We start from the raw sequence: 141351 nt of genomic DNA on the forward strand, positions 1-141351 counted from the left end.
ATTAACCCCGGTTGGGCTTCCGGTACTGCGCTGTGCCGCCCACGCGCTCTGCCTCACGGCACGGGGGGGCCGCGCGGCACGAGCCATGAAGAAAAAACAAAAACATAAAAAAATCCTAGAAAAGAAGAGAAGGGGGGGGTGGGGTTACGTTAAACAAAGCATAAAAAAATCCCCCAAAAAACGAAATGATGAACGGAACCAAGTTGCCGAATCCAGCGAGCATCTTGTTTCTTCTGATCGTTAAAAAAACGAGAGAAGGACAGTGACAGAGGCAGGCAGGGAGAGAGGCATGGCACAGGGAGAGAGAGAGAGGGGCAGTGAAAGCAGCAGCAGCAGCAGAGGGAGGAAGAAGCTCGTCATTGAAGAGGAGTGAGGAGGCGAAAAAAAAGAGATGGAGAGAGGCGAGGGGGGAGGAAGAGGAACGGAACGAGAGGCATGGAGGGGAGGAAGGGGAGAGGGACCAGAGAATCCTCCTCCCACACGATATTTTATTACGTGGCGGGCCATCGCCAGGTCAGGTGAGAGAGTTGATGGTGGTGGTGATGATGGTGATGGTTGTGATGGTTATGATGGTGATGATGGTAGTGGTGGTGGTAATGGTGGTGCTGGTGACGGTTGTGATGGTGGTGATGCTGGTACGTTGACGACAATAACGGTAAATCGTCCTCTGCAGACTGAGGGCTTCCAAGCTGCAGATCGTGGGGATGAAAGGGCTTGGAGCTGAGGTTGTGAAGAACCTCATTCTGGCTGGAGTGAAGTCCGTGACGTTTCTAGATAACAAGGTATGGTACTATAATAAAGCTTGATTCCAAGCACTACTTACAAATATTTTTCATTATAACTGCTATTTGTGCACACACTCAGTTCTCAGTGGTCTGGATACGGCCTCAGAGCTTTTGCACAAATACATTCACACGTTTACGTGTTAAATGTTATGTTGTGGAGTTGTGGTGCCGCCGCAGCGGAGCCGCGCCCACCACCGTGATGCCGTCACCGATGCCTCGGATTTCCTGCCACTCTCCCGGAGCCGGTGCCTTCTCAGACGTCCGCGTTTTGGCCCCTGCACAGTCGTGAGGCCGCTGCAGCAGGGCCGCTCTGCCGAGGTCGTGCCCACCGCCGCAAAGCCGCCACCGGGGGATGTCGACGCCGACGCTGCGCACCCTCACCACCCCCCCTTCCCCCCCACACGAACGTACACACGCCCCACGTAGAGCCAGAAGGGGAGGTCACCCGGCTGATTGGTTTTTGTCCAGAAGTCCCTAATGGGATCAAACTTCATGGTTTCCTGCGGCCGGGAAATTGGGCGATCTTCCCCCTGTAGCTGACATGCACTGCGGCGCCGCGACCTGATATTAAAGTTGCATGGTCACGGCAAGGGCCATCGAACCACCGCGAGTGGAGCCACGCATGCACAAGCGCGGGTCAGTGGACTGGTAGCGGGAGAACAGAGAGCGGACGTCGGTGAGATCACTGCGGCGACGTCACCCGAGCTGGGATCTGGGCATCGATAGGGCGGGAGAATCCGAGCCCCTGATTGGACGGGAGGCCAAGGGTCTGAAAGAGCAAAAATGCCTTTGTTGTAGGTAGGATAAAAGGAGGGGGATTGAGGTAGCAGGGGGGTTCTTCTTGTTCAAGATCATTGCGGTCCCGGGAGCAGGGGAGTCAGCCATCCGAGACGTCCGTGAGACGTACTCCAGCATCGGCAGGCTCGCCGCCTCATTCCCTTACAGCGGTCAGTACATCGGGGAGAAGTAAGTACGAGTGAGAGAGGCGTAAGTTCAGCCGTTTTAAATCCAGGATAGAGAGCGGGGCGAGCGGTAGGGGAAATCGACTCGAAGACCTCCGAGGGAAAGATTAGCTTCCACTGACCATACCATCACAGGTAAATAAAATTCGCTAGTGGGGGAATAAAACTGTGTTGCGTGGTCTTTTGGGAGTGTGAAGTGGAGGGCAGTGTGCGCTGGGTGTCTACATGTATGCGCGGCTGTGCACCTCGAGACGAAGCGTGGGGTGTTTACGTGCCCGCACGATTGCCCACCATAGTGCTTAGCGATCGCGTACCTGGGTGGCGGTGCCGCGGTCACGCACCCGCACACGGGTCTGGTCGCGAGATAACGAGTTAGAGCGCCGAGCGCGCGCGTATTCGCGCGACTGTTTGAGCGGGATCTTTAACTCAGAGCCAAGCGAGCGTCCCCAATCAGCGGTGCGCGCACGGCAGAAACCCCGCCCGCCCGCCCCCCGGCTCCAACCCCCTCGCGTGCGATTGGTCTGTTTACGGGCAGAGGGAAGGGACGTGTTTGTTATTGTCGGCACACGTGGAGCGCGGGTGGGAGGGAAACACGCGCCGCGCCTGTTTGTTTACGGGCGGTACGGAGATTTACTGGTGAGCGCGCTTACAGCCCCACCCCGCCGTTGCACAGTGTAGTGCATCGCAAGCGCGAAGCGTACGAGCCGCTAATTAAACTATGCAAACGCGGTCGACATCCCAGGCAGAGGTACAGGGGGGCGAGACGTTAGGGGTCGTTAGTCTGGACCTGACAGAGCAGCCGGGGGGTAGCGGTGTGAGTGGAATGGGGGAGTCGGTGGGCAGCGGCCCCGACAATTCAGTGATGGCGGGGGACGGTAGCCCCCACAGTTTGGCGTCAGAAGCGGTACGAACCCCCGCATTACCCCACGCGAAAATAAGGCATATATTCACCGGCCGGGGTACACCTTCGTGGAAAGCATTTGCCCGCAACGTCCTAGGGGCTAAGGAAATTAATTGGTGGACGGACGCGCAGGCGTTACGTCAACTTAATATGAATCTGGATGGGCGGGCAGCCGATTTTGTGGAAGCCCTACCCGCAAGCGCGCAGACACAGCTAGAGGAGCTGATGCGCCGACTTGATCTGCGTTTCGGTACGCGCGATGAGGAGGCAAAAGCGGCCTTAGAGGCTCGCCGTCGCCAACCCGGCGAGGACCTGCGCGATTATGCCGAGGATGTGCGCGAGCTAACAAAGATCGCACGCCCGGGGTACACAACGGAAGTGATTGAGGAGCTGGCCGCAGAGAAAATCCAGCGATACTTAACGCGCACGGCGTGGTGGCAGCCAGACATGAACTGTACGCGCCTCCCCTTTAACGCCCTTGTCGAGCGCGCGCGCAAATGTGAAAGAATTTCTAGCGAACGCGCACAGCTCCGAGGACTGGGACGGGAGCGCACCATCGCAAGTCTGTCCACCGAGGAGGAAGAGGAGGAACAGGGGCTCGCCAGGACGGTAAGGGGTCGGGAAAGGGAGCCTCCGGCATCCCGCGAGACAACCCCGGGATGGGTAGCAGGGATACAGACGGGCATTGGGGGGATCGACAACAAGGTAACCCAAATGGACACAAGGTAACCCAAGTGGGTGAGAGAGCAACCCAAGTGGACAACAAGGTAACCCAAGTACGGGCACATATGACTGCGCTGCAGACTACGGTAGAAACGGTTCAGACCGAGTTGGGAGGGCTGGCCGAGAGGGTAGCCTGACTAGAGGCGGAGTCTGGGCAGCGGCGTACGGGAGGGGAAAGAGGGAGCGGGCGGGGAGGCTCCTACGGGGCCGCCGCCCTTCCCCGAGCATGCTACCTGTGCGACCAGCGAGGGCATCTGGTGAGGGACTGTCCCCAGATCGCCCGCGCTAGAAAGGCGCCAGGGTTAAACGCCAACGCCCCCTAGAGAGTGGACCACCTAGGGTTGCAATCAACGAGGTCCCGAAACAAAACGGCGATAATAATAATGGTGAGCAAGTGACACCCACACAGGTCCCGGCCACAACACCCAAGGACGCGGTGAGGACGGGCAACTGGCTACGGGAGCTGGTGGCAGGAATCACGGGGGCCACGTCGCTGGTGGAAGGACAGGTGAACGGGCAGCGCACCCGGATCCTACTGGACACGGGGGCCGTAGCCTCACTCGTGAGCGCCACGCACTGCAGCGTGCTCGGGGTTGACGTGAGCCGCCTGCAGGCCCCGGATTGCGCGCTGCACACAGCGAGCGGAGCCGGGATGGGGTTGCTGGGAAGGATCTCCCTCGAGGTCCGTCTCGGAAACCAGTTGTGCAACCAGGAATTCTACGTCTCGAGTGTGTTGTGCCATGAGTGTATTGCAGGTACGGACCTCCTGGAAAAGCTGGGGCTCAACGTGCAGCCCCGCCAGCGATGCGCCACCGTGGAGGGCAGCGGGGAGCGGATTCCGTTCCTGGGACCCGAGCCGAATCGCCCTCGCTTCACACCCGTGGCCGCTACGCTGGTGTCAGCCCTCACCATCGGGCCACTCGCCGAGATGCTGGTGCCAGTGGCAACCCCCTCCGCCGACCCCACACACCGACCATCGGGTGAGGTAATGCTAACTCCTCACCCGGAGTTGGCAGCGCGGTACGGAGTCGTAGGATCAGCCACGCTGGTAAACGCAGATGGGGGCTGACTGTTCATGCCGGTGTTTAACCCACACAGTACCCCGGCGATGCTACGACGACGCACCACAGTAGCCACCATACACCCCCTGCACGCGCACCACTCTAACGACTCGGTGTTTGCACTCTGGGCGGAAGACCCTGGCCACTCTGAGGACAACCAGGATCTGGCCTGGCGGGTCGGCCCAACCCCCCGGGCCGAGATCGCTCCCCTACATGATGCGTTACATGTGCCTTGGGCAGATTTACCTAGGGGGGAGGCCGATCAGCTGCGCGGGTTGTTACGGGAGTACGCCGACGTGTTCAGCGAGCACGATTCAGATGTAGGCCGAACAGACCTTGTTAAGCACCAAATTGACACAGGTGCAGCCCGACCGATCAAACTCCCCGCATACCGGGTGGGCGCGCCTGAACGGACCCAGATCAAGGAGGCAGTCGCGGACATGCTACGTGATAACATAATTCAGCCCTCGACGAGCCCCTGGTCTGCCCCCGTGGTGCTAGTGACGAAAAAAGACGGGTCGACCCGATTCTGCGTTGATTACCGAAAATTTAACGCAGTCACCCTCGGCGACGCCTTCCCCATACCGCGCATCGACGGCACCTTTGACAGCCTCGCAGGGGCACGGTATTTTTCCACCCTCGATCTGGCGTCCGGGTACTGGCAGGTGGAGATGGCGGAGGAGGATCGGCTGAAAACCGCGTTCACCACCCCGATGGGGCTGTTCGAGTTTCGAGTGCTTCCGTTCGGACTCACTAACGCACCCGCGACATTCCAGCGGTTGATGGAGTTGGTAATGCGGGGCTTACAGTGGGAACAGTGCCTGATTTACCTGAATGACGTGATAGTGTTCAGCAGATCTCTGTCCGAGCACTGGTCAAGGTTGCGAGAGGTGTTCCAGCGACTACGAGCAGCCCATCTCAAGCTCAAGCCGCGGAAGTGCTACATTGCGCAGCGCGAGGTAGGGTACCTCGGACACCGAGTCAGCGAGGCAGGGGTGTGCACCGATCCGGAAAAGGTGCGCGCCGTAGTGGAATGGCCACGGCCCAGGAATCTGACGGAGATCAGGTCATTCTTAGGACTCGCCACCTATTATCGTCGATTTGTAAAGGGATTCAGCGAGATTGCATGCCCCCTCACCCAACTCACCTCCCCTAAGAACCCCTATCGATGGACGGAGGCCTGCGAAACGGCCTTCACCGCCCTCAAAGACCACCTCACCCACACCCCCACCCTAGCTTTCCCAGATTTCACCACGGATTTTATCTTGGACACCGACGCCTGCAGCAGTGGGCTGGGCGCGGTGCTGTCACAGGTGCAGGGTGGGACAGAGCGGGTCATCGCATACGCCAGTCGGACCCTGAGTGGGGCCGAGCTGAATTATTGCGTGACCCGTCAAGAACTGTATGCCGTGATCTTCGCGTGTAAACAGTTCTGACCATATTTGTACGGCAGGAAATGTCGGGTGCGCACTGACCATTATGCCCTGCAGTTTCTCCTTACATTCAAGGAACTGCGGGGGCAGATGGCCCGATGGCTGGCGCAGTTGCAGGAGTACAACCTGCAAATAGAGTACCGAGCTGGGCGTACGCACGCAAACGCGGACGCCTTGTCGAGGCAGCCCGCGGTGTGTGCCGAGACAAGGTTGGAGGAAGTCTGCCCGTGCTTCACGGGGGGCCGTTGCTGGCAGGTGGCAGGCCCCCAGGAGCGCACCGAGACTAACCCTCCCCCGGTGAGAGGCAGTGCAGTATGTGCCACAGAGACCCCGGTAGGAGGAACCAGGGACCCGGGGGACCACTCGACAGGCACGGGGCCCACACCCTGGGGCCCAACGGGTCGCGCAACCCCATCCGATCGGATCCAGGAGGACGTCGGCTGCGCCTTTCCGGGCCTGGACCACGCGCAGCTGATACGGACCCAGCTGCGGGATCCGGATCTGGCGGCGGTGGAAGCGGCTCTACGGGAGAAGAAGGACGCCCTACCAGGACCCTGGAGTGGTTTGTACGCCCGGTTGTGCGTGCAGAACGGGGTAGTACGAGAGCTGACAGAAGCCGGCCAGCCTGGGTGCATCTGTATTTCCGCCCAGGTGCGACCCCAGCTGCTAAGACTGGTGCACCACCACCCGCTCGGGGACCATGACGGGGAAACGGCGCACTCGGGAAACCCTGCATCGCCAGTATCTCTGGCCCAAGTTAGCACAAGACGTGGCCGCCTGGGTACAGGGCTGTCGCGCGTGCCAGCAATGTGGGCCGAAACCGGCACGATACCAGGTACCAATGAGACTGTTCCGCGTCAGTCGAACGAATCAGCTGGTTGGGATCGACCTGCAAGGGCCATTCCCGCGATCCCACCGGGGCAACCGATATATTCTCGTAGCGGTGGAGTACTTCACACGCTATCCCGTAGCGGTGGCCATCCCCGATAAGACAGCCCTCGTAGTAGCCCGAGTGTTCTTGGAACACTGTGTACTTAAGCACGGGATCCCTCACAGAGTCATTACTGACCAGGGTAGTGAGTTCGAGGCAGAGCTATTCCAGGCGCTGTGCCGGGAGTTCGGGATCCAGAAGGACCGAACTACGGCGTATCATCCCCAGGCAAATGGGATGGTAGAGAGAATGAACCAGACCCTAGCCGGGAAGCTTAAACGCATGGCGGCCGCGAATCAACGGGACTGGGACGAACACCTCCCCTATGCTCTGTTCGCCTACGCCACCACAGTACACACCTCCACGGGACAGACCCCGCTCCTAATGATGTTTGGTCGTGAGTCTCGCCTGCCTACAGATCTGCTGTTCGGTGTCCCTCCACCACAATGGGAGGAAGGGAGCCGCCCCGTGGAGGACTTGATGGGGACCCTGCGAGAAGCTAGGGTCCGGGCCTACCCGCAAGGCGAGACCGCGCACCAGTGGCAGGAGCGGGGCACCCGACCCCGAATGGAGCCCCCCTTCTACTCGGCGGGCTCTCAGATGTGGCTGCACACCCCTCGCGTCGGGGCCAGGCAGGTGGGGAAGTAAACCACCTACTGGCGGGGGCCCTGGACGGTGGGGCGACAGATCTCCCCTTGGATGGTACTGATTCAAGGGGGAGAGGGGGGCTGGGAGATGGTAGTCAGTGTCCGGCGACTGAAACCATGGAGGGCGGCCCCAGCAAGGGAGAACCCCGCCGCTCGAGGACGCCGGAACCTCCCCCCCCCACACTCCCCATACCCGGGGGCCTCGTGCCGTATATGGGCCCCACGGGGCCCTGGGCCCCAGGGGGTACCGACCCAAGCCAAGGGAGACGAGGACGACGGCCCCTGAACCCTACCGCCCCCGAGTTTGTCTCCCAGCCCGCAGGTACCCAGGACCGGAAAGAACCCCTGGAGTGGAGGAGGAGACCGCCGCCAGAACCCCGAGAGACGGACCCGCCACCGCCGAGACCAGCCACAAGAGCCGGACGAGTCCCGCAGACCCCGCGGCGCTACCTCGTAGGGGCAACCCAGGCGAGGTGCTCCAGTCAACCCGGAACGGGGACTGGCACCTCGGGGGGCTGTGTGGTGCCGCCGCAGCGGAGCCGCTCCAGCGGAGCCGTACCCATCGCCGCGACGCCATCACCGATGCCTCGGATTTCCCGCCACTCTCCCGGGCCGGTGCCTTCTCAGACGTCCGCGTTTTGCCCACTGCACAGTCGTGAGGCCGCCGCAGCAGGGCCGCTCTGCCGAGGCCGTGCCCACCGCCGCTCTGCCGCCACCGGGGGATGCCGACGCGGTGCACCCTCACCACCCCCCCCCCCCGCACGAACGCACACACGCCCAACGTAGAGCCGGGAGGGGAGGTCACCCGGCCGATAGATTTTTTTCCAGAAGTCCCTAATGGGATCGAACTTCATGGTTTCCTGCGGCCGGGAAATTGGGCGATCTTCCCCCTGTAGCTGACATGCACTGCGGCGCCGTGACCTAATAGTAAAAGTTGCATGGTCACGGAAAGGGCCATCGAGCCACCGCGAGTGGAACCACACACACACAAGCACGGGTCAGTGGACTGGTAGCGGGAGAACAAAGAGCGTATGTCGGAGAGATCATTGCGGCGACGTCACCTGAGCTGGGATCCGGGTATCGAAAGGGCGGGAAAATCCGAGCCCCTGATTGGACGGGAGGTCAAGGAAGCGAAACGCCGAAATTCCTTTGTTGTAGGTGGGATAAAGGGAGGGGGATTCAGGTAGCAAGGCAGTTCTTCTTCAAGATCATCGCGGTCCACGCAGGAGGGGAGTCAGCCGTTCGAGACGTCCGCGTGACGAACTTCAGCGCAGCCAGGCTCAACCCTCTACTGATCGCTTTTCTACAGCTTCCAGTGCAGCAGAGTGGAAGTACGCATGAGTAAGAGAGAGGTAAGTTTGGGCTATTTGATTGAGGGTAGAAAGCAGAGCGATAGGCAGGGGAAATACAGTCTAGGATCCCAAGGGGAATAGGCTGACATCCACTTACCCACAGAATTACGCGTAGCTTAACGGGTTGCTCGCGGTAAATAAAATAACTGGTAGGGGAATAAACTGTTTCGTGTGGTCCTTTGGAGGGTGAAGAGGAGGGTGGAGAGTGTTTTGTGTTCGCGCGCACACGCGGCTGTTTGCGGCGAATAAGGGAGTAGAGCGTGCTTGGTGTCCGTACCTGTACGATCGTTTCCAGTATTGTTCAGCGCATACCTACACGACTATTTTCGGTGGTGCCCAGCGCTCGCGTACCTGCGCAATCACCTACAGTAGCGCTTTGCGCTCGCGTGCGTGCGCGGTTGTTTTCCACGAAGCGGAGTGTTCAGTGTACGCGTGCCTACGCGTTTGGTTTCGGTGGCGTTTAGCGCTCGCATACCTGTACGATTGTTTACAGTAGGGCTTAACGCTCGCGCATCTGTGTGACGGGGTGGCGGTCGCGCACCCGCGCGATTGTCTAATAGCGAGGGAGCGAATTAAGCGCCTAGCGTGCACGAAAACGCAGCTGTGTAAACAGCCCGTTAAATCGGAGCAAAGTAATCGCGGCGTGTTTGTTTTTGCTCAAGCGGGTGGAGCGTGGGTGGGAGGGAATCCCACGGCGGCGCGCCGCACCTGTTTATTCCCGTGCAGGACGGGGTTTTACTTTGTGAGCGCGCTCACTGTGGCACGCCGCCGTTGAACAGGGTAGCGCATCGCAAGCGCAAAGCGTACGAGCCGCTAATTAAGCTACGCAAACACGGTCGACATCCCAGGCAGAGGTACAGGGGTGCGAGACATTAGGGGTCGGCAGTCTGGACCTGACAGAGCAGCCGGGGGGTAGCGGTATGAGTGGAACGGGGGAGTCGGTGGGCAACGGCCCTGACAATTCAGTGATGGCGGGGGACGGTAGCCCCCACAGTTTGGCGTCAGAAGCGGTACGAACCCCCGCGTTACCCCACGCAAAAATAAGGCATATATTCACCGGCCGGGGTACCCCTTCGTGGAAAGCGTTTGCCCGCAATGTCCTAGGGGCTAAGGAAATTAGTGGGTGGACGGACGCGCAGGCGTTACGTCAACTTAATATGAATCTGGATGGGCGGGCAGCCGATTTTGTGGAAGCCCTACCCGCAAGCGCGCAGACACAGCTAGAGGAGCTGATGCGCCGACTTGATCTGCGTTTCGGTACGCGCGATGAGGAGGAGGCAAAAGCAGCCTTAGAGGCACGCCGTCGCCAACCCGGTGAGGACCTGCCTGATTATGCCGAGGATGTGCGCGAGCTAACAAAGATCTTACACCCGGGGTACACAACAGAGGTTTTTTATTGGTTAGATGGCGTAGATATATGAATGTCTTCAAACCCGCCACCACCCGACAGCCCATTTAGTCAGGTTCGTCACGTAAACAGAATGTGCCAATTCGTTACCTGCACGGCACACCAGTTGTGTGTTGGAGAGCTAAAGCCACGACATTGATGATCTATGTTCGTGTTTGAGTACAGATGAAGCTGTCACGTTTTTAATTCATTAATGTTTTATCGTTGAAGCGATTTGTGGATCGAGTACGCCAGCCCCACATTTAGGTCGCCCCTTGACGCTGGTTGGCTTGCCACTTCATCAACGCACATTTATCGTAAATTCTGTCGCGTTTTTGATCCACAAATCGTCGCATTGAACGCGGCAGTCGCGTGACAGGAAATTACTTGGACAATTTAAGAAAAAAATTGCTCACAAATGCACTTCACCTACCTCTCATCTCACTCCACTCTCCTCTCATCTCACTCCCCTCCACTCACTCTCCTGCCTCTCCCTCTCAATCCACTCCCCTCCACGCACTCTCCTGCCTCTCCCTCTCATCCCACTCCACTCCACTCACTCTCCTGCCTCTCCCTCTCATCTCACTCCACTCACTCTCCTGCCTCTCCCTCTCATCTCACTCCACTCCACTCACTCTCCTGACCCTCCCCTCTCATCTCACTCCATTCCCCTCACTCTCCTGCCTCTCCCTCTCATCTCACTCCCCTCCACTCACTCTCCTGTCTCTCACTCCCCTCCACTCACTCTCCTGCCTCTCCCTCTCATCTCACTCCACTCACTCTCCTGCCTCTCCCTCTCACTCCACTCCACTCACTCGCCTACCTCTCCCCTCTCATCTCACTCCACTCCACTCCCCCCACTCTCAGACCCCTTCCCCTCTCGTCTCTCCGTGGCCGCGTGTATTTTCACTCGCGACACATTATTAACATTCACGTCTTCAGCTCCCAGTCCCCCGAGCTTGGAGAACTTCGCTCCCCATTCCGGCGTCAGTGGGAGCCGTCGCTCTCCCAGCTTTGGCATCTCCCGTGCCTCCAGGCGCACCTCGTCGGGGCCTTTGGGAGGAAGTTTGGGGGAGCGACCGCCCTCCGTGTTACCGCCACCACCGCCGCCATCGCCGCCGCCGCCCAAGTCGTTAGCTATCCAGGAAACTTCCCTGGGCCGTCGCCTGAGACACCGCGGCCGGCAGCGGCGGCCTACGGCCAGGCCGCTCAGCAGGCAGACGGCCAGCGACAGGGGGAGCAGCACAGGCAGCAGGGAGCCTGGGGGAGGGGAGGGGGAGGGAGGGGGATGGAGGGAGGGGGGGGAGGAAGGGGATTGAGACCACAAACTCCAAATACTCCCCTACTTAGGTACCATGCAATTGCAGGCGGACAACTCTACTAACGAACAAGTAACGTTCCAGAGCTCCGTGTGTTCCTAAGTCTCAACGTCACCACCATCACGGTCAACTACTCAGTCCCCTATCACCCCCCCCCCCCACTCACCATCCACGCCGGCGGAAGCCGGGGGGACGAATCTGCCACCGTCGATGGTCGTGACGCCCTCGCTGGACTCACACGAGGAGCCAACACCGTCAACGCTGCTGCACTCCTCCACCTCCTCCACCTCCTCCTCCTCGTTGTCGTCGTTGTCATCGTCCACCTTCTCTCCTGATGGCGCACAAAAAACACAGGAAGGCCGTAGGTACGTCTATGGGTCTCTGTGTGGTGAGTCTATGGGTCTCTGTGTGATGAGTCTATGGGTCTCTGTGTGATGAGTCTATGAGTCTCTGTGTGGTGAGTCTATGGGTCTCTGTGTGGTGAGTCTATGGGTCACTGTGTGATGAGTCTATGGGTCTCTGTGTGGTGAGTCTATGGGTCTCTGTGTGATGAGTCTATGGGTCTCTGTGTGATGAGTCTATGGGTCTCTGTATGGTGAGTCTATGGGTCTCTGTGTGATGAGTCTATGGGTCTCTGTGTGGTGAGTCTATGGGTCTCTGTGTGATGAGTCTATGGGTCTCTGTAAGGTGAGTCTATGGGTCTCTGCGTGGTGAGTCTATGGGTCTCTGTGTGGTGAGTCTATGGGTCTCTGTGTGGTCAGTCTATGGGTCTCTGTGTGGTCAGTCTATGGGTATCTGTGTGATTAGACTCTGGGTCTCTGTGTGATGAGTCTATGGGTCTCTGCGTGGTGAGTCTATGGGTCTCTGTGTGATGAGTCTATGGGTCTCTGCGTGGTGAGTCTATGGGTCTCTGTGTGTGATGAGTCTATGGGTCTCTGTGTGGTGAGTCTATGGGTCTCCATGTGATGAGTCTATGGGGGGGATCGGCAACAACACACCACACACTCACCACACTCACCACACTCACCACACACACTCACTACACTCACTACACTCACCACACTCAACATACACACACCACACTCACCACACACTCACCACACACTCACGACACACACACACACTCACCACACTCACCACACTCAACACACACTCACCACACTCACCACACACTCACCACACACTCACGACACACTCACCACACTCACCACACACACACCACACACACACACCACACACTCACCACACACTCACCTATCTCGCAGCTCATGCCGGAATACCCTTGGGGGCAGTTGCAGGTGAACTCATCCGGCTTGGCGTTGATGCAGCTGCCTCCATTCAAGCACGGCTGGTGGCTGGCGCAGTAATTCAGATCTAGCGAGAAGCGAGGGAGGGGAACGGCAACAACAACATCCACCACCGTGTGACAATTGGGTTTCCCCCTTTTATCTGGCAGCAAAACAGCGACGTTAAGATGTTAAAACACCAAATTGTGAAACCCTTTTACAAGGAATCACGTCACTGCATTAACCAAAATGCTTGTGGTCAGAATGCAAACAAAACACATCATCTGATAGTAGATGATGATGATGCGCTGTCCTTGAAGCTGATTGGTCCACACCAGAGACGGCTTTCTTTAGAGCCTCGTCTCAAACGGTGTGAGACCAGAGGTGACCTCTAGACCAGAGGTGACCTCTAGACCAGATGTGACCTCTAGACCAGAGGTGACCTCTAGACCAGAGGTGACCTCTAGACCAGAGGTGACCTCAAGACCAGAGGTCACCTTAGACCAGAGGTGACCTCTAGACCTGAGGTGACCTCGAGACCTGAGGTGACCTCGAGACCAGAGGTGACCTTTAGACCAGAGGTGGCCTCTAGACCAGAGGTGACCTCCAGACCAGAGGTGACCTCTAGACCAGAGGTTCATTCTGAACCGCAAGGCATTGTGGTTTGTGCAGTGACGTCATGCCTTGTAAAAGGTTTCACAGTTTGGTGTTTTAACATCTTAACGCCGCTGTTTTGTTGCCAGAAAAAAAGGGGAAAAACTTATTGTCATATTTTGGTACTGGCAGAGGAGGTCCCATGATGTAACATCCACAACCACCACAACCACAACAACCACCACCACATCCACCAACACCACCACCACAATCACCACCACCACAACCACAACCACCAACACCACCAGCACCACCACCACCACCAACACCACCACCAACACCATCACGACTATCACCATCACCACCACAACCACCACAACCACCACAACCACCATCACCACCACTATCACCACCACTATCACCACCACCACTATCACCACCACCATCACCACCACCATCACCATCACCACCACCACCACCAGAACCACCATCACCACCACCATCACCACCACTATCACCATCACCACCACTATCACCACCACCATCACCACCACCACCATCACCACCACCACTATCACCACCACCACCATCACCACCACCATCACTACCACTATCACCACCACTATCACCACCATCACCACCACCAACACCACCACCACTATCACCACCACTATCACCACCCCCACCACCACCGCCACCACCACCACCGCCACCACCACCACACACTCACCACACTCACCACACACACCACACACACCACACACCACACACTCACCACACTCACACCACACACCACACACTCACCACACTCACCACACACACACCACACTCACACCACACACACCACACACTCACCACACACACCACACACTCACGACACTCCCCACACACACACCACATACTCACCACACTCACCACACACTCACCACACTCACACCACACACTCACCACACTCAACACACACACAACACTCACCACACTCACCACACACTCACTACACTCAACACACTCACCACACACACACCACACTCACCACACTCACTACACTCACCACACTCACCACACACACACCACACACTCACCACACACTCACCACACACTCACTACACTCAACACACACACACACCACACTCACCACACTCACCACACACTCACCACACTCACCACACTCACCACACACACACCACACTCACCACACACTCACTACACTCACCACACTCACCACACACACTCACCACACACTCACTACACTCAACGCACACTCACCACACTCACCACACTCACACTACACTCACCACATTCACACACACACACACCACACACTCACCACATACTCACCACACTCAAAACACACACACCACACTCACCACACACTCACCACACACTCACAACACTCACCACACTCACCACACATACTCACCACACACTCACTACACTCAACACACACACACCACACTCACCACACTCACCACACTCACACTACACTCACAACACACACACACCACACTCACCACACACTCACGACACACTCACCACACTCACCACACTCACCACACTCACCACACACACAACACACACTCACCACACACACCACACACACTACACTCACCACATACACTCACTACACTCACCACACTCACCACACACTCACCACACGCTCAACACACACTCACCACACACTCACCACACTCACCACATTCACCACACACTCACAACACACACTACACTCACTACACACTCACCACACACTCACCACACTCACCACACTCACCACACACACACCACACTCACCACACACTCACTACACTCACCACACTCACCACACACACTCACCACACACTCACAACACTAACCACACTCACCACATACACACCACACTCACCACATACTCACTACACTCCCCACACTCACCACACACACTCACCACACACTCACTACACTCAACACACACACACACCACACTCACCACACTCACCAGACTCACACTACACTCACCACACTCACACACACACCACACTCACCACACACTCACCACACACTCACGACACACTCACCACACTCACCACACTCACCACACACACCACACACACTACACTCACCACACACTCACCACACACTCACCACACACTCACCACACACTCACCACACTCTCACCACACACTCACCTATCTCGCAGCTCGTGCCGGAATACCCTTGGGGGCAGTTGCAGGTGAACTCATCCGGCTTGGCGTTGATGCAGCTGCCTCCATTCAAGCACGGCTGGTGGCTGGCGCAGTAATTCAGATCTAGCGAGAAGCGAGGGAGGGGAACGGCAACAACAACATCCACCACCGTGTGACAATTGGGTTTCCCCCTTTTATCTGGCAGCAAAACAGCGACGTTAAGATGTTAAAACACCAAATTGTGAAACCCTTTTACAAGGAATCACGTCACTGCATTAACCAAAATGCTTGTGGTCAGAATGCAAACAAAACACATCATCTGATAGTAGATGATGATGATGCGCTGTCCTTTAAGCTGATTGGTCCACACCAGAGACGGCTTTCTTTAGAGCCTCGTCTCAAACGGTGTGAGACCAGAGGTGACCTCTAGACCAGAGGTGACCTCTAGACCAGATGTGACCTCTAGACCAGAGGTGACCTCTAGACCAGAGGTGACCTCCAGACCAGAGGTGACCTCAAGACCAGAGGTCACCTTAGACCAGAGGTGACCTCTAGACCTGAGGTGACCTCGAGACCTGAGGTGACCTCGAGACCAGAGGTGACCTCTAGACCAGAGGTGACCTCTAGACCAGAGGTGACCTCCAGACCAGAGGTGACCTCTAGACCAGAGGTTCATTCTGAACCGCAAGGCATTGTGGTTTGTGCAGTGACGTCATGCCTTGTAAAAGGTTTCACAGTTTGGTGTTTTAACATCTTAACGCCGCTGTTTTGTTGCCAGAAAAAAAGGGGAAAAACTTATTGTCATATTTTGGTACTGGCAGAGGAGGTCCCATGATGTAACATCCACAACCACCACAACCACAACAACCACCACCACATCCACCAACACCACCACAATCACCACCACCACAACCACAACCACCAACACCACCACCACCAGCACCACCACCACCACCAACACCACCACCACCACCAACACCATCACGACTATCACCATCACCACCACAACCACCACAACCACCACAACCACCATCACCACCACTATCACCACCACTATCACCACCACCACTATCACCACCACCATCACCACCACCATCACCACCACCACCAGCACCACCATCACCACCACCACCACTATCACCATCACCACCACTATCACCACCACCACCATCACCACCACCACCATCACCACCACCACTATCACCACCACCACCAGCACCACCATCACCACCACCACCACTATCACCATCACCACCACTATCACCACCACCACCATCACCACCACCACCACCACCACTATCACCACCACCACCACCATCACCACCACCATCACTACCACTATCACCACCACTATCACTACCATCACCACCACCAACACCACCACCACTATCACCACCACTATCACCACCCCCACCGCCACCGCCACCACCACCACCGCCACCACCACCACACACTCACCACACTCACCACACACACCACACACACCACACACCACACACTCACCATACTCACACCACACACCACACACTCACCACACTCACCACACACACACCACACTCACACCACACACACCACACACTCACCACACACACCACACACTCACCACACTCACCACACACACACCACATACTCACCACACTCACCACACACTCACCACACTCACACCACACACTCACCACACTCAACACACACACAACACTCACCACACTCACCACACACTCACTACACTCAACACACTCACCACACACACACCACACTCACCACACTCACTACACTCACCACACTCACCACACACACACCACACACTCACCACACACTCCCCACACACTCATTACACTCAACACACACACACACCACACTCACCACACTCACACTACACTCACCACACTCAACACACACACACCACACACTCACCACACTCACACCACACACTCACCACACTCAACACACACACAACACTCACCACACTCACCACACACTCACTACACTCACCACACTCACCACACACACACCACACTCACCACACAATCACTACACGCACCACACTCACCACACACACTCACCACACACTCACCACACTCACCACACACACACCACACTCACCACACACTCACTACACTCACCACACTCACCACACACACTCACCACACACTCACTACACTCAACACACACTCACCACACTCACCACACTCACACTACACTCACCACATTCACACACACACACCACACACTCACCACATACTCACCACACTCAAAACACACACACCACACTCACCACACACTCACCACACACTCACAACACTCACCACACTCACCACACATACTCACCACACACTCACTACACTCAACACACACACACTCCCCACACTCACCACACTCACACTACACTCACCACACACACACCACACTCACCACACACTCACCACACACTCACGACACACTCACCACACTCACCACACTCACCACACACACAACACACACTCACCACACACACCACACACACTACACTCACTACACTCACCACACTCACCACACACTCACCACACGCTCAACACACACTCACCACACACTCACCACACTCACCACATTCACCACACACTCACAACACACACTACACTCACTACACACTCACCACACACTCACCAGACTCACCACACACACACCACACTCACCACACACTCACTACACTCACCACACTCACCACACACACTCACCACACACTCACAACACTCACCACACTCACCACATACACACCACACTCACCACATACTCACTACACTCACCACACTCATCACACACACTCACCACACACTCACTACACTCAACACACACACACACCACACTCACCACACTCACCAGACTCACACTACACTCACCACACTCACACACACACCACACTCACCACACACTCACCACACACTCACCACACACTCACCAAACTCACCACACTCACCACACACACCACACACACTACACTCACCACACACACTCACTACACTCACCACACTCACCACACACTCACCACACGCTCAACACACACTCACCACACACACACCACACACACCACACTCACCACACTCACACTACACTCACCACACACACACCACACTCACCACACACTCACCACACACTCACGACACACTCACCACACTCACCACACTCACCACACACACAACACACACTCACCACACACACCACACACACTACACTCACCACACTCACCACACACACTCACCACACACTCACAACACTCACCACACTCACCACATACACACCACACTCACCACATACTCACAACACTCACCACACTCACCACACACACTCACCACACACTCACTACACTCAACACACACACACACCACACTCACCACACTCACCAGACTCACACTACACTCACCACACTCACACACACACCACACTCACCACACACTCACCACACACTCACGACACACTCACCACACTCACCACACTCACCACACACACCACACACACTACACTCACCACACTCACCACACACTCACCACACGCTCAACACACACTCACCACACACACACCACACTCACCACACTCTCACCACACACTCACCTATCTCGCAGCTCGTGCCGGAATACCCTTGGGGGCAGTTGCAGGTGAACTCATCCGGCTTGGCGTTGATGCAGCTGCCTCCATTCAAGCACGGCTGGTGGCTGGCGCAGTAATTCAGATCTAGCGAGAAGCGAGGGAGGGGAACGGCAACAACAACATCCACCACCGTGTGACAATTGGGTTTCCCCCTTTTATCTGGCAGCAAAACAGCGACGTTAAGATGTTAAAACACCAAATTGTGAAACCCTTTTACAAGGAATCACGTCACTGCATTAACCAACATGCTTGTGGTCAGAATGCAAACAAAACACATCATCTGATAGTAGATGATGATGATGCGCTGTCCTTGAAGCTGATTGGTCCACATCAGAGACGGCTTTCTTTAGAGCCTCGTCTCAAACGGTGTGAGACCAGAGGTGACCTCTAGACCAGAGGTGACCTCTAGACCAGATGTGACCTCTAGACCAGAGGTGACCTCTAGACCAGAGGTGACCTCCAGACCAGAGGTGACCTCCAGACCAGAGGTGACCTCCAGACCAGAGGTGACCTCTAGACCAGAGGTGACCTCCAGACCAGAGGTGACCTCCAGACCAGAGGTGACCTCTAGACCAGAGGTGACCTCTAGACCAGAGGTTCATTCTGAACCGCAAGGCATTGTGGTTCGTGCAGTGACGTCATGCCTTGTAAAAGGTTTCACAGTGTGGTGTTTTAACATCTTAACGCCGCTGTTTTGTTGCCAGAAAAAAAGGGGGAAAGTTATTATCATATTTTGGTACTGGCAGAGGAGGTCCCATGATGTAACATCCACAACCACCACAACCACCACAACAACCACCACCACATCCACCAACACCACCACCACAACCACCATAACCACCACCAACACCACCACCAGCAGCACCACCATCACCACCACCAACACCACCACCAACACCATCACAACTATCACCATCACCACCACCACAACCACCACAACCACCACAACCACAACCACCATCACCACCATCACCACCACCAACATCACCACCACCCCCACCATCACCACCACCACCATCACCACCACCCCCACCACCACCACCATCACCACCACCACCACCATTACCACCACCACCATCACCACCATCACCACCACCACCACCACCATCACCACCACCACCACCACCATTACCACCATCACCATCACCACCACCCCCACCATCACCACCACCACCATCACCACCACCACCATCACCACCACCACCACCACCATCACCACCACCACCATTACCACCATCACCACCACCACCAACACCACCACCATCACCACCACCCCCACCATCACCACCACCACCATCACCACCACCACCATCACCACCACCACCATTACCACCATCACCATCACCACCACCACCACCGCCAACACCACCACCATCACCACCACCCCCACCATCACCACCACCACCACCACCACTATCACCACCACCACCATCACCACCACCACCCCACCACCCCCACCATCACCACCACGGATGATGGTGATGATGATGATAGGTAAATATTGATGGACACATCCGAGCGTTGGATGGGGAGCGAGTGGAGGGAAATTCACCGGGTGACTTGGGGGGTGGAGGGGGGAGGAGGGGGGGGGAGGAGGGGAGGTAGGTGGAGGAGGTGGGGAGAGGGGGTAGGTGGAGGAGGGGGGGTAGGTGGAGGAGGGGGGGGGAGGAGGGGGGGGGAGTAGGAGGAGGGGGGTGCGGTAGTGGCACCTTTGTCACAGAGGAGGCCTCCCCAGCCACTGTCACAGCTGCAGCGCCAGGGCTGCTGTCTGCAGCTGCCGTGGCCACAGCCTGGGTAGGGGACGCAGCGCTGGCACAGCTCGCCCTGCCACCCAGAGCGGCACCTGCGGACACGCGGGCAGTGCTGAGTCTATGGTGCAGTGTTGAGTCTATGGGCAGTGTTGAGTCTATGGGCAGTGTTGAGTCTATGGTGCAGTGTTGAGTCTATGGGCAGTGTTGAGTCTATGGTGCAGTGTTGAGTCTATGGTGCAGTGTTGAGTCTATGGTGCAGTGTTGAGTCTATGGTGCAGTGTTGAGTCTATGGTGCAGTGTTGAGTCTATGGTGCAGTGTTGAGTCTATGGTGCAATGTTGAGTCTATGGGCAGTGTTGAGTCTATGGGCAGTGCTATGGTACAGTGTAGAGTCTATGGGTAGTGTTGAGTCTATGGTACAGTGTTGAGTCTATGGTGCAGTGTTGAGTCTATGGTGCAGTGTTGAGTCTATGGTGCAGTGTTGAGTCTATGGGTAGTGTTGAGTCTATGGTGCAGTGCTGAGTCTTTGGTGCAGTGTTGAGTCTATGGGTAGTGCTGAGTCTATGGTTCAGTGTTGAGTCTATGGTGCAGTGTTGAGTCTATGGGGAGTGCTGAGTCTATGGTGCAGTGTTGAGTCTATGGGCAGTGTTGAGTCTATGGTGCGGTGTTGAGTCTATGGGCAGTGTTGAGTCTATGGTGCAGTGTTGAGTCTATGGGCAGTGCTGAGTCTATGGTGCAGTGTTGAGACTATGGTGCAGTGTTGAGTCTATGGTGCAGTGTTGAGTCTATGGTGCAGTGTTGAGTCTAGGGTTCAGTGCTGAGTCTATGGTGCAGTGCTGAGTCTATGGTGCAGTGTTGAGTCTATGGTGCAGTGTTGAATCTATGGCTAGTGTTGAGTCTATGGTGCAGTGCTGAGTCTATGGTGCAGTGTTGAGTCTATGGTGCAGTGTTGAGTCTATGGTGCAGTGTTGAGTCTATGGACAGTGTTGAGTCTATGGTGCAGTGTTGAGTCTATGGGCAGTGTTGAGTCTATGGTGCAGTGTTGAGTCTATGGGCAGTGCTGAGTCTATGGTGCAGTGTTGAGTCTATGGTGCAGTGTTGAGTCTATGGTGCAGTGCTGAGTCTATGGGCAGTGTTGAGTCTATGGGCAATGTTGAGTCTATGGTGCAGTGCTGAGTCTATGGGCAGTGTTGAGTCTATGGGTCGTGTTGAGTCTATGGTGCAGTGTTGAGTCTATGGGCAGTGTTGAGTCTATGGTGCAGTGTTGAGTCTATGGGCAGTGCTAAGTCTATGGTGCAGTGTTGAGTCTATGGTGCAGTGTTGAGTCTATGGGCAGTGCTCAGTCTATGGTGCAGTGTTGAGTCTATGGTGCGGTGTTGAGTCTATGGTGCAGTGTTGAGTCTATGGTGCGGTGTTGAGTCAATGGTGCAGTGTTGAGTCTATGGGCAGTGTTGAGTCTATGGGCAGTGTTGAGTCTATGGGCAGTGTTGAGTCTATGGGCAATGTTGAGTCTATGGTGCAGTGCTGAGTCTATGGTGCAGTGCTGAGTCTATGGTGCAGTGCTGAGTCTATGGGCAGTGTTGAGTCTATGGTGCAGTGTTGAGTCTATGGTGCAGTGTTGAGTCTATGGTGCAGTGTTGAGTCTATGGGCAGTGTTGAGTCTATGGTGCAATGTTGAGTCTATGGGCAGTGCTGAGTCTATGGTTGAGTCTATGGTGCAGTGTTGAGTCTATGGGCAATGCTGAGTCTATGGTGCAGTGTTGAGTCTATGGTGCAGTGTTGAGTCTATGGTGCAATGTTGAGTCTATGGTGCAGTGTTGAGTCTATGGGCAGTGTTGAGTCTATGGTGCAGTGTTGAGTTTATGGTGCAGTGTTGAGTCTATGGGCAGTGTTGAGTCTTTGGGGCAGTTTTGAGTCTTTGGTGCAGTGTTGAGTCTATGGTCCAGTGTTGAGTCTATGGTGCAGTGTTGAGTCTATGGTGCAGTGTTGAGTCTATGGGGAGTGCTGAGTCTATGGTGCAGTGTTGAGTCTATGGGCAGTGTTGAGTCTATGGTGCAGTGTTGAGTCTATGGGCAGTGTTGAGTCTATGGTGCAGTGTTGAGTCTATGGGCAGTGCTGAGTCTATGGTGCAGTGTTGAGACTATGGTGCAGTGTTGAGTCTATGGTGCAGTGTTGAGTCTATGGTGCAGTGTTGAGTCTAGGGTTCAGTGCTGAGTCTATGGTGCAGTGCTGAGTCTATGGTGCAGTGTTGAGTCTATGGTGCAGTGTTGAATCTATGGCTAGTGTTGAGTCTATGGTGCAGTGCTGAGTCTATGGTGCAGTGTTGAGTCTATGGTGCAGTGTTGAGTCTATGGTGCAGTGTTGAGTCTATGGGCAGTGTTGAGTCTATGGTGCAGTGTTGAGTCTATGGGCAGTGTTGAGTCTATGGTGCAGTGTTGAGTCTATGGGCAGTGCTGAGTCTATGGTGCAGTGTTGAGTCTATGGTGCAGTGTTGAGTCTATGGTGCAGTGCTGAGTCTATGGGCAGTGTTGAGTCTATGGGCAATGTTGAGTCTATGGTGCAGTGTTGAGTCTATGGGTAGTGTTGAGTCTATGGTGCAGTGTTGAGTCTATGGGCAGTGTTGAGTCTATGGTGCAGTGTTGAGTCTATGGGCAGTGCTAAGTCTATGGTGCAGTGTTGAGTCTATGGTGCAGTGTTGAGTCTATGGGCAGTGCTCAGTCTATGGTGCAGTGTTGAGTCTATGGTGCGGTGTTGAGTCTATGGTGCAGTGTTGAGTCTATGGTGCGGTGTTGAGTCAATGGTGCAGTGTTGAGTCTATGGGCAGTGTTGAGTCTATGGGCAGTGTTGAGTCTATGGGCAGTGTTGAGTCTATGGGCAATGTTGAGTCTATGGTGCAGTGCTGAGTCTATGGTGCAGTGCTGAGTCTATGGTGCAGTGCTGAGTCTATGGACAGTGTTGAGTCTATGGTGCAGTGTTGAGTCTATGGTGCAGTGTTGAGTCTATGGTGCAGTGTTGAGTCTATGGGCAGTGTTGAGTCTATGGTGCAATGTTGAGTCTATGGGCAGTGCTGAGTCTATGGTTGAGTCTATGGTGCAGTGTTGAGTCTATGGGCAATGCTGAGTCTATGGTGCAGTGTTGAGTCTATGGTGCAGTGTTGAGTCTATGGTGCAATGTTGAGTCTATGGTGCAGTGTTGAGTCTATGGGCAGTGTTGAGTCTATGGTGCAGTGTTGAGTTTATAGTGCAGTGTTGAGTCTATGGGCAGTGTTGAGTCTTTGGGGCAGTTTTGAGTCTATGGTGCAGTGTTGAGTCTATGGTCCAGTGTTGAGTCTATGGTGCAGTGTTGAGTCTATGGTGCAGTGTTGAGTCTATGGTGCAGTGTTGAGTCTATGGTGCAGTGTTGAGTCTATTGTGCAGTGTTGAGTCTATGGTGCAGTGCTGAGTCTATGGTGCAGTGTTGAGTCTATGGTGCAGTGCTGAGTCTATGGTGCAGTGCTGAGTCTATAGGTAGTGTTGAGTCTATGGTGCAGTGCTGAGTCTATGGTGCAATGTTGAGTCTATGGTGCAGTGCTGACTCTATGGGTAGTGTTGAGTCTATGGTGCAGTGTTGAGTCTATGGTGCAGTGTTGAGTCTATGGGTAGTGTTGAGTCTATGGGCAGTCTTGAGTCTATGGGCAGTGTTGAGCCTATGGTGCAGTGTTGAGTCTATGGGTAGTGTTGAGTCTATGGGGAAGTGCTGAGTCTATGGTTAGTGTTGAGTCTATGGTGCAGAGTTGAGTCTATGGGCAGTGTTTAGTCTATGGTGCAGTGTTGAGTCTATGGTGCAGTGCTGAGTCTATGGTGCAGTGCTGAGTCTATGGTGCAGTGCTGAGTCTATGGGCAGTGTTGAGTCTATGGTGCAGTGTTGAGTCTATGGTGCAGTGTTGAGTCTATGGTGCAGTGTTGAGTCTATGGGCAGTGTTGAGTCTATGGTGCAATGTTGAGTCTATGGGCAGTGCTGAGTCTATGGTTGAGTCTATGGTGCAGTGTTGAGTCTATGGGCAATGCTGAGTCTATGGTGCAGTGTTGAGTCTATGGTGCAGTGTTGAGTCTATGGGCAGTGTTGAGTCTATGGTGCAGTGTTGAGTCTATGGGCAGTGCTGAGTCTATGGTGCATTGTTGAGACTATGGTGCAGTGTTGAGTCTATGGTGCAGTGTTGAGTCTATGGTGCAGTGTTGAGTCTAGGGTTCAGTGCTGAGTCTATGGTGCAGTGTTGAGTCTATGGTGCAGTGTTGAGTCTATGGGTAGTGTTGAGTCTATGGGCAGTCTTGAGTCTATGGGCAGTGTTGAGCCTATGGTGCAGTGTTGAGTCTATGGGTAGTGTTGAGTCTATGGGGAAGTGCTGAGTCTATGGTTAGTGTTGAGTCTATGGTGCAGTGTTGAGTCTATGGGCAGTGTTGAGTCTATGGTGCAGTGTTGAGTCTATGGTGCAGTGTTGAGTCTATGGTGCAGTGCTGAGTCTATGGTGCAGTGCTGAGTCTATGGTGCAGTGCTGAGTCTATGGGCAGTGTTGAGTCTATGGTGCAGTGTTGAATCTATGGTGCAGTGCTGAGTCTATAGGTAGTGTTGAGTCTATGGTGCAGTGCTGAGTCTATGGTGCAATGTTGAGTCTATGGTGCAGTGCTGAGTTTATGGTGCAGTGCTGAGTCTATAGGTAGTGTTGAGTCTATGGTGCAGTGCTGAGTCTATGGTGCAATGTTGAGTCTATGGTGCAGTGCTGACTCTATGGGTAGTGTTGAGTCTATGGTGCAGTGTTGAGTCTATGGTGCAGTGTTGAGTCTATGGGTAGTGTTGAGTCTATGGGCAGTCTTGAGTCTATGGGCAGTGTTGAGCCTATGGTGCAGTGTTGAGTCTATGGGTAGTGTTGAGTCTATGGGCAGTCTTGAGTCTATGGGCAGTGTTGAGCCTATGGTGCAGTGTTGAGTCTATGGGCAGTGTTGAGTCTATGGTGCAGTGTTGAGTCTATGGTGCAGTGTTGAGTCTATGGGCAGTGTTGAGTCTATGGTGCAATGTTGAGTCTATGGGCAGTGCTGAGTCTATGGTTGAGTCTATGGTGCAGTGTTGAGTCTATGGGCAATGCTGAGTCTATGGTGCAGTGTTGAGTCTATGGTGCAGTGTTGAGTCTATGGGCAGTGTTGAGTCTATGGTGCAGTGTTGAGTCTATGGGCAGTGCTGAGTCTATCGTGCATTGTTGAGACTATGGTGCAGTGTTGAGTCTATGGTGCAGTGTTGAGTCTATAGTGCAGTGTTGAGTCTAGGGTTCAGTGCTGAGTCTATGGTGCAGTGCTGAGTCTATGGTGCAGTGTTGAGTCTATGGTGCAGTGTTGAATCTATGGCTAGTGTTGAGTCTATGGTGCAGTGCTGAGTCTATGGTGCAGTGTTGAGTCTATGGTGCAGTGTTGAGTCTATGGTGCAGTGTTGAGTCTATGGGCAGTGTTGAGTCTATGGTGCAGTGTTGAGTCTATGGGCAGTGTTGAGTCTATGGTGCAGTGTTGAGTCTATGGGCAGTGCTGAGTCTATGGTGCAGTGTTGAGTCTATGGTGCAGTGTTGAGTCTATGGTGCAGTGCTGAGTCTATGGGCAGTGTTGAGTCTATGGGCAATGTTGAGTCTATGGTGCAGTGCTGAGTCTATGGGCAGTGTTGAGTCTATGGGCAGTGTTGAGTCTATGGTGCAGTGTTGAGTCTATGGGCAGTGCTAAGTCTATGGTGCAGTGTTGAGTCTATGGTGCAGTGTTGAGTCTATGGGCAGTGCTCAGTCTATGGTGCAGTGTTGAGTCTATGGTGCAGTGTTGAGTCTATGGTGCGGTGTTGAGTCAATGGTGCAGTGTTGAGTCTATGGTGCAGTGTTGAGTCTATGGGCAATGTTGAGTCTATGGTGCAGTGCTGAGTCTATGGGCAGTGTTGAGTCTATGGGTAGTGTTGAGTCTATGGTGCAGTGTTGAGTCTATGGGCAGTGTTGAGTCTATGGTGCAGTGTTGAGTCTATGGTGCAGTGTTGAGTCTATGGGCAGTGCTCAGTCTATGGTGCAGTGTTGAGTCTATGGTGCGGTGTTGAGTCTATGGTGCAGTGTTGAGTCTATGGTGCGGTGTTGAGTCAATGGTGCAGTGTTGAGTCTATGGGCAGTGTTGAGTCTATGGGCAGTGTTGAGTCTATGGGCAGTGTTGAGTCTATGGGCAATGTTGAGTCTATGGTGCAGTGCTGAGTCTATGGTGCAGTGCTGAGTCTATGGTGCAGTGTTGAGTCTATGGGCAGTGCTGAGTCTATGGTGCAGTGTTGAGTCTATGGTGCAGTGTTGAGTCTATGGTGCAGTGCTGAGTCTATGGGCAGTGTTGAGTCTATGGGCAATGTTGAGTCTATGGTGCAGTGCTGAGTCTATGGGCAGTGTTGAGTCTATGGGCAGTGTTGAGTCTATGGTGCAGTGTTGAGTCTATGGGCAGTGCTAAGTCTATGGTGCAGTGTTGAGTCTATGGTGCAGTGTTGAGTCTATGGGCAGTGCTCAGTCTATGGTGCAGTGTTGAGTCTATGGTGCAGTGTTGAGTCTATGGTGCGGTGTTGAGTCAATGGTGCAGTGTTGAGTCTATGGTGCAGTGTTGAGTCTATGGGCAATGTTGAGTCTATGGTGCAGTGCTGAGTCTATGGGCAGTGTTGAGTCTATGGGTAGTGTTGAGTCTATGGTGCAGTGTTGAGTCTATGGGCAGTGTTGAGTCTATGGTGCAGTGTTGAGTCTATGGTGCAGTGTTGAGTCTATGGGCAGTGCTCAGTCTATGGTGCAGTGTTGAGTCTATGGTGCGGTGTTGAGTCTATGGTGCAGTGTTGAGTCTATGGTGCGGTGTTGAGTCAATGGTGCAGTGTTGAGTCTATGGGCAGTGTTGAGTCTATGGGCAGTGTTGAGTCTATGGGCAGTGTTGAGTCTATGGGCAATGTTGAGTCTATGGTGCAGTGCTGAGTCTATGGTGCAGTGCTGAGTCTATGGTGCAGTGCTGAGTCTATGGGCAGTGTTGAGTCTATGGTGCAGTGTTGAGTCTATGGTGCAGTGTTGAGTCTATGGTGCAGTGTTGAGTCTATGGGCAGTGTTGAGTCTATGGTGCAATGTTGAGTCTATGGGCAGTGCTGAGTCTATGGTTGAGTCTATGGTGCAGTGTTGAGTCTATGGGCAATGCTGAGTCTATGGTGCAGTGTTGAGTCTATGGTGCAGTGTTGAGTCTATGGTGCAATGTTGAGTCTATGGTGCAGTGTTGAGTCTATGGGCAGTGTTGAGTCTATGGTGCAGTGTTGAGTCTATGGTGCAGTGTTGAGTCTATGGTGCAGTGTTGAGTCTATGGCGCAGTGTTGAGTCTATGGGCAGTGTTGAGTCTATGGGTAGTGTTGAGTCTGTGGGCAGTGTTAGTACCTCCATCATCCCCAACTCCCTCCCTCCCCCCATCCACGGTGCCTATTGTGGCCTGTTGGACACCACGGCCCTGACGAGACCCCACGTGGACATCGCCAGGTATGGCTGCGAGACGATGCAGCGCTGACGTCGTCAGGGAACGGTTGCAAATGGTTTAAAAATGCAAATCCTGTTCATTCCTTCACTATACACTACGCTATACACTATACTATACACTACACTATACACTACACTATACACTACACTACACTATACACTACACTACACACTACACTATACACTACACTACTATACACTACACTATACACTACACTACTATACACTACACACTACACTACTATACACTACACTACTATACACTACACTACTATACACTACTATACACTATACTAAACACTACACTACTATCCACTACACTACACTATACACTACACACTACACTACACTACACACTACACTATACACTACACACTACACTATACACTACACTATACACTACTATACACTACACTATACACTAGTATACACTACACTATACACTACACTATACACTACTATACATTACACTATACACTACACTATACACTACACACTACACTCTACACTACACTATACACTACACTATACACTACACTATACACTACACTACTATACACTACACTATACATTACACTACACTATACACTACACACTACACTACACTATACACTACACTACATTATACACTACACTATATATTACACTTTACACTACACTATACACTACACTACTATACACTACACTATACATTACACTACACTAAACACTACACACTACACTATACACTACACTACACACTACACTACACTATACACTACACTATACACTACACTACTATACACTACACTATACACTACACTATACACTACACTACACTATACACTACACTATACACTACACTATACTTTACACTACACACTCCACTACTTGACACACGACGTCGGTACGCTCAGCGGCAGGTCGTCCAACGCCTCGCTGGGAGTGCATTGCGGCGTTGTTGGCGTCAAAGTTTCGCTCACCGGCATTGTCCGGGGACGTCGCAGCCTCCACGCAGCGAATCGCAGCCCGGCCTGCAAATTGCTGAGGCAGGAAGCCGAAGAGAAAATTCGTCGCCATTCTGGCAAATCGCCCGACCACGGCGACGATTCCACTGGTTGATGTAACGGCGAAACGTCACGGTGCTCACACACATTGTCAATGTCGTGGATTTACTCTGCAAACACACCGGTGGGCTCATGTCGTATACTACACTATACACTACACTACTATACACTACAATATAAACTACACTACAATATACTACACTACTATACACTACACTACAATATACTACACTACTATACACTACACTACTATACACTACACTATACACTACACTACAATATACTACACTACTATACACTACATTATACACTTCACTACAATATACTACACTACTATACACTGCACTATACACTGCACTATACACTACACTTTACACTACACTATAATATACTACACTACAATACACTACTATACACTACACTATACACTACACTATAATATACACTACTATACACTACACTATACACTACACTATACACTACACTACTATATACTACTATATACTATACGACATTACTATACACTACACTATACACTACACTACTATACACTACACTACTATACACTACACTATACACTACACTACTATACACTACACTACTATACACAACACTATAATATACTACACTACTATACACTATACTATACACTACACTACTATACACTATACTATACACTACACTACTATACACTACACTACTATACACTACACTATACACTATACTATACACTACACACTACACTATACACTACACTACTATACACTACACTACTATACACTACACTACTATACACTACACTATACACTACACTACTGTACACTATACACCACACTACTATACACTGCACTATACTTTACACTACAATATACTACACTACTATACACTACTGTACACTTCACTATACTATACACTACTGTACACCACACTACTATACACTATAAACTACACTATACTTTACACAATACTTTACACGATACACTACACTAATATACACTACACGACTATACACTACTATACATTACACTATATACTGCACTATATATTACATTAAACACGACTATACACACACTATGCACCGCTAGACACTGCACTACTATACACTATACTGTACACTACACTACTATACTATGCACAACTATACACTACACCATACACTACTATACACTACACTATACAGTACACTTTACACTACACTATACACTACACTATACACTACACTATACTATGCACTACACTATACACTACTATACACTACACTATACACTACACTATACACTATACTATACACCACACACTACTATACACTACTATACACCACTATACACCACACTATACACTACACTATACACTACACTATACAATACACAACTATACACTACACTATACACTACTATACACTACACTATACACTACACGATACACTACACTACTATACACTACTATACACTACACTATACACTACACTATACACTACACTATACACTACACTAAACACTACTATACACTACACTACTACACTATACACTACTATACCCTATACTACTATACACTATACTGTACACTATACACGACACTATACACTACACTATACATTACTTTAAATTATAATAGTAACAAATTGGCATTTTGTTGACGTTACAAATCCCTTACTGATTGGTTGTGTCGGGTGGTGGAGGGTTACGACACAACATCGATACTTATGCAATCTGATACCAACAAACCTTTGTTACGACAAATATCGGTCGTGAAAGGCTCCCTACGCGTCAAGCTTGAGAAATAATTCACTTCTAAAGCAACGAGGTCGTCAATTCGGGGCGGCGGTTTCAGAGTGCACGGCCTCCCAGCGGCTCCCCAAGATATCGGCAGGAAAGAACACTCCAGAAGGCCGCTGCTGCTGCGAGAATGAGCGGAGTTGGCGTGGTGGTGGTGGTGGTGGTTCATGCTCCTTGACGAGCTCAGCAGCAGCGAGGGAGGTGTCGGGGGTTTATTTGTGTCAAGGATTGTGTTGTGTGTGTGTGCTTCATCAGGGCCTCACGTCACCACCGCTACCACCACCGCTACCACCACCGCTACCACCACCGCTACCACCACCAAAACTACCACCACCGCCACCACCACCACCACCGCCACCACCACCGCCACCACCACCACCACCACCGCCACCACCACCACCACCACCGCCACCACCACCGCCACCACCACCGCTACCACCGCTACCACCACCGCTACCACCGCTACCACCACTGCTACCACCATCACCACCGCTTCCACCACCACCACCGCCACCACCGCCACCACCACCACTACCACCAACACCACCACCACCGCCACCATCGCACCTCTGTCACAATATTCCCCCGCCCAGCCCGGCATGCACTCCTTGCGTCCGTGGGCGTCGCACTCGCTGTGGCCGAAGTGGTCGTCACGGCGACGGCACCACCGCTTGCAGTCGGCGCCGTAGTAGTCGGCGTGGCAACGCACGCGGACGCGGTACTCCAGGGCGGTGGCGTTGGCGGCGGCCGCGTGGTGCAGCGTCCGCCACGGCTCGCCGGGGCGGTCGCCGATGACGTGGACGGCTCGCGTCACCTGCCGGAGATCTCCTCCTGTGGGGGGGGGGGGGGGGGGTGGAGGAAGAGGAGGAGGAGGATGTCGCGTGACGATTCAAATAAATAGCGAAATAAAAATGTGCAAAATAAAAGCATGCGAATATTCATTGAAATATTTACATGAATATTTTTTGTTTTTTTTTACGTGACTTTACCAAAAAGAACCAAAGAGTATAGAAATATTACATGAATATTTATAGAAATATTTACATGAATATTTACGTAACATTTTTTTGCTGTATTATGTAACTATGTAAATACATATCTAGATAAATATATGAACAATAAATACGTGTTATATGAAGATTTAAATAAATATGGTCGTAAATATTTAAACTATATTCATTAAAAAAAATTCAATATTGGCTGCGAATTTTAATAGCGCGGTGAGCTAACCACTGCACCACCGCTCATCATACGTGAGCAATATGCACGTACACACACGCGTACACACACAAAGACAAAGATCCCCCATATAGCCTTAACAGACTGTAGGGGCAAGTGCTGTTAGCGAGCACCTATGAAGGCCGGAACGGTACACGAGGGGGTGGGTGGCCAGCACCACGCCCGACCGCCTTTGTCTCCCTAGTGGCAATGTTTACACACCGCACCAGGTACTCATTTGAGGCTGAGTCGACCTAGGGGAGGCCCGGGACCGGTTCAGATAATCGTCACTGGTGTTGGCCGTGAGCGGGAATCGAACCCGGGTCGCCAGGTTCATAGCGCAGCGCGCTAATCGCTACACTATCGCTCCCCACACACACACGTACACACACACGCGTACACGCACACACGTACACACACACGTACACACGCACACACGTACACACGTACACACACATGTACACACGCACACGTACACACGCACATGTACACACGCACACGTACACACACACAAGTACACACACACACACGTACACACACGCACGTACCTGGCGCGGTGCCGTTGTGCTGTTCCCACACATCCACAGCCAGCGAGCACCACAGCTGCAAAGTTCAAGCTCACCGTCAATGAGTCACTCATTGATGGCGAGGTCACGGCGAGGTCACGGCACTCCCTCCCCTCTCTCACTTCCCTTCTTCCCTGCCTCCCTCCCCTCCCTCCCTCCCTGCCTCCCTCCCCTCCCCTCTTACTTGGAGAAAGCTGTGAATTGTTATACAAAGGAGGTTACCCTTCACCCGTGATAGCTCAAAAGCGCAAATGGCAACCACAAGCCCCACCACCACCACCACCACCGCCACAACCCCCACAACCCCCACCACCTCAACCACCACCACAACTCCCATCCCCACCACTGCCACAACCACCACCACCACAACCCCCACCACCACAACCGCCACCACAACCACCACCACAATTCCCACTACCACAACCCCCGCCAGGTGAGCGTCTCACCCTCACCAGGTGAGTGTCTCACCCCCACCAGGTGAGCTTCTCACCGTCTCCAGGTGAGCGTCTCACCCCCACCAGGTGAGCGTCTCACCCCGACCGGGTGAGCGTCTCACCCTCACCAGGTGAGCGTCTCACCCTCACCAGGTGAGCATCTCACCCTCACCAGGTGAGCGTCTCACCCCCACCAGGTGAGCGTCTCACCCTCACCAGGTGAGCGTCTCACCCCCACCAGGTGAGCATCTCACCAGGTGAGCGTCTCACCAGGTGAGCGTCTCACCCTCACCAGGCGAGCGTCTCACCCTCACCAGGTGAGCGTCTCACCAGGTGAGCGTCTCACCCTCACCAGGTGAGCGTCTCACCAGGTGAGCGTCTCACCCTCACCAGGTGAGCGTCTCACCAGGTGAGCGTCTCACCCTCACCAGGTGAGCGTCTCACCCTCACCGGCCACGCGAAGTCGAAGGCCACTGACAGGAGGAGCCCCGCACCGCCTTCGCCGCGAGCGGTGGCCGAGCCCAAGGGGCACGGGCGGAGGCCCGTCGAGGGCCTCAGCCCGTGGGACGCCTCCCCGAGGCAGACGCGGACCACGAAGGAGGAGGGGAAGGAGCCACGCAGAGCGTCGCCCCTGCTGGGCAGGGCCTGGAGAGAAGTCACCTGCAGGGAGAAGTCGCCAGAGGCGTCGCACTGCTGGGGGGGAGGGGGGAGGGAGAGGAGAGGAGGAGGTGAGGGGGGAGGTGAGGGAGGTGAGGGGGGGACATTGTAAGGAGCAACAGCAGGGGCAGAAGCAGCAGCAGGGGCAGCAGCGGCAGCAGGGGCAGGGGCAGCAGCAGGAGCAACAGCAGAAGCAGCAGCAGGGGCAGCAGCAGCAGGGGCAGCAGAAGCAGCAGCAGGGGCAGCAGCAGCAGGGGCAGCAGCAGCAGGGGCAGCAGCAGCAGGGGCAGCAGCAGCAGGGGCAGCAGGAGGCCGGTGCAGTACGAACCCCGCACAGCGGCAGCAGCAGCAGGGGCAGGAGGAGGTAGCGGACAAAGTTCCCTGCTGCGTGGGGCCGCTGCAGATGCAGTTCACCCATCCTCCTCCTCTCCCTCATCCTCTTCCTCCTCTTCCTCCTCCTCTCCCTCCTCCTCTTCCTGCTCTTCTTCCTCTCTCCTCTTCCTCTTCCTGCTCCTCTCCCTCCTCCTCTCCCTCCTCTTCCTTCTCTTCCTCTTCCTCCTTCTCACCTTTCTCCTCCTCACTTCACCTTCCTCCACACCTCCTCCGTCTTTCGAGTAAGCTCCTCTCTGCACCACCGCCACCGCCTCCCCTCTTCTGCCTCTCCACACGTGATGATGGTGGTGGTGATGGTGGTGATGGTGATGGCGGTGGTGGTGATGGTGGTGCAGGGATATGACATCAGCATTGGACGCGAGATGATTGTGGTGGTGGTGGTGGTGTTAATTTGCATTATCCCAGCCACGCGTTGTGCTACAGGTGCCCAACCCCCCAACCCATCACCTTAATTCACTGAGTGGTTAATTGCTTCGGCCAGGTGCGGCCGTCAAACCGCGTGCCGCTTCAACAGCTGCGAACCAGGTGGGGGGAGGGGGGGTGGGGGGAGGGGGGCGGCGTTGTTGTCGACTCATTGTTTGAGATTCTGTGGCAACGCATTGACCGCTTGGATTGGTGCAAAGTGTCTGTCTCTCTCTCATCATCACCATCATCATCACTACGGTGGCTAGGAGGTTAACTCTCTCGCCTGGTACACGGGGGGTTGTGGGTTCAATACAGACCATGAGGATGTCTGCTGCTGTACATTTGGAGTTATTTCTCTCTCTCTCATCACTCATCATCACTACGGTGGCTAGGAGATTAACTCTGTCGCTTGGTATATGGAGGTCGTGGGTCAATACAGACCCTGAGGATGTCTGCTGCTGTACATTTGGAGTTATTTCTCTCTCTCTCTCATCACTCATCATCACTACGGTGGCTAGGAGGTTAACTCTCTCGCCTGGTACACGGGGGGTCGTGGGTCAATACAGACCATGAGGATGTCTGCTCCTGTACATTTGGAGTTATTTCTCTCTCTCTCATCATCATCATCACCACTACAGTGGCTAGGAGGTTAACTCTCTCGCCTGGTATAGGGGAGGTCGTGGGTCAATACAGACCCTGAGGATGTCTGCTGATGTACATTTGGAGTTATTTCTCTCTCTCATCATCATCATCACCACTACGGTGGCTAGGAGGTTAACTCTCTCGCCTGGTATACGGGAGGTCGTGGGTCAATACAGACCATGAGGATGTTTGCTGCTGTACGTTTGGAGTTATTTCTCTCTCTCTCTCTCATCACTCATCACCACCACCACGGTGGCTAGGAGATTAACTCTCTCGCTTGGTATACGGGAGGTCGTGGGTCAATACAGACCCTGAGGATGTCTGCTGCTGTACATTTTGAGTTATTTCTCTCTCTCATCATCATCATCACCACTACGGTGGCTAGGAGATTACCTCTCTCGCCTGGTACACGGGGGGTCGTGGGTTCAATACAGACCCTGAGGATGTCTGCTGCTGTACATTTGGAGTTATTTCTCTCTCATCACCATCATCACCACCACCACGGTGGCTAGGAGATTATCTCTCTCGCCTGGTATACGGGAGGTCGTGGGTCAATACAGACCATGAGAATGTCTGCTGCTGTACATTTGGAGTTATTTCTCTCTCTCATCATCATCATCACCACGGTGACTTGGAGATTAACTATCTTGTCTGGTATTACAGGAGGTCGTGGGTTCCATCTCGACCTTGACGATATCTGCTGCTGTACATATGGAGTTTTCGTGGTAGTGTATAGTGTATTTTTACGCGTGCATGCTGTGGTGTACACATAAAACAGCGTATCGTGTAGTGTATAGTGTACACTACGCGATACACTACACCAGTGGCGTCGCTAGGATTGGTGTCACCCAGTGCGGTGACCCATGTTGTCACCCCTCATGGACCTCTGCCCGCACCAGACCATACAGACTCCTGAGATTTTTGTACCGTTACTCGTACATCGTAATTCCCATATATCACTGAATGCAATGGCAATATTAGTGACGTAAACAACGAGCAACATTAAAATTACACCTTTAAATGACAATATCGCTTTTAATTACTACTTCATTCTCAAAAACGTTATCGATATAGGTTCACAAAAACTAAATGGCGCAATATTGTAGCTAAAACACCAGAAAATCTGACAAAATTCAGCGACTATAGAAACACCAGCAGTGACCGAAACCGGCAGCGCGTGCAGACGAAACCACGTGACTTCGAAGCGTCACTGTGATTGGGTAGTAACGACAGCTCTGACCGGGGCGCATTAGGTTAAAAAGTAAATTAGCATAGAGTTTTAGCCTTTGTAGGTGTATTGTACACGTGTAGAGGTGCTAACTACTCACTGTTCGGTAACCTGCATGGCCACTAGGTATCAAAGGGGCAGTGCAGCGTTACCTCGGTGTAGATAACGGTTAGGGTCAGACGAGGTGAAGTGGGTCGTAGCCACGGTTTGGTAAGAACCAATCAGACAGTTCCACGTGTGAATGTGGGATTGGTTACACCTGGCCACAAACGGGTATAAGGGTGAGTTCTCTCCCTACACGAAGACCGAAGCCCGGGCTGAAGATAGCCAGGACCCTGGACCCGGCTTCCCGGCCCTTCTGAGGGCTAAGGCTCGGCGTATCCAGTGGTCAAGACCCGCCAGGCCAGCGGTGGGTCAGATAGCCTCCCTAGGTCCAAGCCGGAGGACTGTAGGATAGCGGTAGACGTGTAAGTCCCGCCAAGACAGGATGCTGTACCTCCTTAGGTTAGCAAGAGACTTGTGTGTAGGTCCCGCTAAGTCCGGACGCTGTACCTTCTTAGGGTATCGGTTGAGGGGACCGTATACCCCTCTGTGTGTGTTAAGGACTGTGTAAGAGAAGACAATAAACAGAGTGTGCCTCGTAAGAAGTTTACTCGTCATTATACAACACAACACACGTGTGGCGATGTCAATGGGCTGTGTACACTTACCTGCAGGGGCAGGCAGGGTCCAGCAGGGGCAGTCGCTATATCCCCAGCCCCAAAGCAGGAGGGGGCTATGGGGTGTCCTGGGATCCCCCAGAGCCCCCTCTGGAACTCTCTGGAAGGTGGGCGGAGTCAGGGGCTGACGCACCGGTGCTGGGTATAAAAGCCGGACCACGGGAAGGGTCCGGGGCCAGTCCAAGACAGAAGCCAGAAGACCGGCTGGCTAGTGCCCTGGGACCCCCTAGCCCCGCTGCCCTTGTAAGGACCGGGACTCTGTGTGGCTCAGTTGTGAGACCCTGGGATACCCCCGGCCCGATGTCTTTGTGAGGGCCGGGTCCGAGTGGGCCAGTGGTCGGAACCCGCACCTTGGCTGGGTCGGGTCGGTGCAGCCTCCTCTAGGGCACCCGTAGCCGGAGGACCCAGAGTTGTAGCCCCGTGACAGGGCAACGCTTGCCCGGAGGCAGTAACTCCCCAGGCAGTGGTTGGAAGGGCCCATCGCCCTGTGTGAGACTGGGACTGTACTGCCGGGTGTTTATGTTGCATAAAAGTGTCGCCTCCAAGATTTGTCTCTGACTTCCATAAAACCCGCTGCGCGTGTAAGCTGGACTTAGCTATAGAACTGCAGGAATATATTTATTTATTAAAATAATACATTTATACTGAAACATTGAACAGAAATTGTACAGTCATTTTGGTGTCACCTCCTCTGATGGTGTCACCCTGTGCGGTCCGCACCCCCCGCACCCCCCTAGTGACGCCACTGCACTACACTCCTATGCACTACCCTATACACTAACCCATACACAACCCCTGTTGTGGGTGTGTGATCTTGCTGATCCTAAACGGGCTACGATTTGCTAATGCGTCATAGTCATTGGGAGCGTAATGGGGCGGAAGCTTTACAAACGACAAACATTTGAGAGTGATGCCAGTCTTTATTAACACCGGAGGAATCTGAAGAGCTGTAAAGCTCTTGGTGTGTCACAGATGTCCAGTAGGGGGCACGGTGTCAGAACGTTACAACAAAAACAACACAAGACACAAACACGATAGGACTTTAACAGTATAGGAAAGGTTGATGGTCACTCATCCAGCTGTGGATTGACCAGTGAGGCCTAGTGGAGTCTGTTCAGTCAGGCCTAGTAAAGACCCAAACACCTCTATTATGGCTAGTAAAGCCTGTTTAGTAAGGCCTAGTGAAGCCTGTCCAGTCAGGCGTAGTAAAGCCTGTCCAGTCAGGCCTAGTGAAGCCTGTCCAGTCAGGCCAAGTGAAGCCTGTCCAGTCAGGCCTAGTGAAAAAGCCTGTCCAGTCAGGCCAAGTGAAGCCTGTCCAGTCAGACCTAGTGAAAAAGCCTGTCCAGTCAGGCCTAGTGAAGCCTGTCCAGTCAGGCCTAGTATAAAAGCCTGCCCAGTCAGGCCTAGTGAAGCCTGTCCAGTCAGGCCTAGTGAAAAGCCTGTCCAGTCAGGCCTAGTGAAGCCTGTCCAGTCAGGCCTAGTGAAAAGCCTGTCCAGTCAGGCCTAGTGAAGCCTGTCCAACCAGGCCTAGCAAAGCCTGTCCAGTCAGGCCTAGTGAAGCCTGTCCAGTCAGGCCTAGTGAAGCCTGTCCAGTCAGGCCAAGTGAAGCCTGTCCAGTCAGGCCTAGTGAAAAAGCCTGTCCAGTCAGGCCTAGTGAAGTCTGTCCAGTCAGGCCTAGTGAAGCCTGTCCAGTCAGGCCTAGTGAAAAGCCTGTCCAGTCAGGCCTAGCAAAGCCTGTCCAGTCAGGCCTAGTGAAAACAGCCTGTCCAGTCAGGCGTAGTAAAGCCTGTCCAGTCAGGCCTAGTGAAGCCTGTCCAGTCAGGCCTAGTGAAAAGCCTGTCCAGTCAGGCCTAGTGAAGCCTGTCCAGCCAGGCCTAGCAAAGCTGATGGTCATTCGTCCAACTCATGGGGTACCCCCCCCACCCCTACCCACCGCGCCCGCCCCGGCCTAGAGGCTCGACTCCTCGATGGGGGCGACAAGGAGGAGGAGTGAAGGGGGTGTCGGGGTGGAGAGACGGACAACGACGCCGGGGTCGGAGCAGAAGGGCCTGGCGGTGCCGGTGGTGGGTGGAGGGGCGGTGACGGTGGCGGTGGTGGTGGTGGGTGGAGGGGCGGTGACGGTGGCGGTGGTGGTGGGTGGAGGGGTGGTGACGATAGTGGTGGTGGTGGCGGTGGGTGGAGGGGCGGTGACGGTGGCGGTGGTGGGTGGAGGGGCAGTGGTGGTGGTGGTGGGTGGAGGGGCGGTGACAATAGTGGTGGTGGTGGCGGTGGGTGGAGGGGCGGTGACGGTGGTGACGGTGGCGGTGGGTGGAGGGGCAGTGACGATAGTGGTGGTGGGTGGAGGGGCGGTGACGGTGGTGGTGGTGGTGGTGGGTGGAGGGGCAGTGACGATAGTGGTGGTGGTGGTGGGTGGAGGGGCGGTGATGATAGTGGTGGTGGTGGTGGGTGGAGCGGCGGCTGTGGTGCCACCGCTGCCACCAGGCAGCCCCGGGTCAGTCCGCAGCTGCGCCAGACGCTCCTCCACGCAGTGCGCCGAGAGGCGAGCCTCCGCGTCCTTGTCCCAGCACTCCTCCATGGTGACACACAGCTGGGACAGTCCCTGGGAGTCACGCACCAACATCGTCACCACCACCGCTACCACCACCACCACCAAGCCACCACCACCACCAAGCCACCACCACCACCAAGCCACCACCACCACCAAGCCACCACCACCAAGCCACCACCACTGCCACCACCACCACCACTGCCACCACCACCACCAAGCCACCACCACCAAGCCACCACCACTGCCACCACCACCGCTACCACCACCACGCCACCACCGCCGATAGCGAAAGATCAAAATCAATCACCGATTGACAGACCGGGAGAGACGATGGTAAATGTGACATCAGTCGTGGTCAATCCACTGCTGGATGAGTGACCATCATCAGAGGTTAAAACGCAACTCCAAATACAGCAGCAGACATCGTCAGGGTCTGGATCGAACCCACGGCCTCCTGTAGACCAGGTGAGGTAGTCAACATCTCATAGCCACCGCTGCACCCTAGGAACATTGACCAGGAGGTGCGACAGAGGAGGCTAAGAGAGAAGGGAGACGACATAGAGGGAGGAAGGAGGGGAGGGAAAGAGTGAGTGAGCGAGTGACTCAGTGAGTGAGTGGGTGAGCGAGCGAGTGACTGAGTGAGTGAGGAAGTGAGTGAGCGAGTGAGTGACTGAGTGACTGAGTGAGTGAGCGAGTGAGTAAGCAAGTGAGTGACTGAGTGAGCGAGTGAGTGACTAGTGAGTGAGTGACTGAGTGAGTGAACGAGTGAGTAGGAGGGTGAGTGAGTGAGTGAGTGACTGAGTGAGTGAGTGGGTGAGTGAGTGACTGAGTGAGTGAGTGAGTAAGCAAGTGAGTGACTCAGTGAGTGAGTGGGTGAGCGAGCGAGTGACTGAGTGAGTGAGGAAGTGAGTGAGCGAGTGAGTGACTGAGTGACTGAGTGAGTGAGCGAGTGAGTAAGCAAGTGAGTGACTGAGTGAGCGAGTGAGTGACTAGTGAGTGAGTGACTGAGTGAGTGAACGAGTGAGTAGGAGGGTGAGTGAGTGAGTGACTGAGTGAGTGAGTGGGTGAGTGAGTGACTGAGTGAGTGAGTAAGCAAGTGAGTGACTGAGTGAGTGAGTGGGTGAGTGAGGGAGTGAGTGGGTGAGGGAATGAATGAGTGAGCCAGTCAGTGAGTGAGTGACTGAGTAAGAGAGTGAGTGAGGGAGTGAATGACAGAGTAAGTGAGTATTGTGAGCGAGTTAGTGAGCGATTTAGTGAGTGAGTGAGTGAGCGAGTTAGTGAGTGAGTGAGCGAGTTAGTGAGTGAGTGAGCCAGTCAGTGAATGAGTGAGTGAGGGAGTGTGTGAGTGAGCCAGTGAGTGAGTAGGAGAGAGAGTGAGGGAGTGAATGAGAGAGTGAGTGAGTGACTGAGTGAGTGGGTGAGTGAGTGACTGAGTGAGCGAGTCAGTGAGTGAGTGAGGGAGTGTGTGAGTGAGCCAGTGAGTGAGTGACTGAGTGAGTGGGTGAGTGAGTGAGTGAGTGACTGAGTGAGTGAGCGAGTGAGTGAGCGAGTGAGTGAATGACTGAGTGGGTGAGTGAGTGAGGGAGTGACTGAGTAACTGAGTGAGTGAGTGAGCGAGTAGGTGAGTAAGCAGGTGAGTGAGTGAGCTAGTGAGTGAGTGAGAGACTGAGTGAGTGAGAGAGTGACTGAGTGAGTGACTGAGTGAGTGAGCTAGTGAGTGAGTGAGTGACTGAGTGATTGAGTGACTGAGTGACTGAGTGAGTGACTGACTGAGTGACTGAGTGAGTGACTGAGTGATTGAGTGACTGAGTGACTGAGTGAGTGAGTGACTGAGTGACTGAGTGAGTGACTGAGTGAGTGAGCTAGTGAGTGAGTGAGTGAGAGACTGAGTGAGTGACTGAGTGAGATGTCGACCGGGTGCTTGAGCCAGGGCTCCTGGATCGCTGGGCGGCCATTGCCGTGCACCACGATGTGCTGGAGCTCATCCAGCGTGGGGCACTCACCCACCTCGTCCTCAAAGGGAGCGCGGTGCTCACCCAGCACGCCTGGCACAACACACACAGACACACACACAGACACACACACAAACACAACACACACAGACACACAACACAGACACAACACACAGACACACACACACAGACACACACACACACAGACACACACAGACACACCACCTGTGCCCCCTACTGTGCCAACCTGCTGTGCTTTAGCCACCCGGCGCTCCGCTCGTTGTTGTGAGCGTCGCTCCTCCGCCCTCCGTTGTTGTTGGAGGGCGACTGCCTCCAACTGCCCAGTAGCGTCCTTCACGAGCCTCCTCCACAGAGGCCGATCTTGACACCGCTGGTACCAGTCATCGGCAAGTCCACTCAGCTCCACGTACTCCTGTACCACATCACTCCATCTCTTCTGTAGCCCATGCCGCGCCCGTTTAGCCCCCTTGATCCGGCCGAACAAAAACTGTTTCGGCATGTGGTGGCTGGGCATGCGGGCTACATGGCCCAGCCAACGCAGCCTTGCCTGCCGTAGGAGCTCACCGATGGGACTTTGTCCAGATCTTTCGAGGATTTGTGAGCTCCTCACACAATCCAGCCTGGTTAAACCCAGGATGGATCGTAGGCAGGCCACCCTAAAAGTTTACAACCGGGGGGTCCACGTTTCGCAAGCGTAGAGAAGGGAGGGAATGACCGTGGCCGAGAAGACCTGGAGATGCGGAGTGAGAGACCAGGTAGCTCCATACAGCGTTACGCAACCGATGAAAAGATATTGCCGCTCGACTGATTCGGAGTGAGACCTCTGCTGTTAAACCGGAGCCGGTCATGAGCACACTGCCCAGGTTTGAGAAACTCTCCACTCTCTCCACAACTGCCCCGTCACCAATTGGGAGTTGTGGGGGTGGATTGACCGATGGTACAAAATACCCAGGCAGGTGCTTAGTTTTGGTGGGGCTGATGGTAAGGTCCTACCTCTTAGTGGCAAGCTCCAGGTTCAGCAGCAGCGCCTCCAACTCCTCCTCTGAGTGAGCAACTATCACCAGATCGTCGGCATACGTAACATTGTTGAGCAATAGGGAGCCATCCCTTGACCGCACCCGGGCATCGATCAGCCTCCCATTATATCTGTACCCGATGGAAATTCCACCGGTACAGCTATTGAAGGGCTCATGAACTACGTGGTCAAAATAGATGTTAAATTATGTGGGAGCCAGAGGACATCCCTGTCGCACCCCAAGGTGTACAGCGAATGGCTCCGACTCCCAGCCACGTAGTTTTACCCGGGCCCGCTCATCATCATGAAGGTCCTTAATGATTGTGAGCAGAGGGTCAGGTACTCCAAAAGCACGAAGAACAACCCAGAGCCCAGGCCTACTGATGGTATCATAGGCCTTGACCAGGTCAATAAAGCAGAGATGTAGGTCTTGTTGGAATTCCCTACACCTCTGCTGTAGCAGACAGACGTAAAATATGGCATCAGTGCAGGACCGCCCTTTCCTGAAACCGCATTGGGGCTCCGCAAGCCTCTCCTCAGCGTGCCTGGCAAGGCGATGTCGAATAATCCTTGCCAGGACCTTTCCCGGCACACTGAGGAGTGAGATGCCCCTGTAGTTGTTCCAGTCTGTGTGGTCCGCCTTCTTAAAGAGGGGGACCACCAGAGCATCCTTCCAATCCTGCGGAACCCATCCAGTGGTCCAGACTGTTGTTATGTCATGTAGGGCAGTTTGTGCACAAACGCCACCCTCCCTCAGCATTTCGCTTGGGAGATCATCTCTGCCCGGTTCCTTTCCTGGTCTCAGACTCTGGATCGCCTTCAGTACTTCCGCAACAGATGGCACCTCAGCCAGCCACTCACAGGGGGTGACTTCTTCCTCCAATATTTGAGGCACCGCAGCCTCGCCAGGGTCATCCCCACTTTGTCCCATGTTCTTTTCCTGGGTGAGGGATTTCCCCTCCCCTAGGACCTCACAGAAATGCTCAACAAATCTGCAAACCTGTTCCTGGGGGTCAGAGATTGGATCACCGTTCTTTCCCTTAATGATGGTATTACACACACACACAGACACACAGAAACACACACACACAAAGACACACGCACAGACACACGCACAGACACACACACAGACACACGCACACACCACACACACACAGACACACGCACACACCACACACACACAGACACACGCACAGACACACACACACAGACACACACAGAAACACACACACACAGACCCACACACAGACACACGCACAGACACACGCACAGACACATACACACACAGACACAGAAAAAGATACACACACACACCACACACACAGACACACGCACAGACCCACACACAGACACACGCACAGACACACGCACAGACACACGCACAGACACACGCACAGACCGACACACAGACACACGCACAGACCCACACACAGACACACGCACAGACACACCCACACATAGATCCCCCCCACACACATCACGTGGTGTCGGCACCGTGGTATCGGGGTGGGCGGGGTCGGCCAGCACCACGCCCCGGCGGCCTTTGTCTCCCCCGGGGCCACGCTGCCTCCGCCACCGCCACTCACCGCCACCGGCCGTGCAGCGTGTGGCGATCTCCCACAGAACCAGCCCCAGGGCGTAGACGTCGATGCGAAGGAAGGCGTCGCGCCGCAAGCAGACGGCGCCCTCCAGCAGCTCGGGGGCCATGTAGCAGAGAGTGCCGACCTGCAGGGCGCGACGCTCGGGTTTCACGTTCGGCGCGACGCTCTCCGGTCTCTTGGCGGGTAACGAACGGCGGCGGCGTCCGACGCTCGGCGTCTCCGACGAGCAAGCGGCGACGGCGTTTACCCGCGGGATGTCGCCGAGCGGGCGGCCCGGCTGGAGTTTGAGCGCCAGGCCGAAGTCGGCGATGACGGCCGACAGATCGCTCCTCAGCAGCACGTTGTTGCTCTTCAAGTCGCTGTGGGTAGAGATGGACGGGGGGGGGGGGGTGGGGGTATTGGGGTGATATAATAACAAAAAGAGTTTCAAGATTAGATTAGTTTTTAGTTTTCTCTCATCGCGTTCGAGCGGTCGAAGGGTCAGAGAGAGCAGCGTGAGCAGCAAGCGGAGTCTGAACCCAAGGTTGGCAGGGGCCCCCCCCCCACCCACTCCGCCACCCACGGTGATCTGTGGGCGGCCTGCTACTGACATACCGATGGGCGATGGCTGGCTTGCCTCCATGAACGTGGTGGTGCAGATGGGCGAGGCCGCATGCCAACGTCTCGCCAATGTGGCACAGCTCGGCCCACGACAACATGGAGCACTTGAGGTGATCGGACAGGGAGCCCTGGGGTGATGAGAGGGGAGCAGCAGCAGTGGTGGTGGTAGTGGTGGTGATAGTAGTGGTAATGGTGGTGGCAGTGGTGGTAGTGGTGATGGCAGTGGTAGTGGTGGTGGCAGTGGTGGTAGTGGTGATGGTGGTGATGGTGGTGATAGTGGTGGTGGTGGTGGTGATAGTAGTGGTAGTGGTGATAGTAGTGGTAGTGGTGGCGGCAGTAGTGGTAGTGGTGATAGTGGTGATGGCGGTGATAGTGGTGGTGGTGGTAGTGGTGGTGGTAGTAGTGGTGGTGGTGGTGGTAGTGGTGGTGATAGTAGTGGTTGTAGTGGTGATAGTAGTGGTAATGGTGGTAGTGGTGATGGTGGTGGTAGTAGTGGTAGTAGTGGTGGTGATGGTGGTGGTAGTGGTAGTGGTGGTGGTAGTAGTAGTAGTGGTTATAGTAGTGGTGGTAGTAGTGGTAGTGGTTATAGTAGTGGTGGTTGCAGTGGTAGTAGTAGTGTAAGTGTTTGGATGAGTAGTCTATGGGTCTCTATGTGAGTAGTCTATGAGTCTCTGTGTGTTGCTCTTTTCCTCGCACTTTCTGTTTATAGGTGGCGTTGTATCGTCACTTTTGAAGGGTCTAGCCAGAGATCAATCGATCTAATTTTTGGTCCGCGTTTTGGGCAACTGAGAAAATGGGAGATGTCTTCTGGCGTTGCTTGGCACAAAGGGCAGCAGCAGTTTGGGACGTTTGGGTCGATTCGATGTTGGTATTCGGCTAGCACGGAGCAGCAGTCACCTGAACGGAGTCGAGCCGGTCTTGTGCGAGTTGCCCGGGTCTGGGGATTTTTCATCGTCTGCTATGGGTGGGGGCCAACCCCCTAGCATGACATTGGGGGCTTGTAGGCGTTCAGGCGGTGCACGGTGGCGGCGGTGCGCAAGTGGTTCTACATTGATTTGGTGGTGCTATTTGGTGGAAGAGCGTTTAAAGTTTATTGCACGTTGGTGGAGCTGAAGTAAAGGAAGGTGGATTTCATTTCCCTAGCAGGTGCAGGGGGGGGCTCTGAGTAGCTTTGTGCAAGGATGCGTTGTCGAGTGGCATGATGCCGGATATTGATCGGTGAGAAGCTTGCAGTGTTCTTGAATCGGAAGAACTTTGGTTTCTTGGTGGAGATGGTCAATGGGCGCCACGAGGTGGCATCCTGTAGCTAGGCGAAGTGCCTGGTTTTTTGAGGTTTGGAGCTTTTGGTAACCTGTAGAGGAGTGGTTTGGGCACCAAATGGGACTGGCGTAATTGATGATGGGACGTCCAATGGCTTTGTGGGTTAGGAGTAAAGTCTCCTTTTGTTGACCCCAAGATGTGCCGGCTAAAGCTCGTAAGATGTTATTTCGGTTAACCTTTGCATGGACGTTTCTGCCGTGTTGAGCGAAGCTAAACATGGTGTCAAAGGTTACATCTAGAATTTTGGGGGTTTTTGCTAGTGGGAGGCGTTGGTTGTAGCAACCCGCCGGGGTGGTGTGCTTGGTGGTGGTTGCGATGATGCTTATGAAAATATTTTCAGAGTTATGTGCGGATGTGTGGATATGGTTGATGTTGTCGGCGAATAATGCTTCTGATTCTGAAGTAAAAAGTGGCCAGTTGGTTTTTTTTTTAAGTTGTAATACAAGCGATGTTCAGGAGTTTGTAAAGGCTTGGCGGCATTGAGGGTCAACACAATTGGTAGGTGGAAGGATCCAAGGGCCCTAAAGACTTGCCAGCCGATTGACGACAGGAGGTTTCCTGATGCTATTGAGATATCTGGTGAGGATGAAGGGCCAGATAATGGAACTCTGGTTTGATTTTCACCGAGTACCCCATAGGGGGAGCCGTTCAAGATATTTTACCCTTTTATCTGGCAACAAACCTGACACATTTTTGACAAGGAGTCACGTTTGCTTTGACCACAATACCTGCGGTCGGAATGCAAACAAAAAACACACAACTCTGATAATGTATTGGCACTGTACTTGAAATTGATTGGTCCACACCCGAGACAGCTTTCCTTAGAGCCCTCGTCTAACATGGGTGTTGGACCGCAGGTATTGTGGTCAATGCAAACATGACTCCTTGTAAAAAAAAGGTGTCAGTTTGTTGCCAGATATAAGGGTAAAAACCAATTATCATATTTTGCTACTGGCAAAGGAGGTTCCAATGGTGTAAATTGAGTCGTTGTTTGGTAAAAGTCGATTTATCTTGAACTGATAGTTACGAGGGCAAGAACTGGTCGGTTGGGGTGTAGACGTTGATCACAGTGAGTGGGCCGAGATGGGATTTGATACGGACGCTTAAGACTTCTGTGGTGATATCGGAAGGAGGCATTGGGATTTTAATTTCTTCAAATTGAATGCTGTTATGGTCGGTCTCGACGGAGGAAAGTGAAATTTTGAAATTTGGGCGGTCTCTGGGAATCAATCCGCCATCTTCAAGCCTGGGTCCTCGGTCTCCGGTCTTCGCGCGCGTGGACCAGGCAGCGTGTTCGCTGTCCTGGTCCGACTTAGTAATTATCCCGTCCAGCGTGTAGATAGTCAGCCGTGGTGGTCACCACCCTAAGTATATATTCAGCCATGGTGGTCACCACCCTAAGTATATAGTCATCTGTGGTGATCACCATCCTAAGTATATAGTCAGCTGTGGTGGTCACCATCCTAAGTATATAGTCAGCTGTGGTGGTCACCATCCTAAGTATATAGTCATCTGTGGTGATCACCATCCTAAGTATATAGTCATCTGTGGTGATCACCATCCTAAGTATATAGTCATCTGTGGTGGTCACCATCCTAAGTATATAGTCATCTGTGGTGGTCACCATCCTAAGTATATAGTCATCTGTGGTGATCACCACCCTAAGTATATAGTCATCTGTGGTGGTCACCATCCTAAGTATATAGTCATCCGTGGTGGTCACCACCCTAAGTATATAGTCATATGTGGTGGTCACCATCCTAAGTATATAGTCAGCTGTGGTGGTCACCATCCTAAGTATATAGTCAGCTGTGGTGGTCACCATCCTAAATATATAGTCAGCCATGGTTGTCACCATCCTAAGTATATAGTCAGCTGTGGTGGTCACCATCCTAAGTATATAGTCAGCTGTGGTGGTCACCATCCTAAGTATATAGTCAGCTGTGGTGGTCACCACCCTAAGTATATAGTCAGCTGTGGTGGTCACCATCCTAAGTATATAGTCAGCTGTGGTGGTCACCACCCTAAGTATATAGTCAGCTGTGGTGGTCACCATCCTAAGTATATAGTCATCTGTGGTGGTCACCATCCTAAGTATATAGTCATCTGTGGTGGTCACCATCCTAAGTCATTATCCTGTGAATGTTAACCTGTGGTAATAAACATGTTGCCTCCAAGATCAAGTGTGCACCTCGGTTAAACGCACTACATGTGTGTCTTTGTGCGTGTGTGTTTGTGTGAGTAGTCTATGAGTCTCTACGTGAGTAGTCTATGAGTCTCTGCATGGTGAGTGAGTCTATGAACCCGCTCGTGGAAGGCGGTGATGATCCACAGCTCGGCTTCGGCGTTCCCTTCCCGCCTCTCCGCGCCGATGAACTCCAGCAGGTTGCGGTGACTCAGGCCGGGCGTGCCGAAAATATCCACCTCGTTCTGCCACAGCCGTTGGTTCTGCTGAGCGTCTCGGACGAAGACAATGCCGATGACGACGGCGGGGAGAAGAGGAGGAGGGAGCAAACGCGTGAAGTTACCCAGTCCGAGGTCACGTCCAGAGGCGCAGAAGTCTCGCGGGGGGAAGCAGAAATGCACGCGGAGACGTGGGGTGACACACGTGGCGAGATCCGCAGACACACGCAGACACACGAGAGACACGCGGAGAAATGGAGACATATGGAGACGCATGGAAACACACGCAGACACACGCAGTGCGTTTCTGTGGGTCTCTGGGTTTCTGTGAATCTCTGAGTATGGGTCTCTGTGGGTCTCTATGGGTCACTGTGGGTCTCTAAGGGTCGTCTCTGTGGGTTGCTGTGAGTCTCTATGGGTCTCTATGGGTCACTGTGGGTTTCTGTGGGTTGCTGTGGGTCTCTGTGGGTTGCTGTGGGTCTCTATGGGTCTCGATGGGTCTCTGTTGGTTGCTGTTAAGTCTCTATGAGTATGGGTCTCTGTGGGTGTTTATGGGTCTCTCTGAGTATGGGTCTCTATGGGTCCACTGTGGGTCTCTGTGGGTCTCTGTGGGTTGCTGTGAGTCTCTATGGGTCTCTATGGGTCACTGTGGGTCTCTGTGGGTTGCTGTGGGTCTCTGTGGGTCGCTGTGGGTCTCTCTGAGTATGGGTCTCTTTGGGTCTCTATGGGTCACTGTAGGTCTCTGTGGGTTGCTGTGGGTCTCTGTGGGTTGCTGTGGGTCGCTGTGGGTCTCTCTGAGTATGGGTCTCTATGGGTCTCTATGGGTCATTGTAGGTCTCTATGGGTCACTGTGGGTCTCTGTGGGTTGCTGTGGGTCTCTGTGGGTCCCTGTGGGTCTCTCTGAGTATGGGTCTCTTTGGGTCTCTATGGGTCACTGTAGGTCTCTGTGGGCCTCCGCCAGTCTGTAGAAACACGTGTCGTGTAGGGTCTGTGTGTGTGTGTGTGGGGTCTCACCACGGGCTGGACAATCTTCACCGCGACGATTTCAGACAGGAGCTGAGCGCGCCAGACGCAGCCGAAGCGACCGCCGCCCCTAAACTCCAGCAGGCGCACCGGCCGCAGCAGCAGCAGCGCCGTCAGGCTCACCGCCTCCTGTTGGCGAAGTGGACCGTCAGCCACCCTTGCTGCCGTTAACGGCAGAGACCCCCCGTCGCGTAGCCTCGACAGACCGGCAGGGCAAGTGACTACACTATACACTACTATACACTACACTTTACACTACATTATACACTACACTATACACTACACTATACACTACACCATTCACTACACTACTATACACTACACTACTATACACTACACCATACACTACTATACACTACACTATGCACTACACTATACACTACACCATACACTACACCATACACTACACTATACACAAGATATACAACACTATACACTACCATACTATACACTGCACTATACACTCAAGTTTACACGATACACTGCACTATATTACACACTACACTATACACTACACTATCCACCACTTCACTATACACCACTACACTATACACTACTATGCACTACACTGTCCACTACACAACTATACACTACACTATACACTATTATACACTACACTATTATACACTACACTATACACTACTATACATGACACTCTGCACTACACTATATACTAGTAATGAATTGGCCACGTCTTGTTTACGTGACACTAACCTTACTGATTGGCCGTGTCGGGTGGCGGTTGTTTTAACGAAACAACGTTTTTATTTGACTCAAAACAATTCTCTTTTCTGGAGGGGGAGTTGCCCAGCACCATGCCCGGCCGCCGTTGTCGCCCCGATGGCAATGCTCACACATCGCACTGGGTACTCATTTCAGGCTTAGTCGATCTAGGGGAGGCCCAGGACCGGTTCAGATAATCCACGCGGTGTTGGCCGTGAGCGGGAATCGAACTCGGGTCGCCAGGTTCATAGCGCAGCGCGCTAACCACTACACTGCCGCTCCCCACAGACACACACACACACAGACACAACAACAACCGCCATTCGCCACTAAGTGGCGGTGACATCACCACGATGCTTGTGCCAGGTTATGTGCACCTTGAGGCCACTAGAAGTGTCGAACGCCCGCTGGCAGGAGGTCATGGGGCAGACCCAGCAGGTGCCACGGGTCGACTGACTGAGATGACTGAGATGACTGGCTGATGCACCACCTGTGCCCCTTACTGTGCCAACCTGCTGTGCCTTAGCCACACAGCGCTCCGCTCATTGTTGTGAGCGTCACTCCTCCGCCCTCCGTTGTTGTTGGAGGGCGACTGCCTCCAACTGCCCAGCAGCGTCCTTCACGAGCCTCCTCCACAGAGGCCGATCTTGACACCGCTGGTACCAGTCATCGGCAAATCCACTCAGCTCCACATCCTCTTGTACCACATCACTCCATCTCTTCTCTAGCCCGTGCCGCGCCCATTTAGCCCTCTCGATCCGGCTGAACAAAAGCTGTTTAGGCATGCAGTGGCTGGGCATTCGGGCTACATGGCACAGCCAACGCAGCCTTGCCTGCCGTAGGAGCTCACCGATGGGACTTTGTCCAAATCTTTCAAGGATTTGTGAGCTCCTCACACAATCGAGCCTGGTTAAACCCAGGATGGATCGTAGGAAGGCCAGCCAAAATGTTTCTAACTGGCGAAGATGTTCCATTTGGGGGGGTCACGTTTCTAAAGCGTAGAGAAGGGAGGGAATGACTGTGGATTGGGAGATCATCTCTGCCCGGTGCCTTTCCTGGTCTCAGACTCTGGATCACTTTTAGTACTTCCTCAACAGATGGCACCTCAGCCAACCACTCACAAGGGGTGACTTCTTAAAATATTTGGGGCACCGCAGCCTCTGCAGGCTCATCCCCATGTCGAGGGATTTCCCTTCCCCCAGGACTTCACAGAAATGCTCAGCAAATCTGCAAACCTGTTCGTGGGGGTCGGAGATTGGATCCCCGTTTTTCCCCCTAATGATGGTAATAGGTATGGCGCTGCAGGTTACTTTTTTGATGGAGTTAAATAGGGATTTGTGATCGCGGGCCATTGAGGCAGACTCCATCTCCACAGCAACCCGCGACCACCACCCATCCTTTTAGCGCCTCACGGCTCTCCGAACCTCTGAGCGAAGGCTACGGTAAGCCTCCTCATTCTCTGACGTGGGATGCTGTAGACAATTCGAGTGGGCCTGTCGCTTTATCTCAACTATCCTGAACACCTCCTCTGTCAGCCAGGGTTTCTGGGAGGTCTGGACCGCAGTCACAGTCCTAAACCTCACCCATGTACCCTAGACATCTGGAGGAGTGGGGGACGATGCTAACCCCAGCCGCAAGCGATGATTAAATTCTTGCTTGCAACTTTCATCAGCTAGCTGAGACCAGGCCACCTTAGGTTGGAATGGGGTCCTGGGTGTATACCCACCACCCGAGTGGAAGAATGGCAGGCGCATCTTACAGATGACAAGTCGATGGTCAGAGGGCAGATCAGCTCCACGGTAGGTCCTGGTGTCAAGGACATGGACCCACATCCGCTGATCCGTCACTATGTAGTCCAGCAGATGTTCTTGCTTGGACCCGGCATGCGTCCATGATGTTGTGTGGATGCGCCGATGCCTGAACAGCGTGTTGGTAATTTAAAGCCCATGGGCTGCACAAAAATCTAGCAGCCTCCTACCGTTGTTATTGAGCTGATCTGGCCCATGCTTTCCAATCACTCCAGACCAAGTGCCAGCATCATGACCAACTCGGGCATTAAAGTGACCCAACAAGATGACTCTATCCCGAGGGGCCACTTTAGCCAGCACCTATGACAGGAGGTCATAGAAGGCATCTGACTCATCGACCTTGCCAGCATCCCTCCACGGATGTTCGTCTTCGGTGGGAGCATAAGTAACCCTGACCACCACTCCTCGCCTCCGGTTGATGGGAAGGCGAGCCCAAAGTAGCCTGGGGCTTACAGCTTCCCACAAATCACCGCCACGCTCCCACGCCCCCTTCATTCTTTTGTCCAGAAGAAGAGCCACTCCCTGTTGTTTAGTAGTCTCCTCCCCGAGTAGAGGACTGTCCACTCCTCATAGTGGCAGGAGCCATAGCTGGTCCACCGGACCTCCTGATTGCCACAGAGATCCAGACGGTACCGGCCCAGCTCCCGACAGAGGAGTGGCAGCCTCTCCTCCGCAGTGAGCGTTCGAACATTCCACGTGGCCATCCGTAGTGGCTTTTTGTTGTTTATGGAGGAGCCCCGAGGGTAAAGAATCAATCTCCTGGCTCCGCCAAATGGGGTTTGGCCAGGAGACGTCAAAGACGCCTGTCCCCCCGGGGCCTCCGGCACAAGCTTATTCATTAGATATTTTAGACATGGTTTAGTGGTAATTTATTGAAGGTGGAGGGGTTACCAGCCCCTCGCACCCGTCCAGAGCCCCCATTTAGCTGCTGTGGTGGCCACAGACGCAATGAGGGGAAAGGCCAATCGGAATTGGCCCTCCCCCCACGGCACTGCCCATGACGTTGCCCGTCCGGCACCACGAGGAGGGAGGGGGTTGTTCTGCCAGACACAGACACACACACACAGACACACACACAGACACACAGACGCACACATAGTACCACCACCACCTGCGGAGGCGTTGTGGCGTGCGTCAGCTTGCGGCATCGCCGGTACATCCACACGGAGAGCAGCAGCAGCAGCAGGAGCAGCAGCAGCGTCGTGACGGCCAGCAGGGCCACCGGCGTGGGCACCGGCCTGGCCACCGGCGTAGGCTGCTGAGTGCCCTCTGCAACAGGAGGCTCAGCTGTGAAGCCACTCACAGGGGCTGCTCCCATAGACTGCAATGTTAAAGGCTGCCATAGACTTCAATGTTAAATCCTCCCATATACTTAAATGTTAAAGGCTGCCATAGACTTCAATGTTAAAGTCTCCCATAGACTTCAATGTTAAAGTTTCCCATTAACTTCAATGTTAAAGGCTCCCATAGACTTCAATGTTAAAGGCTCCCATAGACTTCAATGTTAAAGGCTCCCATAGACTTCAATGTTAAAGGCTCCAATAGACTCCATTGTTAAAGGCTCCCATCGAATTTGAAGCTTTCGTGACTGCAGGAATCCATACTCTTTGGTTCTTTCGGCAAAGTCACGTAGGTATAAAATAAAATAAATCACGACGTCATCAGCTACCATTCCTGGATGTTTTGATCGAGAAGAGACCTGATGGCTTGTTGGGACATTCGGTCTACAGGAAAGCCACCCACACGGATGCCTATCTAAAGCCTGACTCCCACCACCATCCAGCCCAGAAGAATTCCCTCGTCAAAACACTACACCATAGGGTCCGTTGCATCTCCGACCAGCACCACCTAGCCAGTGAGTTGGAGCACGTACACCAAGCCCTCAGGATGAACGGATACTCGGACCGTACATCTGCAAAGCTGTCTCCCCAGCCATGCGGAGACAACCTTCTGAGGATCCAACCAAGACCATCACTTTACTGTACATAGCAGGGGTTACCAAATAGATTTCCAAAATCTTAAACAAGCACAAGATCCAGGTTCGTTTCAACACAGTACACAAAATCAGTGATTTAATCCCATCTGAAAGGGATGTGATTCCTGACATGCAATACCCTGGTGTCTACAAACTGAGTTATGGTTGAGGCAACAGTGACATTGGGGAAACGAAACGACATGTCTCGGACTGTGTTCGTGAACACAAGGTAGATCTGAAACACGGTAGGACTAATACCTCTGCCGTTGCCGATCATTGTTTTAACGCTGTGGGTTCACACGAAATTGATTTTTCCAAGACGGAGGTACTCTGCAAACCTACCGGCTACCTTCAGAGATTTGTTCATGAAGCCATCCAGATACATAAACACAGACACAACTCCAACCAAGAAGATGGGTACAAACTGAGCAATCATTGGAAGGACGTTATTAACCAGGTACAGTCTTAACTGACTGTGATGTTTCCATCCTACCTGCCTATGTCAGCTGTTATTTCCGACTCTCTGTGTGTATCTCTCTATGCATCTCTCTTAGATATCTCATGCTCACATGTCCTTTTGATTGCACTCTCATGCTCACATGTCCTTTAGATTGCACTCTCATGCTCACGTGTCCTTTGCATTGCACTATCATGCCTTTGGATTGCACTAACATACTCACATGCCCTTTGGATTGCACCCGTTGGGTTTGCACGCATGCCTTTGGATTGCACCACTCTTCAATTTTACAATAACATCACGCTAATCTCTCACATTAACATCGCCACTTCCATGCCCTCGTCGAGGAGGCCACTCTCCTATCTTAAATTTCGATTTAAAGCTTTTGTGACTGCAAGGATTCATCTTCTTTGGTTCTTTCGGTAAAGTCACGTAGAATGAGAATAAAATAATAAATTAATAAAATAACACAATAAAATTCTCACGACGTTTCGGCCACAACACAAGTGGCCTTCTTCAGGTGAAAGGAACAGACCTGTCGGGACGACAGAGCTTCAATGAACGTTGTTAAGATTCGTAGCGTCTTTTAAGCTGGTTTACAGAAGTGAGGCACCTTGACCCTTTCAAACCTTGACAAAGGTGCCTCACAATTTAAGGCCACACAAGCAATTGTTTACTTTGAGGCTAAAGCAACCTATTAGTTAATGATTCCTTAACACTGCGTTTTTTGTTTGCCTCCACGAGTGTGCAAGGACTCTAAGTTATATTGATTTAACGATGAGTGAATGTATTTAATAAACACATTTTTCTAAAAAGTAGATTTGTTTGCAAAATACATTAATTTATTTAACACGCAAATTTATAATTAGATATCACTATCAAATTATTTTTTCATTTACTGCTTCATAATTTATTCAATAAAAATAGTTTATTGAATAAATATATCTCTTTCCTTTCTTTTTTCCTTTCATTATTTTCTTAAACGAGGATTCTTTATTCATCCTCAGTTTACATTCTCTCAAGGGGAGCTCTGTACAGAAGCGCAGCACCACAGTCAGGTAGAAATTGAAGGCAGCAGGAATAAAATGGCCACCTACGCAAAGGTCGCAGCTGCCAATCTGCCTGGAGTCACGAGGCCCCCCACTAGGGCCTCTCCTCCAAAGCCAACCCCCCCAAGCGCGCAGCGACCACTGCCGCTGCGCGAGAACGGCATCCGCTGCTACACCTCGAGCTCCGTCACGATCGAGGCGTACGTCGAGGCCCTGGCCGCCATCGTCCCGCCAGCCACCATCACCCACGCCTCGAAGGTCAGCGGGAAAGCCGTCTTCTTCCTGACGACGAAAAAGGTGGCAGATGCGGCCGTCGAAAAGGGGATGACCGTGGGGGGACTCCACGTCCAGCTGGAACCCATCGCTTCGGTGGCGGCGCGAATAGTCGTTTGGAACGTGCCGCCCTACATCCCCGACAAGGCCGTGTTGGAACACGTGTCCAAGCTGGGCACCATCGTGGTGCCAGTACGTGCCTTGGCACTGGGGTGCAGAAATCCTGCTCTCAATCACATTTTATCTTTCAAGAGGCAGGTGCACGTCCTGCTGACTACCGGACAGCAGGAAGAGGGCTCGTTTGTCATTGTCAATGCAGGCATTGCCCATAGACTGTTTTATGCCAAAGATTGCATCAGATGCAATCTTTGCAAAGAAGAGGGGCACTTACGAAGGGATTGCCCTAAACCAACGACGGCGAGGGTCGGAGAAAAGAGCGGGGAGGAGGGAGGCAGAGCAAGGGGGGCAAAGCAGCAAGAGCCCCTATTACAACAAGCCCCCCAACAGCCCACACCGGGCCCGCGAGCCACGAATCCTCCTACACCTGAAGTTGTGGCCCCAACTTCGCCGCCTCAAGGAACAAATCGCAAGAGGAAGAATACAGAAGGACCCGGATCTCAAGGGTCAAATTCAGAGGAGGAACCCCTCCCAGACCTCGAACAGGAAGAAGCGGTGAAACCCCCCACACCAGGGGAGGAAGCAGAACAGCTGCCAGACGCCGAAGACGCGGTTTTTGCCTTCCCGGATGCCACGCCGAGTGACGCGTGGGCGGCGAGGAAGAAACCCGCCAAGAGGAAGAAGCAGCGTGCGTCTGGGGAAGGGTTTCTACAGCAGGAGACCGTCGACGATGAAGGCGACATCACCACGGAAATCGACCCGCCTACTGTTGTCATAGAGACTCACTCCCCACCAGCTATACAGGAAGCCCTTGACCAAGAGGTAGAAGTTGGCAGAGAGACACTCACCAAGGGCAAGGACGAAATGGATGGGAATGAGGAGGAAGGTCCCCGTCCCACTGCTGATCCAAAACCAGCGGAAGAGACACCGGGCCATCCACCCGAAGAGCCTGAGCAGGAGCCATCCCAGGCCATCCCTGACACTGGGGGAGAGGACGCTGCTGGGCCATGCGCCAGCTCAGCCGCTGCAGCCCTTCTAGCGGAGCCGGACGCCGAGGAAATCGATTCAGATCGGGACGACTGCTTCAGCATGGGGAGCGAGAGCAGCCAGGGGTCTACACTCCTTGACCCTCAGACTCCCCTGATCTCCTCGGAAGATCTCTGGAAATTCCTCGACGAGACCAACATGAGGAAAGACAGAGCAGACATTGCCTTGGCTCGATGGAAGGACAGCAAGGCAATAAAGGCCTCTGTGACTCAAGCAGAGAGACTCCTTGCCAAGCAGAGACTCGAGTCCCGGGGCAAGGAGAGGGCAAAGCTGACATTTTTCCGCAAACAAATTATAAGGTGGGAGGCCACGGGGGAAAGGAATAAGCAATGCCTATGTACATCGGCTCCCTGAACGTGAACGGGTGCAGGGAGGCAGTGCGGAGGTTTTCCGCAATGTCTCTTGCGAGGAAACAGGCTGCCTCTGTCTTCTTCATTCAGGAGACGCATCTCACGGTCGAGGACGAGGATGACTGGAGGAAGGAGTGGGGAGGGGACTCCTTCTACAGCCACCTTGACAACACCTCCTGTGGAGTCGCGACCCTGTTCGCTAAAGGGTTTCATCCCGAGCTCATCATCCACACCCAAGTGGTGAAGGGAAGGCTGCTCGCGGTAACGGTCAGGGTGGGCGATGTCACCACCCACCTACTGAACATGTACGCGCCTGTGACCAACAAGGAGAAGATCCCGTTTCTGCACCTCCTGAGGAGGCACCTGGCCGGGATTCCGGACGACGAGTGCGTGATTGTGGGTGGCGACCACAACTGCACACTTGGCGCCCTGGATCATTCGGGGGGGGCAGCCGGGGGGAGTAGGGCCTAAGAGGGAAATGCAGGGACTCCTGGAGGACGCCGCCTTGGTGGATGTGTGGCGCATACATCACCCGGGCCAACGCCAGTTCACGTACACGAGGACGAGGCGCGATGGCTCGGTGACGCAGTCCAGGCTCGACAGATTTTACATCTCTAAGAGCTTTGTGATGTGCGCCATAACGACTGGCATCAGGGCGGCACCCTTCACGGACCACAACCTCATCGTGCTCCGTGTCAGGCTGGAGAGGGCCCGTGAGGGCGCATCCCACTGGCATTTTAACAACTCACTGCTGGAGGATGGCACCTTCTTAGAAATGTTCGAGGACTTCTGGGAAGAGTGGCGAAAAAGCAAAACGCAGTCCGACTCTCTGGCCCAGTGGTGAGATATGGGCAAAGTGCACACCAGGCTGTTGTGCCAACAATACACCTGGGGGAGCACCAGACTGAAGAACGTGGACATCACCGACATGGAAGCCCGAGTCCTCAATTTGGAGGGTCGCCTCGCCGAAGACAGCGACCCTGCTCTTCTCCAAGAATACGAGGAGAATAGGGAGCGTCTCAAAGGGCTACATAAGGAGCAGACGAGGGGAGCGTTTGTGCGATCCCGGGTGAAGCTCATCACGGACCTCGACACAGGATCCCCGCTTTTCTACTCCCTCGGGAGGCAGAATGGGAGACACAAATCCATGGAGTGCCTCTTTGATGGTGATGGTGTCCTGGTGCACGAACTCCAGCAGAAGTCGACCATCATCAGAGACTTCTACGGCAACCTGTTCTCCCCTGAAGAAACATCGGAACCGGCCCAGGCGGAGGCATGGAGTGGTCTACCCACCCTGGGGGAAGACGGGAAAGAGCTGCTAGAGCAAAAGCTCACCAGGACTGACCTTGACGCAGCTGTAAGAGGACTGGCCCCGAATAAATCCCCAGGGTTAGACAGGCTAACAGGGGAGTTTTACGCCGCTTTTTGGCCATACCTGCAGGAGGACTACAGAGAGGTGCTGGAGGAAGCCTCAGTCGCCGGGGTGATGCCTCAGTCTTGGAGGAGGGCGGTGCTCACTCTGCTTCCCAAGAACGGAGACCTGAGGCACCTACAAAACTGGCGTCCGGTGTCCCTCCTGAACACAGACTACAAAATATTGACGAAGGCTCTCTCCCTGCGACTGAAAGGGGTGATTGCACAAGTCGTAAACGGGGACCAGTCCTACACCATCCCCGGACGAACCATCCACGACGGCATCTTCCTGGTCAGGGACCTCATCGCGGTGTCCCAGAGGTTGGGCATCCCAGTCGCGTTTCTGGCTCTTGACCAGGAAAAGGCTTTTGACAGAGTGGACCACAAGTACCTGCTGGGAACCCTCAAGACCTTGGGTTTTGGGGATGCCTTTGTCCGAACGATCTGCCTACTCTACATCAAGGCGGAGTGCATGATCAAGATCAACGGTGCCCTCACTGCCCCGGTCAAATTCGAGCGAGGAGTGAGACAGGGATGCCCATTGTCGGGCCAACTTTATGCCCTGGCATTAGAGCCTTTCCTGAGTCTCATAAGGCGGAGACTCAGCGGCCTGGTGCTGAGGGAACCAAGCGTCAAGTTGGTCCTGACGGCATACGCCGACGACGTCCTCCTCATCCTGCGCTCCCTGGCTGATGTCGCCCTGCTGCATGAGTGCCAGGAGGTCTTTTCGAAGGCCTCCTCATCAAAAATGAACTGGCAAAAGTGCAGCGGCCTGCTGGTTGGAGCGTGGGACATGACCGAGTGTCCCGAGAAGGCAAAAGCCATCAATTGGAGCACAACATCGCTGCACCACCTGGGAGTGTTCCTCGGACCAGAGGAGGAACCACCGCAGAGGAACTGGGTCGAGCTGGAGGAGAAGGTGAAGGAGCGGCTGGGCACCTGGGGTCGCCTGTGCAAGTTCCTCACCTTCAGGACAAAGACGTTGGTGGTGATCCAGCTGGTGACGTCCATGCTGTGGTACCGACTCTTCTCCCTGCACCCCCCCATGAGCCTCGTTAACGCACTTCAGAAGCGAGTCCTCGACTTCTTCTGGTCGGGTGGAGGACACCGGGTCGCGGCTGGGGTCCTGGCCCTGACACTGGACGAGGGCGGTCACGGGCTGGTGTGCGTGCGGAGTCAGCTGGCCACCTTCCGACTGCAGGCGGCGCAAAAGTTCCTGCACGCCGCCCCTGCACCGGCCTGGAGCGTCACGGCCTCCTTCCTCCTGAAACAACTGGGGGGTCTGCAGTGCTCAAAACAACTATTCTACATGGACCTGCAGGGCCTCCCACTGGGACAGCTGCCACCCTTCTACAGAAGCGTCCTGCAGACATGGAGCTCCCTTGCCGTCAGGAGGCTGAACCAACCGCGATCCGCCGTGGATTTGGTCTTCGAACCGATCCTCAGGAACCCACAGACAAAGCTGCCATCCACCACCACCACCCCTGGCATGGAGAGGCACCTCGCCAACGCACGGCTCACCAGGATGGGGGATCTGGTGGAGCCTGAAACACGGGGCCGGTGGCTCGGACCAGCAGACATGGCCGCAAAGACAGGGCTGCAGCCGCTCTGGGTGGCTGCCCGGATCCTGGCCGAAGCCAAGGGGGCCTTCTCAGCGGCAGCGGGGAGAACGCCCCCCATCGGCGTTGGGGATGACGAGGCCCCTCTCGATCCCCCTCCACCGGAGCTCTCAGTCGTGCCACTGCATCGTCAATGCCGACAAACGAAGGCGGATCACAACCTGTGCCAGCTAGAAGACCTACCGGAGGTGGCCTTCGCAAATGTAAAGAGGAAGGTGCTCTACTCCTACATGGTCCGGTTCCACCAACAGGACACCCTGAGGAGCCACAAGGACCATGCCTGGAGGAAAGCCCTGCCCTGCGTCTCTCCGGAGAGGCCTCGCTAGAGGCAACTCTACTCCAGCCCGACGTACAACCGCATCGGCGACCTCAGCTGGAGCATCGCCCATGGCACCGTCACCACCAACGTCTCCCTGGCGCGCTTCACCGACACGTCCCCGGAGTGCCGGTTCTGCGGTAAAGTGGAGACGGTGGTGCACCAATACATGGAGTGCAAGAGCCTGGACTCGCTGTTCAAGGTCCTGAGAAACATCCTCCTAAGGTTCAGCCTCCACTTCTCCCCGACGGTCCTCATCTTTGGATACCCGAAGGGCGACGGACCCCAACATCTTCAGGGGCTGGTCAACGTGCTCTTCGGCTACGCCAAGCTCGCCATATACAGGGCGAGGAAGGTGGCCCTGGAGGGGCAACGTCCAGCCAGCAGCCTGGGAATCTTCCGCACTCTGGTCGGAGCCAGGGTGTGGCTGGAGTTCCGCCACGCGCGGCTGACCCACGCCGCGCCGGCCTTCAAGGAGCAGTGGGCGCTGGAGGAGGCCGTGTGCTCGGTGGCAGATGACGGAGAGCTCTGCATGCAGATCTAAGCTACCCGTCGGAGGCCATTTGACTGTGGGAAGGGCTGCGTGCAGATGCAGCACTTGTCATAGTTATAAAGAAAAGAGAGAGAGCGCGAGAGAAAGCCAAATGGAGTAGGACGAGAGAGGGCAGAGAGAGAGGGGGGGGCAGAGAGGGGGGTAGAGAGAGAGGGGGGCAGAGAGGGGGGTAGAGAGAGAGGGGGGGCAGAGAGGGGGGTAGAGAGAGAGGGAAGGGGAAAGGAGGGAAGAAAAAAATATATATTGTTGGGTCTTTCATTTAAAAGGGGGGGGGGGGGGGTTTACATAAAGCAAAGCATTAAAACAAAACAAAAAAAAACGAAATGATGAACGGAGCAAAGTGCCGACTACACCGAGCATCTTCTTGTTTCCTCTAATCGTAAAAAAAGAGAGAGAGAGCGAGAGAGAGCGAGAGAGAGAGAGCGAGAGAGAGAGCGAGAGAGAGAGCGAGAGAGAGAGAGCGAGAGAGAGAGAGAGAGAGCTTGAATGGCATCAACTCTCCCGGCCTCACGAACCATCTCCAGCGTCTCTCCCGGCTCGAAACTGACCGTGGGCCCTGGGCCGTAGGGCGAAGTCGATGTTACAGAGGTCCCTGTCACAGCAGCAGAAGTAGACGAACGGGTTGCTACTGGACTCCACGCACTTGCTCCTGGTCACAGTGGGAAACCGTGAGGGGGACGAGGGAGCAGGAGGTGGGGGGGGAGGAGGAGGTGGTGGGTGGGAGGAGGAGATGAAGGTGAGGAGATGGTGGGGAGGAGGAGAAGGGGAGATGGTGGGGAGGAGGTGGGGGGGAGGAGATGGTGGGGAGGAGGAGGAGGGGGCTGCTGTGTGCTGGTCTGACCGGTCTGCCTCCTCACCTTCCACGGCAGTCGTGGACCCAGCAGCCCTGACGCTCCAGCAGGATGTCGCCTGACACGTTGCGCCACGCCGCGTAGCAGAACCCGCGACGACTCTCCCCCTCCTCCTCCCCCTCCTCCCCCTCCTCGCCGCCACCGCTGCCGACACCATCACAAACCACGGTGCCTCCGGCCGCCGACCGCCCCCCCACCGCCTCCTCCTCCTCCTCCGCGTCGCCGTAGCGGCTGAAGGAGAAGCAGCGACGGTGGCGGCGCTGCTGCTGCTGCGTCTCCACGGCCGCGGGCGGCCAGGCGAGCGCCAGCGACGAGGGCGCGCCTAGAAGGGGTCGTCCAGACGGGGGTCGAGCCGTGATCCGTCAACCCCGCGGGTGTTGCCTTGTTCCACCACCACCACTCCCCACACTACTACACACAGTGACCTAACCACTGCACCACCACTCCCACACTACTACACACAGTGACCTAACCACTGCACCACCACTTCCCACACTACTACACAGTGACCTAACCACTGCACCACCACTCCCCACACAATGACCTAACCACTGCACCACCACTCCCCACACTACTACACACAGTGACCTAACCACTGCACCACCACTCCCCACACTACTACACACAGTGACCTAACCACTGCACCACCACTCCCCACACTACTACACACAGTGACCTAACCACTGCACCACCACTCCCCACACTACTACACACAGTGACCTAACCACTGCACCACCACTCCCCACACCACTACACACAGTGACCTAACCACTGCACCACCACTCCCCACACTACTACACACAGTGACCTAACCACTGCACCACCACTCCCCACACCACTACACACAGTGACCTAACCACTGCACCACCACTCCCCACACTACTACACACAGTGACCTAACCACTGCACCACCACTCCCCACACTACTACACACAGTGACCTAACCACTGCACCACCACTCCCCACACTAACCACTGCACCACAACTCCTCACAGTGACCTAACCACTGCACCACCACTCCCCACACTAACCACTGCACCACCACTCCCCACACTAACCACTGCACCACCACTCCCCACACAGTGACCTAACCACTGCACTACCACTCCCCACACTACTACACACAGTGACCTAACCACTGCACCACCACTCCCCACACTACTACACAGTGACCTAACCACTGCACCACCACTCCCCACACAGTGACCTTACCACTGCACCACCACTCCCCACACTACTACACAGTGACTTAACCAATGCAACACCACTCCCCACACCACTACACACAGTGACCTAACCACTGCACCACCACTCCCCACACTACTACACACAGTGACCTAACCACTGCACCACCACTCCCCACACTACTACACAGTGACCTAACCACTGCACCACCACTTCCCACACTACTACACAGTGACCTAACCACTGCACCACCACTCCCCACACAGTGACCTAACCACTGCACCACCACTCCCCACACTACTACACACAGTGACCTAACCACTGCACCACCACTCCCCACACTACTACACACAGTGACCTAACCAATGCACCACCACTCCCCACACTACTACACACAGTGACCTAACCACTGCACCACCACTCCCCACACCACTACACACAGTGACCTAACCACTGCACCACCACTCCCCACACTACTACACACAGTGACCTAACCACTGCACCACCACTCCCCACACCACTACACACAGTGACCTAACCACTGCACCACCACTCCCCACACTACTACACACAGTGACCTAACCACTGCACCACCACTCCTCACACCACTACACACAGTGACCTAACCACTGCACCACCACTCCCCACACTACTACACACAGTGACCTAACCACTGCACCACCACTCCCCACACTAACCACTGCACCACAACTCCTCACAGTGACCTAACCACTGCACCACCACTCCCCACACTAACCACTGCACCACCACTCCCCACACTAACCACTGCACCACCACTCCCCACACAGTGACCTAACCACTGCACCACCACTCCCCACACTACTACACACAGTGACCTAACCACTGCACCACCACTCCCCACACTACTACACAGTGACCTAACCACTGCACCACCACTCCCCACACTACTACACACAGTGACCTAACCACTGCACCACCACTCCCCACACTAACCACTGCACCACCACTCCCCACACTACTACACACAGTGACCTAACCACTGCACCACCACTCCCCACACAGTGACCTAACCACTGCACCACCACTCCCCACACTAACCACTGCACCACCACTCCCCACACTACAACACACAGTGACCTAACCACTGCACCACCACTCACAACGTCCACCGCAACTTGGTACCCGATTTATCGACCAACTCGGCTCACCGTAGTTACATGTGACGAGGTGGAGGTGGTGGTGGAGGAGGAGAGGCAGGATCAAGTGGAAGAGTAGGCCAAATGTGCAGAGTTTGCGCATCGCCATGAACCCCACACGGAGAGAAAATCGATTGGGACGTTGGAGGGGAAGGGGGGCGGGGAGAAGAGAGGCGGGGGGAAGGGGGGCGGGGGGAAGGGGGGCGGGGGCGAGGGGGCGGGGCGAAGGGGGGCCGGGGGAAAGGGGGCGGGGCGAAGGGGGGCGGGGGGAAAGGGGGCGGGGGGGAAGGGGCGGGGCGAAGGGGCGGGGCGAAGGGGTCATCGCCTTCACCTGCGCCCCGCGTGTATCCCTCCGCGCAGTGCAGCGCCCCCCACCCCCCCTGCGGGAGAGGTGAAGCGGCTCTCGTCCCCCCCCCCCACGTGACCTCCGCGCGCGCGTGCGCAGCCAGAAAAAGTAGAAATCAGCATCTAGGAGGAGACGAAGACGAAGTAATGAAAGAAGAAGAAGAAGAGAGATAAACAGACGGACAACAACAGCAGCAGCAACAAGGCGCAGTTCGGTGCAAGAGGAAGCTCGCGGATTTCCCTCCCTGGTGAAGAAAGGCGGCGAGGAGGATGGTGATGTGGGAGGATGGTGATGGGGGAGGGTGGTGATGGGGGAGGTGGTGATGGGGGATGTGGTGATGGGGGAGGATGGTGATGGGGGAGGTGGTGATGGGGGAGGATGGTGATGGGGGAGGGTGGTGATGGGGGAGGTGGTGGTGGGGGAGGTGGTGGTGGGGGAGGATGGTGATGGGGGAGGTGGTGATGGGGGATGTGGTGACGGCGAGGATGGGGAAGGTGAGGGCCGTGATGGTGATGGGGGAGGTGATGGTGGTGAAGGGAGTTGCTGATGGGGTGTGATGTAGTTGTGATGGGGAGGTGTTGTTGGGGTGATGGTGATTATGGAAGTTGTAATGTTAGTGGCTTCGGGAGTGCACCTAGCCTGGCACAAGCGCCACTTAGTGGCGAATGGCGGCTGCTGTTGGTGATGGTGATTCAGGTTGGGTGGTGATGGTGATTCAGGTTGGGTGGTGATGGTGATTCAGGTTGGGTGGTGATGGTGATTCAGGTTGGGTGGTGATGGTGATTCAGGTTGGGTGGTGATGGTGATTCAGGTTGGGTGGTGATGGTGATTCAGGTTGGGTGGTGATGGTGATTCAGGTTGGGTGGTGATGGTGAATCAGGTTGGGTGGTGATGGTGATTCAGGTTGGGTGGTGATGGTGATTCAGGTTGGGTGGTGATGGTGATTCAGGTTGGGTGGTGATGGTGATTCAGGTTGGGTGGTGATGGTGATTCAGGTTGGGTGGTGATGGTGAATCAGGTTGGGTGGTTATGGTGATTCAGGTTGAGTGGTGATGGTGATTCAGGTTGGGTGGTGATGGTGATTCAGGTTGAGTGGTGATGGTGATTCACGTTGGGTGGTGATGGTGATTCAGGTTGGGTGGTGATGGTGATTCAGGTTGAGTGGTGATGGTGATTCAGATTGGGTGGTGATGGTGATTCAGGTTGGGTGGTGATGGTGTTTCAGGTTGGGTGGTGATGGTGATTCGGGTTGGGTGGTGATGGTTATTCAGGTTGGGTGGTGATGGTTATTCAGGTTGGGTGGTGATGGTTATTCAGGTTGGGTGGTGATGGTTATTCAGGTTGGGTGGTGATGGTGAATCAGGTTGAGTGGTGATGGTGATTCAGGTTGGGTGGTGATGGTGATTCAGGTTGAGTGGTGATGGTGATTCAGGTTGGATGGTGATGGTGATTCAGGTTGAGTGGTGATGGTGATTCAGGTTGGGTGGTGATGGTGACTGTGGTAGAGTTGGCGGGAAGTGACGCGTGTTGTGATGGGAGCGGTGATGGAGGTGTCAATGGAAGTGATGTTTGGGGGGGGGGGCTGATGGGGGAGGATGGTGATGGGGGAGGTGGTGATGGGGGAAGTGGCGTGATGGGGGAGGTGGTGATGGGGGAGGTGGTGATGGTGGGAGTGGTGATGCTGTGGGTAGTGTGATGATGATGATGGGGGTAGTAACAATATTTGGTTCTCTGGAGTCTTGAGAGTTGATGCATGGAGTGAAGTTACCTACGGAGTTACTTTTGAGTGAAGTTACTATAGACAGTGTTGCTGTGAGTGAAGTTACTACAGTCAGTGTTGCTATGAGTCAAGTTACTACAGTCAGTGTGGCTATGAGTGAAGTTACTACAGTCAGTGTTGCTATGAGTGAAGTTACTACACTCAGTGTTGCTATGAGTGAAGTTACTAGAGTCAGTGTTGCTATGAGTGAAGTTACTACACTCAGCGTGGCTATGAGTGAAGTTACTACAGTCAGTGTTGCTATGAGTGAAGTTACTACAGTCAGTGTTGCTATGAGTGAAGTTACTACAGTCAGTGTTGGTATGAGTGAAGTTACTACAGTCAGTGTTGCTATGAGTGAAGTTACTACAGTCAGTGTTGCTATGAGTCAAGTTACTACACTCAGTGTGGCTATGAGTGAAGTTACTACAGTCAGTGTTGCTATGAGTGAAGTTACTACAATCAGTGTTGCTATGAGTGAAGTTACTACAGTCAGTGTTGCTATGAGTGAAGTTACTACAGTCAGTGTTGCTATGAGTGAAGTTACTACAGTCAGTATTGCTATGAGTGAAGTTACTACAGTCAGTGTTGCTATGAGTGAAGTTACTACAGTCAGTGTGGCTATGAGTGAAGTTACTACAGTCAATGTTGCTATGAGTGAAGTTACTACAGTCAGTGTTGCTATGAGTGAAGTTACTACAGTCAGTGTGGCTATGAGTGAAGTTACTGCAGTCAGTGTTGCTATGAGTGAAGTTACTACAGTCAGTGTTGCTATGAGTGAAGTTACGACAGTCAGTGTGGCTATGAGTGAAGTTACTACAGTCAGTGTGGCTATAAGTGAAGTTACTACAGTCAGTGTGGCTATGAGTGAAGTTACTACACTCAGTGTTGGTATGAGTGAAGTTACTACACTCAGTGTTGGTATGAGTGAAGTTACTACAGTCAGTGTGGCTATGAGTGAAGTTACTACAGTCAGTGTTGCTATGAGTGAAGTTACTACAGTCAGTGTTGCTATGAGTGAAGTTACTACAGTCAGTGTTGCTATGAGTGAAGTTACTACACTCAGTGTTGCTATGAGTGAAGTTACTACAGTCAGTGTTGCTATGAGTGAAGTTACTACAGTCAGTGTGGCTATGAGTGAAGTTACTACACTCAGTGTTGCTATGAGTGAAGTTACTACAGTCAGTGTGGCTATGAGTGAAGTTACTACAGTCAGTGTTGCTATGAGTGAAGTTACTACAGTCAGTGTTGCTATGAGTGAAGTTACTACAGTCAGTGTTGCTATGAGTGAAGTTACGACAGTCAGTGTGGCTATGAGTGAAGTTACTACAGTCAGTGTGGCTATGAGTGAAGTTACTACAGTCAGTGTTGCTATGAGTCAAGTTACTACAGACAGTGTTGCTATGAGTGAAGTTACTACAGTCAGTGTTGCTATGAGTGAAGTTACTACAGTCAGTGTTGCTATGAGTGAAGTTACTACAGTCAGTGTTGCTATGAGTGAAGTTACTACAGTCAGTGTTGCTATGAGTGAAGTTACTACAGTCAGTGTTGCTATGAGTGAAGTTACTACAGTCAGTGTTGCTATGAGTGAAGTTACTACAGTCAGTGTTGCTATGAGTGAAGTTACTACAGTCAGTGTTGCTATGAGTGAAGTTACTACAGTCAGTGTGGCTATGAGTGAAGTTACTACAGTCAGTGTTGCTATGAGTGAAGTTACTACAGTCAGTGTTGCTATGAGTGAAGTTACTACAGTCAGTGTTGCTATGAGTGAAGTTACTACAGTCAGTGTTGCTATGAGTGAAGTTACTACACTCAGTGTTGCTATGAGTGAAGTTACTACAGTCAGTGTGGCTATGAGTGAAGTTACTACAGTCAGTGTTGCTATGAGCGAAGTTACTACAGTCAGTGTGGCTATGAGTGAAGTTACTACAGTCAGTGTTGCTATGAGTGAAGTTACTATAGTCAGTGTTGCTATGATTGAAGTTACTACACTCAGTGTTGCTATGAGTGAAGTTACTACAGTCAGTGTTGCTATGAGTGAAGTTACTACAGTCAGTGTTGCTATGAGTGAAGTTACTACAGTCAGTGTTGCTATGAGTGAAGTTACTACACTCAGTGTTGCTATGAGTGAAGTTACTACAGTCAGTGTTGCTATGAGTGAAGTTACTACAGTCAGTGTGGCTATGAGTGAAGTTACTACACTCAGTGTTGCTATGAGTGAAGTTACTACAGTCAGTGTGGCTATGAGTGAAGTTACTACAGTCAGTGTTGCTATGAGTGAAGTTACTACAGTCAGTGTTGCTATGAGTGAAGTTACTACAGTCAGTGTTGCTATGAGTGAAGTTACGACAGTCAGTGTGGCTATGAGTGAAGTTACTACAGTCAGTGTGGCTATGAGTGAAGTTACTACAGTCAGTGTTGCTATGAGTCAAGTTACTACAGACAGTGTTGCTATGAGTGAAGTTACTACAGTCAGTGTTGCTATGAGTGAAGTTACTACAGTCAGTGTTGCTATGAGTGAAGTTACTACAGTCAGTGTTGCTATGAGTGAAGTTACTACAGTCAGTGTTGCTATGAGTGAAGTTACTACAGTCAGTGTTGCTATGAGTGAAGTTACTACAGTCAGTGTTGCTATGAGTGAAGTTACTACAGTCAGTGTTGCTATGAGTGAAGTTACTACAGTCAGTGTTGCTATGAGTGAAGTTACTACAGTCAGTGTGGCTATGAGTGAAGTTACTACAGTCAGTGTTGCTATGAGTGAAGTTACTACAGTCAGTGTTGCTATGAGTGAAGTTACTACAGTCAGTGTTGCTATGAGTGAAGTTACTACAGTCAGTGTTGCTATGAGTGAAGTTACTACACTCAGTGTTGCTATGAGTGAAGTTACTACAGTCAGTGTGGCTATGAGTGAAGTTACTACAGTCAGTGTTGCTATGAGCGAAGTTACTACAGTCAGTGTGGCTATGAGTGAAGTTACTACAGTCAGTGTTGCTATGAGTGAAGTTACTATAGTCAGTGTTGCTATGATTGAAGTTACTACACTCAGTGTTGCTATGAGTGAAGTTACTACAGTCAGTGTTGCTATGAGTGAAGTTACTACAGTCAGTGTTGCTATGAGTGAAGTTACTACAGTCAGTGTTGCTATCAGTCAAGTTACTACAGACAGTGTTGCTATGAGTGAAGTTACTACAGTCAGTGTTGCTATGAGTGAAGTTACTACAGACAGTGTTGCTATGAGTGAAGTTACTACAGTCAGTGTTGCTATGAGTGAAGTTACTACAGTCAGTATTGGTAGGATTGAAGTTACTACACTCAGTGTTGCTATGAGTGAAGTTACTACAGTCAGTGTTGCTATGAGTGAAGTTACTACAGTCAGTGTTGCTATGAGTGAAGTTACTACAGTCAGTGTTGCTATGAGTGAAGTTACTACACTCAGTGTTGCTATGAGTGAAGTTACTACAGTCAGTGTGGCTATGAGTGAAGTTACTACAGTCAGTGTTGCTATGAGCGAAGTTACTACAGTCAGTGTGGCTATGAGTGAAGTTACTACAGTCAGTGTTGCTATGAGTGAAGTTACTATAGTCAGTGTTGCTATGATTGAAGTTACTACACTCAGTGTTGCTATGAGTGAAGTTACTACAGTCAGTGTTGCTATGAGTGAAGTTACTACAGTCAGTGTTGCTATGAGTGAAGTTACTACAGTCAGTGTTGCTATCAGTCAAGTTACTACAGACAGTGTTGCTATGAGTGAAGTTACTACAGACAGTGTTGCTATGAGTGAAGTTACTACAGTCAGTGTTGCTATGAGTGAAGTTACTACAGTCAGTGTTGCTATGAGTGAAGTTACTACAGACAGTGTTGCTATGAGTGAAGTTACTACAGTCAGTGTTGCTATGAGTGAAGTTACTACAGACAGTGTTGCTATGAGTGAAGTTACTACAGTCAGTGTTGCTATGAGTGAAGTTACTACAGTCAGTGTGGCTATGAGTGAAGTTACTACAGTCAGTGTTGCTATGAGTGAAGTTACTACAGTCAGTGTTGCTATGAGTGAAGTTACTACAGTCAGTGTTGCTATGAGTGAAGTTACTACAGTCAGTGTTGCTATGAGTGAAGTTACTACACTCAGTGTTGCTATGAGTGAAGTTACTACAGTCAGTGTGGCTATGAGTGAAGTTACTACAGTCAGTGTTGCTATGAGCGAAGTTACTACAGTCAGTGTGGCTATGAGTGAAGTTACTACAGTCAGTGTTGCTATGAGTGAAGTTACTATAGTCAGTGTTGCTATGATTGAAGTTACTACACTCAGTGTTGCTATGAGTGAAGTTACTACAGTCAGTGTTGCTATGAGTGAAGTTACTACAGTCAGTGTTGCTATGAGTGAAGTTACTACAGTCAGTGTTGCTATCAGTCAAGTTACTACAGACAGTGTTGCTATGAGTGAAGTTACTACAGTCAGTGTTGCTATGAGTGAAGTTACTACAGACAGTGTTGCTATGAGTGAAGTTACTACAGTCAGTGTTGCTATGAGTGAAGTTACTACAGTCAGTATTGGTAGGATTGAAGTTACTACACTCAGTGTTGCTATGAGTGAAGTTACTACAGTCAGTGTTGCTATGAGTGAAGTTACTGCAGTCAGTGTTGCTATGAGTGAAGTTACTACAGTCAGTGTTGATATGAGTGAAGTTACTACAGTCAGTGTTGCTATGAGTCAAGTTACTACACTCAGTGTGGCTATGAGTGACGTTACTACAGTCAGTGTTGCTATGAGTGAAGTTACTACAGTCAGTGTTGCTATGAGTGAAGTTACTACAGTCAGTGTTGCTATGAGTGAAGTTACTGCAGTCAGTGTTGCTATGAGTGAAGTTACTACAGTCAGTGTTGCTATGAGTGAAGTTACTACAGACAGTGTTGCTATGAGTGAAGTTACTCCAGTCAGTGTTGCTATGAGTGAAGTTACTACAGTCAGTGTTGCTATGAGTGAAGTTACTACAGTCAGTGTTGCTATGAGTGAAGTTACTACAGTCAGTGTTGCTATGAGTGAAGTTACTACAGTCAGTGTTGCTATGAGTCAAGTTACTACAGTCAGTGTTGCTATGAGTCAAGTTACTACAGACAGTGTTGCTATGAGTGAAGTTACTACAGTCAGTGTGGCTATGAGTGAAGTTACTACAGTCAGTGTTGCTATGAGTGAAGTTACTACAGTCAGTGTTGCTATGAGTGAAGTTACTACGGTCAGTGTTGCTATGAGTGAAGTTACTACAGTCAGTGTTGCTATGAGTCAAGTTACTACAGACAGTGTTGCTATGAGTGAAGTTACTACAGTCAGTGTGGCTATGAGTGAAGTTACTACAGTCAGTGTTGCTATGAGTGAAGTTACTACAGTCAGTGTTGCTATGAGTGAAGTTACTACGGTCAGTGTTGCTATGAGTGAAGTTACTACAGTCAGTGTTGCTATGAGTCAAGTTACTACAGTCAGTGTTGCTATGAGTGAAGTTACTACAGTCAGTGTTGCTATGAGTGAAGTTACTACAGTCAGTGTTGCTATGAGTGAAGTTACTACAGACAGTGTTGCTATGAGTGAAGTTACTCCAGTCAGTGTTGCTATGAGTGAAGTTACTACAGTCAGTGTTGCTATGAGTGAAGTTACTACAGACAGTGTTGCTATGAGTGAAGTTACTCCAGTCAGTGTTGCTATGAGTGAAGTTACTACAGTCAGTGTTGCTATGAGTGAAGTTACTACAGTCAGTGTTGCTATGAGTGAAGTTACTACAGTCAGTGTTGCTATGAGTGAAGTTACTACAGTCAGTGTTGCTATGAGTGAAGTTACTACAGTCAGTGTGGCTATGAGTGAAGTTACTACAGTCAGTGTTGCTATGAGTGAAGTTACTACAGTCAGTGTTGCTATGAGTGAAGTTACTACAGTCAGTGTGGCTATGAGTGAAGTTACTACAGTCAGTGTTGCTATGAGTGAAGTTACTACAGTCAGTGTTGCTATGAGTCAAGTTACTACAGACAGTGTTGCTATGAGTGAAGTTACTACAGTGTTGTTATGAGTGAAGTTACTACAGTCAGTATTGGTAGGAGTGGAATTACTCCAGACAGTGATGCTATGAGTGAAGTCGCTCCAGTCAGTGTTGGTAGGAGTGGAATTACTCCAGTTAGTGGTGCCATCAGCAGAGTTATTATTGTAATTGTTGGAGTTATTTGAGTACGATGGTGGTGAGATGTAAACTACCTCGCCTGGTATGCAGGAGGTTGTGGGTTCGATCCCGACCCTGAGTGACGCCTTGTGTATATTTTGTTGCTCTCCCCATGGTCGCGTGGATTTTTCTCCGGGTCCTCCAGTTTCCCCCCCCCTCCATATTTAATTGGCGGCTTTTGAATGTGCACGCGAAGGTAAGCCATTCCATTGGGCGATCACTTGTGGTCACGTCGCTGCTGAAAGAGGCCTATATAGCTCGGTGGTGGGGCCTTACGCTGTCAAAATAAAAATAGCTTATAGTTTTAATAGTTTACTCTATGGCCGGGAGGGATGACGTATGATGGTCGAGACTCACGAGGGAGTGGAGGGAGCGGTGTTAGCCTTTTGAGCGAACACGCCCAAGAAGACAACCACAGCCGAGGTGGAAACCGTGGCACGTGTGTCACTTCTGTGTACAGTACGTGTGTTGAAATTCTTTCGCACCCTACTTAGCCAACCCGTGCTAATCAGAGGTGCAGTGCTGATTCGAGGGGTAGTGTCAGTCTGCGGGCAGTGTGTATGCATGTTCAACTTCTTTCGCACCCTACGTAGCCAACCCGTGCCAGTCAGAGTATGCGGACAAAGGCCAACGAACCGAACACAAAAAGCGGTTCTCAAAAAATTTAGTTTGCTGTGTATGCTGTGTCTGTGTACGCTGTGTCTGTGTACGCTGTGTCTGTGCTGTGCATGTGTACGCTGTGTCTGTGCTGTGCCCGAGTGCGCTGTGTCTGCGCTGTGCATGTGTACGCTGTGTCTGTGTACGCTGTGTCTGTGTACGCTGTGTCTGTGTACGCTGTGTCTGTGCTGTGCCTGTGTACGCTCTGTCTGTGTACGCTGTGTCTGTGTACGCTGTGTCTGTGTACGCTGTGTCTGTGCTGTGCCTGTGTACGCTGTGTCTGTGTACGCTGTGTCTGTGTACGCTGTGTCTGTGCTGTGTCTGTGTACGCTGTCTGTGTACGCTGTGCCTGTGTACGCTGTGTCTGTGTACGCTGTGTCTGTGTACGCTGTGTCTGTGCTGTGCCCGAGTGCGCTGTGTCTGTGTACACTGTGTCTGTGTACACTGTGTCTGTGCTGTGCATGTGTACACTGTGTCTGTGTACACTGTGTCTGTGCTGTGCATGTGTACGCTGTGTCTGTGTACGCTGTGCCTGTGTACGCTGTGTCTGTGTACGCTGTGTCTGTGCTGTGCCCGAGTGCGCTGTGTCTGTGTACACTGTGTCTGTGTACACTGTGTCTGTGCTGTGCATGTGTACGCTGTGTCTGTGTACGCTGTGTCTGTGTACGCTGTGTCTGTGTACGCTGTGTCTGTGCTGTGCCCGAGTGCGCTGTGTCTGTGTACGCTGTGTCTGTGCTGTGCCTGTGTGCGCTGTGCATGTGTACGCTGTGTCTGTGTACGCTGTGTCTGTGTACGCTGTGTCTGTGTACGCTGTGTCTGTGCTGTGCCTGTGTACGCTGTGTCTGTGTACGCTGGGTCTGTGTACGCTGTGTCTGTGTACGCTGTGTCTGTGTACGCTGTGTCTGTGCTGTGCCTGTGTACGCTGTGTCTGTGTACGCTGTGTCTGTGTACGCTGTGTCTGTGTACGCTGTGTATGCTGTGTCTGTGCTGTGCCTGTGTACGCTGTGTCTGTGTACGCTGTGTCTGTGTATGCTGTGTCTGTGTACGCTGTGTCTGTGCTGTGCCTGTGTACGCTGTGTCTGTGTACGCTGTGTCTGTGTACGCTGTGTCTGTGTACGCTGTGTCTGTGTACGCTGTGTCTGTGCTGTGCCTGTGTACGCTGTGTCTGTGTACGCTGTGTCTGTGTACGCTGTGTCTGTGTACGCTGTGTCTGTGCTGTGCATGTGTACGCTGTGTCTGTGTACGCTGTGTCTGTGTATGCTGTGTCTGTGTACGCTGTGTCTGTGCTGTGCATGTGTACGCTGTGTCTGTGTACGCTGTGTCTGTGTACGCTGTGTCTGTGTACGCTGTGTACGCTCTGTCTGTGTACGCTGTGTCTGTGCTGTGTCTGTGTACGCTGTGTCTGTGTACGCTGTGTCTGTGTACGCTGTGTCTGTGCTGTGCATGTGTACGCTGTGTCTGCGCTGTGCGTGCGCTACACGGATGCCGACCTGCGTGACGAGGTAGGACGGTTTGCGGCAGGAGGAGGCAGAGGAAGGGACCCACGGCAGGGCCCTTGGCTACGCTCGGTGGCCACTGCGTTCTCCTACGCAGCGCCCAGGGTGGTGAGGAGGGTGGTGAGGGGGGTGGCGGTGAGGGTGGTGAGGAGGGTGGCGGGGGTGGTGAGGGGAGAGCAGCGGGGGAGATGGGTACCGTGCCGGCGCTGGTGCTGGTGCTGGGAGCGCTGCGCGTGGCCGCCGAGGGGCCGCTGGTGCCCCGAGTCAGCTTCTCCTACGAAGGTGAGTGCTGGCTGCTGCGGTGGTGGTGGTGGTGGTGGCGATGGTCGGTGCGATGGGTTTTGTGCGATAACGGTGTGGGGCGTGGTGCGATGGGGTGGGTGTTGCGACGGTGGCGGGTGTGACGGTGGCGATGTGACGGTGTTAGCGGCCGTGATGGCGGTGGGTGGCGATGGCGCTGTGTGCGATGATGGAAGGGCGTGAAAGCGGTTGGTGACACGATGTCGAAGGGTGGCGGCGGCGGCGGGCGTGATGGAGGACGATTTGATAGCAGCCACAGCGGCGGAGGATGCGGCGATGGTCTAGGCTGAGATAGCGGTGGGCGTGACGGTGGTGGTTTTAACTCGCACCAGCTCGCCCTCCTCGCCACACTGTTCCCTGTCCTGCGGCGCACTACACGGGCGGTTGGATTGCCGAGTAGAAGTGGCGGTGGAAGGGGGAGAGCTTCTTATGGAGCTGAATGAGATTGCCTGTTGCTTTTTTTTTGCCTGTTGCTTTTTTGCCCGCTGTGCAGGTCAGATCGTTTTGTAAAGTTTAAATGTCCGAGCGAATGTTTTTGGCGTTTTTCGCTCATCCTTGTACCAGCCTGAGGGTTTACTCAAGTCCTCAGCGGAATAACAAAAAACCCGTTTTTAACAAAATCAAACTCTTTCCCTTGCGCTGCCTCCGCCCTGGAATTCCTCCCTCCTGTCATCTCCCGCCTCTTCCCAAGCTCGCGCGAGAATAAATAAGTCGCGCGATGCCACCGGCCTCTCCGCAGGCACGGCATTCCCGTCGTCGCTCACTCTCTCGCTGCCTGTCCAACCACCCCCCTCCCCCGGTGGTGTGGAGGCGGGCGCTGGGGGGGAGGAGACGGAGTGATGATAGTAACAATTGTGACGATAGTAACAATTGTGACGATAGTAGCAATTGTGACGATAGTAACAATCGTGACGATAGTAACAATCGTGACGATAGTAACAATCGTGACGATAGTGACAATCGTGACGATAGTAACGATCGTGACGATAGTAACGATCGTGACGATAGTGACGATTGTGACGATAGTAACAATTGTGACGATAGTAACAATTGTGACGATAGTAACAATTGTGGTAACAATTGTGACGATGGTAACAATTGTGACGATGGTAACAATTGTGACGATGGTAACAATTGTGACGATAGTAACAATTGTGACGATAGTAACAGTTGTGACGATAGTAACAGTTGTGACGATAGTAACAGTTGTGACGATAGTAACAATTGTGACGATAGTAACAATTGTGATCACGGTGGGAGGTGTTGTTAACACGGCGCCGTGATGCCAGCGGAACGAACGGTGGAAATTTCGCCTCCGATGATTATCTCTCAGCAGCAGCAGCGGCGGCCCATCAGAGATTACCCCCCCCCCCCCCCCCCCCGTGTGTAGCCTGAACACACTGTCGGGGCAAGTGCCGTTGGTGAGTAGCGGGACCCGTGAAGGCCGTGGGCACGATGGTACACGAGGGCGTGGGTGGCCAGCACCAACGCCCGGCCGCCTTTGTTTCCCCCACTGTACCCATTTGAGGCCGAGTCGACCTAGGGGAGGCCCAGGAACCGCTTTGCGTCGCTGGTGTCGGGCGTGAGCGTGAATGGAACTTGGCTCGCCGGTTTAGCGGCGGAGCGAGCTGACTGCAACGACGACCGCTCTCCGCAGCGCCCGCTTCGCCCCCCGCATTTACATGACGCCCGCTTGTGAATATCGATAACCCCGCGGTGGGGGGGGGGGGGGGGTTCGGAACGCACGCCCCCTCCCCTCTCCCCCCACTTGAGTTCACGCGGCCCACGGGCGGCGGTGTGCCGCGCGGCCCGCGAATTCGCGACCCGTTCGTTGCGGCCCGGCGGCCACGTGAGGCCGACTGCGACGCAGCGGCGCGCAGGCAAATTTTTTTTTTTCCCCACCGGCGATCCGCCGCTGCCGGCACTAATCGGGTACTAGAGGGGCGGGGGGGACGGACATACGTTCGAGCTAGGGAAACGGCGCCGCATGCAGATGATTTCGCACCATCGGTTACTTCTGTCATTGCAAGGGCCTCACCCCACCCCCGCCCCGCTCCCTCCCCCCACCCCTTCAGAGTTGGCGCGGGAGGCGGCGATGAGTTTCCGCGCCGTGCCCAACGCGTCGGCGCTGCTGCTGGTGCCGCAGCGCTCGGCGCTCTACGTGGGCGCGCGCGACGCCATCCTCGCCCTGGACGCCCACAACGTCTCCCGCGAGCTCCACCCCGCCGTGAGTGAGGGGGGGGGACCCCGCCAGCGGCCGGGGGGACCCCCTAGCCGGGGCACCCGGGGCGTGGGGGCACCCGGGGGACGTGGATCTGGCGGGGACGCCACTAGCCGGGGGACCGAAGGGCACCCGGGGGACAGGGACCCGGAGAGATCTGGGGAATGTGTGGATGGGGATCCGGGGGTGACAGGGGACCGCCGTAGCCAGGGGGACCTCCGTAGAGAACGGGGACCTCCGGAGAGACGGAACCCCGACGCTCGTGACCCAGGGACTCGGTGACTTACAGGTCCTGAGACTCGCGACCTCGGGCCAGCCCGTGAATCCTGACCCCGTGACCTCTGATGCCGCGACCTCGGGTTCACGCGGGTGACCTCCCCGCGTTTAACCTTCGTCTCTTTGAGGCGTCTGTTGAAGGCTCGGGCGGCGTGAACGGCCGTGGGCTTCCCTCGACATCAGGACGCCTCGTGTTGAGTAGCGTTGTTGTTGTTGTTCCCAGAGTTCTGTGTTTGTGTCTGTGAACGCCTGTGCTTGTCAAGCCGTCTGCTTGACCATCGGTATGACTGCGTTGTGCGTCTGTTCGGCCGCCCCGTCTGCGTGTCCGTCTCTCGAGCGCTCGTATCTGGCCGTGACCCTCTTGCCTCTGTGTCTGTTTGCCTCTATCTCTCTCATCAGCTCTCCTGGAAGGCTGACAGCCAAATGAAGATGTGTCAGTCGAAGAGGAACAGCCAGGTACCGTAAACTAATGCACGCTTTTCTTAAATATAGCTATTTTATTCAGATGCAGCCTGGCTATCACAAATGATAGCTCAACGATGTGGCTTATCACGTGGAAATAATTGATAGCAGCCAAATACTCTTGAACACGTTTATAAATGCGGAGGGAAAAACCGGAGGACCCGGAGAAAAATCCACGCGACCACGAGGAGGGACACCGTAAACTCCGAATACAGAACGGGCGTCAGGGTCGGGATCGAACCCACGGCCTCCTGCGCACCGGGCGAGGTAGTTAACATCTCCCAGCCACCGTGGCGCCCCAATCCTTTTACATCCACGGGGGGGGGGGGGAGGGGGCGGTGGCATTGCGACCGTGTGGATTCCATAATCGCTGCGGGGAAACCCCGGTGTGTCCGTTAGGGTCTCGTGGGCGCGTGCGGTCCAATCGTCGTCAGCGTGAGAATGGGGGGCCGCGTTGTGAGCGTGAGGGGTGGCCCGGTGCGAGCGTGAGGGACGCCCTGTGCCGCAGAGGGAGTGCTTCAACTTCGTGCGGGTGCTGCACCGACTCGACGGCACGCGGCTGTACGCGTGCGGCACCGGCGCCTTCCAGCCCAAGTGCGCCTACATCGTGAGCGCTGCCGCCCCCCCGCCCTCCGCCACCGCCGCCGCCACGCGCCAGGGGGGGTGGGGACGCGTGCGTGGGTGTTCCGTGGGTGTTCCGTGGGTGTTCCGTGGGTGTTCCCGAGCGTGCGCGGTTCGATTCCCTCTCACCGGTGACGGTCGTCCGAACCGGTCCCGGGCCTCCGCTCGGGTGGCTCGGCCTCAAACGAGCACCCGGCGTGGCGGCGTGCGGTAAAACATCGTCACTGGGGAGACAAAGGCGGCCGGGCGTGGTGCTGGCCACCCACCCCCCCCCCCCGCTCGTGTGCCGCGCCGGCCTTCCAAGGTGCTCGTGAACAACACTTGTCCCAAAAGTCTGTTGAGGCTACACGGTGGGGGATCTTTGTATTTATTGGTGGAGCAGTCGTGCAGTGGTTAGCGCACCACACTATGAACACGCACCTTGGGGTGTTGTAGTGTTTCTGCATTGGCTTGTGTGGGTGAATATTACCGTGTCTGTTGAACTTCTTTTGCACCGCACGTAGCCAACCGTGCTAATCGGAGGTGTGGGGGAAGGACAACAAACTAAACACAAAAAACTGTTATAAAAAAAAGAGTTTTCAATCTAGATGATTTAAAAGTGCACGTTAGTGCTTTGTTGTGTGTTGATGGGAGCCGGTGTGCGTTCTGGCACGAGTTCACGCGTGCTGGCGTGACCTGTGGCTGTGACCCCGTGCGACCCCCCCCCCGTGCGACCCCGCGTGTAGAACGTAACCGACTTCTCGTTTGTGAAAAATCCTGGAGGGACCGTGATGGAGGAGAACGGCAGGGGCAAGTGCCCCTTTGACCCCGAGCAGAGGCACACCTCGCTGATGACCGGTGCGTGTCCATCGCAGCTCCCACATTGCCCTCCGCTCACCCACGCCACACCACACACCTCGCTTCACCACACGCACGCTCTGCATTTACCCGCACGCCACACTAAAGATCCCACGCACACACCGCTGTACGCATCGCGCATCCTACACCCACCCACCCACCGCATCCTACGCACCCTCTGCATCACCTCACCCCTGCTCGAGTCATCGCGGCCGTCCCGTCGACCTCCCGGCTGATTTGGCTGCAGGGAGACAGCGCGGCAGTGCGGGGGACCACAGCGGAGAGGGATCGCGGCGATCTCGCGGTTGGAGAGCTCCGTGCGTCGCCGCATTCGGGGGCCGCGTCTCGCGTCTCCGTTCTCGGCTGCGCCGGCCGGTGCCGCGCAGCGCCGGCAAATTCGTTCGTTTTTATCATCGGGCGCACGCCTGCCGAAACCCTCCATGGAAAACTCAACATTCCCCACGTGAAAAAAAGTCTCCCCCATCCCCCCGTCTCTAATCTTTAATCGAGCGTCGACGCCGGTGGAAGCGTTACGCTCGACGGAGAGCGACGGCCGTGACGGTGACGGCGGCATCGCGTCCCCTCCCTCTGCAGGAGGAGAGCTCTACTCGGGCACGCGCAGCAACTACCTGGGCACCGAGTCGGTGGTGCAGCGGAGCCCTAGCAGCATGTCCAGCGAGCTAACGAGCAGCTGGCTGTACAGTGAGTTCGCCCCCCCCCCCCCTTCTCTCTCCCCCCACCACCCCCCGCCAATTTGTGTAGAAATTCAAATCCGCAGACTTTTGCGCGTGGGCCGCGCCGTGACTCTGCACGCCGTCAACGCCGCTCCCCGCGACGCCGGCCGCAGGGAACGGCGAACACGCGGCGGTTGCTGTCCCGACGGATGTCGATTATTTCTCCGCGTGATAAATTATTATTATTGATTATATTAATCGGCGGGGGGGGAGGGGCAGAGGGGCCGGGATTGACAAACATCGGACTGACTCTTTATTACAATTTTACGCCTGTGATTTTTGCCCCTTCGAGTCGGCCTACGCTCAGCCGCTGCGATAACTAAAACGCAGTAGAATCCATGATAATGACTGGCAGGACGGCCGCTGATAATTTAAAATAGCGGATAATAAAAAATTTAGAACCATTTTCCACGGATCTCTATGCTAAAAAAAGCACTAATACAGCAAAACCTTGAATTGTGAGTAACTTGGCCTTGCGAGTGTTTTGCAAGACTAGCAGAAATTTTAACAAAATATTAATTTGATAAACGAGCGAGGGTCTCGCAACACGAGCGGTGTACGTGTAGACGCTTTGTACTGCCGAGCGTCACGCGATCGCAACCGACGTACGAGTGCTTTGACGTACGAGTGCTTTGACGTACGAGTGCTTTGACGTACGAGTGCTTTGGATTACAAACACGTTTCCGGAACGAATTGTGCTCGCAATCCCAAGGTTTTACTCTTTTGGGGTATAAATTATGTTTAAGTTAAGAAAATTGAGGGCGATCACATGGAGAACATATTTTTTGGTTTAAGCACCTAAAAACAAGTGTATCAATGTGCACTTGTTTTTAGGTGCGCGCGGTTAATCCGCAAATCGGATAAACCGCCCGCGGATGATCGAGAGTCGACTGCACGTGCACGCACGACGACGTTGTCGGCGTTGTTGTTGTATGTTGTCGGTGTTGTTGTCATTGTTGATGTTGTCGACGTTGTTGGTGTTGTTATTGACGTTGTTGGTGTTGTTGTCGGCGTTGTTGTTGACGTTATTGGTGTTGTTGTTGGCGTTGTCATTGGCGTTGTTGTTGACGTTATTGGTGTTGTTGTCGGCATTGTTGTTGTTGTTGTCGGTGTTGTTGTCATTGTTGATGTTGTCGACGTTGTTGGTGTTGTTATTGACGTTGTTGGCGTTGTTGACATCGGCGTTGTTGTTGTTGGCGTTGTTGTTGGCGTTGTTGTTGACGTTATTGGTGTTGTTGGCGTTGTTGTTGGCGTTGTTGTTGGCGTTGTTGTTGGCGTTGTTGACGTTATTGGTGTTGTTGTTGGCGTTGTTGTTGGCGTTGTTGTTGGCGTTGTTGTTGTTGTCGGCGTTGTTGTTGACGTTGTTGTTGGTGTCTTGGCCGCGCAGACCCGACGTTCGTGGCGTCGGAGTTTGTGAACGAGAGCGAGTCGCGGGAGCAGGACAACAAGGTCTACTTCTTCTTCTCGGAGACGGCCATGGAGTTCGACTTCTACTCCAGGGTGGTGGTGCCGAGGGTCGCGCGCGTCTGCACGGTGAGGAGGCGTCGGGGCGGGGCGGGGGGGTACGAAGAGAGGGAGAGACGCGGGTGTGCTGACCCCCGCGGCACGACGGGGGGCAGGAGGGTGGCAGCGCGGCGGTCGCCGCCGGCGCCTCGCGGCCGGAGGAGCGGGCCTGGGGGTCAATTCCAGAACTCGGGCGACTCTCCGGGTGGAGTTTTGCGCGTTCCCACGGCAACGTAAGTGACGCACGCATGAAGCCGTCCCGGGCCTCCCCGGTGCGGTCGCGTGTAAAGCGTCGGCGCCACGCGCGGTTACCGGTCGTCCACCCCGCCTCGTGCGCCATGGCCGTGCACCAAGGGGGGGGGGCCGCTCGCTTACGGCGCTTGCCCGCGGTACTTGCCCCGTGCGAAGGACGAGCTGGGGAACGTCGTCGTCCCGCGTTCCCCAGGGTGACACGGGCGGCCTGAAGAAGCTGGAGAGGAAGTGGACGACGTTCCTCAAGTCGCGGCTCGACTGCTCGCTGGGAGGGACGGCGTTCGCCGGACTCCGGCACGTCGCGTCGACCCGCGGCCTCCGTGGCCGGCCCGGCACCGTGTTCTACGCCCTCTACACGGACCGCTGGTGCGCGACTCGTCCTCCGCCCCACGCCCCGCGGGTACCGACGCGCGGTCGCCGCGGGCTCTGATGCGCGGTCGCCGCGGGCGTCCTTGCAGGGGCGGGGGCGCCGTCTCGGCCGTCTGCTCGTACCGCGTGGACGAGGTGCGGCGCGTCTTCTCCGGACGCTTCAAGCACCGGGGAGGGGTCGACCGGCGGTGGGCCCCCTACGCGGGGGCCCTGCCCGCACAACGGCCCGGAGACGTGAGTACCGGCAGTGCGCGCCACGGTAGACTCCACGGTAGACTCCACGGTACACGTGACTGTACACGTAACTGTACACGTCACTGTACACGCGGCGCTCGCTGTGCACGCGGTGTGGACTCCAGCACTCTCTAGGACACACGGCCGTCCGCTCCCCCCCACCCCCCCTCGCAGTGTCCCCTGGGCTGGGACTCGCAGACGCTGCCCTCCGAGACGCTCAACTTCGTCTCCGACCACCCCCTGATGGACGAGGCGGTGAAGGCCGAGGGGGGCCGGCCCTGGCTGCTGGTGCCGGGAGTGGCCTACAACCGGCTGCTGGTGGTCGACATGGCGGCGCTGGACGGCAAGAGCTGGAGGACGCTGCTGCTGGGCACAGGTGGGGGGGCCCCAACACACAGAGACCCCCAACACACGCAGACCCCCAACGCACGGAGACCCCCAACGCACGCAGACCCCCAACGCACGGAGACCCCCAACACACAGAGACCCCCAACACACGGAGACCCCCAACACACGCAGACCCCCAACACACGGAGACCCCCAACACACGGAGACCGCCAACACACGCAGACCCCCAACGCACGCAGACCCCCAACACACAGAGACCCCCAACACACAGAGACCCCCAACACACGCAGACCCCCAACACACAGAGACCCCCAACACACGGAGACCCCCAACACACAGAGACTCCCAACACACGGAGACCCCCAACACACAGAGACCCCCACACACGCAGACCCCCAACACACAGAGACCCCCAACGCACGCAGACCCCCAACACACAGAGACCCCCAACACACGGAGACCCCCAACACACAGAGACTCCCAACACACGGAGACCCCCAACACACAGAGACCCCCACACACGCAGACCCCCAACACACAGAGACCCCCAACACACGCAGACCCCCAACACACGCAGACCCCCAACACACAGAGACCCCCAACACACGCAGACCCCCAACACACGCAGACCCCCAACAAACAGAGACCCCCAACACACAGAGACCCCCAACACACGCAGACCCCCAACACACGCAGACCCCCAACACACAGAGACCACCAATACACAGAGACCCCCACACACAGAGACCCCCAACACACAGAGACCCCCAACACACAGAGACCCCCAACACACGGAGACCCCCAACACACAGAGACCCCCAAACACAGAGACCCCCAACACACAGAGACCCCCAACACACGCAGACCCCCAACACACGGAGACCCCCAACACACAGAGACCCCCAACACACGCAGACCCCAACAAACGGAGACCTCCAACACACGCAGACCCCCAACACACGCAGACCCCCAACACACAGAGACCCCCAACACACGGAGACCCCCAACACACAGAGACCCCCAACACACGCAGACCCCCAACACACGCAGACCCCCAACACACGGAGACCCCCAACACACGGAGACCCCCAACACACAGAGACCCCAACACACGCAGACCCCCAACACACGGAGACCCCCAACACACGCAGACCCCCAACACACGCAGACCCCCAACACACAGAGACCCCCAACACACGCAGACCCCCAACACACACAGACCCCCAATACACGGAGACCCCCAACACATGGAGACCCCCAACACACGGAGACCCCCAACACACAGAGACCCCCACACACAGAGACCCCCAACACACAGAGACCCCCAATACACAGAGACCCCCAACACACGGAGACCCCCAACACACGGAGACCCCCCAACGCACGCAGACCCCGAACACACAGAGACCCCCAACGCACGCAGACCCCCAACACACAGAGACCCCCAACACACGGAGACCCCCAACACACGGAGACCCCCAACGCACGCAGACCCCCAACACACGGAGACCCCCAACACACAGAGACCCCTACACACTCAGACCCCCAACACACAGAGACCCCCAACACGCAGGGACCCCCAACACACGCAGACCCCCAACACACGCAGACCCCCAACAAACAGAGACCCCCAACACACAGAGACCCCCAACACACGCAGACCCCCGACACACAGAGACTCCCAACAAACAGAGACCCCCAACACACAGAGACCCCAACACACAGACACCCCCAACACACAGAGACCCCCAACACACGCAGACTCCCAACACACGGAGACCCCCAACAAACAGAGACCCCCAACACACGCAGACCCCCACACACAGAGACCCCCAACACACGCAGACCCCCAACACACGGAGACCCCCAATACACGGAGACCCCCAACACACGCAGACCCCCAACACACAGAGACCCCCCACACACAGAGACCCCCAACACACGGAGACCCCCAACGCACGCAGACCCCCAACACACAGAGACCCCCCACACACAGAGACCCCCAACACACAGAGACCCCCAACACACGGAGACCCCCAACACACAGAGACCCCCAACACACAGAGACCCCCAACACACGGAGACCCCAACACACAGAGACCCCCAACACACAGAGACCCCCAACACACGGAGACCCCCAACACACAGAGACCCCCAACACACGCAGACCCCCAACAAACAGAGACTCCCAACACACGGAGACCCCCAACACACGCAGACCCCCAACAAACAGAGACCCCCACACACAGAGACCCCCAATACACAGAGACCCCCAACACACAGAGACCCCCACACACAGAGACCTCCAACACACGCAGACCCCAACACACATAGACCCCTACACACAGAGACCCCCAACACACGCAGACCCCCAACACACGGAGACCCCCAACACACGGAGACTCCCAACACACAGAGACCCCCAAGACACGGAGACCCCCAACACACAGAGACCCCCAACACACAGATACCCCCAACACACAGAGACCCCCAACACACGCAGACCCCCAACACACGGAGACCCCCAACACACAGAGACCCCCAACACACGCAGACCCCAACAAACGGAGACCTCCAACACACGCAGACCCCCAACACACGCAGACCCCCAACACACAGAGACCCCCAACACACGGAGACCCCCAACACACAGAGACCCCCAACACACGCAGACCCCCAACACACGCAGACCCCCAACACACGGAGACCCCCAACACACGGAGACCCCCAACACACAGAGACCCCAACACACGCAGACCCCCAACACACGGAGACCCCCAACACACGCAGACCCCCAACACACGCAGACCCCCAACACACAGAGACCCCCAACACACGCAGACCCCCAACACACGCAGACCCCCAATACACGGAGACCCCCAACACATGGAGACCCCCAACACACAGAGACCCCAACACACGCAGACCCCCAACACACGGAGACCCCCAACACACGGAGACCCCCAACACACAGAGACCCCCAACACACAGAGACCCCCAACACACAGAGACCCCCAACACACGCATAGCCCCACACACAGAGACCCCCAACACACAGAGACCCCCAACACACGCAGAGCCCCACACACAGAGACCCCCAACACACAGAAACCCCCAACACACAGAGACCCCCAACACACAGAGACCCCCAACACACCCCTGAATTCCCAGTGTTGGGCCCCGGCCCCTGAATGGGTGCGTGTGTCTGTGCCGCGTCTCGGCCGCCCCCCCAGACGCGGGCGCGCTGCACCGCGCCGTGCTGCCGGAGTCGCGCGGAGATCCTCACCTGGTGGAGGAGCTGCAGGCGCTGGGGCAGCAGGAGCCGGTGCTGTCCATGGTGCTGACCCACGACCAGGTGACCCCTCCTAGTGCGGTGCACTCACAACTCACAACTAGTGCGGTGCACTCACAACTCACAACTAGTGCGGTGCACTCACAACTCACAACTAGTGCGGTGCACTCACAACTCACCCACTAGTGTGGTGCACTCACAACTCACAACTAGTGTGGTGCACTCACAACTCACCCACTAGTGTGGTGCACTCACAACTCACAACTAGTGCGGTGCACTCACAACTCACAACTAGTGTGGTGCACTCACAACTCACAACTAGTGCGGTGCACTCACAACTCACAACTAGTGCGGCGCACTCACAACTCACAACTCACCCACTAGTGCAGTGCACTCACAACTCACAACTAGTGCGGTGCACTCACAACTCACAACTCACCCACTGGAACGGTGCAACTCGCTACTAGTCTCAAGTACTCGCCACTACTGTGGCGCGCTCGCTATCTCTGCCCGCCGACTGGTGGCGTTTATTGGCGTGGCCGAGCCTGACCGCAAGCTCGCGTGCGGTGCGTGTGCGGTCCTGTGCGGCGTGCGGCGTGTACGTGCGGTGTGTACGTGCGGTGTGTACGTGCGGTGTGTACGTGCGGTGTGTACGTGCGGTGTGTACGTGCGGCGTGTACGTGAGACGTGTACGTGCGGCGTGTACGTGCGGCGTGTACGTGCGGTGTGTACGTGTGGCGTGTACGTGCGGCGTGTACGTGAGACGTGTACGTGAGACGTGTACGTGCGGCGTGTACGTGCGGTGTGTACGTGTGGCGTGTACGTGCGGTGTGTACGTGAGACGTGTACGTGAGACGTGTACGTGAGACGTGTACGTGAGACGTGTACGTGCGGCGTGTACGTGCGGCGTGTACGTGAGACGTGTACGTGCGGCGTGTACGTGCGGCGTGTACGTGAGACGTGTACGTGCGGCGTGTACGTGCGGTGTGTACGTGCGGTGTGTACGTGCGGCGTGTACGTGCGGCGCAGACCTCGGTGGTCGTGGCCGGCCCCTCGGGGGTGGTGCAGCTGCCCGTGTGCCGCTGTGGCCGCTACCGCGCGTGCTGGGACTGCGTACTGGCGCGGGATCCCTGCTGCGCCTGGGACCCCCAGCGGAGGCTGTGCAGGCGTCACGGCGGGGAGACCGGCGCCGGGTGAGCGGGGCGGCAATCGCACAAAGACAAAGACACCCCCCCCCCCCCCCCCCCCCGTAGCCTTCGCAGACTGTTAGCGAGAACTTCGCACGAGGAGGTGGGCCGCCAGCACTACACCGACGGTGATGATGTTTACACATCACACCGGGTACTCATTTGAGGCCGAGTCGACCTAGGGGAGGCCCAGTACCGGTTATAATAATCGTCACTGGGTGTTGGCCGTGAGCGGGAATCGAACCCGGGTCGCCGGGCTCGTAGCGCAGCGTAGCGCTGACCGCTGCACCGCCGCTCCCCCATCCCCCTCCCCTGTGTGCCCCCCCCCACCCTCCCCACAGGTCGTGGCTGCAGGACGTGAGCGGTGGTGACGCGACGACGCTCTGCTCCGCTCACCCGCCAGGTCGGTGCTCACCGCGCTGCACTCCGCTGTCTCTCCCTCCCCGTGTCTCCACTGTTTCTTCCTCCCCGTGTCTCCACTGTCTCTCCTTCCGCATGTCTCTCCCTCCCCGTGTCTCTCCCTCCCCGTGTCTCTCCCTCCCCGTGTCTCTCCCTCCCCGTGTCTCTCTCTCCCCGTGTCTCTCCCTCCCCGTGTCTCTCCCTCCCCGTGTCTCTCCCTCCCCGTGTCTCTCCCTCCCCGTGTCTCTCCCTCCCCGTGTCTCTCCCTCCCCGTGTCTCTCCCTCCCCGTGTCTCCACTGTTTCTTCCTCCCCGTGTCTCCACTGTCTCTCCTTCCGCATGTCTCTCCCTCCCCGTGTCTCCGCTGTCTCTCCCTCCCTGTGTCTCTCCCTCCCCGTGTCTCTCCCTCCCCGTGTCTCTCCCTCCCCATGTCTCTCCCTCCCCGTGTCTCTCCCTCCCCATGTCTCTCCCTCCCCGTGTCTCCACTGTTTCTTCCTCCCCGTGTCTCCGCTGTCTCTCCCTCCCCATGTCTCTCCCTCCCCGTGTCTCCGCTGTCTCTCCCTCCCCATGTCTCTCCCTCCCCATATCTCTCCCTCCATGTGTCTCCGCTGTCTCTCCCTCCCCGTGTCTCCGCTGTCCCGTCCTCACCGTCGTCTCCGCCGCCCCCGCGTCGCGTGCAGACGTGGTGGCCGTCCGCGTGGCGCTGGCGCCGCTGCTGCTGCTGCCCTGCTCCCCCCCCTCCCGCCTGGCTCGCCTCTCCTGGGAGCGAGACTCCGGCCCGGCCCCGGGGCAGCCGCTGCCCCGGGCGGGCCTGCTGCTCCGCCAGGGCGCCCCCCCGGCCCCCCGGGATCTCACGGGCACATACCTGTGCTGGGCCGAGGAGGGCGGCCACCGGCGCCTCGTCGCCGGCTATACCGTGCAGCTTCCGGGCTCTTCCTCCTCCTCCTCGTCGTCGACCGCCTCCTCCTCCGAAACCGAGCGGAAGTCAAACGGGCGGCAGGCGAGGCCGGACCCAACGACGGGCACCGCGGCCACGTCAGAGTCGGCGCACGGCGTGCCCGGTAAAGACGCCTCCGCGTCCGATTCCCCGCCGGGGTTCGGCCCGGGGTTTTTGGTCGGCCTGCTGGCGACGCTCGTGCTGGCGGCGGCGGTCGCCGCGAAGAGGCGCTTCTTCCCAAACGCCGCCTTCCCGTGCTCGCCCGGCGCGGACGACGTTGCCGACGCGCCGCCAGCGACGCCTTGAGGGCTCCCTCGTCACGAGGGGCGGTGGGGACCCTTCGGAGGTCTCTCGCCGAGGGGAGACGCGGACGCCGAAGCGCAAGGTGTCGGGGGGGGGGCGGGGGGGGGGGGGCGGACGGGGACTGCGATGCCCTCGCGAGCCGGAGAAGTAGGAGTGAGACGTAGAAATTCCATGGTGGTTTGAAGGTGCCTGGTTAAACTCAACCGGCTTGAAAGGATCGACAGAGACCGTACGGCAACTGTGTGATGGCTGGGTTGTGAAGGCGAGTGGGGGGGGGGGGGGTGGGGCGAGTGGGGGTGTGGGTTGGAGGATGTGATGGCGAGGATCAGCAAGTCCTGCGGGGGGCAGTTGGGGGGCTGGTGGGCCTCACCTTGCGTGGCATTGGCCGCCACCTCCGTGTGCTTCTGCAGGCCGTGCTGCAGGCCGAGCTGCGGCGAGTTGTTCGGCTCATCCAAGTACTCGAGGCACCGTTTGGTGTCCTGCACGCGCACGCAGAGCGCCTCCGTATGGCTCGCGCAGTCTGTTGGGGCAAGCGCTGTGAAGCGTAGGGGGCGATGTTTACACACCGCACCGTTTGACGCCGAGTCGACCTAGGGGAGGCCCAGAACCGGTTCAGATAATGGTCACTGGTGTTGGCTGCGAGCGGGAAACGAACTCGGCTCTCCAGGTGCATAACGCAGCGCACGAACCGTTAGCATTAGCCCTCCACCTGAACGGGTGAGAGGCTGAACCAGGTGAGAGCCTGAACCCCGTTGAGAGCCTGAAATGATGATAGCTTGACCAGGTGAGAGGCTGAACCAGCTAAGAGTCTAAATGAGAGCCTTAATGGGTGAGAGGCTGAACCAGGTGAGAGGCTGAACCAGGTGAGAGTCTGAATGAGAGCCTTAATGGGTGAGAGCCTGAACCAGGTAACGGCCTGAACCAGGTGAGAGCCTGAATGAGAGCCTTAATGGGTGAGAGGCTGAACCAGGTGAGAGGCTGAACCAGGTGAGAGGCTGAATGAGAGCCTGAAATGATGATAGCTTGACCAGGTAACGGCCTGAACCAGGTGAGAGTCTGAATGAGAGCCTTAATGGGTGAGAGGCTGAACCAGGTGAGAGGCTGAATGAGAGCCTTAATGGGTGAGAGCCTGAACCAGGTAACAGCCTGAACCAGGTGAGAGCCTGAATGAGAGCCTTAATGGGAGAGAGGCTGAACCAGGTGAGAGGCTGAACCAGGTGAGAGGCTGAACCAGGTGAGAGCCTGAACTGATGAGAGGCTGAACCAGGTGAGAGGCTGCACCAGGTGAGAGGCTGAACCAGGTGAGAGGCTGAACCAGGTGAGAGGCTGAACCAGGTGAGAGCCTGAACCAGGTGAGAGGCTGAACCAGGTGAGAGGCTGAACCAGGTGAGAGAGCCTTGAGCTGCTTCTTGGAGGTGCACGGCGGTGTCTGTGATGCCGCTGTCGGTGCAGCCACGGAGGCGCTCCGGTCCAGCCAGGCCGGTCGTGGTCACGGCCGCGCGCTGGCCCCGTGATGACGGCCCCACGCCGCGGGAACGGCGCGACTCGCTAGCCACGGGGATTATTATGAATGGGGCCACCCCCCCCCACCCACCCGCTACCCCCGGGTGTCCTCACCAGGCTGTTGAGCTTGAGAGCGAGCTTGATGTCATTGACGAGCTTCTGTACCTTGGCATCGGCTCGCGGCTCTGGGGACGCGCAACGGCGGCGGGTCGTGAACGCGCGACGCGCACAACGCGTCTGACAGCCGCTCCAACCACAACCCTTCACTAAAACCGCAACATCCACAACCACCGCCAACAGCTACAACTTACACCACATCCGCAACCGCCACCTCATCCGCAAACGCCACCGCATCCACAAACACAACGTCCAGTACATCAACAGCAGCTCCATCGAGTACAACCATAAGCACCACAACATCCACCACAACCACCACTACATCCACAACAACTGCAACATCCACAACCACCACCAAGATCCACAACTACAACATCCACAACCACCACCAACATCCACAACTATCACATCCACAACCACCACCAAGATCCACAACTACAACATCCACAACAACCACCGCCAAGATCCACAACTATCACATCCACAACCACCACCAAGATCCACAACATCCACAACCACCACCACCAACATCCACAACTATCACATCCACAACAACCACCACCAAGATCCACAACTATCACATCCACAACCACCACCAAGATCCACAACATCCACAACCACCACCACCAACATCCACAACTATCACATCCACAACCACCACCAAGATCCACAACTCTCACATCCACAACCACCACCAAGATCCACAACTATCACATCTACAACCACCACCAAGATCCACAACTACAACATCCACAACCACCACCAACAACCACCACCAACATCCACAACTATAACATCCACAATCACCACCAACATCCACAACTATAACATCCACAACATCCACAACCACCACCAACATCCACAACCACCACCAACATCCACAACTATAACATCCACAACATCCACAACCACCACCAACATCCACAACTATAACATCCACAACATCCACAACCACCACCAACATCCACATCTATAACATCCACAACATCCACAACCACAACCAACATCCACAACCACCACCAACATCCACAACCACCACCAACATCCACAACTATAACATCCACAACATCCACAACTATAACATCCACAACATCCACAACCACCACCAACAACCACCACAACCACCAGCAACATCCACAACAACTACAACATCGACTGCTCGGACCTGGGCTTCGAATGCGTGGGTTCCGTCCAGGCACTCCGGTTTCCTTTCACGTGGATAATTACTCATTGATTGGCCGATAACACCCTTCATATATAGAGGACTGCAGAGCTCAGGGTGACATTTAGGCGCCGGCTGCTGCGTTCCCCGCTCGTCAGTGATTCCTCCTCGAGCCTCCGAGTGGGCCGCTCTCTCTGCCCGAGAGCGAGCGGCGGATGGTGGCGCCGCGCTGTGAGTCGACATGGCTATTTTTGTTGTCACCGGAAGCGGATGGACTTGGCGAGAAAGGGGGAATTGCCGGAGCTTCACGGCGAGCAGGGCGGTGCCGGTGCACAACGCCGAACGGCGAGCGTTGCCGGCGCGCGAGATATTCGTCGACTCGACGGTCGCTGTGGTGGAACGGCAGACGGAGCGGGCAAGGCGGCGGCAGCAACGCGCCGTGGTGAGCCAGCGGCAAATGTTTTCACCTCTGCATTCGTAGAATCAACGTCACGCGTTTAAGAGATTCAGTGAAACCTTAGATCGCGGGCACAATTCGTTCCGGAAACGTGTTTGTAATCCAAAGCACTCGTACGTCAAAGCACTCGTACGTCGGTTGCAATCGCGTGGCGCTCAGCAGTACAAAGCGTCTACACGTACACCGCTCGTGTTGCGAGACCCTCGCTCGTTTATCAAGTTAATATTTAGTTAAAATTTCTGCTCGTCTTGCAAAGCACTCGCAGGCCAAGTTACTCGCAATCCAAGGTTTTGCTGTACTTTGGCTGCTTTAATTTTGCGTGCGATCACGAGCCACTTTCTCATGAAGCTGCCGGTCGCGACAGCCAGGCCACTTACTGAAAAAGAGCCGCGTCGCTCCAGTAGGCCCTTTCCTGGTGAAAAAATAAAAAGTTATTTTTTTTCCTTCCGTCGTCGCCTGTCACTCACCCGCCTCCTCGTCGTCCTGGGACGTCTGCTCCTCTGCGGATCCCTTCGCGTCGCTGTCGGTCAGCCTGCCGTCGCCCACCGCACATCAAAGGCAAACGCCTGTAGCGGACTGCCGAGGCAAGTGCTTTCAAGTCGGCACCTATTCAGGCTGACGTGGCACACGAAGGGGTAAGGTGGCCAGCACCAAGCCCCGACCGGTATTGTTTCCCCACCGTTGATGTTTTGCACACCGCACCAGGTACTAAATTTTTTAAGGTTCGGCCAACCTAGGGGAGGGCTCGGGACCAGTTCAGATATCAGTCACCGTGTTGGCCGTGAGTGGGAATTTGAACTCGGGTCGTGGGGTTCACAGGGCAGTGTGCTAACAGCTGCACTACTGCTCGCACCAGCGCACAAAAAGACAAAGATGAAGATCCCCTGAATAGCCTTAACAGACTGTAGGGGCAAGTGCTGTTAGCGAGCACCTACGAAGGTCGGAACAGCACACGAGGGGGTGGGTGGCCAGCACCGCGCCCGACCACCTTTGTCTCCCCGGTGGCGATGTTTACACACCGCACCAGGTACTCATTTGAGGCCGAGTCGACCTAGGGGAGGCCCGGGACCGGTTCAGATAATCGTCACTGGGTGTTGGCCGTGAGCGGGAATTGAACCCGGGTCACCGGGTTTATGGCGTAGTGCGCTAACCGCGACACTAACGCTCCGCACAAGTGCACGCACACTTACACACGTACACGTACATCTCTGCACCTGACCACACATGGGGAACACATCAAAAGGAAGTGTCTACAAAACAGCCAAAACCAAAACAACGGTCTTCACACACAGCAAATCAACACATGCAGGAGTAACTACTAACTACGCAAACAATGACAATGATTGCTGTGATGATGATGCCGGCGATGATGGCGATGATGATGGTGACCCGTTTCCCTGGCCTCTTTGGCTCGCTCCTCAACCCTGCGGCCTTTCTTTGGCGGCCCCCGGGTCAGGATCCAGCTCCACGTGTTTGCGGCCGCCCTTCTCTGCGTGCTTCAGCTTCTCCGGTTTCTACGGCGGCATCGACCGCTCCAGTTAAGGTTTTCTAGAGCAGGTCAACCACCACCATCAGGACCAACACTACCAGGACCACTGACACCATCACCACCACCACGATCGCTCTCCGCAGCGCCCACGCCCCCTCCCCCCGCTTGAGAGAGCCCCTCTAGTGGATATTGATTGGAGTAAATCGACAAATGGCTGATTGGGGTGGAGTTCTTATTCAGTGGTTGGCAACACTGCACCATGAACCCAGCGATCTCGGTTCAATTCCTGGGCGCAGCTAAAATTAGTGGCGAGGAAAACTTCCCCCTTCAACCCACACAAGAAATATGCATTTAAGGGTTGTGTTTAAGAGTTGGCGTTTAAGGGCCAACTCTTTAACGCAAACCCTTAAATTCAAGTAGATGCGTTTTACGGTTTGCGTTTAAGGGCCAACCCTTAAACGTAAATGGTGAAACACAATGGTTTGCATTTAAGGGGTGGAGTTTAAGGGTTAGTGTTTAAGAGTTGGCGTTTAAGGGTTGTATTTAAAGGTTTGCGTTTAAGGGTCAACTCTTTAACGTAAACCCTTAAACTTAAGTATATGCGTTTTAAACGTAAATGGTGAAACACAATGGTTTGCGTTTAAGGGTTGGAGTTTAAGCGTTGGCATTTAAGAATTGGCGTTTAAGTGTTGTGTTTAAAGGTTTGCGTTTAAGTGCCAGTTCTTTAACGCAAACTGTTAAACACGGTTTTAAGTGTTGGTTTTTAAGGGTTGTGTTTAAGGGTCGGTTTTATGGGTTGGCGTTAAATTGGTGGTGTTTGATGGTTGGCGTTTAAGGGTTGGTGTTTAAGAGTTGGCGTTTGAAGGTTGTTTAAAGGTTTGCGTTTAAGGGCCAACTCTTTAAAGCAAACCCTTAACACAAGAAATATGCGTTTAAGGGTTGGCGTGTAACGGTTGCTGTGTAAGGTTTGGCGTTTAAAGGTTGGTGTTTAAGGTTTGTTGCATTTACGGATGTTTAAGAAATTGTAGATTGTTTCCATAGGGTGTTAATAGATTTAAACATGGTAAACAACATGCGTCCACATTGGTTTATAATAACATTCCATTCCATCTCATTAATAACAGTATATTAATCTGAATGGTATAGGTAGTGGAAGTATTAACATTACAAAGTGTACCTTTTCTGAGAAACCATCTGACATTTTACCCCTTTTTAACTGTATCATCTGTGACCAACTGCATACATATGTAGTGCCTTGGATTCACTCGGACGACAATCGCCTTTCTTCCACCGTCACTTTTATTTCCATCGTTCCGCACACACACACACTATATAATTTCTCCTCTCCGCGCTCCGCCAACTCGAACACTCGAATTCCCCTCAGCACCGTCCGCTCATACTCCTTGTCTCCCCACACAGTCTCTTCTTCTCTCCCCGCACACACAGTGGTTCTATCTCTATCTTCTCACACACAGTGACTCGTCTATCTCTTCACACGCAGTGACTCTGTCTATCTCTTCACACACAGTGACCAGTCTATCTCCTCACACACAGTGACTTGTCTATCTCTTCACACACAGTGACTCGTCTATCTCTTCACACACAGTGACTTGTCTATCTCTTCACATACAGTGACTTATCTATCGCTAACTCTCCCTGTACCTACCTATACCGTAATCTCCACTCTGCTAACACTAACTCTCGCTATCGCTATTTATTGTCCTCTGGCTTCGGCTCTCAATCTATTTCCCACTAACACTTGCCGGCTTCCCTCTTCGCATCTCTCTCTACCCGCTGCTGTCTCCACTTCTCGCCAACAACTCCCCCGCCGTCCAAATCAACTAGCGTTTTTATCCCCTTTCCAATCAGCCTTAATTAATTGCCACGTGTCTCGCTGGCATTTTCCCGCCTGCTCAGCACCTGTCCAACGGCCCAGACTCCGTGACGCCACTTAACGCTAGCAGCCTCTCGACCAATCACAGCCCTTGTCCCTTGACTCCCTTAATTACTTTGGCTTGCTTACACCACCCGTGACTTCATCACCTGCCCGACCTTACATGACCCACACTGTATGTACTGTACATGGCCAATTTACCCATGTGTATTTTCTACTCCACTACATCACCCCCCCCCCCCCCCCCCCCCCCCGTAATGAAAGAACCTAGCCGTCCCCGGCTACGCTATACTCGAATTGGAGTAGTGGCGTGAAGCGGACAGAACGATGATAACATATATACAGAACGCACTCGCAGCACATAACCATTTTGTACAACCACCCAACGCACCACACAATGACACTCACACAACACCTTTATACAGAATCCCCAAACCCCCCAAAGTCAACGTAGTGTACTTCTCCTGGAACGGGTTCCCACTGCCGGCCCATCTCCCCTGCACGGGAAACCCTGCGGTAAGGGAGGGCCTCGCTCGTCTCGCCAACGAGGGGCGCTCCTGGGCTCCACCCTGCGCCCATCCCTGTCCCAGCGACACTCTGCTGGCGGGGCTGTCCGTCGTTCCCGGTCGGGACGGACATTGGTCCGGATCTGTGGCCGTTCAGTCGGCGTCCGGTTAGCAACCCTGCCCGAAAGGGGCGATCCTGCAGGCACACGGGGGGCAGATCTCTGGGACACGCGCACTTGTGACCTCCCCACAGGTTCGTCGGACACATCCAATACAGGACGCTCTCGGATGGGGGATGACGCGTCATATGGTAACACAAATTTCTTCAGGCGCGACGGGTGAACAAACCATGTCCGACGACCGAATTTTATTCGCACACTCTGATCCCGTAAAACCTCCACAATATCAACGGGCCCCTGCCAGGGGTAGTGAAACTTTGGGGATGTTCCCACCGGCACCATGGGGCAGTGCAACCAGGCTTTATCTCCAACACTCCACGGCTCTCGTGGCTGCTGCCTGCCGTACAATCTTTCGTTAGCGGCTTGTTGTCATGCCGTATTTTTAAATGCAGCCTCCCGGGCTTCCCTCAGACAATCTAAAGCTACCTGCATTGGAGCAGGCACCGTCGTAGATTTCTCTCGCTTCCGAATTCCCAATTTAACAATAGCCGGCGCTTCTGGTTCCCGTCCATACATTAGAAAAAATGGCGAGTACCCCGTTGAGGCATGCGGGGCCAATCTATACGTGGCCAGCGTCGCTGCAACATGCAGGTCCCAATCATCATGAGCGATGTTTACTTGGTGACAAAGCATGGACGTCAGCGTCCTATGCAGCCGCTCGACCATCCCATCAGTCTGCGGGTGGTACGGGGACGTCCGGATCTTTTTGGTCCCCAGCGAGTCACACACGTCTTTAATCAATTTCGATGAAAAATTTCTGCCTTGGTCAGTAAGCAATTGTTCCGGGGCCCCCTTATCTAAGACGTACCCTTTCAAGAAAGCCTCAGCGATCGACATCGCTGACTGGTCTACTAGCGGCCATGCCATCGGCCAACGAGTTAAGTATTCCATCCCGACGAGCAAATATTTGTACCCTCGGGGGGTGACGGGGAACGGACCCAAAATATCTAGTGCCACAATTTCGTTCACTCTCGAAACTTGAATCAATTGAAATGGGACACGATATGGCCGTGCCGGCGCTTTCCTCTGCGCACATTCCTGGCACGCTTTTACATGCTGTTTCACATCATTAAACATTCCCGGCCAGTAAAATTAATTTCCCACTGTCAACGCGGTCTTCTTCTCCCCCAAATGCATCAATTTCTCATGTATCTCGTTAATGAGTTTCCCCCGCAACACCCTCGGGACAACAATACATTATTTTTGTGCTTCCACATCCCAGCGAACAAGCAACCCCTCCGTCAACATCAAAAATGGGCAATCCTCCTATCCCCTTGAATGAGAGGCACGCAGCCTCATCCTGGTCAGCGAGGAATCCTCTACCTGCAGTTGCTTCCACTGTTTCAATGACAACCCCAACAATCCAATTTCTGCTCCAGGGATTATCCCTGGCACTCCCGAACCCGCTGCAGCGACCATTTGCGGAACCTCCTGCAGCGGCGGCCCGCAACGCAGCGAGCCCTCTGCGCACCGACACGTCTCAGCCGGTCGCGGCAACCTCGACAAAGCATCCATGTTTACATGGCGCGTTCCTTTCCTATGTTGGATCGTGAAAGAGTACTCCTGGAGGGTCTCAAGCCAGCGAACCATCTGCCCCGATGGCTGATCCATGCGCAGCGAGTACTGTAGTGCCGCGTGATCAGTGCGCATCAAAAATTCCCTGCCGTACAGATACGGTCGGTACTGCCGAACAAAATGGACAATCGCCAACAATTCTCTATGCGTCACACAGTATTTTTGCTCTGCCGGTGATAACACCCGGCTGCCATATGCCACCACTCTCTCGACACCATCAACCATTTGTGACAAAACCGGGCCTATGCCCGTATCACAGGCATCCGTGTCAAGTATAAACTGCTTCGTAAAATCCGGGTATCCCAACGGCGGTGCGTCCGCCAGTGCGGCCCGCAACGCTTCAAACGATTTCTGTTCAGCAATCCCCCATTGAAACTTTACACCTTTCCCGGTCAGCGTATGCAATGGTCGAGCAATCGTGGCAAAATCCTTAACGAACCGCCGATAATACGATGCAAAGCCCACAAAGCTACGCACTTCCCCTGCTGTTTTCGGCACTGGCCATGTACGCACACAACTCATCTTTTCCGGATCAGTGGCCACTCCTGACGCACTAACGACGTGCCCCAAATACTTCACCGATGTTCTCAACAATTGGCACTTCTGTGGTTTAAATTTCAATCCAGCGCGCCGCACTCTGCCAAAAACAGCGCGCAGCCGTTGCAAATGTTCATCGAAATTCCTACTGAAAACAATCACATCATCTAAATATATCAAACATGACTCCCACTGCAGGCCCGACAACACGAGTTCCATTAATCGCTGGAAGGTCGCCGGCGCTGAGTGGAGTCCCATCGGGAGCACGTTAAATTGATACAATCCTTGTGGTGTCCGAAATGCCGTTTTAGGTCTTGACTCTTTATCCAGGGGCAATTGCCAAAAGCCCGACAACAAATCGAGGGTTGAAAAGATTCTGGCACCGGACAGGGCGTCCAGCGAATCATCAATTCGTGGAAGCGGGTATGCTTCCGCCACCGAAACTTTATTTAATTTCCGATAGTCAACACAAAATCGCATGGTTCCGTCACGTTTTTTAACAAGGACAATAGGAGCTCCCCACGGGCTGGACGATGGGGCGATAATATCCTGCTCTAGCATTTCGTCAACAGATCGCCGAATACATTCTTTCTCAAGAGGACCTACACGATGTGAATTTAACCTGATCGGGGGTGCGTTCCCTGTGTCAATACGATGCTGCAACAACGTCGTTCGACCCACGTATTTCCCTGAACTGAACACATCCTTAAATTCCACTAGCAACGCATGCAACCTCGACCGTTGCACAGGCGATAACTCTGGGTTTTGTACGTAAAGATCCCTTAACCATTCCGGATTGTCCTCCTCCCTTGACAACATTTCATCCTGCCCCGTAGCAAAACATGTTTTTGTTTCTGGACCCGGCGCACCCGTTGCGTGCACCAACGTAGTGCCCCCTTGAATAACAACCTCTTCGTGCCCCGCGTTTACAATTTGAATGAAGGGATCACAATATTTGAGGGTGTCAACAGCACAATATTTGAGGGTGTCAACAGCACTCCCTCCTGTAGCTCATCCCAAGGCAATTCCTTCTTTAACCGTAGCGGTACCAATATTTGCGATGCAGGCGGGACGCGCACGGTGCAGCTCACCACGGCCTGCACCACAGCGTTCGCCACCGCAAATTTCGAAGGCGTCCCCAAAAATTTCATACATTTCCCCGACGGTAATTCCAAACAACCTTTTTCCACTGAAATCTTAATTGGCATCTTTTGCAAAAAATCCGTGCCCAACAAACATGGTACTGCCAAGGCCGTTGAAACCAAAACACTTCCTGTCACAATAACCTCCCCAATTTGAATTGTAGCAACCACACAGCCCATAATGCCCAAACTACCCCCGTTTGCCGCTACACATGGCCCTTCCACTGGAGCTAACGATCCAGGCGACGTCGGCAGCGACCGAAAAGTTTGCAACAAAATGAGAGTTGCCGATGCCCCGGTATCCACAATAACCCGTACGATAACACCTTGAATACATGCCATCACATCCGACGATCCCGGCGCGGCCCCCAACACACGATGTACCAACGCGCCCCACATATCCCGGCTATGCGTACTATCCGAACCCGATGAATACGGTTGAGATGACGCGGATGAGTGATGTGGATAGGGCGGCCGTGTATTGAATGCATCTCGACTCACCCGGGATCCTTGGTCTTGGGGGAACCGCCCGCCGTAGTTGTTCGGCGTCCACGGAGGACCACCTCTTCGTCTCCAGCAGTCGCGGGCGAGATGACTCCTCCGCCCGCACTCGTAGCATGTCCGATGCACGCCGTCTCCATATGCCCCGGGACGACGCCGTCGGTCTCCGGTCGACACTCCGGCCGCCGCTGCCATCGGCGACGCCTCGTCCACCACCACCGCCACCGTGCTCGCAGCCCCGGCAGGGTTCGTCAGCGACGGCTGCGCTACCGCCTCCGCTGATTCGTCTCGTATATCAAGGTTGACTTGTATGTTCCTGGCGATCAGCAACGATGACACGTCGTCGTCATCATGCTTGTCCGGGAGCGACGACGACTTTCAGTTCCTTTGCCAGCTGTAACATCTTCTCTTGCAGCAGGGAGTCCCAGCCCTCCTCGTCCATCGCCAGGTACGCAACCTGGGCGAGGGCCAGCAAGGCGCTGCGAAATGCCAGGGGGGACTCCGTGGCCTCCCGTTTCCTCTGTTGAAATCGACGTTTGGCGACCGACCGCGGCTCGTAGACCTTCCTCATTGCCGCAATAGCACCGTCCAATGTTTTTCTGAAAGCGGTAGGGAGTCCGTTAAACGTCGCCAAGGAGTCGTCATCCAATGCCGTCGGCAGTGCTCGTAACGCGGCACTCTCCGTCCACTTCAGGGACTCGTAAGCCGCATGGAATCTTCGTATGAATGCCGTCCAATCTCCCACCTTGGCCTCTAATCGTTGTACGTGTAGCCGTCGTGGCGGACCCTCCGACTGGTCGTCTTCATCGTCATCTTCTTCCAACCGCTCTGGCTGAGCGGCAACCTCCGGTGGTGGACCCGGTACGGGTAGTTGAATGCGGTTCTCCGTCAAGAAGTTCTGGAATTCCTCCGACAACTTCTCCATTCTGGCCTCCCACTGGGTCATGAGGACTCGCCAATCCTCCGGCAATCCCGGGCCTTCAGCACCACCCGAACCGCTGTCACCGTCCGGAGTACTGCCGGCCATCTGGCCGGGCTGCAAATCGTCGTTGTCGCTGTCGCCGCCCGAGTCCACTGGCACATTTCTCTTCTTTTCCGCTTTCCTTGACATCGTGGCGTGTTCCGTACTTTTTCTGACACCAAATATAGTGCCGTGAATTCACTCGGACGACAACCGTCTCTTTTTCCGCCGTCACTTTTATTCCATCGTTCCGTACACACAGTAATTCTCTCCGTGCTCCGCTAACTCGGACACTCCGATTTACTTCAGCATCGTCCGTGCATCCCCTTCCACACACAGTGTTTCTTCGCCTATCTCTTCACACACAGTGTCTTCCCTTCCACACACAGTAGTTCGTCTTCTATCTCCTCACACACAGTATCGCCGCTATCTCTTCACACGCAGTGACTTCCATCTATTCACACACAGGGACTCTATCTCTGCTAACGCTGACTCTCCCTATCGCTATTTACTGTCTTTGGGGTCCGGCTCTCTATCTATTCTTCCCTAACATTTCCAGCTGTCTTCTTCGTATCTCTTCACCCCTATCGCTATTTACTGTCTTTGGGGTCCGGCTCTCTATCTATTCTTCCCTAACATTTCCAGCTGTCTTCTTTGTATCTCTTCACCTCTCGCCAACAACTGCCCAGCAACAACCCTCCAGCAACAACTCCCCAGCAGCAACTCCTCTCCGTTCAAACCACCTCGCATTTTATCCCCTCTCGCATTAGCCTTAATTGCCACGTGGCTCGCTGGCCGTCTCCCGCCAGCCCGCACCTGTCCCCTTCATCAGACATCCAGACGCCACCACTTAACTCTAACAGCCTCTCAACCAATCACAGCCCTCGTGCCATGACTCCCTTAATTACTTCGGGTTGTTTACGCCACCTACGACTCGACCACCTGTTCGACCTCATGTGACCCGTTCTCCTTGTCTGTATGTACTGTATATGGCCAATTCCTATGCGTATTATTTACTCCACTACACTAGTACAGTACTAGTGTGTAGTGTATAGTGTAGTGTATAGTAGTTTAGTGTATAGTAGTGTATAGTGTAGTGTATAGTAGTGCATATTGTAGTGTATGTGTATAGTAGTGTAGTGTATAGTTGTGCATAGTGTAGTGTATAGTAGTGTATAGTTTAGTGTATAGTGTAGTGTATAGTGTAGTATACTAGTACAGCACTAGTGTGTAGTGTAGTGTATAGTAGTGTATATTGTAGTGTATAGTGTAGTGTATAGTGTAGTGTATAGTGTAGTGTATAGTAGTGTATAGTGTAGTATATAGTGTAGTGTATAGCACTATAGTGTAGTGTATAGTGTAGTGTATAGTGTAGTGTATAGTGTAGTTTATAGTGTAGTGTATAGTGTAGTGTATAGTAGTGTAGTGTATAGTAGTGTATAGTGTAGTATATAGTGTGGTGTATAGTGTAGTGCATAGTAGTGTATAGTAGTGTATATTGTAGTGTATATTGTATGGTATAGTGTAGTGTATAGTGTAGTGTATAGTAGTGCATATTGTAGTGTATATTGTAGTGTATAAGTGCATAGTGTAGTGTATAATAGTGTAGTGTATAATAGTGTATTGTATAGTGTATAGTAGTGTATAGTAGTGTAGTGTATAGTGTATAGTAGTGCATATTGTGGTGTATAGTAGTGTATAGTAGTGTAGTGTATAGTAGTGTATAGTAGAAAACATTGCCTCGTTACGCGGTAAATGATGCGGCACAACAGGAGGGAACTGCAGGGATGAGGCTCTCCAGTCTTTGTGCTGAGAATTAAAACAGCGCCAGGGTGGAGTGTCCCGTCCCTAAAGGCTCGTAGCTGTGACGGAGAGTGATCAGCGGACAGCCACCATGGTTGCCAGGTAAGGGGAGACTTCACCCGGAACTCTCCCCCACACGTGTTCCCCTTGAACATTGTCGCAATAAACGTACGATCAGGAATCTTTAAAATATCCGACCTTTGTTGTTCCGCAAGAATATTAACGCTCAAACTCGTATCGAACTCTTCATGAATTCACTTGGTCAAACAGTTCAGGTACTCGGCAAAGCATTTCACCACCCGGTATGCAACAGTTAAACAATCTACTGCAAATCAACACCGAAATGTCAAATCATCATCCACAGTTGACTTCCACATCGATGGAAGCCATTTGCTATGACGTCCAAGCCATTAAACACCGGAACAACGAACGTGCCATTCAAGTACATCTTGAAACCCATTATCTGAAGCAGTTTGTATTAAACAATAACTAAATAATAGAAACACGTTTACAATATTGAGCGAAGTTATAGTCACGGTCATTTTCCAACTTTAGCTCAACAGGACCACAAAAGCTCAGATATGTGGTGCATAATAAATGAATCAATCTGATTGAAATCATCAACTGGCTAACCACTTTTCGATTTCAACATCACCTTATAAAAGAATAACATTTAAAATATAAGCGCACAACTTTATCTATGTGATGAGCGCTGCACTTTCCGTTGTTTTCATGCAGGGGGCGCTGCAAACCTACGCACCCCCTGCATGGACGACGGAGGCGCAGGGACAGACGTTCGATTACGTTGGAATCGATCTGCAGACGGCGGTCTTCTCGCACGGCCAGCTCCGTGTCGCCTTATCTCGATCCCGCGGTCCCAAACAGTTGAAAGTCCGCATCGAACCGAACCCCCGGCAAGGCCATCTACTTAACGACGAGAGAAAATTAACACGAAATGCCCTTTTCAATGAAGTCTTCCAGATGTAAATTGATACAAGCATTTAATGAAGAAGTAAAATCATCCAATTCAAAACATAACACAATTCAAAGATGTTTCATTTTAAAACTTCAAAACGGAGCATGGGGTACTTGTGTGAATGCGTCCTTCGTGTGCCGTAAATGTTGTGACTTTCCTGGCCTGAAGGCCGTCAATGTGTTGGACCCTTATTGGTGCACAGCGTCTCAACAACAGCAGTGGGGTTTGCTTCAACCGATAGATAACGAACATCCAGACGTCAATCAGCAAGGTGCATTTCTAGTCCCAGTTAGACAAAATCTACGTCAACACGTAAGACAAAACTACATATTCGTGTTGTAGAGAATGTACCTCCTCCTATACGTGTAACTTTCAAGTGGTATGCCTTGTAACTGATGAATGATCCGAGCGTGCGACCTATTTCAAAGACAATGAGTTGCTCCAGATGCTTCGTGGAACACAAAAACACCGTTTGACCTGTATCACAAGAACAACGGGTCTCACCTGAGTTCTCTGTACAGGTTACTTTCAAACACACACTTTGTCCTAACATCACTTATTCAATGTTTGACCCTTACAGATCAAATGTTACAAGTATGCACAAAACCAGACAAGTATACATTCTAAATTATTGTCAGGCATATTAACAAAATTGGATTACTGCAGTGAAATATACTGCATCACGTTACATCGTATTAACAAGAAACTTTTTAAAAAATGCACAGTCTGCTTCACAGTGTATGTAAAACATACTATTGTGTCATTCAAAACGAGTAGGCCATTGCATGCTGGCGTCTGAGTGAAAATGTAGCAAATTCTAAACATTACCTACAAACTACACAACTGAGATTACGCATCAATCATCGCCCCCTACTGACAGGCTCTTGTCCACATGCAGGCCGGTGCAGGGCCACCACCTTGTGCCACACAGGGGCAGCTGCTACTTGGGGATGCTCTTTGAGTGTTTCAGGCGAGTTACGACACAAACCTCCGAGTTGCTGAGGCGGTTAAGCAAGTACCGTGTAAATGCAATTATTATAACATAGTGAATGCTTGGGAGCTTATTGGCTCTTGCTCCTGGTTACAGATCTACCCAACCCATGGGCCCACAAAGTGTTCAACTTCACATTATTGTCATTAAAGGCCTGTGACAAAGGTGCATCTATTGCAGCGACATCGTCTCTGGCTTACACATCTACCGGGTCTCCACTTGACTTTGTATTGTCTAGGAGCAAGTCCACCCACACCTCCACTTCCACAAACTGCTGGGAGTTGCCTCACTCTGCCTCACAGTCAGAATCCTCCTCCTGCTTCACGATGTGAAGGTTCCACTTTGGAGTTGAATCTTCACATTTTACCTTCACTTCATCGCTCATCACTTCTTCACATTTCACCATCATCTCTTCATATTTCACCTTGATACCTTTAAAAGTGCCCAAGCTGGGATTTTCGTCCGGTTCTTGTTTCATGAGGGATGGGCTCATTGCGGCACTTTGACTTTCACAAGCTGATTTCAGACTCCACTCCTTGTGGATCTTCTGATGCTTTTGTGTTTTCTGGTGTACTTGAAGATGTAGTTTCTGTGCAAACGCTATCCCGCACAGAGTGCACCTGAAGGGTTTCTCTCCCGTGTGTGTTCTCTGGTGTACTTGAAGATTTGATGAATCTGCAAACGGCTTCCCGCACAGAGCACACTTGAAGGGTTTCTCTCCCATGTGTGTTCTCTGGTGTACTTCAAGATTTGATGAATCTGCAAACGCCTTCCCGCACAGAGTGCACCTGAAAGGTTTCTCTCCTGTGTGTGTTCTCTGGTGTTTTTTAAGAGCAGATGACCGTGAAAACGCCTTCCCACAAACACTGCACTTGAAGGGTTTCTCTCCCGTGTGTGTTCTCTGGTGTGTTACAAGAGCAGATGACTGTGCAAATGCCTTCATGCACACACTGCACTTGAAGGGTTTCTCTCCCGTGTGTGTTCTCTGGTGTACTTGAAGATGTGGTGACTGTGCAAACGCGATCCCGCACACAGTGCACCTGAAGGGTTTCTCTCCCGTGTGTGTTCTCTGGTGTGTTTTAAGAGCAGATGAATCTGAAAATGTCTTCCCACACACTGCACTTGAAGGGTTTCTCTCCCGTGTGTGTTCTCTGGTGTGTTTTAAGACCAGATGAATCAGAAAATGCCTTCCCACACACACTGCACTTGAAGGGTTTCTCTCCCGTGTGTGTTCTCTGGTGTGTTTTAAGAGCAAATGAACCTGAAAATGTCTTCCCACAAACACTGCACTTGAAGGGTTTCTCTCCCGTGTGTGTTCTCTGGTGTATTACAAGATTACATGACTGTGCAAACGCCATCCCGCACATCGTGCACCTGAAGGGTTTCTCTCCCGTGTGTGTTCTCTGGTGGTTCTGAAAAACTGATGGCCATGCAAATGCCTTGTTACACACAGTACATTTGAAGGGTTTCTCTCCCGTGTGACTTCTCTGGTGCCGTGTCAGATTTACAGTCCGGTCCGTGCTGTATGCACGCTGGTCGCATTGTTGACTTGTCGTACCGAGCTGCGCTGAGTGCCTTTGCTCCATCAGAACAATTCTGCAGAGGAAGCGTCAGCTGCAGACAGGAAAAAAGAATATCCACACCATCTACACGTCAGGCACAGAGGAATGCACACGTGACTTACACGTCTATACTTATTAATATATTCATGATGTAGTGAAAAAGTTTCCCAAATTCATCATATTTGATGAGCGTGCAAACGCCTTCACGTACAGAGTGCACCTGAAGAGTTTCTCTCCACGGGCTGCTATGGCACACAGTGAGAGGGAAAATGTCATTAATATGCCTGGAAGCCTTCATATCTTCAAGATGAATGATAACCCAAAACTCTAAGCACACAATTTCGGCTGCAAAATGAATATTTATGAAAGCTAAATTCAGCTGACATAGCAAAGGGTGTTGAAAACAATACTATTTGTGTAATGCAGAAATGCATTAATTAACGTTCAATCGCAACTCAGGTGTGAGTCCAGGCTTAGATGTCCTTGAATGCTGGGGATGAACAGTTCCGACTTCAGCTACATGTGTGTGCTGTGTTCACATCCTGTTTCCATTCGTATAAAGAGTTCCAGAGGAAAACAAAAATAAACTATTGTTTTGATATAACCTCCGTGTTCAATAGAGTTAATAGACTTAACTGCAAACACAAACTTGACACTGTCACACACTGCCATGAGTAAACAGGTGGTGGTGTGACCAGAACCATGCCTGGCCACCTTCATCTGCTCAGCATTAATTCTTCCTCACTCCACCAAGTAATGAATCGAGGATCAATCAACATAGCCGAGGCTATCCGTGTCTCTGTCTCTCTCTCCCCGTGGTGAAGGTGTTCCCCTCCACACATTCAGAGTCAACAGCGGCACGCGCTTAGCATCTTTCACCGATAGATACATTGACACACGTATTGTTGGTTCTTTCAGTAAAGTCACGTAGATAGAAAATAAAAATAACAGATTAAATTTTAATTTTGATTTAAAGCTTTCGTGACTGCAGTAATTCATATTCTTAGTTTTTTCGGTAAAGTCACGTTGAAGAGAAACAACAAAATAATAGTATATATATAAAACAATAAAAAATTCTCACGACGTTTCGACCATAACTCAAACGGTCGTCTTCAGGTGTGTTGGTTCGCGTAAATTTATTTTTAAACGGCGCATTTATTTATTTATAAAAACGTTAGCGCCACGCGCAACGATTTGGCAGTTTACCCAGGACTAGTCCATCTATATTCTGAAAAGAGGAGGGGGGAGACGATTTTTTTTATAATGTAGTTATACAAAAATAAAAAGAGATCCCACCAACAGCCTCGTCACACAAACCAACAAAATAATTTCTGATTCAACCGCATTAATTGATCAATCTAAACAGTTTTCGTTGAAACCTTCTGCTGCCAGGCCACCAAGATTATACGGCTTACCAAAAATACATAAAGTAGATACACCCCTTCGTCCCATAGTCTCTACTATCGGCTCCCCCACCTACAAACTAGCTCGTTTTTTGTCTGAAATCCTGCGTCCTTTCACTGGAAAGACCACCTCTGCGGTACAAAATTCTACTCACCTGGTATCGACAATCAAGGGTATTTCCCTGTCCCCAGACGACCTGCTTGTCAGTTTTGATGTAGTTTCCTTATTCACCAAGGTTCCTGTACCTGACACCATTGCAATCATTGAAGACTTGGTTCATCAAGGACTAAACACTGAGGTACCCCCCCTGGTGAGACACTGTTTAACCAATACATACTTCACTTGGAATGGAACTTTGTACAAACAAACTGAGGGCACCCCAATGGGCTCCCCCCTTTCTCCAGTTATAGCTAACATTTTCATGGAGAAATTTGAGACTGACGCCATCCAGACTGCCACTCTGCGCCCAACCTTATGGAAGAGGTACGTGGATGACACTTTTGTCATCTGGCCACATGGCCAGCCTGCTCTAGACCAATTCTTCGACCACATCAATTCCATACACCCAGCCATCAGATTTACCATGGAAGTCGAAATAGATGGCAAGATACCTTTTTTGGATGTCCTAATTAAAAAGAGACCTGATGGTTCAATGAGCCACTCTGTCTACAGGAAAGCTACCCATACGGATGCTTATCTGAAACCGGATTCCCACCACCATCCATCACAGAAGAATTCTCTCATCAAGACTCTGTATCATAGAGCCCAATGCATATCCGACCAGGAACACATAAGCAGTGAACTCAAGCACGTACACCAAGCTCTTAGGGCTAATGGTTACTCCGACTATACAATCCGCAAAGCTATCACTCAAACCATGAAGAAGAACCCTCTTGAGGAGCCTTTCAAAACCATCACTTTACCCTACATTGCTGGGATCACAAAAAAGATCTCCAAAATCTTGAATAAACACAAGATCCAGGTCCGTTTCAACACATTACATAAAATCCGTGATCTGGTTCCATCTGTAAAAGATGTGATTCCGGACATACAATACCCTGGTTGGTGTCTACAAACTAAGTTGCCTCTGTGGTAGTAGTTACATTGGAGAAACCAAACGCCATGTCTCGGACCGCATTCGTGAACACAAAGCAGACCTTAAACATGGTAGGACCAACACCTCGGCCGTGGCAGATCATTGTTCTAATTCAGTAGGCTCACATGCCATTGACTTTTCCAAGACAGAGGTTCTTTGTAAGCCATCTGGCTTCCATGAGAGATTCGTTCATGAGGCTATCCACATATACAAGCACAGAGACAATTTCAACCGAGAAGATGGATTCTATCTTAGCAATCATTGGAAAGATTTGATAAACCATTTCAGGTCTTAATTGATTGTTCATGCTTACAGTGGCTTTCAGACAGCATATATTATAAAAAAAAATGTTGTCTCCCCCCTCCTCTTTTCAGAATATAGATGGACTAGTCCTGGGCAAACTGCCAAATCGTTGCGCGTGGCACTAACGTTTTTTATAAATAAATAAATTCGCCGTTTAAAAATAAATGTATGCGAACCAACACACCTGAAGACGACCGTTTGAGTTATGGTCGAAACGTCGTGAGAATTTTTTTATTGTTTTATATATATTTTATTATTTTGTTGTTTCTCTTCAACGTGACTTTACCGAAAAAACTAAGAATATAAGATTACAAAACTATTTGTGTTATGCAGAAATGCATGAATTAATGTTCAATCACAACTTAGAGGTGTGAATCCAGGCTCAGATGTCCTTGACTGCTGGGATGAACAGATTCGACTTCAGATGAATGTGTGTGCTGTGTTCACCTCCTGTTTCCATTCTTGCAAAGAGTTCCAGAGGAAAACAAAAATAAACTATTGTTTTGATATAACGTCCGTGTTCAACAGAGTTAATAGATCTTCTTTGGTTCTTTCGGTAAAGTCACGTAGAATGAGAATAAAATAATAAAATAAAACAATTCAATTCTCACGACATTTTGGCCGCAACACAAGTGGCCTTCTTCAGGTGAAAGGAACAGACCTGTCGGGACGACAGAGCTACAATGAACACTGCTAAGATTCTCAGCGTCTTTTAAGCTGGTTGAGAGAAGTGAGGCACCTTGACAAAGGGGTTTACATATCAAACAGGATAATTTAGCATAGACTTTACTGCAAACACAAACTTGACACTGTCACACACTGGCACGGGTCAAGAGGCGGTGGCATGTCCAGAAACATGCCTGGCCACCTTCATCTGCTCAGCATTAATGTTTCCTCACTCCACCAAGTAATTAATGAGGATCAACGAACATAGCCGAGGCTAACTGGAGTTTGCGTGTCTCTCTCCGTGGTGAGATGTTAACTACCTCACCTGGTATACAGGAAGTCATGGATTCGATCCCGACCCAGACGCCTCCTGTATATTTGGAGTTTGCGAGTCTCTCCGTTTATCGTCTTTGACCGATAGACATTGATACACGTACTTGATGAGACCTCCTTTGCCAGTAACAAGATATAGTAATAGGTTTTACCCTTTTAACTGGCACAAAAACTGACACCTTTATTCAAGGCATCATGTTTGCAATAACCACAACACAAGCAGTCAAAATGCAAACAAAAGGGTAAAACCTATTTCAATATCTTGTTACTGTCAAAGGTTTCATAATGTAAATGCTCACCCCGAGCCCTCAATACTCTGAGAGTGCGCTGTTTTTGAGTTGTACGCCTTTTGGCGTCTTCTGGTCCAACACCAGTGGAGACTGGGCTCTAAGAAAAGCCGTCTCGGGTGTGGACCAATCAAATTCAAGGACAGTGCCAATATTATTATCAGAGTTGTCTCTTTTGTTTGCATTTTGCCTGCTTGTGTTGTGGTTATTGCAAACATGACGCCTTGAATAAAGGTGTCAGTTTTTGTGCCAGTTAAAAGGGTAAAACCTATTTCTATTGACACGTATTCTTGGTTCTTTCGGTAAAGTTACGTAGATAGGAAATAACAATAACAGATAATACAATCAAATTAAATAAAGACCACTTGTGTTGCAATCAAAACGTGGGTTTTTTTGCTTTATTTAATATTTTTCATTTTTATTATATTGTTATTTTATTTTCTATCTACGTGACTTTACCGAAAGAACCAAGAATATTAATTCCTGCAGTCACCAAAGTTTTAAGTCAAAACATTCACACACGTTGACAAAGCCTCACCTTGTGTTGTTGTGGGCAGGTCGCTTCTGATAACAAGAGCGGTATAGCAGCTCAAGCGGGCTTGGCCTGCTAACAAAAGAAAATAAAAACTGCGTGAATATTTACAATAAAACAAAGTTACAAAGTGGCGAGCCGGGTGAAGACAAATTAAACTTAAGCGAGATTATTAAAGTGAATGCAATCAGGCGAGAGCAGGAGGCAAGGCCCCGCGTGGCTAGGCCCCGCGTTGTAAAGTTCCAACCTGGCCATCGATTCCCATGCTCGCTGCTACTCAACTGACATCCCTGAGAGAGAGAGGCTCTACCTTGGTAAACAACAACAACCACCACAACCACCACCACAACAACCACAATCGCAATGAGAACTTCTCACCTCGGATTTCAGTGCAGGAAGCGATAGCTTCCTGTTACCTCGTGACGTCACGCGGCAGCAGGTGACATGACGCCCCTTCCGGGAAACGGGACACGCTCCTCCCACAATGAGCTTCTCCGTAAATAAATAAATACATTTGGTGTATGAAAACATTATGTTAATGTGCCTTTCGATATAAGTTCATTTTAGTTCATTAGTTTATTTATTTTGTATAGCCCTGTGAGCTATTCGGCTCTTGAATCGGGTGCAACCGCAACAAACAAAAAACATGAACAAGAACACATCTTAAAGTGATTATGTGACTGTGCAAACAGAAAATACAGGAAAAAAATATCAAAATATTCCTGAAATAGCACCGTACACCAACTCTGTGTGCAAAAATCCCAGTGGGATGCAAGTTAAATAACAACAACAACCACAATACAACTAAGATTAAGGCCGTCAGTCTAACTCCGTACTACAATAAACATTAACATGGCCAAAACCAAAAAAAACTTTTCGAAATCACGAAAATAAAAGCCATAAATGCAATGTAACAGTGATCATAGGGAGTGTGACCGATTTTTTTTACAATAAACTACATAAATAAATTATAACACCAAAATCTAGAGCCATATTTTAGGCCACTGAATTGCAGTGGCAGCTAGGGGTGTACAACTCCTCTAGAGCAGTTTTGAGTGAAGATCTCATAGGTAGTGATTCAAGTTGCAGTTTATTGGCAATAGCATTCCAGACCCTGGGGTCATGAATAGCAAAGGCCCTTCCAGTTTTTGTACGGCAATGGGAATGTGAAGCTGGTAAATGAGCGAATACCTGAGGTCAAATTTGTTCTTTGAAACAGAGAGGAGATCCAGTAGGTAGTCTGCGGAATTTTTTGTAAGTACATCGTGAATAAATAAGATCTGGTGCACAAGCTGTCGAACATTAAGAGATGTTAAGTTTGACCCAATGTAGAGATCACAGTGGTGAGTCTATGGGGCAGTGTTGAGTCTATGGGCAGTGTTGAGGCTATGGGCAGTGTTGAGTCTACGGGCAGTGCTGAGTCTATGGGCAGTGTTGAGTCTATGGGCAGTGCTGAGTCTATGGGCAGTGTTGAGTCTATGGGCAGTGCTGAGTCTATGGGCAGTGTTTATCAATTCTACAGAATCTGAGCCTCGCTCGCACTGCGTGTTCGCCTATCCGCACTACGATTTATAAAAGCACCCTGCTAAGGCCTCACGTGATAACAGCCCCGCCGAGTCGCCTGCCCATGATTCGAGGCACGGAACGTCGAATCTCCTCCTCCACCACGACCACACGAGGACATTGTTTTGTTTGTAACCTCACCACGAAGGAGGATATAGCTCAAGACCCCCTCCCCAGACACCTACGCAGCGTTGCGCTGGTGAGTGCCGCGTTGAGGCCTATTCCGGGAGTGTCACCGGTCTCGGCTAGATTGCCCAGCCGGCCGAGGCGGCACTTTGGCCGGCTACAGATGCCGCTGTCATGGGATGGTCTCCATAGAGACCTGGAAGATGGTCTCTAGGTTATGTTGTGGGTTAGCAAGCTTCCAAAGGATGCCTGAAGGCTGCCGCTAGGCTTCTGTAACGAATCTTTGCTGCGTGTTTTAAACTTGAATTATTTGCAATGCACGCGTGTCAATGTGCTCTAGAGGAGTTGTACAACCCTAGCTGCCACTGCTATTCAGTGGCCTAAATTATGGCTCTAGATTTTGGTGTTATAATTTATTTATGTAGTTTATTGTTAAAAATTCGGTCACAGTCCCTATGATCACTGTTACATTGGATTTATGGCTTTTATTTTGGTGATTTCGAAAAGTTTTTTTGTTTTGGCCATGTTTTTGTTTATTGTAGTACGGAGTTAGACTGATGGCTTTAATCTTAGTTGTCTTGTGGTTGTTGTTATTTGACTTGTATCCCACTGGGATTTTTGCACACAGCGTTGGTGTACGGTGCTATTTCAGGGATATTTTGATATTTTTTCCTGTATTTTCTGTTTGCACAGTCACATAATCACTTTAAGATGTTTTCTTGTTCATGTTTTTTGTTTGTTGCGGTTGCACCCGATTCAAGAGCCGAATGGCTCACAGGGCTATACCAAATAAATCAACTATGAACTATGCGTCGCTCAAAAGACTTCACTAGAGCGCGTCGCGTTCAAGCTCGCTTTGTCTACCTTAGGAGCTTACAAAGTGCCGCCCAATAATTTACCGTGCGTCTGCCTCTTAGGCCGAGTGAATTGCTTGAACAAGTGCACATTCAGAAGCGTAAACTCTGCGAGTATCTCGTTTTAAATTTTGATTTGAAGCTTTCGTGACTGCGGTAATTCATATTCTTAGCTCTTTCGGTAAAGTCAGAGTTGAAGGGAAACAATAAAACAATAAAATATATATAAAACAAAAAAAATTCTCACGACGTTTCGACCTGATGACGACCGGTGTGTTATGGTCGAAACGTCGTGAGAATTTTTATTGTTTTATATATTTTATTATTTTATTGTTTCCCTTCAACGTGACTTTACTGAAAGAGCTAAGAATATCTCGTTTTATTCATAGTCCGTGTTTCCAAGGACAAAAAAAATTGCACATTCTCATTACCAATACATCAACCTGGCTGGCGGTCACACTTGCCAGGAGCCCCTTTCCCTGTCGGTTTGACATTTTTTTCAACTCAATTGTTTTTATTACACAGCTCTTGGACAGATGTGCGGCAGTGTTGGTTTATACCCTGGGAGGTGCTCTCACTTCAGGGGCTGTTTCATTGATGGGAAAAACCTGAGCTGGGGCTGTAATCAATGTTGTTTTATTGATCTAGTTTAAAACATCAGCACGAACATCGGTGCCAAACTAACACGATGTGAGGCGCTAGATTTGAAGCTTTCGTGATGTGCAAGGATTCATACTCTTTGGATTTTTTTCGGTAAAGCCGCGGAGGTAAAAAAAAATCAAGTTAAACCCAAGTTAAACTTTAGCAGCCTTATAGTTTACAGCAGTATACTCTGCAAGGTAACCAGTTTGTCAGCTTAACTACTGCCTCCTGCCTCTGGTTCACGTGTGTAACGCTCTTCAACCTGCACACGGCCATCTCTCCGTCCCCAACCCCCTGCAGCATAACAGAAGGTGGCTTAACTTAGCCCCCCCCCCACGGCCCTTCTTATCCCCCCCCCTTAACCTGTATACAATCTCGGGTGTCTTAGAGTTCTCTTCACCTGATGCAGCAATTTTGCTGTGACGGTTTCCACCTCAAGACGGAAGCTTGTGCTGCTGCCTCCGAAACGTCGTGATTTTAATTGAGTTGTTTTTTTCATTTATTTATTTTATAGATTTTTTTTTACCTACGTGACTTCAGCAAAAAAAAACAAAGAGTCCGATGCGAGGAGGCGTTTCCCCCAACGTTCGTTTTCTGCGGTGGCAAAAAATGCAGCCTCTGCGAAACGATGAGAACCTAAACATTTTGCTCAACACAGGAGGAACGTGTCCATCAGTGAGGGAGCCTTAGGCATGCATCCAATTGTCCCGTTGTGAAGGAGGAGGTCTTTAACCCGGCATGGTTGTCACCTGGTGTACAGGAGGTCGTGGGGTTTGATACCGACCCTGACACTCCCTGCTCTATCTTTGGAGTTGACGTTTCTCGCGCCCCGCGGCCGCGTGGATTTCTCTCCCAGAGTCCTCCGGTTTTTTCCCCTCCACATTCAGAAACGCCACGCGTTTAGAGTATTTTGCCCTGAATGTCCACTTGATATCAGCCCACCGTTTATGGGCCAATGTCTCTTCTTAAAAAGAGCTATGTAGCACGGTGGTGTGCTTCGCGTGGCAAGATTAAACATTGGTTAGTTTTATTAGTATATATATTTTTTTAAAGTGATTTGTTTTACTCTTCCTGTAACTCTGCACTCACGCCGTGTTTTTGTTTTGTGTTTGTTGTCATGTTTCTGACCCAGCGCCACAGCTGGACATCTGTGAAAAAAGAGCTTCATAGCGCTTTGGATTCCTCCTCTTGCAGTCTAAATAAATATCATTCCCACTGCTCCTCCTACTCCCTCCCCTTCACCCCTCCTAGCCAAGTGAAGGAAGCCGCCAGGCCGACCATCTGCCACCCCCCCCCCCCCCATGGAGACTTTCCACACCACCACCCGTTTAGTGGCCTTGCTGGTCGTTGTGCTGGGCGACCGTCACAACCCCTTCACCCTGCCCCTTGACCGTGAGTAGCAAACAGCGCCGCTACCCCACTTGAGACGATGCCCCCTCTCAACGCTACTCCCACTAAAGGCCATCGACTAAACTCGACTCTTTTGACTTCACCAGGCAATGCCCACTGAGCTTCGTGGCTCTTTTTTTTTTCAGAAGCGCCCCGGCTCTTGCAAATGATAGCTTCAACGAAGCACTTCGACGTTCAAGCGGGGCCGAGTACTCGAAACACTTGTGGGTATTTGTTTGAGTAGTGTGTGGGTCTCTGTGTGAGTAGTGTGTGGGTATCTGTGTGAGTAGTGTGTGGGTCTCTGTGTGAGTAGTGTGTGGGTATCTGTGTGAGTAGTGTGTGGGTCTCTGTGTGAGTAGTGTGTGGGTCTCTCTGTGAGTAGTGTGTGGGTATCTGTGGGTCTCACACAGAGACCCACACACTACTCACACAGAGACCCATACACTACTCACTCAGAGACCCACAGACTACTCACAGAGAGACCCACACACTACTCACAGAGAGACCCACACACTACTCACAGAGATACCCACACACTACTCACACAGAGACACACACACTACTCATAGAGAGACCCAGACACTACTCACTCAGAGACCCACACACTACTCACACAGAGACCCACAGACTACTCACTCAGAGACCCACACACTACTCACACAGAGACCCACACACTACTCACAGAGAGACCCACACACTACTCACTCAGAGACTCACACACTACTCACACAGAGACACACAGACTACTCACACAAAGACCCACACACTACTCACACAGAGACACACAGACTACTCACACAGAGACTCACACACTACTCACTCAGAGACCCACACACTACTCACACACAGAGACCCACACACTATTCACACAGAGACCCACACACTACTCACACAGAGACCCACACACTACTCACACAGAGACCCAATACACTACTCACACAGAGACCCACAGACTACTCACACAGAGACCCACAGACTACTCACACAGAGACCCACACACTACTCACTCAGAGACCCACACACTACTCACACAGAGACCCTCACACTACTCACATAGAGACCCAGACACTACTCACTCAGAGACCCACACACTACTCACACAGAGACCCACAGACTACTCACTCAGAGACCCACACACTACTCACAGAGAGACCCACACACTACTCACAGAGATACCCACACACTACTCACACAGAGACACACACACTACTCACAGAGAGACCCAGACACTACTCACTCAGAGACCCACACACTACTCACACAGAGACCCACAGACTACTCACTCAGAGACCCACACACTACTCACACAGAGACCCACACACTACTCACAGAGAGACCCACACACTACTCAGAGAGAGACTCACACACTACTCACACAGAGACACACAGACTACTCACACAGAGACCCACACACTACTCATACAGAGACTCACACACTACTCACTCAGAGACCCATACACTACTCACACACAGAGACCCACACACTACTCACACAGAGACCCACACACTACTCACACAGAGAGACCCACACACTACTCACACAGAGAACCACAGACTACTCACACAGAGACCCACAGACTACTCACACAGAGACCCACACACTACTCACACAGAGACCCACACACTACTCACACAGAGAGACCCACACACTACTCACACAGAGAGACCCACACACTACTCACACAGAGACCCACACACTACTCACATAGAGACCCAGACACTACTCACATAGAGACCCACAGACTACTCACAGAGAGACCCACACACTACTCACAGAGAGACCCACAGACTACTCACACAGAGAGACACACACACTACTCACACAGAGACCCACACACTACTCACACAGAGACCCTACTAACACTCTGCTGTATTTTCGCCCGCAGCTGCGGTTATCATCTCTGGCCACGTACGGTACCAAAGAAGCTCACATCAGGTGTATGCAGCAAAGCAGCAACCTCCGGACACACGACGGAAAGGTGCACGGTTGCGACATCACACACACACACGTACAGGGCCCAGTTGAGTACGCAGTTTGTTAAGGTGCAGCACTGCAAGTACTTGCTCGGCCCGGAGCGACCCCCCCCACCACCCTCGGGAGCGACCTCTGCCCGCTCGCTGTCTCTGCCCCCCCCACCACCGCCTCACACAGCCAGCCCCCCGTCGATGCTGACGGAGCCAGACAGGATGTACAGGGCGAGAGAGGGAGAGGCGGTGTACATGGAGTGCTCGGTGTGGCCGCCCGCCACCATCCTGTGGTGAGACCGAACGCCGCGCCTGAGCGTCCATCCCGCTCCGCCTCTCCTCTCGCTCTCCGTTCGCTGGAGACTCTTTTTGTTTATTTCACCGCCTGATGCCCACCGAGCCGTGCAGCTGTTTTTCAGAAGCTACCCGGCCATGTCGCAAACGACAGCCCTGACGACGAAGAGGCTCCTCGTTCATTCGGCATGCCGTCATCGCGCCTCGACGCTCCCTGTCGCGAGGGCTGTACGTGCCCTGAACTTCTTTCGCACCCTACATGGCCAACCGTGCTAATAAGAGGTACGGGAGCTGAGTCTGTTTTGTGAATGCCGCCAGCGGGTTTGCATGGCTGGCCACGTACGGAGCGAAAGAAGTTCAACATAGAACACTCCCATAGACTTCAATGTTAAAGGCTCCCATATACTTCAATGTTAAAGGCTCCCATAGACATTAATGTTAAAGACTCCCATAGACTTCAATGTTAAAGACTCCCATAGACTTCAATGTTAAAGACTCCCATAGACTTCAATGTTAAAGGTTCCCATAGACATTAATGTTAAAGACTCCAATAGGCTTCAATGTTAAAGGCTCCCATAGGCTAACATTTATAATTTCGCGCGTGCGGGGGCGGGGTTGGGCGACTGTCGATGGCCGCCACGCGGATGTGGCTCAGAGCGAGAGAGCGAGAGAAGGGCACTCAACGCGGCGGAGGGCCGCGTGAACCTCGCCGCTCCAACGTCCCCCGGGACGTTCGCCTCCGCGTCTCCCGAAGCCGCCGACCCCGGATCTCAAAACCCCCGACGGCATCGCCGTCAAACCGCAACGGTTCACGCCCCCCACCTGCCCCCCGCCTGCCCCCCCCCACGCCTTCCCGCGCACCGCCAGGTTCAGGAACTACCGGAGCTTGAAAGTTAAGGGCGAGCGCTTCCAGATCTTCGAGAACGGCACCCTTCGCATCCTGGACTTGCGGCGCGAGGACACGGACACTTACACCTGCTTCGCCACCAACAACCTGAACAGCGACCAGCTGCGGGCGCACCTCTCCGTCGAAGGTGAGCAAAGTCGCCGCCGGCAACAAACCCGCCGGCCGGAATCCCTCTCCGATCCGGCGCCGAGCCATTAACCGCCGCCGTCGAAGACGAAGATCCCCCGCCGTGTAGCCTCAACAGGCCGCGGGGGCGAGCGCCGTTAGCGAGCGGCGCCTGTGAAGGCCGGCACGGCGCACGAGGGGGCGGGTGGCCGGCGCCACGCCCGACCGCCTTTGTCTCCCCGGTGCTGGCGATGTTCGCCACACACCGCGCCGGGTGCTCGTTTGAGGCCGAGTCGACTTAGGGGAGGCCCAAGACCGGTTCAGATAATCGTCACCGCGTGTTGGTGGCCGTGAGCGGGAATCGAACTCGGGTTCGCAGGGTTCGTAGCGCGGTGTAGCGCGGTGTAGACCGCTACACCCGCCACCGCCACCATTAACTACCACCACCATCACCCCCACAACCACCCCCACAGTGGCGCCGGGCGGTGAGGAGGAGGACGAGGAGGAGGACGAGGACGAGGAGGACGAGGAGGAGGACGAGGAGGGAGACGAGGAGGAGGACGAGGAGGAGGACGAGAAGGAGGAGGACGAGGAGGAGGGCCAGGACGATGGCAAGGAGGCCTCTACGTCCTCGCCATCGGCCCCCAACGCCGGTAGCGGCCGTGACGGCGGTGCTGATGAGGGCGAGGATGACGACGACGAGCTGTTAGCTACCTCGCCAGGTACGCGGGAGGGCGGCGGCTTGGATCGTCTGACCACCCTGACGATGCAAATGGCCGTGGTCAGCCCAATGAGATCGGCGGCGCGGAAAGTCCTGGGTTTTAAAAAAACTTGGTTTCTGGCCACCCCGTGAATCTCCATTGGCTGCTCGGGTTCCCAAGTGCTTGCTCCATTCATGCTTGGATTCAATGTTAAAGGCTCCCATAGACTTCAATGTTAAAGGCTCCCATAGACTTCAATGTTAAAGACTCCCATAGACTTCAATGTTAAAGGCTCCCATAGACTTCAATGTTACAGGCTCCCATAGACTTCAATGTTAAAGGCTCCCACAGACTTCAATGTTAAAGGCTCCCACAGACTTCAATGTTAAAGGCTCCCGTAGACTTCAATGTTAAAGGCTCCCGTAGACTTCAATGTTAAAGGCTCCCGTAGACTTCAATGTTAAAGGCTCCCGTAGACTTCAATGTTAAAGGCTTCCATAGACTTCAATGTTAAAGGCTCCCATAGACTTCAATGTTAAAGGCTCCCATAGACTTCAATGTTAAAGGCTCCCATAGACTTCACTGTTAAAGGCTCCCATAGACTTCAATGTTAAAGGCTCCCATAGACTTCAATGTTAAAGTCTCCCATAGACTTCAATGTTAAAGGCTCCCATAGACTTCAATGTTAAATGGCTCCCATAGACTTCTATGTTAAAGGCTCCCATAGACTTAAATGTTAAAGGCTCCCATGGACTCATGGAGGTGCACACATCGAGGGCAGTCAACCAATTTGCGGTCAAACGGAGATAAAATAACGCTTTGACAATAAAACGATTCTCAGCATCGCAACTCTGGGCAGGGGTTTGCTGTTTTGGCAAAGAGCGTTGTTGACACGCGGGTGGCGGTGGTGGTGGTGGTGGTCCACCGCTCACCGCAGAGGAGTTACAATCGGGCACCTGACGTCAATGATGTGACAGTCGGCGTTTTAATTTACCAAATAGTTTTAAACGTAGTGTGATGGATCGTCTCTCTGAATGAGTGATTGGGTGGGTGGGTGAGTGGCTGAGTGAACAAGTGAGGAAGAGGTTTCAGTCTCAACTACCAACAACCTCCAACAAATCTTCCATCCCCTAGGAGGTGGTGGCGGTGGTGGTGTTAGTGGTGTTGGTGGTGTTGGTGTTGGTGGTGTTGGTGTTGGTGGTGTTGGTGGTGTTGGTGGTGGTGTTGGTGGTGGTGTTGGTGGTGTTGGTGGTGGTGTTGGTGGTGATGTTGGTGGTGTTGGTGGTGTTGGTGGTGATGTTGGTGGTGGTGTTGGTGGTGTTGGTGGTGATGTTGGTGGTGTTGGTGGTGATGTTGGTGGTGGTGTTGGTGGTGATGTTGGTGGTGGTGTTGGTGTTGGTGGTGTTGGTGGTGTTGGTGTTGTTGGTGGTGGTGGAAATGGAGGAGGAGGCGGAGGGTTATAGGAGGCCCCCCCGGTACTCGTACATCGCTCTCATCGTAGCGATGGCGACTGACGTCTCGTTTCTCCGCTTGCCCCTTTGCAGCGGCGATGGCGTCATCAGCAGCGGCGACGACGTCAGTGGTGACGACGTCAGCGGGGCGGGCGTCCGCCACCAGCAAGGCGTCTTGCTGCCCCGGTGCCGCTTGGCCCACGGCGCTTCTGCTCGCGCTGGTGCCGTCGTTGGCGCGCGGCGGCGACGTCTAGAAGGAAGCTTTTCTTTCTCGCTCTCGCAAAAATCTTTACGATTTGCGATGCCCCGTTGCGTTCCGACATCGTTTCTCGTTTCCACGCATTCACGTTGTCCCGAGTTTTATTCGGGGAAAAAAGTAACTCGCCGTGTGCCCGCGAACGTCTCGCGGAGAGCCGTCTTGCGTGACGATTTTAAACGCGAGTTGCGACTGAGTCATGCCCTGAAGTTGTTCCGTGCTGCTGCTGCTGCCGTGCTGAAGACGTAATGATAAAGGCGCCAAGTTAGCTGTTGCTGCTGTTGTTGACACAAATGTTGCCGTTGTTGATGGTCCAGCTGAGGCAGGGAGAAGCTGCCTTAGTCTTGCAGGGCGAACGCTGTTGTGGATCTGGTGGGGGGGGGGGGGGGCGCTGTGGTGCTCTGTGAGTGATGTACAGCAAAGGGAGACTAGAGTCTTGTGCGTCCGTCTCGTCTCACACGCTTAGGTGAGGACATCACTGATTAAGAATATTATTTTGTTACCAGGTTAAGAAGGGCCCACAACTGGGGCCTATCGTTGGCTTCTGATTTCACCGATTTTCCTCGAGTCGAAATAAAAACATCTGATTGTGAATATAACAGCACGAGCTTTAACTACCCGGCTTCGCCCGGGACTTGGATTCACCACGTCCGGCCGCCTTTGTCTCCCGATGTTCACACCACAACATTTACACGTTTGAGGCTGAGTCGACCTAGGGGAGGCCCAGGACCGGTTGAAATAATCGTCACCGGTGGTGGCCGTGAGCGGGAATCGAACTCGGGTCGCCGGGTTCGTAGCGCAGCGTAGCGCTAACCACTACACTACCGCTCCCCCCCCCACACACAGACACACACAGACACACACACAGCCACACACAGACACACACACAGACACACACAGACACACACAGACACACACACAGACACACAGACAACGCTAACCGCTACACTACAATGCGTTACGCTTCCACGTGCGCGGGTCACGTGACAGATTTGATGTCACAGCTCACTTGCCGTGCAAAAAATAAATGCATTATTGAGCTCCCCCCCCCCCCCTAAAATATAAGCTAAAAGTGTATTTTTATAATGTTTGCACGGTGTACAGTCTGGAAAGTACCCACATGGCAAATTTAAAGTTTGTTGCATGTCGGGAAGTACGCTAAACATTTTGAACAGACACACATAATCACAACTTTGCCTTTTATATATCTGGAGATAAGGGAAACTACCGTTCGCAAACTATCACGGTTTGAAAGAGACGCTTAACGACGCCTCGGTGGTGTTTAAAGAAGTTGTTACCACGTAAAATCTCCACATTCTATGGGGAGCAAAATAAACACATCATGCTCCAGTTTAAATGCCCCGACCACCCGTGAGATCACCACGGAGCTTAGGCCAAGTTCGCTGACAGGTCACGGGACAGACCCAGATGCCATGGGTTGACTGACTTGAGGCAATTGGCAGATGCATCACAGTACACATCCACACCCACCCTCCCACTCACCCACCAACCGATTCACCCACCCTTTCACTCACTTACCCACTCACCTACCCAGCCACTCATCTACCCATCCAGTCATTCGCCCACTCACCTACCCACCCACTCACCTACCCACCCACTCACCTACCCACCTACTCACCTACCAACCCACCCACTCATCTACCCATCCAGTCATTCGCCCACTCACTCACCTACCCACCCACTCATCTACCCACCCACTCACCTACCTACCCACTCACTCACCTACCCACTCACTCACCTACCCACTCACTCACCTACCCACCCACTCACCTACCCACCCACTCACCTACCCATCCACTCACCTACCTACCCAGTCATTCGCCCACTCACCTACCCATCCACTCACCTACCCACCCTGTCATTCGCCCACACACCTACCCATCCACTCACCTACCCACCCACTCACCCACCCACTCACCTACCCACTCACCTACCCACCCACTCACCTACCCATCCAGTCATTCGCCCACTCACCCCACACCACACCGCACCGTTTGAACCTCTTCCTCCTGCGCTGATACGAGCCGTCATCAAAGATGTTCGCAGCCGCCGGGTCCACGACCCAGTGATTGCTTCTGCCCGGCCGGCCCGGCCTTCTGGGCACTTTAACGAAGCAGTCTTCAAACGTGAGGCAGCGACGGACAGAGTTTCCCCGCTTCTTGTCATTGTTCTGATAGAAGGGGAAGTTCTCAGTAATGAAGCGACAGATGTCCCTCGCTGTCAGGCGGCCCTCGGCCGGGATGACAATTGCCATTGTGGTGCCACAACAGAGAAGCCGCTCCGTCGAAACCGGGGCAGTCGCTGTGCTGCTGCGACCGAGAAGCCACCTGGCTCCCATCACAGCACTTCCCCTGCCCCCCCCCCCCACCTAAACACACACACACTCAAGTAGGGCCTCATGGGGAGGGGGGGGGGCACCTGCCCTGAGTTGTTACCTGAGAGGCCCCCTCGTGGGGGTGCTCCACGGTTTCTCAGGGTTAGGGAATTGGCAGGCACCCCCCCCCCCAGGCCAAATGGCACTGCGGCGCCGTGGCTTAACTTAGAATTAAATGACCATGGAGAACTCGCTGAGAACTGCAGTGAGGAGATGCCTAGGACACACGCGGACCAGCAGACAGGTGGGGAGCGGGGCAGCGCGGGTTAAGCGTCTCTACCCATGGTGCACCGCGGGTTAGCGTCTCTACCCATGATGCACCGTGGATTAACGGCCCTACCTATGATGCACCGCGAATTAACGGCCCTACCCATGATGCACCGCGGATTAACGGCCCTACCCATGATGCACCGCGGATTAACGGCCTGACCCGTGATGCACCGCGGATGGGCGGTGCGAGGGCTTTGAAAGGAGGATAAAAAGGGACGCTTTGGGGAAGCACGGGGAGAGAAAATAGAGGGCAGACAGGTCGATTAAGTATCAGGCAGTAGCGAGATAGGTTAGACCTGTCCTGCTGGTCCGTACTGACACGCACAGTCTAGTTCGTTTATTCGTGGGGAATAAACCGTCCGTAGGGTATAAACCGCATCGTGTTGTCTCTGTGAGTACGGAGGGGCGGTGCGTGGTGTGGCGAGCCTGCCCGCGGTGATTCTTTTGTTTGCGCGTGAGTGATTAATTTTACCCACGTGTTTACGCTCGCACGGGTGAGTCCACTCGGGGCTTGACGCGCATGCCGGGGCAGCAGCAACGTGCTATCGCCCTGGGAATAAAAGTACGGGTCCTTCGATCATTAAATGCACTCGTGCGTGGTGTGGTGAGCCTCTGCATTGTGTGGTACTGGTTGCACTTCGCCCGCGCCAGTACGGGGACGTGCAGGAGCAGCGGCGCTCACGGCACGCGCCGCGCGTGCCGGGAATTGCGCAGCGCGACCTAATTAGTTGCTTCCGACCGGCTGCGAAGGTAAATGAAACAAGATTACACAATTCAAGCACGCGATGCTGCTGGCGGTGGTTACCGCGTGAGTAGAGCTGCGCCGTGAGGTACACGGGTACCCACGGGCATAATCATACAACGGGTGTTGCAGTTGTGGTAGTGGTATGAATTTAACGGGGGAGTCGGGGGCCAACGGCCCCGACAATTCGGTGATGGCGGGGGACGGTAGCCCCCACAAATGCATTTTTCTGTTTCCACCACCATAACCACAACCTTAGTAATGTGTGAACAACAGATCAATGTTGGTGAACTGATATACATGGGTTATCTCCACTGTAATGAAGGTGAGTGGTGCTGTTCAACAAAGCTGTAAGTATATTTGTACAACCACTATACTGCAGTCTTTTTTCGGGGAGACTGGTTCCCATTAAGTGAAAAATGGATCTCCCCTTCTCACGCATCAAATTAGAGCAGAAATGTAAATATACACACACAGCAGATTGAGCAGTTGCTAACGTTCATCATCCATATTTCATTAGAATATTTACCCAGGAAAGCACCACCGAGACTGAAGACTACGTGCATAGATAAAAATGAATGCTCTTACAGACACCACAGTGCTGCCCTGCAAGTCGGGCGTGCAGAGTTTTACGATCTCTGCGTGATCCATAACTCAAAGAGTTGCTGTGTAAGAGGAGTGTGGGCACCGTACTCCGCTGATGAAAAAAGAGCTCCATCCTCTGCTTTCACAGATACCATTAAAACATTAACCTTGTTTATATAAAGTGTTTTAGAAATGCTTGACAAGTTTCTTCACTTCCTGGGAAAACTGTTAGAAAGTTCACAGACCTTCAATAATGCACACCATACATTTCATCAATGTGGTATACTTTCATAAAACATATATTTGAGCTTATTTCCATTCACATTAATGAATGGCATCTCGGCTTAAATAAAATTAACGCTATGCACACTTGAAGGTCAGAAGCTGTATTCCTGTATAAGCATCTGTTTGAATGCAAAATGCAACCTATATGTTAACCTTATCCAGAAACACAAATCAAAGTGTCACCATTGTCAAATATACATTTGACGGCTCTCATCTGAGCTTGAGGGTGGAAATTATACATTTATTGGCAGGCACCGGCCTCTGCATAGGATGACTCTTCTATTTAGGATGTATAGCAAGGTTTGCTACGTACTGTGCGAAAGAAGTTCAACATACACACATGAGGATTACAATAATAATAAGAATAACGCGAATGAATTTGTCCAGAATAGCCTCCTTGAGTCTCGAGATATTCGTGTCGAGAATACTGCCATTGGGATGCTGTGATGACGGTGATAGGCGCCTGCAAACGTGGGAGGAGGAGCACCCGGAGAAGATTCCTGACCTTCACGCTTCAGGGTCGCCCCTTCTTCATATTTCACCGTCACTCGTGGCCACGTAGCGAAGCGTTTTTCTGGATTTTGTTGTTATTCTGTCTCTCACTGTTCAAATAAACCTACAATTAAAATTATAGACTGATCATTTCTTTGTCATGGGGCTAACGTACAAAATCAGCAGGGGATCAAATACTTTTTTCCCTCACTGTAGACTCAACACTACCATAGACACAACACTACCACCCATAGACTCAACACTACCATAGACTCAACACTACCATAGACTCAACACTACCATAGACTCAACACTACCCATAGACTCAACACTACCATAGACACAACACTACCACCCATAGACTCAACACTACCATAGACACAACACTACCATAGACTCAACACTACCACCCATAGACTCAACACTACCACCCACAGACTCAACACTACCATAGACTCAACACTACCATAGACTCAACATTGCCCATAGACTCAACACTGCCAATAGATTCAGCACTACCCATGGACTCAACACTGCCATAGACTCAACACAGCCCATAGACTTATGGACCACAACGCCTCTGTCACCAGACTTATGGACCTCAACGCCTCTGTATCACCAGACTTATGGACCACAACGCCTCTGTGTCACCAGACTTATGGACCACAACGCCTCTGTGTCACCAGACTTATGGACCACAACGTCTCTGTCACCAGACTTATGGACCACAACGCCTCTGTGTCACCAGACTTATGGACCACAACGTCTCTGTGTCACCAGACTTATGGACCACAACGTCTCTGTGTCACCAGACTTATGTTTGTTGCGGTTGTACCCGACTTATGAGCCGCATGGCTCACAGGGCTATACCTAATAAATTAAACTTCTGTGTCACCAGACTTATGGCCCACAACGCCTCTACGTGTACAAATATATATATTTTTTACCAATTCCACTTTACAATAAAATTGTAGACACGGCACAATATATATTTCTGAATCTTTATTTTTACCAACATTTTAAAAAAATATTCTCCGTTAAGGCAAAATTCTGAAATATTGGATTTTTTACAAAGCCTTGTGAATTCACCTTGTATCTGAACAAGTTCAATTTGTGCAAATATTTTTTTGTCAAACGTATAAATAACAAAGACATTGCTTACAAATATCAGCTCCTATGTTTTCAAGTCAATACAGTTTGGGTAGTGAATAAATTATAGTCTAAATAAGCTACACAATAGGAATTGTAGGCAAATATAGTTATAATCAAATAATTTTTTTTTAACAATCACGTGGTCCCTGTAGTCGCTGTTAGAGACGAAATATGCTTGAAAGAAGCTTTTAATGAAGAAATAACAATCATCTAATTCAAAACACAACACGATTCAAAGATGTTTCATTTTAAAACTTGAAAACGGAGCATGGGCCGCTTGCGTGAATGCGTCCTTCGTGTGCCGTAAATGTTGTGACTTTCCTGGCCGAAGGCCCTAAAATGCTTGGACCCTCATTGGTGCACAGCGTCTCAGCAGCAGCAGCAGTGGGGCTTGCTTCAACCGATAGGTACGAACATCCAGACGTGAATCAGCAAAGGGCATTTCTAGTCCTAGTTAGACAAAATCTACATCAACACGTAACAAAACTACAATTCGTGTTGTAGAGAATGTACCTCCTCCTATACGTGTAACTTTTAAGTGGTATGCCTTGTAACTGATGAATGATCCGAGCGTGCTCCCTATTGCAAAGACGATGAGTTACTTCAGAGGCCGACGCTTCGTGAAACACAAAAGTACCCTTTGACCCGTATCACAAGAACAACAGGTCTCACCCGAGTTCTCTGTACAGGTTACTTCCAAACAGACACACTTTGTCCTAACATCACTTATTCAATGTTTAGCCCTCAGACAAAATGTTACATGCACACGCACAATCAGACAAGCATTCATTCTAAATTATTGACAGGCATTTTAACAAAATTTAATTACTGCAGTGAAATATACTGCATCAGGTTACATCGTATTAACAATAAGCTATTTTTAAAAAATATGCACCGTCTACTTAACAGTGTATGTACAACGTACTATTGCCATTTGCACGCTGGCGTCTCGGTCAAAATTAATAACATTCTAAACATTTTTTTTGGTTCTTTCGGTAAAGTCACGTAGAATGAGAATAAAATAATAAATTGATAAAATAAAATAACACAATAATATTCTCACGACGTTTCGGCCACAACACAAGCGGCCTTCATCAGGTGAAGGGGGCGAGACTGTCTGGTAGGACAGCGCTGGAGTAAGAGAGCCACGTTCAGATCACGGCTTTTAAGCTGTGTGAGAGGAACAAAGAGCCTTGACAAAGGAATTAGCATAAAATTTAGCATTGAAATGGCTGAATGATTAGCTTGTGACTGGTCACAGAAATAGCTATGTTAAAAGTTAAAGCATACACATCCGCAGAGGCACCCATTGTTAAAAGGAATTAGCATAGAATTTAGCATTGAAATAGCTAAGTTAAGGCATACACATCCGCAGAGGCACCCCTTGACAATGGGATTAGCATAGAATTTAGCATTGAAATGGCTGAGTGATTCGCTTGTAACTGCTACAGAAATAGTTACGTTGAAGTCAGAGCATACACATTCACCGAGGCACTTAGTACAAAGCAAACAGGAGAATTTAGCATTGAAATAACTAGGCGAATTTAGCATTGAAATAACTGGGTGATTTGCTAGTGACTGGTCACAGAAATGACTACACATCTGAGCTATTCACAGTACTATATAGTGAACCAATAAAAACTAAAATATAAATTACCTTCATGTTATCAATAAACTCTATATTCTCCAATCAGCTAAGCTACCAACCATAAGTCGTTATATATCACAATGCTATATGGCGAAAAAATGGGTGGATTCTTATATAACGACTTATGGTTGGTAGCTTAGCTGATTGGAGAATATAGAGTTTATTGATAACATGAAGGTAATTTATATTTTAGTTTTTATTGGTTCACTATATAGTACTGTGAATAGCTCAGATGTGTAGTCATTTCTGTGACCAGTCACTAGCAAATCACCCAGTTATTTCAATGCTAAATTCGCCTAGTTATTTCAATGCTAAATTCTCCTGTTTGATTTGTACTAAGTGCCTCGGTGAATGTGTATGCTCTGACTTCAACGTAACTATTTCTGTAGCAGTTACAAGCGAATCACTCAGCCATTTCAATGCTAAATTCTATGCTAATCCCATTGTCAAGGGGTGCCTCTGCGGATGTGTATGCCTTAACTTAGCTATTTCAATGCTAAATTCTATGCTAATTCCTTTTAACAATGGGTGCCTCTGCGGATGTGTATGCTTTAACTTTTAACATAGCTATTTCTGTGACCAGTCACAAGCTAATCATTCAGCCATTTCAATGCTAAATTTTATGCTAATTCCTTTGTCAAGGCTCTTTGTTCCTCTCACACAGCTTAAAAGCCGTGATCTGAACGTGGCTCTCTCACTCCAGCGCTGTCCTACCAGACAGTCTCGCCCCCTTCACCTGATGAAGGCCGCTTGTGTTGTGGCCGAAACGTCGTGAGAATATTATTGTGTTATTTTATTTTATCAATTTATTATTTTATTCTCATTCTACGTGACTTTACCGAAAGAACCAAAGAAGATGAATCATTGCAGTCACGAAAGCTTTAAATCGAAATTCTAAACATTACCTACAAAGTCACGTAGAAGGGAAATAATAAGAGAATAATCAAATAAATTCTCACGACGTTCGCAAGTAGCCAAAACGTCGTGAGAATTTTATTTCATGTTTTATTTTTATTACCTTATTATTTCCCTTCTACGTGACGTTACCGAAAGAACCAAGAAGATGAATCCCTGCAGTCACGAAAGCTTTAAATCGAAAAATTACCTACAAACTCCACAACTAAGATGCCACATCAACCAATGCCCCCTACTGACAGGCTCTTGCCAACATGCAGGCCGGTGCAGGGTCACCACCTTGTGCCACACAGGGGCAGCTGCTACTTGGGGGTGCTCTTCGAGTGTTTGAAACGGGATACAAAACTTCGAATTGCTGAGACAATCTAGATTTGAAGTTTGTGACTGCAGGGATCCATACTCCTTGGTTCTTTCGGTAAAGTCACGTAGAGGCGATTAAGCAGGCACCATATAAATGCAATTGATAAAATAGTGAATGCTTGTGAGCTTATTGGCTCTCGCTCCTGGTTAGAGATCAACCCAACCCACAGGTCCACAAAGACTGGCCGTCCTTACTCTGCAGGTTGAACCTAGGAGCTGAGTGTTCAACTTCACATTCTTGTCATTAAAGGCCTGTGACAAAGGTGCATCTATTGTAGCGACATCGTCTCTGGCTCTCACATCTACCGGGTCTCCACTTGACGTTGTATTGTCTAGGAGTAAGTCCACCCACACTTCCACAAACTGCTGGGATCCATACTCGTTGGTTCTATTCGGTAAAGTCACGTAGGTAAAAAATAAAACAAAAAATCACAACGTTTCGGCCACAACACAAGTGGCCTTTTTTGTTGTTTTATTTTTTACCTACGTGACTTTACCGATTAGAACCAAATAGTATGGATCCTTTCAGTCACGAAAGCTTCAAATCTAAAACTGCTGGGAGTTGCCTCGCTCTGCCTCACAGTCAGAATTCTCCTCCTGCTTCACGTTGCCTCCATCAATATGAAGGTCCCATTTTGGAGTTGAATCTTCATCTTCACATTTCACCTTCACTTCTTTGCTCTTCACCATCACTTCTTCCCTCTTCACCTTCACCTCTTCATATTTCACCTCGGTTCCTTTTCAGTGTCAAAGCTGGGATTTTCCTCCGGTTCTTGTATCATGAGGGATGGGCTTATTGTGGCACTTTGACTTTCACAAGCTGATTTCAAACTCCACTCCTTGTGGATCTTCTGATGCTTCTGTGTTCTCTGGTGTACTTGAAGATTTTGTTGCTGTGAAAACGCCTTCCCGCACAGAGTGCACCAGAAGGGTTTCTCTCCCGTGTGTTCTCTGGTGTTTTACAAGATCAGATGAATGTGCAAACGCCTTCACGCACACACTGCACTTGAAGGGTTTCTCTCCTGTGTGTGTCCTCTGGTGTATTACAAGAGCAGATGACTGTGCAAACGCCTTTGCACACACACTGCACCTGAAGGGTTTCTCTCCCGTGTGTGTTCTCTGGTGTATTACAAGAGCAGATGAACGTGGAAACGCCTTCCCACACACACTGCACTTGAAGGGTTTCTCTCCCGTGTGTGTTCTCTGGTGTATTTTAAGAGCAGATGGCCATGCAAAAGCCTTCCCACACACACTGCACTTGAAGGGTTTCTCTCCTGTGCGAGTTCTCTGGTGCCGTGTCAAATTTCCAGTCCGATCCGTGCTGTATGCACGCTGGTCGCATTGTTGACTTGTCGTACCGAGCTGTGCCGACTGCCTTTGCTCCATCAGACCAGCGTCAGCTGCAGACAGAAAAAAATAATATCCACACCATCGACACGTCAGTATCGATGCACAGAGGAATGCATATATAGTCACATGTGACTTACACGTCTATACTTATTCATATATTCAGGATGTAGTATAAAAGTGTCCCAAATTCATCACAGGGTTGTTATGGCACACAATGAGAGGGCAAATTATTATAAACATGCATGGAAGCCCTCGTATCTTCAAAATGAATGTTCACCCAAAACTCTGAGTACACAATTTCAGCTGTCTGGCTACAAAAGGAATATTTATGAGAGCTAAATTCAGCTGACATAGCAAAAAGTGTTGAAAACAATACTATTTGTGTTATGCAGAAATTCATAAATTAACGTTCAATCGCAACTTAGAGGTGTGAATCCAGGCTCAGATGTCCTTGAATGCTGGGATGAACAGTTCCGACTTCAGCTGAATGTGTGTGCTGTGTAAACTTCCTGTTTCCAATCTTATAAAGAGTTCCAGAGGAAAACAAAAGTAAACTATTGTTATGCTATAACCTCCGTGTTCAACAGAGTTAATAGACGTTACTGCAAACACAAACTGTACACTGTCACTGGTTAAACAGTTGGTGGCGTGTCTAGAATCATGCCTGGCCACCTTCATCTGCTCAGCATTATTTCTTCCTCACTAAACCAAGTCATTAAGGATCAACGAACATAGCCGAGGCTAACTGGAGTTTGCGTGTCTCTCTCCGTGGTGAGATGTTAACTACCTCACCTGGTATACAGGAAGTCGTGGGTTCGATCCCGACCCTGACACCTGCTGTATATTTGGAGTTTGCGTGTCTCTCCGCTGAGCATCTTTGACCGATAGAGATTGACACACGTATTCTTGTCTCTTTCAGTAAAGTTACGCAGATAGAAAATAACAATAACAGATAATACAATTACATTATATAAAGACCACTTGTGTTGCGATCAAAACGACTTGAGTTTTTTTGCTTTATTTACAATTTTTTTAATAGTTATTTTTATTCAATTTTCTATCTACGTGACTTTACCGAAAGAACCAAGAATATGAATTCCTGCAGTCACCAAAGTTTTAAGTCAAAACATTCACACACGTTGACAAAGCCTCACCTTGTGTTGTTGTGGGCAGGTCGCTTCTGATAACAAGAGCGGTATAGCAGCTCAAGCGGGCTTGGCCTGGTGAAAAAGAAAATAAAAACTGCGTGAATATTTACAATAAAACAAAGTTACAAAGTGGCGAGCCGGGTGAAGACAAATTTAACTTAAGCGAGATAATTAAAGTGAACACAATCAGGCGAGGGCAGGAGGCAAGGCCCCGCGTGGCTAGGCCCCGCGTTGTAAAGTTCCAACCTGGACATCGATTCCCATGCTCGCTGCTACTCAACTGACATCCCTACGAGAGAGAGAGGCTCTACCTTGGTAAACAACAACAACCACCACCACCACAACAACCACAACGACCACCACAACAATGAGAATTTCTCACCTCGGATTTCAGTGCAGGAAGCGATAGCTTCCTGTTACCTCGTGACGTCACGCGGTAGCAGGTGACATGACATCACTTCCGGGGAACGAGACACGCTCCTCCCACAATGAGCTTCTCCGTAAATAAATAAATTAGAGTGTGAATAAATTATGTTAATGTACCATTCGATATATATGTGCTGAACCCGTCGCAATAAACTCGCGACGGCTTTAAACATTATGTTAATGAGCCGCCGGTCACTGGGCGTAGCTTTGCCCAAATAAGGATTGGCACTGGAACGATAACGGCAGTGACCCAAGCGGAGGTGACGTCACGCTCAAGAGCGCGGTGGAATACCTTGGTGACATGACGTCAATAGCGAGGTACACCTCCCCCTGGCGTTTCACGCCGATGAAGTAATGCAGAGTGGTGACGTCACAGAGTGGGGTTGGAGTTTAAGTTGATTTAGATTCATTTTCATTGCTCCCTCCCTTGGGTGCGTGGGCTCAGCTACAACAACGTGGACATTAATGTGTGTACACTGTGTGTGTGTACACTGTGTGTACGTATATATACACTGTATGTACATACACAGGGTATACACTGTGTGTACACTATGTGTGTGTACACTATGTGTGTACACTGTGTGTGTACACTGTGTGTGTATACACTGTGGGTGTGTACTGTGTGTGTACTGTGTGTGTACACTGTGTGTACACTGTGTGTGTGTGTACTGTGTGTGTACTGTGTGTGTACACTGTGTGTGTGTACACTGTGTGTACACTGTGTGTGTACTGTGTGTGTACACTGTGTGTGTGTACACTGTGTGTGTACTGTGTGTGTACACTGTGTGTGTACACTATGTGTGTGTGTACACTGTGTGTGTACACTGTGTGTGTGTACACTGTGTGTGTGTACACTATGTGTGTGTACACTGTGTGTGTACACTGTGTGTGCAAGCCAACTGTGGACTGGTTTTGGTGGACAATGTCTCAACAGCAGTGGGGCTTGCTTCAAGCCATGGTTGTGAACATCCAGACGTTAATCAGCAAGGAGAATTTCTAGTCCAAGTTCGACAAAATCTACGTCAACACGTAAGACAAAACTACAATTCGTGTTGTAGAGAATGTATCTCCTCCTATACGTGTAACTTTAAGGTGGTATGCCTTGTAACTGATGAATGATCCGAGTGTGCTTCCTATGTCAAAGACAATGAGTTGCTCCAGATGCTTCGTGAAACACAAAAGTACCCTTTGACCTGTATCACAAGAACAACGGGTCTCACCTGACTTCTCTGTACAGGTTACTTCCAAAACACACACACGCACTTTGTCCTAACATCACTTATTCAATGTTTGACCCTTATAAATGAAATGATGCATGTACACACAAAATCAGACAAGTGTTTAATCGAAATAATTGACAGGCATTTTAACAACATTTAATTACTGCAGTGAAATATACTGCATCAGATTAAGAAGCTATTTAAAAAAATATGCACCGTCTGCTTAACAGTGGATGTAAAACATACTATTATAGTTTCATTCAAAACGAGTAGGCCACTGCATGCTGGCGAATTCTAAACATTAGCAACAAATTGCAGAGGGTTCAAATACTTATTTCCCTCATTAAAATGCAAATCAATTCATAACATTTTTGACATGCGTTTTTCTGGATTTTCTTGTCATTCTGTTCTCTCACTGTTCAAATAAACCTACCATTAAAATTACAGACTGATCATTTCTTCGTCTGCGGGAAAACGTACAAAATCAGCAGGGGATCAAATACTGAATGAGGGGGTGTCCAGGTCTGGCTCAGGTGTCACTCGCCACTTGACGGTTAGCCGTGACGGAGAATCAAACTCGGGCGGTCGAGTTCATCGCGCACCGCGCTCACCGCGGCGACAACCAAAAACTTTCGCGGCTGCAGGAATTAAAATATTCCTCATTTGCAGTCTACGTCTACGTGACTTCACCGAAAGAACCAAGAATATCGATGTGAAACACAACACACGATTCGCAATAGCTAAACGGTTTGCGCCTCGGTACATGCTAATTTGTGTCCCATTCTCTCTGAAACCCAGTCCCTCCATCTCTGGCTATTTAAGGCCTCGGTACAGAGCTGCTTCACCTCTTAACTGTGTGCGTGTCTCCCCCCATAGGTCTCTCTATGGTATGTATTCTATCACTATCTTAAATTTCACACTCAACTTACAATTTAACAATCTTGAAATAGTGTATTCAACCAGACCATGTGTTAATTGTGTTTTAACCGACCGTCTGTGTTGCTTTATACAGTTTCCAAATTTTGCTAAACCCTGTTTGATAAGTGTGATGCTCCGTCTCTCTGTATCCCCTGGTATATCTGTGTTAATTCCCTCTACTTAAGGTCTGTATATATATCTGCGGTTACGTGTTTCCTCTACCTGCTGATGATTGCTTACGTTGCAATCGAAACATCGTATGTTATGTAATTTTATTTTTTCTTATTTCTACGTGACTTTACCGAAAAAAACAATGATTAATTCAGTGGATGTTTGTTCGATGCGACGTCGGTGTTGGCGCGTAGGGGGCTGCGTATTTGTGGAACGTCGTCGGTTCAGACTCAGAGTTTGCTGCCAGCGGCGGAGACCGCTGTGGCTCGCAGCTGTGGGCTTGTCGGAGCAAACCCGAAACTTGGGGGGGCTTGCCCCACTTCCTCCTCCCTTGGTGGCCGTACCAGACGAGAGCCGCTGACTTCTTTGGCAATGGAACCCATTTCAAAGCGTCTCTTCTTCTTCTGCTGCTGCTGCTCACCCAAGCATTGCCGCCACCCTTCCCAGATCGGCAGCTGCGAGCTCGTCGTGAAGATCCCTCATTGCTGCGACGCGAAAGACGACCGATTACAAACAGCGTCTTACGACGACAATGCAACTGAAGATGTGGACAGCGGCGACTGGGCGCATTGACAGCTCAGGCTGCGGCACGGGAGAGTTTGATGTGTGCACGACCGTGTCTCGCGTTATATATTAATACACACGCCTACTCGGGATGTGTGTTTTAAGAGAGAAGGGCCTTTGTGGTGCTCGGTTTTTTTGTTATCGCCTCTGACGTATTATGGCCTAAGTCGACCTTCGACTTTCATTTGAATGTTCAACCTCTTGACCCCGAGGAAGGCTATACACAGTTAATACCGCTCAGCTTATACAACAATATCCTCGCTTTTACAGTTGTGTTTGATCAACCTCTTGACCCCGAGTAACACTATACGCAGTTAATACCGCTCAGCTTGTATAACAACACCTCGATTTTACAGTTGTATTTGATCAACCTCTTGACCCCGAGTAAGACTATACGCAGTTAATCTTGCTCAGCTTAAACAACAACACCTCGCTTTTACAGTTGCATTTGATCAACCTCTTGACCCCGAGTAAGACTATACGCAGTTAATTCGGCTCAGCTTATACAACAACACCTCGCTTTTACAGTTGTGTTTGATCAACCCCTTGACCCCGAGTAAGACTATACGCAGTTAATACCGCTCAGCTATACAACAACACCTCGCTTTTACATTTGTATTTGATCAACCTCTTGGCCCCGAGTAAGACAATACGAAGTTAATCCTGCTCAGCTTATACAACAATACCTCGCTTTTACAGTTGTATTTGATCAACCTCTGCGTACCTTATTCGTACGTAAATGGAATTGTAAATCCACATGAGGCAGGTAGGACTTGTGACAGCCTTTATTATGAACGAGCTTTACTACCCGGCTTCGCCGGGGACTTGGATTATCGTCTTGGATTAATTTAATATTCCCTTTTATTTCAGTGGAAAACCCTGAAAAAACATTGATGCCTGCAAGAAGGAAAAACATTCAAAACAAATCAATTTAACTAAATCGGATGTCTTTCACTTAAGGAAATTGAACCTTAACCAGGCAACTCGGAAGGGGAATGACGTGGCGAGCTGAAAATTTCGATTTAAAGCTTCCAGCGCTGTGCTACCAGACAGTCTCGTCCCTTCACCTGATGAAGGCCGCTTGTGTTGTGGCCGAAACGTCGTGAGAATATTATTGTGTTATTTCATTTTTCAATTTATTATTTTATTCTCATTCTATCTGACTTTACCGAAAAAAACAAAGAAGAGCTGAAAATTGTCGCGTTCCCTTAGAAATTCCAGACGGCGTAAGCTGTGCAAATTTCATGACGATTTAAAGCTTTCGTGACTGCAAGGATTCATCTTCTTTGGTTATTTCGGTAAAGTCACCACGTAGAATGAGAATAAAATAATAAATAAAATAACACAATAAAATTCTCACGACATTTCGGCCACAACACAAGTGGCCCTCTTCAGGTGAAAGGAACAGACCTGTCGTCCGACCTGAAGAGGGCCACTTGTGTCGTGGCCGAAACGTCGTGAGAATTTTATTGTGTTATTTTATTCTATTAATTTATTATGTTATTCTCATTCTACGCGGTGACTTTACCGAAAGAACCAAAGAAGAAATTTCATGATGTCGGAGTGTCAGCGTTCGAGAGTTTTTGCCGCTTCGCACAAACAGATGAATCTTTATTTTATTTCATGCAGGGCCACCACCTTGTGCCACACCGGGGCAGCTGCTACTTGGGGATGCTCTTCGAGCGTCTCAGACGAGATACAAAACTCCGAGTTGCTGAGGTGATTTATCAAGCACTGTGTAAAAGCAATTATTATGATAACATAGTGAATGCTCCTGGTCAGAGATCTCCCCAACCCACAGGTCCACAAAGACTGGCCGCTCGCTCTTACTCTGCAGGTTGAACCTGTCTCAAGCTCTAGATTTAAAGCTTTCGTGACTGCTAGGATTCATACTCTTTGGTTCTATTGGGTAAAGTCACGTAGGTGAAAATAAAATAACAAAAAATCACGACGTTTCGGCCACAACACAAGCGGCCTTCATCAGGTGAAGGGACGAGACTGTCTGGAGGACAGCGCTGGAGTGGAAGAAGCCATGCTTAGATCACGACCTTTAAGCTGTGTGAGAAGAAAAAGACCACGCGCCTTGACAAAGGAATTAGCATATAATTTAGCATTGAAATGGCTCATTGAAATAGCTAAGGTAAAGTATACACATCCGCAGAGGTACCCCTTGACAAAGGAATTAGCGCTGGAGTGGAAACCCACCCACACAGATTCCTACTTGAAACCTGATTCCCACCACCACCCAGCCCAAAAGAATCCTCTCATCAAAACTTTATACCATAGGGCTCATTGCATTTCGGACCAACACCACCTGACCAGTGAATTAAAACATGTACACCTGGCCCTCAAAAGGAATGGTTACTCTGACCGTACCATCCGCCAAGCTGTCTCTCCCTCCATACAGAGACAACCACTTGATACTCCGGTCAAAACCATCACACTTCCATATATAGCAGGCGTTACTAAAAAGATTTCCAAAATTCTAAACAAACACAAAATCCAGGTCCGGTTCAATACAGTACACAAAATTCGTGATCTGATCCCATCCGTGAAGGATGTCATTCCTGATTTACAGTACCCCGGGGTTTCCAAATTGAGTTGTACCTGCGGTGATTGCTACATCGGTGAGACAAAGTGACATGTCTCTGACCGAATTCGCGAGCACAAATCGGATTTGAAACACGGCAAAAAGAATTCTTCTGCCGTGGCTGATCACTGTTACAACGCTGTGGGGGATCACGATATAATTTTCTCCGATACCAAGGTTCTTTGCAAACCCACGGGCTTTTATCAGAGATTTGTTCATGAAGCAATTCAGATCTTCAAACACAGACACAATTTCAACCGAGAGGATGGTTTCAAATTAAGCAACCATTGGAAAGATGTTCTAAATCGAACTAAACATTAAACTAATTTCAATGGTACAGTATATTTTTCAAGTAGTGGTACCCCAAACTTTCGCAGCTCTTATAAATTCCCCCTTTTCACACCATCAATAGGTAAACTCCCCCTCCCCCCTTCCCCCCCCCCCCCCCCGCGCCAAACTGCAAGTCCACCGGCACGTACACCACCTCTTTCCTAAAATCCGCCAATCAAATGCTAATTTTTATGCTAATTTCTTTGTCAGAACATCTTGTTTGCTCGCACACAGGTCCGATGTCTGAGCGTGGTTGTGTTTCGCTAAATTCTCCTGTTTGATGAGTACAAGGTGCCTCGGTGAATGTATATGCTCTAACTTTAACACAGCTATTTCTGTGACCAGTTACAAGCTAATCACTCAGCTATTTCAATGCTAAATTCGATGCTAATTCCTTTGTCAAGGGGTACCTCTGCGGATGTGTATACTTTAACTTAGCTATTTCAATGAGCCATTTCAATGCTAAATTATATGCTAATTCCTTTGTCAAGGCGCTTGGTCTTTTTCTTCTCACACAGCTTAAAGGTCGTGATCTAAGCGTGGCTTCTTCCACTCCAGCGCTGTCCTCCAGACAGTCTCGCCCCTTCACCTGATGAAGGCAGCTTGTGTTGTGGCCGAAACGTCGTGATTTTTTGTTATTTTATTTTCACCTACGTGACTTTACCCAATAGAACCAAAGAGTATGGATCCTAGCAGTCACGAAAGCTTTAAATCTAGAATGCATTTAAGAACCCAACTTGTTTCTGTGATACTGTGCAAGCCCAGAGTTAATAAATATTCGTCAGGGCGCTTTGTCCGAGCTGTGTGTGGCGCTGACCCCTGACCCCTGGGGGTCAGGGGTGACCAGCACAGAGGGCACGGCACGGAGCCACAGCGATCCCACCACAGCTGTTGACGACCACGCCTTGTTCAACACCACACACACGTGACTTCCTCCTCATGCACCTAACCTGGCACAGCAGTACAACACACACACGTCACCTGCTGGGTCTGTCACGTGACTTCATGCACCTAGCCTGGCACAGCAGTACAACACACGGCACCTGTTGGGTCTGTCTCTGTCACCTCCTGGTGCACCTAGCCTGGCACAGCAGTACAACACACACGCCACCTGCTGGGTCTGTCACGTGACTTCCTCGTGCACCTAGCCTGGCACAGCAGTACAACACACGCCACCTGCTGGGTCTGTCACGTGACTTCCTCGTGCACCTAGCCTGGCACAGCAGTACAACCCACGTCACCTGCTGGGTCTGTCTCTGTGACCTCATGCACCTAGCCTGGCACAGCAGTACAACACATGGCACCTGCTGGGTCTGTCTCTGTGACCTCATGCACCTAGCCTGGCACAGCAGTACAACCCATGGCACCTGCTGGGTCTGTCTCTGTGACCTCCTCATGCACCTAGCCTGGCACAGCAGTCAACACACATCACCTGCTGGGTCTGTCTCTGTGACCTCGTGCACCTAGCCTGGCACAGCACTACAACCCACGTCACCTGCTGGGTCTGTCTCAGTGACCTCATACACCTAGCCTGGCACAGCAGTACAACCCACGTCACCTGCTGGGTCTGTATCTGTGACCTCATGCACCTAGCCTGGCACAGCAGTACAACCCACGGCACCTGCTGGGTCTGTCTCAGTGACCTCATGCACCTAGCCTGGCACAGCAGTACAACCCACGGCACCTGCTGGGTCTGTCTCAGTGACCTCATGCACCTAGCCTGGCTGATTTTAACGACACAACATTTATATATTTACGCCATCTAAACCAACAAAACCTCTATTACGGACTCAGTCACTCACTCAGCCAGTCACTCACTCAGCCAGTCACTCACTCAGCCAGTCACCCACTCAGCCAGTGACTCACTCAGCCAGTCATTCACTCAGCCACTCACTCACTCACTCAGCCAG

General features: G+C 52.1%; 4 protein-coding genes across 10 annotated transcripts; 2 read left to right on the forward strand and 2 right to left on the reverse strand.

Annotated features, from left to right (window-relative positions):
* Positions 1–10171: 10171 nt before the first annotated feature.
* Positions 10172–34905, reverse strand: LOC142912101 (uncharacterized). Of its 2 annotated transcripts, none has more exons than XM_076060408.1 (11): positions 34464–34905; positions 33929–34168; positions 33027–33081; positions 31828–32091; positions 29402–29462; positions 20874–21007; positions 19129–19248; positions 15547–15666; positions 12756–12875; positions 11668–11832; positions 10172–11442 (listed from the first exon to the last, which is right to left on the reverse strand). In XM_076060408.1, exons 1-11 carry the CDS (start codon positions 34569–34571, stop codon positions 11021–11023), a joined length of 1809 nt encoding a protein of 602 aa, XP_075916523.1. In that variant the 5' UTR covers positions 34572–34905; the 3' UTR covers positions 10172–11020. The 2 variants fall into 2 exon arrangements, with proteins under 2 accessions (XP_075916523.1, XP_075916522.1); XM_076060407.1 differs by having other exon boundaries at positions 33929–34171.
* A 3517-nt stretch (positions 34906–38422) lies between these two features.
* On the reverse strand, positions 38423–62713 carry LOC142912130 (activin receptor type-2B-like). Its single transcript, XM_076060448.1, has 11 exons — positions 62699–62713; positions 62563–62663; positions 62254–62354; positions 53648–53805; positions 49957–50134; positions 48884–49140; positions 45254–45387; positions 44907–45018; positions 44645–44783; positions 41985–42115; positions 38423–40121 (listed from the first exon to the last, which is right to left on the reverse strand). Exons 1-11 carry the CDS (start codon positions 62711–62713, stop codon positions 39471–39473), a joined length of 1977 nt encoding a protein of 658 aa, XP_075916563.1. The 3' UTR covers positions 38423–39470.
* Positions 62714–75543: 12830 nt separating this feature from the next.
* Positions 75544–89734, forward strand: LOC142912102 (semaphorin-4C-like). 2 transcript variants are annotated; one of them, XM_076060409.1, is made up of 14 exons: positions 75544–75659; positions 77753–77904; positions 78574–78630; positions 79145–79243; positions 79983–80094; positions 80689–80796; positions 82216–82361; positions 82777–82949; positions 83042–83186; positions 83361–83562; positions 86768–86889; positions 87856–88019; positions 88355–88416; positions 89092–89734. In XM_076060409.1, the coding sequence occupies exons 1-14, from the start codon at positions 75566–75568 to the stop codon at positions 89652–89654; spliced, it is 2199 nt and encodes a 732-aa protein (XP_075916524.1). In that variant the 5' UTR covers positions 75544–75565; the 3' UTR covers positions 89655–89734. The 2 variants fall into 2 exon arrangements, with proteins under 2 accessions (XP_075916524.1, XP_075916525.1); XM_076060410.1 differs by lacking the exon at positions 79145–79243.
* A 23448-nt stretch (positions 89735–113182) lies between these two features.
* Positions 113183–122479, forward strand: LOC142912103 (uncharacterized). 5 transcript variants are annotated; one of them, XM_076060411.1, is made up of 8 exons: positions 113183–113389; positions 116064–116204; positions 116348–116425; positions 118088–118180; positions 118354–118459; positions 119328–119494; positions 119946–120194; positions 121718–122479. In XM_076060411.1, the coding sequence occupies exons 2-8, from the start codon at positions 116114–116116 to the stop codon at positions 121876–121878; spliced, it is 945 nt and encodes a 314-aa protein (XP_075916526.1). In that variant the 5' UTR covers positions 113183–113389; positions 116064–116113; the 3' UTR covers positions 121879–122479. The 5 variants fall into 5 exon arrangements, with proteins under 5 accessions (XP_075916526.1, XP_075916527.1, XP_075916528.1 ...); XM_076060412.1 differs by lacking the exon at positions 116348–116425; XM_076060413.1 differs by lacking the exon at positions 116064–116204.
* Positions 122480–141351: the final 18872 nt, after the last annotated feature.

Source organism: Petromyzon marinus, unplaced genomic scaffold (assembly GCF_048934315.1).
Source record: "Petromyzon marinus isolate PM22_M1 ecotype Great Lakes invasive population unplaced genomic scaffold, UKy_Petmar_22M1.pri1.0 PM_G_Scaffold_19, whole genome shotgun sequence".
Lineage (NCBI taxonomy): Eukaryota > Metazoa > Chordata > Hyperoartia > Petromyzontiformes > Petromyzontidae > Petromyzon > Petromyzon marinus.

What these genes read in the sequence shown, in the direction of transcription:
- LOC142912101 (XM_076060407.1), bottom strand. Translation starts at nt 34,571, where the DNA reads ATGAGGGAGAGGAGGAGGATGGGTGAACTGCATCTGCAGCGGCCCCAC. An exon ending in TGCTGCTGCCGCTGTGCGGG is followed by an intron (nt 34,172 to 34,463) that starts GTTCGTACTGCA and finishes CCTCCCCCCCAG; the next exon opens with CAGTGCGACGCCTCTGGCGA. An exon ending in GGGGGAATATTGTGACAGAG is followed by an intron (nt 29,463 to 31,827) that starts GTGCGATGGTGG and finishes TTCCTGCCTCAG; the next exon opens with CAATTTGCAGGCCGGGCTGC.
- LOC142912130 (XM_076060448.1), bottom strand. An exon ending in TCACCGCCTTCCACGAGCGG is followed by an intron (nt 45,388 to 48,883) that starts GTTCATAGACTC and finishes TCATCACCCCAG; the next exon opens with GGCTCCCTGTCCGATCACCT. An exon ending in AAGCCAGCCATCGCCCATCG is followed by an intron (nt 45,019 to 45,253) that starts GTATGTCAGTAG and finishes CTCTACCCACAG; the next exon opens with CGACTTGAAGAGCAACAACG.
- LOC142912102 (XM_076060409.1), top strand. Translation starts at nt 75,566, where the DNA reads ATGGGTACCGTGCCGGCGCTGGTGCTGGTGCTGGGAGCGCTGCGCGTG. An exon ending in GCCCTCTACACGGACCGCTG is followed by an intron (nt 82,950 to 83,041) that starts GTGCGCGACTCG and finishes GCGTCCTTGCAG; the next exon opens with GGGCGGGGGCGCCGTCTCGG. An exon ending in TGGTGCTGACCCACGACCAG is followed by an intron (nt 86,890 to 87,855) that starts GTGACCCCTCCT and finishes CGTGCGGCGCAG; the next exon opens with ACCTCGGTGGTCGTGGCCGG.
- LOC142912103 (XM_076060411.1), top strand. Translation starts at nt 116,114, where the DNA reads ATGGAGACTTTCCACACCACCACCCGTTTAGTGGCCTTGCTGGTCGTT. An exon ending in TCCGGACACACGACGGAAAG is followed by an intron (nt 118,181 to 118,353) that starts GTGCACGGTTGC and finishes CGCCTCACACAG; the next exon opens with CCAGCCCCCCGTCGATGCTG. An exon ending in GCTGTTAGCTACCTCGCCAG is followed by an intron (nt 120,195 to 121,717) that starts GTACGCGGGAGG and finishes GCCCCTTTGCAG; the next exon opens with CGGCGATGGCGTCATCAGCA.